This window comes from Aulostomus chinensis, chromosome 4, assembly GCF_037954235.1.
Source record: "Aulostomus chinensis isolate RoL2024-O1b breed Wild chromosome 4, RoL_Achi_v1.0, whole genome shotgun sequence".
NCBI classification, from domain to species: Eukaryota; Metazoa; Chordata; class Actinopteri; order Syngnathiformes; family Aulostomidae; genus Aulostomus; species Aulostomus chinensis.
The window spans coordinates 10,175,066-10,319,244 of record NC_141323.1 but is presented as its reverse complement, the minus strand read 5'-3'; the positions used below and the strand labels follow the sequence as shown (position 1 = coordinate 10,319,244).

The following is a 144,179-nucleotide window of genomic DNA, read 5'->3' as shown; positions in this document are numbered from 1 at the left end:
CAGCTACTTCAGGCAATCACACCGTGTTGAGCTTCTGATAAATCATAATATTTGAATCATCGTCAAAGGTCAAAGTTCACACAGACGTCGCTGTGAAAGTGCTGGGTCGACATGTCAGAACTGACAGAAGACTTTTTTAAGTGCGGATCTAAAACAACTCTTTGATTGTTTACATTTGCCAGACCATCAGAAACATCCCAGGAACAGAAAAGATATCATCGCCGTGAACGTGTCTGTTTTTCACTTTCACTTTTAGAAATTTAGTCCCAATGTCAGCGACAGCCTTCCCCGTGCCTCAGGAGCTGCTGAGGTTTGACTGGCAGTGGCGATGCCGTGAGAACTGCAGCGGTAACATTGAGAGGAAACTGCAAGCGCGGCTCTGCTCATCACGGTGGGATCTGCTGCCTCTTTGAGCCGCCCGTATAATCACATCACACACCCGCCCCGTTGTCATGTACGTTCCACTGATGCCGCTTCACATGATTTGTGGGTATTGAAGTCCGGATCTTTCATTTTCCTCTCAAAGCCGTTTCAACTGGCCGGAGTTTCAACCTTCACTCCTGCACCGCTGACAGCTGGAGGCTGTAGTTGCAGGTGTTTGCTTGAGGGCACTACAGCAGGAGGGTCTTCGTGGAGGGGTGACAGGGTCCCTCGGTGACCTTCACCACAAAAGTGAGCACGCTTAACCCCAATCTTCCCCGAATGTTTCCTCCTGACAGACGATTACAGACCAAATCTCAATTCTTGAACGCTCAAACTTAAACACGCCAGAGAGCAAATTAGATTTTTAATTTTGTTCCAGGGAAAGTTTGTGGAAATACGTCACTGCGCTGTTCGAAATCACCAATTGTGAATGACGTCAGCGCATTTGCAGCCGTTTTTCTGCCAGTGAATCCAGATGTTTCTGGTGTGAGGTCGAGACATTTGAAGCCATTTTTCTGGCAACAAACCACATGTTTTGAACGAGATGTCTAGACATTTGCAACCGTTTTTCTAGCTACAAAGCTGAGTGGCTTTTTTTAGCCAAATAATGGGACACATGGAGGCGTTTCCTAGCTCCAAAACAGTTTTTTCAGCCAGACATCGCGGCATTTTCTCTGCTGACAAAATTGTCAGTCCTGGACATTTGTGGTTATCTTTCTGTTGAGAAAACCAGGAAGTTTGAGTCAACTGCAGACATTTTCAGCTCAGTACTGCCTTGTATTTTTCCATCACTCTGAGATTTTAACCACAGCGTTCTCACAACTACCTGGTGTTTGCTCCAGTGTCTCCGCAGGCTCACCGATCGCTCGTGTTGCCGGACATCGAGAGGGAAGACAAAAGGAATGTTTGTGCAAAACTGCTCATAAAATACACAAATATTTCATATTGTGTTGCCAAATGTAGGCGTGGCTCTCAGACGGGATCGGTGGTCATCTTTGAGTTGTTGTAGATATTCCACATGTTCCGAGCATGAGCGCGGCCGTGTGTGGTGAGGTCATCCACAGTGTGAGCGCAGCTATCTGCAGACGGGGGTTAGCCAGCTAAATGAGGAGATTAGTACGACGAGAACCTCCACAGGTGGATGCAGTTATTCTATCATTTCCTAAACTTAATTGAATCAGTAACAGAATGAGGATGACTGTGAAAGGAAGGAAGAAAAAAAAGCGATGACACAGGAGCGATGGACGTCCGTGGATGTGGCTGTCGGCAGCACTGGCGGCTCAGTGGTTTAATTTTCAATTTAGTTGGTAAAGTGACACACTCTGCCTCTCCGGACCAACCAGGATGAGAGGTTAGGGGTCCGAGGTTGGAGGTGAGTGTGTGCGTGCCTGTGTGTGTGTGTGTGTGTGTGTGTGTGTGTGTGTGTGAGAGAGAGAGAAGGGTGGAGTTTAGGGGGAGCTCATGTGTTAGTGTAACTGAAGCTGTCATCCAGCCCCGGGGTCACCTCCCCAAAGCACGCCGGCTGCCTCTTTTAATAGACTAAACACATATGTCTCCCTCTACCAACACACCATGAGGAGTGTGTGTGTGTGTGTGTGTGTGTGTGTGTGTGTGTGTGTGTGTGTGTGTGTGTGTGTGTGCGGGGGGGAGGGGCCGTGGATTGACTTCATAATTGGACTGTCACAATTTTCTGACAGTTAATGGAAATTGACAATAAGCGGCGATGCTGCCATGTGCTCTGATGAGCTGCAGCTCCACTCATTCGTTCGTCACGGGATATTTTCAGAGACAATAATCAGTTAATGACGGAAAGCTTTCACTTCCGCTCACCGCCATACATGCCGTGAATGATGTCACCACCTACAGGGACCAACACCTTCCACACTGACGCACGCAAACACACTTCAATATTGATACTATTGTTCCACAGCTGAGTAATTAGCACCTATCATTTCCATCACCTCTGTTATTTATAGAGACTTTCTGAGAGCCTCCATGCCGGAGGGAGTTGTGTCACCACCGTCACCAAAATATAATTTGACAAATATATATTAGATTAGATAAAACGTTAATAGTATTGAGGGAAAGTTTGTGCAAGTGGTTGCTCTTAAAACGTACAAGTTAGACAATGTAAAAACACCAGGTGACGAGGAGTCCCTACTCCAAACCAGAGGCAGACACTAACCAGCTGACTACTAAACAGCGCTAACCAGGTACCTGGAACATACTAAACCACCCAAACAAGTCAGAAGCTGGAGGCGAAAGCAGCCCTTCGCCAAGGGGATGTGACATCATCAGATCCGGATCTATTTTCTAACCAAATCTGATCCAAAACCATCCGCAGCTTTTCGACCCATCCATCACCTCCTCGGTGGAGGTACTTCCACACGCCGCGCGTTTCAAACCGTTACCGCAATGCACTTGAAGTGAAGTAGTCGTCATGTGTTAAGTTTTGAAGTTGCACTAACAGACAGAGCTTAAGACATTACTCAGAGTGTGTGTGTGTGTGTGTGTGTGTGTGTGAGTGTGTGTGTGTGTGTGTGAGTGTGTGTGTGTGTGTGTGTGTGTGTGTGTGTGTGTGTGTGTGTGTGAGGAGAGAGGTAAGTCAGACGAGCCTCTGTGCCCCCCACCCACCTCCTTCTCCTTCAAACGGGCTCTTCAGAGCGCTGCTGGCCGGCTCTGCTGGTGAACTTGGCCTTGCCGCCACTCGAGGGTAACCCAACACCGGGCACAGAGGGGCCTGACAGACCCCAGGATGAGGGGGGGTGGGGGGGGACGGTAGGCGGGGTAGGGGGCCCGCTGGGACTCAGAGTGCATTTCAAACCCATCAGTGTCAGTTAGTTCACTAAGTGGTGACATAATCACCATCGCCACGGCCGCTCCTCTGGGAGAGCGAGGGAGGGAGGGAGGGAGGGAGAGGTGGTGGGAGCCTGGACCTCCTCCTGATGTCGCCCAGGGAGGGTCATTCATTTGCCTGTTGAAAAAATAAATCTACATTATACAGTGGAAAATGTAAATAAAAAGAATACATAAAATTATGTTTTATAAGTAAAAAGAAAAGAAAAAAGACGGAATAGAATAATTTATTGTGTTTTTAAAGCCTCCTCCAAATTTCAGCCGATTATTCTGCAAACTAGTCAAACAAACACCAGAGTGTATTATTACATTCAGCTCATTTCACAACCGTAAATCACTTTGAATAAACCAGAAACTTGGGTTGAGTTGAGTCATCCATCATGGCGAACAACAAATTGGCCCCAGAAGGTTTGAAAAATGAAGTGAACCAGGAAGTAAATGGACTGAAACACACACCACCACGAACGGGAGTGTGTGACGGTCTGGTCAGATGCGAACTCGCCGTGTAAACGGGGAGATTTAGGACCGGCTCTGATTCAAACTGGCTGACGCTGAGACAGGAAGTTGTCATACAGCATTGTGAAGCTTCCTGGATGAGATCAGCTTGTATGAAATCTTCCACAGCTGCTTTGGTTTGCTGAGTTTGCTCTTCTGCTCTTCTTTCCTCTGCGCTTCACAAACGCTTGAATGAGCCGATGAAGGAGCCGGCGGTGAAAACTCAGCTGCGATTTGGCCTCCAGGTCTGCGTTTCCTGCAGCACAGAAATAACGACGCCTGTACGTGAGGTGAAACTACCGACAGCAGAGCGGAGGAACGTCCACTTATCGTCTGCCTCCATTGCTGAGGGAGGATTTTCTGTTCAAGATGGTGTTCCGTGGGAGGAGCCACACCAGGGACCAGAGCAGCAAACACTGATCCAGTTCGGCGAGGGGTTTTGTGTTGTGTTGTGAGAGTCAACAGGTTGCGATCACGGGAGGTTTACACGGGACTGGGAATGCAAACTACTTCCCTGCGGTCGTTATACAGGAGGCCTGTCACCAGAACGTGAGATTTCAATGTAAAAACATCCCATTTTACGTGTGAAACATCAGCTCTCGTGATTATTGATGATGGATTCATGATTTATCAGCGGTTGACAGTTGTTTTGCTGTTCATCGGTCCAGAAACGACTTGAATGATGCCTCTGAACAACAAAACATGAGCAGGAACGTGGGATGAGGAGGAGGACAGGTCATGTTTCTGTTTGAAACAATGAATATTTCGTTTGTTTCAGTGAGTTTTCATTCACTCAGTGTCACGTCGATGTGAGAACCTGTGCAAGTCCCAATGAGGTGATGTGCAGCAGGTACATGAGCCACTCTTTAGCTTCCTGTTTCAACCACATGAATGGCGAGGAATCTACCCGTCCCGTCACAGGAAGAAACAACTTTTGATCCAAATGACTTTTAACACAGAACATGAAAGTGATGCTGCTGGGTTTTTTTTAACATCTCACCTACACGTTTCCATGTTAATATCTGAAAAAGGAGCTCAGTCAACTCTGTGGCGCCCACTTCCTTCCTGCTGCAGGCCTCCTCTGTGGGGCAGCGAAGGCTTCTTCTTCCTCTTCTTCTCCATTAGAGACGCACAACATGAGGCTGTAAAAATATAGAAATACAGAAGAGATTCACAAGGAGGTGTTCTCACGTCAGACGGAACCATGGAAACCCCTGAAGTCAAAGAGCCACGGTGGAACCAGCAAGGGTCGAGGGTTGTGTGTCCGGGCCAGAAAGTTCCACCGGAACACGGTCGCATCAACGTCATTTCAGTCAACCAGCAGGTTCACGAGAATCAATAATTATGGTTAGAAAAGTAAAAGTAACAACCGCAGAGGTGCCACAGTCATTATGATGAATATTTAAGCCTCCAGGCCCCCACCTGGGGATGAGAGGGCATAACTCTCCAGTCCAGCAGGTGGCAGTAGTCTTCCAGTTTTTTATTTGGAACGCCAGATTCACTGTCAAGTTCTGGAATAAAAGCAGCATTTGGCCACCAACGGCTTCCAATCGAGGAGAAAGTCATTTAAAAAAAGAAAAGAGTTTAAAATGGTACTTGTGTTCACGCTGAGAACATTTCTGCAGAACCGTCTCCCTGACTCACTAGCACCTCTGGAGGCCCAGAATGGTATTACAACACAGAGGTTGACGTTACAAAATGTACCTTGGGAGAGTAAGCTACCACTTTGAGCGTGAGAATATAAACGAGTCAGAGCATGACTAATTCACATTTTCATTATGAAACGAATGTTACATTCAGACCAACCTCACCTACAGGCTCTCATTCATAGAAAGACAAGAAGGTGGGTTTTTCTTCCTTATCTCTTGCAGCTCTGGCATACATCAGAAACCCAGACCAGAAAGTAGCTCACTATTTCTTCCCTTCAGGTTTTTTTCCTCCTTCTTGGTTTTATCTCTCTGTGGCCTATATCTCTTAACACCCTAACCTAAGAGCGTTATGTCCTGGTCCATCTCAGAGAAGATGCTATCATAGTGCAGAGCTATGAGACCTGGCTCTGTCAGTGTCTCTGCTGCCACACTACGCTTCCCTGCTCTGCTCATTCATTTCCAAACGAGGGGAATAAAATTAAAAGGAGTCTCAGGATGACGTGATCTCCAACAAGTCCGCCCTTCCTTCCATCGGCGCTGGCTATCTAACGATGGACAAGACAAAGGAGCTTATCAAACATGGCTGATAACACGGCAGCCAATTAAGATACGCTGCCCCTATCACACAGTATCCCTCCACTATCACTATCAAAGGGTCAGGAGACGAGAAGCAAACGAACGGACGCGTAAACGCGAGGAAACAGAAATATCACCGCCGATGAGTCTGTTCACTGGAGACTCCGAGAGGAGTTCAGAAGAACGTCAAACCTGCAGTTGAGACACGCCGGATGGCTCCGACGCGTGGCGGTCAGAACCGCACGGACCTACTGGGTTGATTATTGGATATTTTACCTGATAAGTCAGCTGATACGACATGCCTGAAAAGCCTGCAGTAGAAAAAAAGCCAAACGTATTTTTACCCTGAAACCCTTTTTTTTTTCATCACCCACACCTTCAGCATTTAAAGTTCTTTAAAGTAAAACAACCTCCATCAAGTAAAAGAATAACCAAAAAAAACCACCAATGAAAGTTTTTTTTAACCTGCTTGATCACGCGTCCGATCGATGGCTGTTCATGTCATCGTTTCTCTTCACGGTTCACAAGCTTGGATCCAATAAATTGATTCTAACTTAATTCCAGTGAAGACAGAAAAGCTTCTTGGATGAAAAGTTCCTCTGCTGCGTCTCGCGCGTCGCTCTTCAGCAGCTGTTTTCGTTTCCTGAGGCGCCGAAAAGACTCAAGCAAATAAAAGACGAGACGCGTTGAGAAGCAGAATACATGAAACACACCTCAACACAAACCAACGCCAGAACGAGCCAGATGTCTCCAGACGTTCCAGAGGGATCACGTTCACGAGTAGTCCCAAGATGAAGAACCAACATTCAAGAGTCACGAATGAGGACAGAGTCCACCTGGACAGAGCCCACCTGGACAGAACCCACCTGGACAGAGTCCACCTGGACAGAGCCCACCTGGACAGAACCCACCTGGACAGAACCCACCTGGACAGAGCCCACCTGGACAGAACCCACCTGGACCCCTGGCTGGTCTGAGAAGATATTGGTGGTCAAAGGTCAACGTCCCCTCACAAGACGCGTCCTGTTATTGTGAAATCTGAGGGAGGCCACCTGGGCATTTTTATCCAATTTGACCTAAACATCCACTGGGGCTTGAGAATGGACTAAAAAAGTGTCAGGTCAAAGGTCACCAAAGGTGCGACTCCTCAGTGTGCACCTGGATTTGCAGCTGAACTTTTGTTGCGAGGGCAGAAGGTCCACCTGATTTAGAGAAGAAACTCTGGACATCTGAGATTTAATGTGCTCGGAATCCGTCAAAGACACAATCGGAGAGAACGATGAAGGGTGAGTTCAACAAGTGGCGAGCAGCAGCGCCGTCCTCCTGCAGCTCCAGCAGATACGGTCTGAGACATGTCAACTTAGTGTAGATGTCAAACCCCTGGTGCTTATGAGAAGGCCAGGGAGCACGGCGATAATGGCTGCCCGCCACAGCCCTGGGTTAGTTATCGTACAGTCCGGGGTCGCCGCTCTCAACCCCGCTGTGCCACTCCGGCTCTCTAATCACCCATCTGGGCTTCGTGCACCGCCATTCTCCAGTTTGTCGTCGGACCTTATCATCGACGGCGGCTTAATCTGCACCGGTGATAAGATATGTGGTGCTGCTGCTGCTGCATACTCACACACACACACACACACACACACACACACACACACACACACACACACACTGACACACACACACGGCCTGGACTCCCCTCACACTCCTGCTGTCGACCTGTGATGCTGGAATATGTGAACAACCGCTTCCCGCCATTGCCTTTTTCTCATTCATGTAGAAATACTGCGAATTTCCTGCGTCTGCGCGGTGATTAATGCACGCTGGGAAACCAACAGAACACGCGGCGCTGCTGACGCTCGAACTTTCATCCTACACAACAGATTTTGGACTTTTTGACCACAATCTGATCCAGCGATCTAATTCTATCTCTCCGCTCACGTAATTTGCATCACTGACAGCTGAGAAACAAACCTACAAATTCAGGGCCAAACCGTGGGGTTCAGAGATTAGATAACGGCGAGAAACATTTGCTTTATCTCGAAGCGTTCACATCCTCCAGAGTCTGTGAAAGTTGTCGTGTGGTTTAAGTCGACACGAACAGGAGCCGAGGCAAATGGTCCCGGCCTGGGACGGAGCCTTCGCCACATCGCGGTAGCGGTGACGTCACGTGACCACCTTGACTTTCTGTAACTTTATACATGAAGTAACAAAAGTAACTCAGCACCGACTCGGGGTCGCCTTCAGAGGAACTTTCTTACTTGTTGGGTCAAAAACCAGATTTGAATTGAATTTCCTCGCTTTTCGGGCTGCATGTCCTTTTGCTTCGTGGGAATTTTTCACATTTGGCACAAATGTCAGCTTGGACTGAAGCATGAACAGGAGAGGTTTCAGAGGTCAGAGGTCAAGGCCTCAGGAATGTGATGTCTACAGAGAGGAAAGTCATGACATTTGCGCAAACATCAACTGTCTAATTTACGGCAGAGGCAGATTATTCAGGATGTCTGGACGCGTCAGGCTGACAAAAAAGCCTAATCCCCTGCTGCAGCAGTGAATTCAGAGACTGGTGAGACACAGGAGCGACGAGGACGAGACCTGATGGAGGTGAGAGCGGAGAACCATTTTAGTGCACCAGAAGCGCAGTAAAATCAAGGATTTCACGTCGAAGCTGCAAGTCGTGGACTCATCAGCCGAGTGGGCGGCCGAGCTGATGAGAGCATTTATGAATCAACCTAATCATCTTTTATCTCTGCGATGTTGTTCAGTTATTGCAAGTTTCCACACTACAAAGCCGTGTCTCAGCGGGCCCACAACTGGGGCCTGTGTACCAGTGTTGCTGGAGACAGCACCGCATTCTCAGCAGATGTGCCGGTGACGGCGCAGCCCGGTAACCTGAGAGAGGCTGTGCACCGCCGCTGGACCGTCGCCCATCTCTGCTTATCACCGCTGCAGCAAAGGAAAAACACACAAAATATGTTTACACCGCGCTGATAAAGATCCAGCACTCTGCAGTCATGCTCATCCACACTCAGTATTAATAGCTACTGGAGACACACACACACACACACACACACACACACACACACACACCCCTTAATATCACCTCTTTAGCAGCATGTAAAATCAGCTGGTTTGACAGCTGTGAATTAATTCCTTTATCATCTCATCTGTCCTAACTTCTGCTTTCATTTCTTAACTAATTTTTCCTCTAATGGTTGTGTTCAGCATTTCAAACGGTCCATATTAGCTTGTCAGATGCAGTGTGAATATCGATTCGCCGGATACGAGGTCATAAGGTCCCGGCCTGGCCGCGCCGTCTGTGAGCGCCGTATTATAACCAGTGATTAGACCCGTATTACCATCCGCTTTGTAATAATTCACGAGCACAGCTGGATCCAGAATGAGACATTATAAGCTGCAAACTGGACGTTTACTCCAGAAATTCACACACACACACACACACACACACACACACACACACACACACACACGGTCACAGACTGCAGCGCTCCCTTAAATTTCTCCAGTAAACAGATTGAATTGAATAGCGTGTGTGTGTGTGTGTGTGTGTGTGAACAGACGTTAAGGAGCCTGAGAAAGAGCTGTGTAATGGCGCCTGATGACAGGGCAAGTGACCAGAGCGACACGCAGCCACCAGCAAGCGAGCTGGCAGCCTGAAACTCACAGAAGCCACCCATATAACCTCTCTCTCACTCTCTGTCCGTCTGTCTGTCTGTCTCTCTCTCTCTCTCACACACACACACACACACACACACACACACACACACACACACACACATTTGTCACTTTCTACCTGAAACACTTGTGTGACTAAGCACACGAGGGAGGAGGCGGCCTGGAGGGCGCTTGTTTCCTTGTGTGTTTTCTATGAATTCTCAACCATTTGAAAAATCCCAGGAACTGAATCACGTTTTCAATCACACTTTCATACTTGGAATGTGATTCATTGTTTTGACAGCATTTTCCATCAGTGCTCGCTTTTTATCTTCAAAAGAAAAGGGACAGAGAGGCATTTCAGAGAAGACTTGTTTTGGACTTTTGTCTTCATTTTAGTTCAGAAATAACAAAGAGCTGCAAGCAGCATCGTCCATGAATCGCGTTAAACACCCAGAAATTTTTAAAAAGTTCATTTAAGAGTAAAAATGGCTTCTTTCATCCATCAAATAGTATAAAATATGAATTTCCTCCCATAAATGACAACAAAGCAGCAAATATTAAAAGTTTTTTGCTTTTAAAAATTCAGAAAACAAAATGGCTGGGGATGGTTTTTCATCCGATCAACTTATCCTGTGCCCAATTAGTTGCTGCAGCTGTAGAAAAAAAAGAACTACAAAGGAATGACAGCAAATGTGAAGACAGCGCGTTTATGATAGAAACAAAGCCGACAGGAGTTTCTTGTTGTTCTAAATCAAGAGAGGTCTTCGAAGTCACTCTTGTCATATTTATAGCTGCTATGAAAAATGGCTGCAGCCGTACGATGGAGGGCAGCACAATGCCGCCACAAGGTCTTCCTCCACGAGTGAGATTACTTGTGCTCCTTTTCTCTTTGATGCCTCCTTTTTATTGCACTCTTTCCACCGAGGCTGTAAAACTACGGGTAAAATAATAGAGAGATCAAGACCTTATCACAGAAGTTTGGAGGGGGAATCCCCCCCCACGCCACACACACTATTTTTTTTTCCTGGACCTTTTATTATTCTGGACAGGCAGTGTACAGTGCATGGTTGTGGAATAATCTCATGCAGCAGATTAAGTGGATTAATTAGGGTTTTATTCATCGGGGTGAATTGGTACCTAAAGAGCTTCCCCCTGCAATGACAAGGATTTTTCACCCTTAATTATCTCGGCTGTGGAACGTCGTCCTGCATGTGCAGCGCATCAAGAACAGGAGCCGCATCAGCCTGCAGACACACTCCCAAAATGTGACTCTTTACACCCGCGTACAAGGCTGCTTTATTCATTTGGACTGCAGCGCACCTTTATTTTCTTGTTTCCTGAGTGTGTTTATGTATGTGTGTGTGTGTGTGTGTGTGTGTGTGTGTGTGTGCGTGTGTGTGTGTGTGTGTGTGAGTGTGTGTGTGTGTGTGTGTGTGTGAGTGTGTGTGAGTGAGTGAGTGAGTGAGTGTGTGTGTGAGTGAGTGTGTGTGTGTGTGTGAGTGAGTGAGTGTGTGTGTGTGTGTGTGTGTGAGTGAGTGTGTGTGTGTGTGAGAGAACAGGCTTTAAGGAGCTTGAGAAGGCTGCACGATTTCATGTCACAAACCACAAACTGTTATCTCATGATGCTTCGTGTCCAGCTTATATCTCCTTCATCTTTTCTCACACACGCACACACACACACACACACACACACGCACGCACGCGATGCCTACTGAAAGAAAAACTATAAAACCACATTTGCAAGCAGTGAGCATGAGAACAACCTTTATCTTTAGGGAGGAGGATCATAACAGTATTTTACTGTGAGGTGCATGAATGTATTTAATTTGCAAATACAACAAAATCCCACAAGTTTAGTTTGGCATTTCTGAGCATCAAACAGATGCTGAGGGAACAAGTCACTCTGCCGAGGGGGATTCCGTAAATTCAGTAAAATAACACGCGTGGCCATTAGATATGAGACGAGTGATACAATTTCAACATGCAGCAGGGTTCGGTGTTTGAGGGGAGATGCGTGGTGTCGGGTGTGACTGAACATGCAACGAGCAGGACTCTTGAGACGACAGCGAGAGAGAATAAAGGTCGCAAGTCATTTCTAAAAGACAAAGCTGCTGAAGAGGCTCGCCCCCTGATGTCCCACTACAAACACAAATTTCAATGTGATCTTTAGCCCTTTGACGTGAAACTAGCGACCCACGGGGGAGGAGGGGGAGGCAAAGGTTTCCTCCGAATGAAAGTGGGTTTTTAGACCCTTTCAGTGTGAGACAAGAGTGTCTCCCAGACACAAATGTGGAGTTTCTCAAGTTCCACGCTTTCACGATGGAGCACAAAGAGGCCAGAGAGGAGGCGAGCATCCCCAAACAGGCCGATAACCAAGTCAGGGGGTGTGTGTGTGTGTGTGTGTGTGTGTGTGTGTGTGTGTGTGTGTGTGTGTGTGTGTGTGTGTAGGGGGCATGCATCCACCAGGTCAGACGTGATGCTTGACTGGAGAAACGTGTGATACACATCTGCGGTCTTTAGTCTTCACTCAGCTGACTGACAGGCTGAGAGCAGGTGTGTGTGTGTGTGTGGGTGTGTGTGTGTGGGTGGGATGTCTTACAACCCTGAGAACAGAACTGCATATTTACTGTAGTCAGAGTTAATAGAATGAACATAGAAAAGTCACTGTTTCTTGTTTCATGTGGATAAGAAGCTGATTTTGTAACAAAATTCAAAGCTTTCACAGTAATTTGAACAGGCGTGTCTCTGCTGGTTTGCAGGAGAACTCCCTGGAATCTCACTGCGTGTTCATCAAGCAGCTTCAGAGATGCAAACTACCCGTTCATGATATCAGCACACAGCGACGGCAGAAGAAGGAAATTAAAAACCCACAGATCCGTGCTGTGCATCGCCTCCCAAAACTACAGAATAACGACGTTTCCAAAGGTACATTTACTACTTTCAACTCCCGAGGTTTGACGATATGAAAGTCCGCTCTGGAGGAGATCATTTAGCAGTGACTTTGTGAAGAAGGAGTCACGCTGTTGTTCTTCTTCAGAAACAAAAGTGACTTTCATGCATGGAGCCGCTCCAACTGCATGCACAGTCAACAAATGGGGTGGGGGGGGTTCCATTCTGCTGAGTGACACAGTCGCCCCGTGACCTAGAATGACTGAACCCAGGCTCACAACGGCAAAGCTCCTGATTGTGAGTGACACTTTATTCTCTTCCATCAGCCGTGCTGCGTTCGCTCTTCTGACGGCTTCAAAAAGAAAGAAAGAAAGAAAGAAAGAAAAAGTAACGCAAAATTTTAAATGTGTCATTCTACTCACAAGTTTGGTGTCACGGGTACTTTTGCACTTCTGCTCAGGAAGATTGTCTGCAGGGTTACGCACACAAAAAAAAAAAAAATACAAATGTTGAGGAATTTTCAACAAAAAAAAACAACAAACAAAAAAACCGACCTGACAACAAGTCCAGAAAATTCCCTCCAAAAGAGTAAAACCGGCACAGCAGGCAACAGGTGATGGCGCTCACGGAGAAGAGAGTCAGGAGGTGCAGGACGCGCTTGACAGCTGCCAGCTACTTCAGTATCTATTATCTTCATAAGCTTCTCTCCATAAATTAACTTGATGTTCACAATGTCATCAAAACCATTCAAAGCTGCTTGGCGAGGACGGTGGTTCCTGTCCTAAAGAAACACAATTTGATGTCTTGCTTTGCTCTTAAAAAAACAATGCCAACAACAAGACTGGAGATGATGAACCGACTGAATGTCGCGTCTTGAAAACAGAGCAGTCGCTGCAAAGAGAGGCTGCTTTTTAACAAAGGAGCGAAGCGGAGCTGCGACAACCGACTTTGTTGGTCTCGCGGAGAAGATCTGAAGGTCGGGGGAAGTCGTTCCCGCGCTGTCGGCCTTCCACGGGTCACGCAAGCTGAAGTATGGTTGTTCACTTTTGACACAAATTTTGATTTCTTTTTTCTTAACATGGGAAGAAACACTTGGTGGTTTTTAATTTTTTGCATTTCCAAAACAATGTTGCAGGTACTTTGTAAAATTTACAAATGTTCAAAAATTGTGGGGGGGTGAGGAAGCGTACAGCATCAGGTGACATCGCTGTCGTCGCTGTGCGGTTTGAGGATCTGTTCACCCTGTTTAAAACAAACTGTTTGGATCCTGACTTGCTTTGCCTCCTTCTCTGGTACGACTGCTGTCAGTCAGGATGACGTGACGAGGAGGAAAAGTTGTGACTTCTCTTTTTTATTTAGTAAAAGTGCTTTGATGTGAAAAAATGTTGGTGTTTTTCCACTCCAACTACAGAGTTGAAAATGAAGTAAGACCAGACGCGCCGACGCCGGTTTATATTTTCCTGTGAAACAGTTTTGATTGTGTGAGCTTAAAAAAAAAAAAAAGTTACATGTGATTTTAAATTTGTAAAAAAATAAAAGAAAGATCCTTATCGGTATTAAAAACTACGTGTCAAGAACGAGTAGCTAACTAACAGTAAATGTCCTGTGAACCACAGACATCAACATGTACTTGCAAGTTATTGTCAGGGCAACCAGACAGGATGTCAGCGCTCGTCTGACCTCTCACTCCTCATGAACCGCCAGGGCCTCAGGGACTTATTGGAATTTATTAACCAGAACCTTACAAAGTTTCTGAGAACGGCGCCCCAACAAAATCATTATCAGTTTCACGTAGAAATCAGGTCACGATTCAGCGCTGCTGCGTGCGACACCTCCCGCGTGTCGTCTTCAGTAGAACACGGCCTGTGAAGGAACTGTTCCTTGTCTAATTGAGTGTAACGTGAATGACAGCGACTTCCTCTTCACTCCTCCGTGCTCTTCATCACCGACTCGCTGCTAAAAGTAGGTCAGCAGGGATTTCCTGCTCTCAGATGTTCACTCTCCAGCCAGCACCTGGCCTTTGTACTACCACTACTGCAAGAAGAAAGACTGTGTGCATGTGTGTGTATATATATTTATATATATATATATATATATATATATATATATATATATATATATATATATGTGTGTGTGTGTATCAAAAGTGGCGCCGCTATTTGCAGAGAGACCACTATCACCGGGACTTTAGCTCTCGCCAAGAACGAGACACTCCTGAAGATTTTGCAGAGCTACAGGCTGGGATTTGAAAAGCACACACACACACAAAAAAAACAACAGATTTACTTCTCTAATTTTCCCAATTTAAAGTTTGCTCAAGAGATGCATTATGAACAAAAGCCTTTCTTTTTTGCTTTTTTTTTTTTTTTTTTGGGAGACGGAATTATTAACAACCCCAGGCTTACCTTTGCATTTCTAATTACGTGACGCAGATAGATGGCTCTCCAACTCTGCAGGCGCCCAGTAAGAATGTCACTCTGAAGGAGAAATCCAGCGCAGAAAGAGACTTGGATGGGGGCTAAATCACTAAGTAGGTTACAGAAAATTCTTCAAGTCTGAATAAACCCGACAGTTTAAACACCTCTGGCCTCAAAATCTGACTGTTCCGATGCTTTCTGCAAACTGAAATACTCCACGAACATCATAACTCCATTGTTAATTAAAGGGTTTAAGAAAATGTGACAAGAAAGAGTTTGCTGGGTGACTTTCACGTTTTTTCTTCTACCCACATACTTGTTGCAAAGCTATCAGATCAGCCACAGCGGGTACGCGATCAAAGTGTGGTTGAAGGGGGGAGGGGGACTCGTTTTAGCAGCGGCTTACTTAACAAAATAAAGCATCACACACACACACACACACACACACACACACACACACACACACACACACACACACAGCTGATGTGGGACAGCAGCAAACTTCTTAGGACAGAAGAGAAGGGGAAGAACCACTCACCTTTGCTTCCCTGTTCATCTCTTTTCCACTGAGAACCTCCCTCGGTCATGTACAGTGACACACACACACACACACACACACACACACGCACTCCTGCACAGCTGCAACTCATACAGAGACGACTGAGATTCTGAGAACGTCTGTTACTCAATTTGATTGTTCTGAATGATGATTTTTCAGTTTCAGGGGCATCGCTTGGTATTTCAACCATGTCTTGTTTTAAAAGCCTTCTAAGAATTATGATACACAGTGAAATGAAAGAGGGACAGCTGCATTTTCTGAGAGATTTAAAAAAGTACCGTCTGCAGGAAAAACACACACACACACACACACACACACGAAGCCACACAGTCTTGAGAGCACCACTTTTCCAACCTCTGGATAGGGTAGTTGAGGTCGCAGAGCTTCACTCCGCATCACACAGTGTTTGCTACCGGGTGTGGTTTTACCCTCCATCTCCTCTGCACCGCTGGGTGCTGGCTCCGTGGTCATCCCTCCACCAGCCCCCCTCCGCTCCAGGGGAAGAACACTTGGCCACCATAACAATAACGTGCTGTATAACTGCTGCCTTACACACACACGCACAACCAAAACAACAACCACATGTTTATGCAAGGAAACCCTGCAGTCGCTGTAAGATGGATTGCTGTGGGTGTAGGGCACCCAAAGGTCCTTTAAAGGAGTAATTTAAGAAGTTTTAAGGGGTCAAAGTAGGAAATAATTGAAATGAACCAAAATTCAACTGACAATTCGACTGTGTTGGACACACACGTTTCCTGCTGCAGCTACGTCACACAGTTGGCAGCCGCTCCTGCTGCTTAACCTCTTGGAGGAAGGTTGGCGTCGCACAGGAGGCCCTGCAACGACCCCCTGTACCTGTCAACCCCGTACCTGTCCTTGCCACAAGGTTTCTCTGTCATTCTGGCTTTTGACCTTATCAAAGAAATGACAATGTTCAGAGTCAGCTGTTGGCATGGCGAAGGGAAGCGAATGTTGAGAGAGTTTTCCTCCCATTCTCCTACTTTGTGATGACATGTCAACTCTCATGTTTTGACCCAACTGCAATCCGAGCCCAGTATAAATGGGGTAATATATCATTCCGCCACCAGGGGGCTGATGCGTACTTTTTGGGTTGCGCTGCTCTTTCTGTTTTTAATCGCACCACAATGCTGTGCAAAGGTAGACTCCTGCTTGTTGCTACATGGCGGGGCCAGTTTCTGCGTGGTTCTTCTCTTTCAGCTTCTTCATTGTAATATTTCTCAGCAATTATAATAAATCTTTCTTGGGGCTGCTAAAACGTCCGGGTCAGCCGTGATTGCCAGGCTTAAATATCGCTCCTTCATCTTATCTTCATTCTTGGGTGGACAGGGTGAGCGTTTGGGACCTTTCGCTCTATATGATTAATGATGACGCACTCATCAATAAATTCAAGGTCAGACACCAGTAACTTTCTGTTCACTCGAGGTTCCTCGCTATCCTACCCATCTTCTCAATTTCAAATCAGGAGTTTAACCTCCAAGCTGATTCTGCTCACGCTATGGCGGCGGACCTGGCCGTGCACCATGGGAGAATTACCTCCCATAATTATACTGCAATTACGGCTGAGATAAAATCAGCATTATTCTAAAAAAAAAAAAAAAAAAAGAGAGAGAGAAAAAAGTTTAAATGAGTAGCGGGAGGGAGGGAGGAGTGGAGGGATGGAAGGAGTTGGAGCTTTAGTGTCTCTGAGGGGATTGGTGACAGTCTGTGAAACAAAAGGAGGCAAATGGACAGAAAACCTTTCTAATTAAGCATAGAGAAAAGATGGTGTCTGGCTAATTATAAAAGTGTGGGAGATTCTTAACTGGGTAATTCTGTTTCTTTTCTGTATATTTAAAAAGTTTCCGAATGGTGAAACTACAGGAGAAACTTCCACGGCCAGGGAGAGACGCTGCGTTTTAGAGAATCGGCGGTGTAATCAGAACTGACGCTGTGGATGGAATCACGCTGACGTTTCCCTACTGGCCACTAGGGGCACTGTGAGCGCTCTCGTGTCTGACTCAGTCCTGGCTGAGGAGAAGGAGGCCTGCAACAAATAAGCTCTCCCTTCAAACCTCTTCAAAAAGCCAACCACCTCCCAAAAATAGACATGCGAGAAAAAAAAGGAAAAGAAGAAGAAAAAAAAAAAACTCAAGGAGCTTTTGGGGCTCCGCTTTCCAGCTCGTCATCTTCAGTGCTGTGTGTGCCGCTTTAAGTCTGGAGCTGGATGGCAGCAGACAGGACATCTGCTCTTCATATCCGCCTGGTGTGTTGCACAAAGTGGACTCTCTTAGTTCCAGCCATGGGCCCAGCGGCTGCACGGCGGGCACAATTCCCTCTCCAAACACAATTCGGAAAGGGGACTTGTTTATCCAACCATTCAAGTCCCGGATCGGAGGGAGATAATGTCTGGATGGGTTTGAGTCTCCTTTCCGTGTAGCCGCACACATCTGTGTCTGAGTTTCCCTGCTGCAAAAGCCTATGGTGTGTTTCAAAGCGACTCTCACTGGTGTGCGACATATACAAACACAAGCGGAGAAGCGCACAAACATAAATACACAGGTAGACCGAGGGCCAACGCATCGCCAAGCACTTAAGGGAGACATTGGTGGTCCTTGGTCACGCGTTTGGATCACGAATGAAAGGCAACAACTTCTTGGAAGATCACAAAGTCACACCAGAAAACTCGCATGTGCTTTCCTGTTGAAGTTTTCAAGGCCTGTGTCACGTTTCTTTCAGCACAATCTCAAACCTCCCGTCACCCTTAAAAAAAAACCAAAGCATTTGAAAGCAGCAAAAAATGATTTATAACCTGTATACTTCAGATATGAAATGGCTGTGGAGTATCTCCTGGCGATGCCATTACTTATTTCTGAAAGCCAACCTGATTGTAGTCGAACGGAGTCGCGTAAAAACACCTAAAACGGCTCAATAAAGCACCTTGAGCCGTGATTGGGATCTCACTCATATTCCCTCGTCACAAAGATGAATGCATTCGCCGAGGACGGATGGGCGAGGGGGCGAGGTTTTAATAAATTCTGCATCATAATTCCACCACGGCACCCACGACACACTGACAACCGCATTTATTTAAAGACAGTTTGATAAATTAATTTATTAATGTGCTTTTTTTTATCTGGAGAAATACACTCACAGATGATGAGTGAAAAATGGAACTGTTGGGTGGATTTAATTCTCTTGCGTTCTCTTAAGGAGGAAAAGAAGCAGGAAAGCACGAGTTAGCAGCAGCGCGTCGGCCTGCTTCGCTCCTAATAGAGAAATATAATCACCCTGATTAGCTTTTGGTTGGTTTTTTTTTAAAGTGTTATGTTACTTGTAAGAGGAAAGAAACCAACGCCAGATCTTGATAAGAGAAAATTGTGCAACAAGACAGACAGATCAGATAATTTGCAGAGGTCGGTCACACACACACACACACATACACACACACACACACACACACACACACACGCAAACACATCAAAACAGCACGCACAAATCCACCAAAGCTGTCTAGAGGACACTATGAAAAATACTTTAGACATAAAAACACCTTAAAAAAATGACCTCATGGCATTTTTGTAAATAGGTTTTCGTAACACCTTGATGAAATTGTCATCGCACACCAAAGCCTTCATTTCTCAGCCGCTGTGTCAGATGGAGACACAAAGTGAAAAACACAAAAACCTCAATGTTCTTCCACTGAACGGAACTTTCAGAACCCCCGAACAAGGCGGCGTCAGCGGTGAGCGAGCCCTCGCATGCACGTCCTGGTGCGTGTGCGAGGGAGGCTAAAAACCTGATCATATTTCAGTTGTTGCATGAAGGAGCAGACGACTGTGATGCAGATGTCTCGCACCCTTGCCGTAGTCAGGTGGAGATGGGAGGAGTCATTTTGACTCTGATCAAACGCGTGGACACGAGGCGGCGCAGTCGCTCAAGTTCAGCGTGCAGAGGTCTTCAGGCCGCGGCTCTCATCGCACGTGTGAAATCCCAAAAAGATCTGGAGTTCGGGTGCAACAACTTCCTCTTCAAAGGCAAAGTATCAAACATGGCTGCCTCACCATGGTAACGCCATTCGCCTTCACTGTAACTCACCGCTTCGTTGTTCAAGTCTCAAATTTGAGATGAATCTAACTGACCAACTTGGATGTAGACATCAAAGTGTAAAAATAATGTTCTCCCTCGGCCTGAATTCTAACCCTCCACCATGTTTGATAAAAATCGGCTCGGTTCTTTTGCCGCAATCCGAACGGCTCCAAAAAAACCAGAGTCTTACGCCTTTGGCGCGGTTGCAGTTCCCCCGGAGAAATGGTGTGGATGTCACATCGGGCCTTAAAGGGAGAACGGCGCGAACGCAGCCCGAGGCTTCATCGGGGCTGAACCCGATCGCGGCGCTTTAAAAAACAAGCAAACCATTCATAATGTGACTTATCAGCTGCATCTGCACACATTTCAGGCCGGCTGGCCGGTCAGCAATATCCTTCAGAGGACAAAGTGTACGAAATGAATCAATATTCTCAAAAGCCCCCAAATCTCAAATCCATTAAGACTACGACCAAGCACATATTACTTCAAAATGGAGTTGCATTAAGTGTCAGATGTCCGTGATAAGGTGGCCTTCATTTGGGTTTGCTGGGGCTTTTTTTTTTTTTTTTTTTCGCTGATGGGGAGCATGAGTGGTGACTCCTTATCATTCATGCCATAAAGCGCTATCTGTGTCTCTTATCACCCGTCTCTGCACGTAAGAGGAAAAGAGTATGACAGAGAGGGAGAGAATGAAGCAGCCCGTGATAAAAATCACTGCTGCGGCCACGTGCGTGTACACTAGCATGAGTGGACGCCTCCTCGCCACCTGAACACACACGCATCAAATAAGGCCACGGGTGCGACATTCTCTTATCTCCCGCTGTGTGGACAAGTGCGCAGCAACAGTTCCTCGCCACGAGTACAGAGGAAATCAAACTGTTACTGAGAATCTGAAGGTTTGCTCTCACCAGTGGAGGCCTATCTTTTCAGGGGAACTTTAATTCCTCTTCGGAAAATGTAAATTCATCCACTAACTTGTGTCAAGATGTGAACAAATCTTCTCCTGCATCATCACTTTGGCTATAACGAATAGAATGCTTTCATCAGCAAAGAGTATAAATTAAAATCCAGATTTCAGCGCTCTGGAGAGTGTCACGGCTTGCAGATTGTGCACACGATACGAGACATTGACCCCGCTTGATTTAGCAGACGCAACACGATACATTCCTCTCATTGCGGCTGCTTTTAATACCATCTGAATCCCTTTTCTACGCAACCTTAATCTCAGTGCCTTTAACCTTCTTCTATCGCTCCCTCCTTCCCTCTCTTGTTCTTCCTGCGTTTGTTTATCCAGCACTCTCTCGCTGCCTCTCTGATGAGTGTTTTATCTTGCAGCCCACCTTTTCACACTGCCGCGTTCACAATCACGAGTATCACCCGTAATTATCTCGCCGTATTCCCCCTTCTCGCCCTATCGTCGGCATTCATCTCGGCGCTGGAATTATATGCGTTTCAGCTGGGTGCCACCGCTCTCTCCCCCACCTCTCCCCAGGAGGAAGGTGAGGAGGAAGAGGATAGGTGGGGAGGACGGAGGAGGAGGAGGAGGAGGAGGAGGAGGAGGGAGATCAAGCAGACCCAGGTTGGGTAAAGACAAATCTTGTGTATCGTGGGTTGGAGATTGCGGCTGGCCTGACCTGCATGGCCATGCAGCGGGCCACATCTCAGGTGTAATTACTTTGTTTCACAGCTTCCTTTATCTCCCATCGACTTTGCATCTGTCCCCTTTCATACTCCAGCACTCCTGCGCATAATATAGTTGTGGTCCCTGTCAAAGTCGCCTTGACCTTCCTCTCTCTGCCGCCGCCATTGTACCAATAAGAAAACCAATTAATGACTTATCCGTCCATCTCAATGTCAAGTCTTTTTCTGAGGTGTACTATTATGTCTGCTTTTTCGACGTGCTGTTAATTAACTCAATGCTTTGCCTTCGCCGCCGCCGCTCACTCACCCGACCGCACAGGTATTCACATAATAGTACAGTCGGTGTGAGGCGAGCTGCTCACAGGCCGAGGCTCAACAGAATGTAGAGGGGGACGGTGGAATGGCAAAAGAGGATATGAAAGGACTTAATGAACAAGATGTCTGAAGGAGAATTCAATGGAGGGGCCAGATAAGGCGGTGAAGTTGTTAAGAGTGGGCAGAGTGTGGTGCATCCGCCTCTTTAGGTGAAGAGCAGAAAAAGCCTGCACATATCCTCACCTTTCATGAGCCCTAACACTGGCTCCGAGTGAGGCCAGGGACACACTCGCCTTTATTGCATTCAGATTTCTGAGTGAAACGTCAAAGACGGCAGACGTGCCGCCGTTAGCTTCTCCGTTACCGCAGCCCGCGCTAGAAGCTGTTTCACAGACCGAGGAGGACTCGTCCCGAGACCCCGACCCGATCATGTCTGACTCAAATCGTCAGCCCTGACTTGTGCTGCAACGTGTGCAGACAACTTTTTAACCAAAAAGCCTGTGTTTCTACTCCGATATCAGGGCTTCTGCTGTCGTGTTGCTGCCCACTAAACCCGATGTTTGTTTTTTTTCTTTAGGAAAACGTTGAAACGTTTGCAGTTTTGGTTTCGGCAACAAAACCGCCTGTTCTGGGTTGTTTCCGGGCCAAGTTCCTGCTCACAAAATCAGGTATCTTCCAGCAGTTTGTGGGGACAAATCGGGGTTTTAAGTGAGACGAATGGTTATTCCCTATTTCCTAGGGACCAAACTGCTCTTTTTTGTAGGCAAGATGTCCGAACGTTCTGCAGAGAAAGTCAGGACATTTGTAGCCTTGATTCTGGTGACAAATCTGACCATTTTTGGTAAGTTGTCAGGACTTGTGTCCAACAAACCTGGGTGTTTTTTATCAACGTGTTTGGACACTCTCAGCCGTGTTTCTGTTGAATAAATCATGTCTTTTAAGACCGCACGGGACATTGGGACGCATGGGGACATCGGGAGGCCTGTTTTTTTTAGCCAGACGTTGGCATATTTTTACCTTTTAAACCCACCCACAGCCCAACTGTAACCCCTCAGCTCTTTCGTGACTATTTTAAAATACTACGGGGACTGTTTGTCAGATGTCATACGAATATCTCATATTTCGGCGCCAAAGAAGTTTGAGATGCTCTTCGTGAGCCGGGTCGCATCGTGACGTGACCTTTGACCTGAGAGAGTAAACATGTCCCCAGTGAACTGCTGCTAATTCAACGGGACAAAGTCATGCATAACTTGTGGCAGCGTTGCCGTTCCAAGCATGATGTCTATCACTTGTCCCCATTTCCATATTTATTTTAATTACAATTTGGCAGAGTATTGTCCTAGGGGATAACTATTATGAAAACCATTCCAATATCCTAATATATAAAATTAGAGCAGCACTGTTTATGTACTGATTTCTCTCTTCGTCTTCTCTCGCTTTTTTTTTTTTTTTTTGGTTTTTGAACTTGTTATAAATTATACACTCACACAGCCAGAGTGTGGAGCCAGCCATATCTTTTTAATTTTCTAAATGCAATTCATTGCTCCGAACACGGATTCAAAAACACTAATTAATTTGTATTTGATAATTTGCCCACTTTCACGGCATGACATAAGTGCAATTTTTTCCTTTTAAACTTTGCACTGCATGCACAAGTTTAATTAAGTGAGAACTCTCCACATTATCATGAGTTGTATGATTTTTCTGGGGAAAAAAAGTAGGTCTGCGAGGGTCTTTTCTCTGCTCTTCCTCTCCACTCCCACTTTTTTCTCTTTTTTTTTGCATAAAAGAATTTTTTAGAATTGAGGGGAGTGATTGCTGGAGGAGGCATACATTTCAAGTTAATTTTACATTGACCTTGTCAAAGGGATTGTGAAAGAGCGTGAATAAGTTGAACAGTAATGAAAAAAAGGAGTTAATGCACCTTCATCTGGCTGCGCTGAAGTGTCTCACTAACGGACCATCCACTCCTCCACTCAGACACATTACAATCACACTACATAGGCTTCTTTCATGGACCCATAGCCAACCTGCATTTCAGCTAAATTGTACATTAAAAAAGCATAATGAGATTTTGGTTTCAGGGGGCTGAATTTAAGCACGGCTCTGCTGGGCGATGGGAAATTCATTTTAAAAGTTCTGACCATGAACAATGAGACGGCGCCGACTCCTCGTTCCTGCCGCTTACCTGTGGAGGACAGTTAGCATGTTGTCCTCCGAGACATTTACAGAGGAGCCGTCTCTCTGTTGACCTCTCTCATCTCACTGTTGACCTCTCTCATCTCACTGTCGACCTCTCTCATCTCACTGTTAAACTCTCTCATCTCACTGTTGAACTCTCTCATCTCACTGTTGACCTTTCTCATCTCACTGTCGACCTCTCTCATCTCACTGTTAAACTCTCTCATCTCACTGTTGAACTCTCTCATCTCACTGTTGACCTCTCTCATCTCTCTGTTGACCTCTCTCATCTCACTGTTGACCTCTCTCATCTCACTGTTGACCTCTCTCATCTCACTGTTGACCTCTCTCATCTCACTGTTAAACTCTCTCATCTCACTGTTGAACTCTCTCATCTCACTGTTGACCTTTCTCATCTCACTGTCGACCTCTCTCATCTCACTGTTAAACTCTCTCATCTCACTGTTGAACTCTCTCATCTCACTGTTGAACTCTCTCATCTCACTGTTGACCTTTCTCATCTCACTGTCGACCTCTCTCATCTCACTGTTAAACTCTCTCTTCTCACTGTTGACCTCTCTCATCTCACTGTTGACCTCTCTCATCTCACTGTCAACCTCTCTCATCTCACTGTTAAACTCTCTCATCTCACTGTTGACCTTTCTCATCTCACTGTCGACCTCTCTCATCTCACTGTCGACCTCTCTCATCTCACTGTTGACCTCTCTCATCTCACTGTCGACCTCTCTCATCTCACTGTTAAACTCTCTCATCTCACTGTTGAACTCTCTCATCTCACTGTTGACCTCTCTCATCTCACTGTCGACCTCTCTCATCTCACTGTCGACCTCTCTCATCTCACTGTCGACCTCTCTCATCCAACACAAATAAAAGGTCCATAGAACCATGCTGCAGGTCTCACTGGTGGTCCAAGTTTGTACACTTAGTTGGAATGAAGAGGAATACTGCTTTTCTGCCAAATATTCCGATTAACTTCTCATTTGTCACCCCCCCCCAAAGAAACTAAGGATGAATCCACGTTACCCCCCGGTGAAATACAGCTGTGCTCCACTTTTACTCTCCTCATCAGCGATTTATTAAACTCACATTGTTTTAGGAGGTCTTGCTGCCAAAACCAAGCAACTAAAGACACGTGTGACGTAGCTTCAGTCTTTCCAGGGTCTCCACTAACACACGCACGCACCTGAAGGGGCGACCTTGACCCTGATGTAATCCCACCCATCACCTCATGCCCGGCAAAGCACGTCGGACCCCACAGATGAAGTAGGCGTCTGGTTTTTTTTGGACGCCACGAGAACACTCATGATACTTTCAACTCGTGCGTATTTTTTCGAGATCATCATGGAAACGTACTGAAAGTGTTTGGAGAGGTGAGCTTGTTGGATTCTTCCCGGACCGGCCGCCGCCTCACCAGGGGGCTTCAGGAGCGGCTGCAAACCCTCTCAGCGAAGCCGGAACCCACTGTTGTTTGACAAATGTGACAAAAGGCTTTAAATGATTGATGAAGATGAATAGTTTCAGGCTTGAGAGTGAACTGTGCTGTTCTGTCCTCTTAACCTCGTCTGTATCGGAGGACCACAGCGTGTCCATCCTGTCCTGCTCCCCCCGTCATTTGTCCTCCAGTCCTCTTCTTTACCAGGTTTGTGTGTCTGTCCCAGGACAAAGACCTGACGGGGTCCTGGCTGGGCCCCGAGCCCACAGAATCATTTAACAGGCCAATCAGAACAGGCGCCCCTCCCAGCGTAGCCATCAGGGGAAACTCGAGCGCCAACCCGACCCCCCACCCATCCTCACCCCCACATCTCTCACGGCCTCTTTAAGCCGTAGACACTCGACAAATTGAGCATCATCGTCCAACCCTCAGCGGCCATTTTGCAGATGACGGCTCCAGGAAAGACGAGAGAGTGAGAACAGACAAGAAAATGATGTTCATCAGGTTTATAGCAGAGATGGGCCCAAAGAGATAGAAATTAAATACCCCGGCCCACTAGAAGGGGGTTTCTAATCCCGCCGCATCACTCCTCCCCTCCTCGTCTCCTTCTCTGGACCCCAACCTTTAGCTCACCGACTCAAAACCGTGATAAAACCCTATTTCTCCTCTTTCATTCTTTCAATCGTCCGCTCTTCCTCTTCGATCCCGTCACCGGGGAACACTCGGGCTTTTGTTCGCTGAATTGGTTTTCAGATGTTATTTTTTTCGCTTTCTCAAAGAGCGAGCGATTAAAATCACCTCCGTCGTTTAGCGCTGATGCCTTTTGTCTCTCCAGTCTCTTTCTGCTGGGAGTCAGAGGGCTTACTACTCTACATCTAACAGGTAGGCTATAATAGGATTTCACTGCTGCTCTCCGCACCACCGTCCCCCTGCATATTTGGAGCTTAAATATATGCATATGTATAAATTAAGGCTCAGGGTAATAATCGCAGCTTTTAATAAGAAGCGGTGTATAAATTTAACTTCTAAGTCCGGAGGGGGAATTGTGAATACTGCCAGGAATATTTTCCATGTCCAAACATGAGTCTGTTTTGCCAATTCATATAAGTTTCAACAAGGTTTCGGTGCTGTTTTTTCTTTTTTTTTTTCTTTTTTTTTTCTTTTTTAAAGGAGAACAAACAAGGAGACATTCATGAATAAGAGCCTGGCTTACAGACCCAAACTTAAGAAAATAAAGAGAAAATGAATCAACAGATGATGTTAAATTGCCTGGTGAACATTAAAGCAGGTGGTGGACGATGTGCCCCAATCATGAATTTTGATGAATACACCCCGTGTTTGGTCTGTTGTACTTATGGTACGGGCCAATTCTCTTGTTGGGTTAATTTGGAATAAATTGAGGCAGCGCCACAGCGAAGGAGGAATGAATAATGTTCATATGTTCTGCTAATGTTCATAGAGAAGGAGTGCAGCCATTATAGAGGGGAGGAATACCAGAAGGTGACGGTGGAGCCAACACTCATGCATCCCTGATTAACTCACCTTGAAAGCTATTGGCCCGAGTTCGGGTTCTAAATGATGCACGCAGGGACGACAACCCAAGACTGGCCTACGACAGCTGGAGCAGGACGGCGCGCCCCACTGTGTGTCTCTGCCACTGAGCAACATATCTCACTGTGGGATGGAAGACACAGAAACGTCACCTCCACTCAGTCTGGAGCAGCAATTTTTCACTTGGGGAAAAGCTTCTCTTATACTCGATGCAGACCACAGGATGACAAAGGTGAGCTCGGATCCAGTTGGTTCCTCCCACACCTCAGGAAGTTCCCGCTGGGGTCTCCTTCAGTGTCCCTGATCTTGACATCGTGTGAGAGAAATCGGACTCCTTAGCTTGTAGCTGCTACGCTGGTTCCGTCATCTTGGTTGTCTGTCCGCAGACGTACGTGCAACCCAGTTACTCATGATGGACCACCTACCCCTTTGTTTTCTGTCTTATCACCGTTGTATGGTAGAGGGCGCTATTGCACACAGAATACTGCACATCCAGGTCCTAAAACACACAAACAAGAAGCTCCAGAAACTGTGGCATACGGATGGATGGATGTTGTGGTTCTCCGGGGGGCCTGTGGTGCTGCACCAGGCCCACTTAGGAGCACTTCAATCAGGTCGAGGAGGAGGACAGATGGGCTGGTCGTCTAGGGACCAGGACTTTGAGCGATAAACAAATACACACAAGTATCTCATTAATTTTATATCTAAAAATGACTTTTAACGGAAAAAAAAATGTATTTTTCAAACAAGGAAGGATGTTTATGAGGAAACTTTTTCCATGAAAATAAAGGCCCGACTGTTTTATCTTACATGATTAGTTTTTTAAATTATCATCGCAAAATATTCTGGGGTTCATGAAAAATTGGTCTAAAAATCACTGGCAGGGAAAGAGTTAATCACACAAGCTGTTCGAAATCAGTCTGAATCTGTTGTGTGTGTGTGTGTGTGTGTGTGTGTGTGTGTGTGTGTGTGTGTGTGTTTGCCCAGTCAAAGTACTTATTGTGCAGCTCGAATTGTCACGATAAATATTTGACTTTTGTGACCTTTTGTGCTCATTTCCTCCCGTTGTGAGGCACTGAAACCGTTTGACACACCCGCCGACACACACACACCCTCACAGAGGAAGTGAAAGACAAGCAGCAGCCTTCATCTCATGATGAGAAAGTCTTCCTTTCTTCTTTTCCTCAATCCGTCGGCCTCCCTGTCTGACTCTCCGTTCAGCTGCCAAAGGCCTTGATTAATGGCCCGCTTTAATTAATACTTTTACAGTATTTAGAGCAGAGACCTGGCAATTAGCGTTGGCCTAAAGAGTGTAATCACCTGAGCTCATCCAGATTCTTATCCACACACACACACACACACACACACTGACTGACTGACTGACTGCCAGGCTCAGACACTGAGTACATGCACAAGCTTGTAGCTCCCACGTTCACTTCTTTTCGGAGAGGTTTTGCTGTCTCACTTGTAGGTTTTTCCCTCCGAACACCAACAGACGCTTCCAGTTGTCGATCCAAAAACTGTCCTGTAGATTTTTGTCTTTGCTGCTCTTATGAATTTTATGTTTTTTTTTTTAAATAAATCCTTTTTTTGTGCACAACTGGCAACCTTCTCCACAAGACAAGTAGAAAAAAGTGATCTATTAAAAAAAACAAACAAACAAGAAAACAACAAATCCAACTGTGATTGTTGTTGACTGATTTGTGACATTCAAGGGGATGTGAATATTTACATTGCCCTTATTTTAATGTAGAAAAAACACTGTAAAAACAATGAGATGTCATTTCTCAGGTGACGTGTAGGCCAGACGTCTCTGCAGCGCCACAAAAGTGGGATTGTGACGCTCAGGTAGCCTCGAACAACGACTGGGACGTCCTGCCAGTTGAAAGTTTCAGGAGGAAATGACACGAATCATTTAAACGAACCCCGACTGAAGCTGAGATTATTCATTAAAGGGAAGTTCATCGGAAAGTTCCTGTTGAAACCGGTTCAGTGTGAGACCTCCCCGTGAGACACTGCAGGCCTTCCACAGTGGAATTCAGCCAGAGAAAACCAAGAGCCGTTCGTTTGTGACGGAATCCACCTTGACACACGAGCACCTCCAGTGAGGAGTATGTAACAGGATTGGCTTTATTTATCGTGGCGCTGGGAAGTGGGAAGAGCAGGCTGGGAGAGAATCCCGCTGCATTAATTACAAACTGATTAGACGCTCCTTTTTGCAGGAGGCTGTATCATTTAATTGAGGGGAAAATAATGATCACAATTCCAGCAACTTCTAATTAGAAAAACAGCTCAAATCTTATCAGGACTGTGTGATGCATGCACAACACACATGGCTTTCTCTCTTACACACACACACACACACACACACACACACACACACACACACGAAAACTGTTTATACGGAGTGTATTATGCCTTTTTTGTGAGTGTGGGATACACACTTGTGCAGGCGGCCCCACTCTGAGACAGAGCAGCCAGTTTAAGCACATCAAGTCGACTGCGGATTATGTTTGTAGATATTAGCAGAAGAATCAACGGTGCGCTTTCTCAAAAGAGACACAGACAATTACAGATCTGATAACCTCCGAGTTGTATCGCAGCCATGTGTTTACACTATCTGACATGGCTGAAACAACAGCACAAATAGGAAGAGGGAAGATCCTCATCTCAACTTTCCTGCTTATCACAGACCGCAAAAATCAGTGTCAGCTTGGAACGGCACCAACACACTCGACACACTCAAACAACAACAAACCACCTCGTCACATCCCGGTTTTTTAGCTCCAGATTCTGTATTTAGAAAAGGAAGGATAACTGCAAACCTTTCCAAAAGGAACGTGTCTGGGTTTTGTTTTTTTTTTGTTAAATTGGCAAGCAACGGCAAATTTGTGTGTGTGTGTGTGTGTGTGTGTGTGTGTGTGTGTGTGTGTGTGGTGTGTGTGTGTGCAACCTCAGGGGAGATTCTTGTTATGGCAATGACAGCTAGAAAGTGTCGCACTTTGTAGCTGAAGGATGCTTTTATCGTCCTTGCAGGTCAACGAGACATTTCAGAACATTCCCAGTGGGTTTGGACGGGACTGAGTGGCGGAGAAAATGTTTATTCTTTTATCTGTTTGTTAAATTTGTCGGTTTAATTAATGCAACAACAAAAAAAGAAGCTTTTGCATTTACAGGTTTCCCCTCACGAGAAGCCGACGGACTGATGTGCGAGTTTCCCTGCCGACTGGTTCACAGATGAACATCGCATGAGTGGGCGGTTCCTGTGATACTTTATAAACAGAGTCATTAGAGAATACAGACAAAACAGCAGTAAATCAAGCTGCTGACAAGTCTGGCAGAGCAGCACAACTGATGGCACGCAGCTGAAAGGAGGAGACGGGCTAATATTTGATATTTCCCTCTCGTCAACAGACGACTGTGTATTTGCAGCTGTCACTTTGGTATGCTTTTAAAACTAAATGCATTCAGGCATTATTCTACCTTTTTTCTTATATATATATATATATATATATATATATATATATATATATATATATATATATATATATATATATATATATATATATATATATATATATATATATTGATCCCAAACACACCAGCTAACCAGAGAACAACTCATTACATCACACACACTTGCACATACACACACACACAAATTGGAATTTGCCACTCCCTTGGATGGGTTTGAGTATTCCTTTACCATGTTTGGACAGGCTTGGATGCTGCACGGTTTTGTGTGTGTGTGTGTGTGTGTGTGTAGGTGTGTGTGTGTGTGTGTGTGTGTGTGTGTGTGTGTGTGTTTGTCGGGGTGGGTTAAGGCTGGGGGATTGTCCAGGGAAAGTGTCTGCTTGGCCGTCCCTGGTTGAGAGGTAAGCCTTGCCGGTGGTGTGCTGAAAACCAACCGTGTTGTCGCAGGCTACAGAGCCAAAATCACTGACGCGTTTTAGAAAGGGCCCCCGGTGCTGGAGAGGATGGGGGTATTAAACACGCACACACACACACACACACACACACACACACACACACACACACACAGAGTCATGAACATGTACAATGCTGCTACACACACACACACACCTACTCGAACAATACTCAAACAAAAGCGCAGGCATATACCGTAACACAGAGCCAAAGGTACACCCTCAAATGCAAACACATACACACACACACACACACACACACACACACACTGTACGTGCACACACACACACACACACACACACACACACACACACACACACACAGCCAGAGCAGCGAGCCGAGCCGCTGTGCCAGGTGGCAGGGGGATACTCTCGGCTGAGCATAGAGAAGGAGGAGAGGCTCTTGGCCGGCCTTGAAAGCGAGAGGCACAAACGGTAGCGGCGATGCCCAGGTTTGGATGTGGCCGGGGGAGCCCTGGAGGGGTTTCTTGGGCACACAAGCAGGGAGGAGGGGAGGGTCGCTGGGACGGTTTTGGGGCTGCTTCTGGGCCGTGGTCAGCCCCCTCTGTAACAGAGAAGTGTGATCCCAGACACAGCTGTCCTGTTCTGAGCCGGACCTCCTTGTCCGTGGGCCCAGAGCTGCAGCAGGGACGCGGATGCAGCGGCGAGCTCAGGCTGGGCTTACACGCTCCGCATTGTTCCAGATACTAAATAAGACGTCGCTTTTTTTTTTTCCTAAGCTGTGTGTGCAGCTCGGTGCTTCAGAACAAACGCTATGCAAATTATCTCCAGATCGTAAGAAAGAAAAAGACTAAGTTGATTGTCTTTGATGATGTATCAAGCAATGAAAACAACAAGTGCAGTATGAACTCAACTTTTTCAGAATCTTTATGTATTCGATGTTGAATCTATTCGGATTATTTCAACCGTCCTGCAGCTTCCACTCCAGCTGATTTGTTTTGGTCATGTGACTGTCGAGTGAATCATTGCGTCCTGTTGCACTCAAGACCTTAAAATTGTACGATTTTGCCGACTCTGTTTTGTGCACATTGTTTTTGTTTTTTTGGTTTTTTTTAAAACATTTGACACATTACATGTAGAATTTCATTATTTCTGACGCAAAATCAAAATAACTTGGATAAGTTAGAAGACGTGTATTCCTGTGTTCAAGCAATGTCGGAAAGTTCCGAAAATCTGAAGATATTTTTGCAACCTGTTTCTGAAAATGTTTGGCAATTGTCAAGCTGTGCAGCCTGGTGGTTTTGAACAAACGTATGCAAATCAGCTCTTCAAATGGGAAAAACGACAGAGTATTTTTGTAGCAGTCGGGTAAATCACGTTCTGCATGTACACGGGGAACGTAACGTGCAAGGAGCGAGTTCAAGCCCTGTTTGTGCAGGGTTTTCGTCTCCACTTCAGTTTCATGGTCACGAAGCTGTGAGAGCTGCATGGTGGTTTAGAACAAACGGTATGCAAATTACATCTGGCGGAGACATCCAAAACCCTGCGATAAGACGCAGTGTGTTCGCGCCACTGAGGTGATCAGATAAGTGTGAGCTGACCAGATCCAGCAGCCAGCAGATGGACTGGGGACCCTCAAGAACCACACAAAAAAAGTAGGTTCTACATCTGGTAAAGAACAGGGGACCCCAAATCTGCCCAGAAGCCTTCTAAGCACTTCAAGTCCCAGCTATAAAACCAGTCTCCATTTTTCTGCTGCAGTAACATTCTCAACCACAAGGGAGCTTCCCATCTCAGGGTCTCCATTGTCCCTGCAGCCTCTAAACTCTCCAGGTAGTGCAAACAGGATCAAGTCCCAGCGGAGGAGGGCTCTAAGAAAGGGAGACTGAAGAGGAGGCAGGGTGGGGGGAGAAGGAGGGCTGAGGATGAGGAAGAGAGAGAGAGAGAGAAAATCGAGGGGCTGAAAGATGTGAATTAACAGAGTGCTGGTGAGGTATTCTGGGGCTCGCTCACGTAAAGTGAGCTGTGGGGCGTGTAAAGTGAGTAGGGGGCTATTTGGGTCGTTTTCACATGGAGCCTGGCCAGACTCCAGAACCAAGGGAGGAGGGCGAGTGAGAGAGACTCCTAATGGCTAAGCCTTTCACGAGGCCACACTGCAGTGAGCCATAATTGAAGGTAATTGTTGGGAAGAGCTGACACACACAGCTTGCCTACTGTTCCCCCCGTCTGAGATGGACAAGCCTGGGATGACAGAGGGGGGATGAGAGGGTGTGGAGGGAGAGGGGTGTAGAGGGTGAGGAAGGGGAGAGAAAGAGCAGGATGATAGAGGGAGATTGCATTACCCCACCTCAACCATCCCCAACTGTCCTACACGGCATTTGTCTGCTCGCACAATTGCGTAATTGTGTTCTGGCTAAATGGTCCGAAGGGCTGCGGCAGCATCTTGGATGCAGGTGGGCCGGCTCAGGTGACCGACAGACAGAGTGAAAGGAGGCGGAGAAGTGAAAGGAGAAAGGGCTGAGATGGCGGCAGCTGGGTGACCACCAGCTCACACTGGGCCGGCTGTTGTCGCTGCCTCCAGCAAGCCTGATTTTTTAATCGTCGCGCCACAAAACGTGACCAGGCGCCCAGCGTCATTCCTGCTCCTTCCATTCGTTTCTGGTCACCCAGAGTTGAAAAAATTTGTACTCGTCACTGTCAGTTTTTAACCACTCGTCCAACCCTGACGGGGGAGGGGCAGGACAAATACCACAAAGACGCACCGTCACATCAGACCTGAAACACCGCGGAGGAGCTTTGATCAGACGATTGTACCCGTCAGCGCTCACCAAATCTGATAAAACTGATCTGAGTTCTGCCTAATTTGAGTGTGCTGACACTTTTACTTGGGTGGAAATTTGGTACCATAGCAACCAAATGCTAGGCAACCAATGCTATCAAATACTCCAAGCTGGGCTCTTTCAGCTCAAATTTTTACCTTTTTTTTTTTTTTTTTTTTAAAACAACTGTACTCATTTGCGAGATTTATAGTTTTTTTATCAACCAGATTTTTTGCCGAGGTGAAAGAAAGACATGGTCCGGCGTTCGGTTGAGATTCCTGTGGCAGACGGCTTGTGGTGTTGCCCCTTTGTCGAATTATCCCAATGAATTGTGCGTAAGATATTATACAAATGGTTCACGAGAATACGTTTGCACTTGGACACGAACTTTGAAACAAAATACTTTTTGCGCTGCCACTGCCGTCCACTTAATTTGATCTTTTTCCCCCAGAATCCTTCAATGAATACATTTCGCTCTTTGTCACACACACACACACACACACACACACACAGACATTTTCAAATAGATTTGATGAGGTTGTGCCAAAGTGATGATGTTCATGTGTGTGACTCTGAGCACTCAAGTGTGTGTGTGTGTGTGTGTGTGAGAGAGAGAGAGAGAGAGAGAGAGAGCAGGAGATGGAGGAAATCACCTTCCCCACTTTGCCTAGCCTCCTCGGTTGGATGGGTTTAGCTCCATGAGCGCACTGGAGCAGGAAATCCAGATTCGCAGCCTATCAGCGAAATAGCACATATATGACTCCCCAGCCTAAGACGGTCTAATCAGGCCTGCCAACCCGCTAACTCCACCACCATCATCACCAGGCGCCAGATTGACTCCTGAGCCCAAATCGCAGCTCCTGCTTTACGCCCTAAAATGATTCCTGTATTGGTTTCCCCTTAAACCTGGTGAAGCTAATGCAATGTAATGTAAAAATTAGAAGCATAGTGCTACTGTGCTGCGTGTCAGCAAGTGCAGATTTGACTGGACGGGCTGAGAAAGGGAGTCCGACTGGACTTATTGAATGAGGCGAGGACAGAAAAATATCAAACCCAGGTGAGCCACTGTGGCGCGAGCAAAGGCCGATGAATGTGAAATTTATGAGCGCTGATAGAGGAAATTGGCACAAGATGCAGCGGAATTAGAATTAAAGGAATGAAAGACAGATTTTTCCCTATCAGAAGTGTATTTTTTTACTATAAGCTCGCTCATCTTTTATGTTGCGAGTAACCTTTCTGCCTTAATTACTGAGTATCTGTGATCCAGGGTCCTGTGTCGCCACTGGCATCGAGGGGGCGCGCGCGCACACACACACACACACACACACACACACACTCACACACACGGAAGAGCTTTGATAATTAGCCAAGCTAAATGAACTTTAATTCTTTCTTTTCAAATGTGAGATCTGGCCCATAATTACTGCGGTGTAATTAAAAGTCCCAATCACTCTGTTAGATTGCAGAGTCTCAATGAAAGAACAGGAGAAATTAGACCTTAATCCTCAGAGCACTTTCTCCCGTCACACTCCTCACTTCGTCCCCTTTAACACTCACACGTCGCCGTGTTTCCATCCCTTCAGAGGACACTACATTCACGCACAGTTATATCCTTCAGATTAACCCTGACTACAGCCAAAAACCTCCTGGTCCGAACTCTCAACGCTGCATCCAAACTGATACGGTGTCATTTTAAAACGCATTAGCTGCGTTCGCGCTTCGCATCCACACAACTCCGACATTCTCAAAGACGGACAACACTTGAAACTCTTGGAGGTCGTGTGGAGGGCTAATCCAAAGACCTCTGAACATGATGACGCAGACACGGACTTTGGCGCTCTGAACGGGTCTTACCTGTAACGACACATCATCCCCCGATTCATCACGCAACCGTCACGTGACCCTTGCGTAAGCGTAGGAGTTGAGCTCCGGAGCTCCATCTGGAACACCTTGGAGAAGTACTTGGACCAATCAGATTTGTGTACTTACTTCTCCTCGGGCCCTGAAAAGTACTGCAGCTCTTGATTGGTTCTCGTATTGAATGACACTGCTGGCTGCATAGTAGAAGTACAAAATGGCGTCTCAGGAAACAACAAAGAGTAGCAGTAGCATGTAGTTAGTAGCTGAGACAACCCTTCGGACTGGATGATGTCAATCGTATTTTAACTCTAATTGACTGAAGGAGCTTGTCTGTCCATGCAGGTTCCGACCTCTCTTAGTGGTTCTCCATAGGAGGGGGTGCAGGCGTAGCTGCAGAGCTCCACCTTTGGACCCCCCCAGGCTACACCTTTTGTGATTTTGTCCCTCTTGTGTGTTTTCTACTTCCTCATCACCAGCGGGAGCGTTAGCAGGTCAAATATGTTGATGCGTTTGCTGTCCAGTGTCTCCAGCCATCGTTACCGTCTTGGACTACTTTCAGTTCCGGGTCCGCTTCATCGCCACGCCAACCGCAGACTTCTCCAGTTTCTTCCAAGTTTTTTGTGCAACTGCTTCCTGTTTACGTACGAGCACGCGTGAACGGTCATGTGATCTATGCTTTCAGGTGTGCTACGGTAGACGGGGATGATGAAAGTATTCAAATGAAAACGTATTGTTGGATGCAGCCTGAAATAAAATGATTTCTATGCTTTCACTGTAGCAAGTCCTCTTAACATGAGGAATACCTGGCGCGCGCGCGCGCACACACACACACACACTTACATGTCATCCCCCAACGCTGAAAAGACAAACCTCATTTTAACAAGTTTTTTTTCCCCCTCCTTCAGCTAAAAATGTATAATATAATATAGACCATTATGTCCTTTAAAAACTCATTACAGCGTTTGAAATGGGAATCTTGGGAAGTCTGTTTAAATATTGCCTCCTCCACATTGTGCGGAGATGGAGGGGAGACACATCGGGGGACGTGGCATGCAATTAAGAGCAGAATGGATTAGTTTCCTTTTTAAAGTTATTGAGACACAATGAAGGGAGAGGCTTTCTCTGTTCCCCCTTCTCATCATCTGTATTGCTCCCCTGTAAGCCCCGCCGCTTGCCCTCTCCCACTTAATGACAGTTTGCATTTCACACTACAGGAACCAAGGAAACCCTTTGGCCTTTTTCCTGTGAAGAGTGAAGAGATAGACCCGGCGAGAGAAAAGAGGTGTGACAGAGCCGTTAGACTTTGTAGGTCGTGGCTGTCGTGGTGTGGAGAGGAATTAGCCCGAGACAAACATGTCAGAAAGACTAAAACGGCATTACTTCTCGCGCGTGTCGTAACAGCCCATTCTTCTCCGCTCACACTGTCAGGGACGTCACGGAATCCGAAAAGTTTGCAGCCGAGCAGAAATGACTTACTGTATTTATGAGGCCAGTTGCTGCGGCTGGTTCAGCACTGGTCTGTCAAAAAAAAAAAAGTAGAAGAAGAAGAAGAGGCAGCAAATGTAAACTAATTCCTGTGAGACATGAAAGATTCAGTCGGAACAATAAAAGCACGCTGTTTTATAGCTCGTCGCATCGTCTCAGCGGGTGACGCTGATGTTGCAGTAAGAACATTGATGCGTTCTGGAGACGCAGCTGAAGGGAAGTCAGATGGGACGAGAAACACGGGAATCGTGGCTCAGCGTCTACGCGTACAAAACGGCTCAAGATGTCAAATATATTTTTAAAAAAAGGCTCCCAGCTCCTCAAATAGAAACACCCAGTTACAGTTGGAGTTTTGTAAAGGTCACGCATGCTTAACTCGCCCATGACAAACGCGGTTGGAAAGGGCCCGTTAGCAGTGTTAGCATTAGCGAGAAAGTTGTTGTGTTCCACCAGAAAGGAAGAACCATCCAAAGCTCATTTCCTTGTTCTCCTAACGTGCTTCTCTAGATCATCTCACTCGTCCCTTCTCTTGCTGAACAGCTCGTTAAGCACTTCCTCAACTTCTCCGTCCAATCAGGACTTGTGACAAAATCAGGTGGCTCGTGTTCGGCACCACGGTTGGCTTAAGAGACATCAGGTGTGGAGCCATGAGTTGGGTGAAAGGTTGTGTGTCAAACACTTACGACATAGATCCACGTTCGATGGCGAGCTACTCATTATTTCACGGAGGAATCTCACTTCCACACGTGATGGGGACTCTGACGTTAGCATTAGCAGGTGTTAGCGCTTCAGATGATCCATCCCGTCAGTTCGCTCATCATCCAGCATGACACAACTTTTACTTTCACATCATTATCGCACATTCATACTCTTGCATTCATCAACGCGTCCGTTTGTGTTCCTTGTGTCCCCACATCCTTACTTGAGAATATTGGAGCGTTTCCCTGCTTGACTGAATACTATGTTTTCTTCTTGTGCCATTTCTTTTAAACTTTAGGCTTAAAATAGTTCAGAGGAACCAGAATTAGCAATATGAGGAACCCAAAAGTTGTCACGTTGGCCTCTCAAACCACTAATATTATTCTGCATAGGCCCTAAAATGCAGAGCTTATGATTAAACATCCAGCATATATTAAATTAAACCATTTCTTACCCCTTTTTAAAAAGAAGCAGTTAAAAAAACTGCATTAATCGTTTCAGGTGTGAGAAATGGGATGATAATCAGCCTGGTTTGCAGTCTCTCCTGCCGCAGTTACGTGCGCCGCTAATCCAAACGCAGCACCGCGGAAAGCCGTCCTGATCCCAACGGAATTGTAATGATTGAAATGAAAGACATCGGCATGCTAAATCGCATCATGTAAATCCAGAAGAGACGTTATGACCCCTCCTGGCCCTCTCCTTTCACTGCACCTCATCTTATCTGCCGCCTTATTCTATCAGCAGAGGTGCAGCACAATGAGGACACAAGTCACATGTGCCGGAACAGACACCGTTGTGCTCGTTTGTTCGGCCGCATACGTCACTTTTCCTCTCATTCTTCTTTCCAGAACCACCAGCAAACGGACCATCCAGAGGAGACATCCTCAACGTGGGTTACTTTTCCATCGGTTCATCTTTAAAATGATTTCAAGTCATGACAGTATCCCTCCTGTGTTGGCAGTTTTGCTCAATAAGTGACGTAAAAGTCTATAAAGAGCCGAACGGTCTCTGGCCAACTCTGATGTTATGAGGAATCCAGACCCTTCAGACCGTCTGGGACCCCTTTGCTCAGCACCCTGAGTACCTGAGGTCTGCTGAAACCGTCACTCACTCAAAACCAGATCTTGAAATGTTTCTCGCTGTCGCTTTCATTAACGACCTGTAACGATGCACGGATTTGTTTTTACTGTCTTCTGAATCTAATGTTGTTTTTTGCTTCATCATCTTGGTTTATGTATATTTATGGGGGTTTTTGTGCTGCAGCGACGTCCTGTGAACTGTGTTTGAACATCATAGTCCCGTCAAACATTTGTATGATATCTTTGAAAAGTCATGCAGTATTTTCTATGTATAATCCCTCAAGCAAAATGACAGTTTTTCTCTTTTCTTCTGAGTGGAAAATGGAATATTTTAAGATAGTTGTGACAAACACTGTGGTTTGTGTGAGGGAAAGATCATAGTTTGGGTAAAAATACAAATAAATAAACGCATAAATAAAAATGTCTGCAAATGAGCTGACATCACGCTAAAAATACATGGTTTTGTGGGCAGAATAATTATATGTCGACTAATTACAGTGGATTACTTTTGTTGGTATAAATATGAAGAGGGGATGAGAACAGCACGGTCTGAAGGATGCTCAACAAAAAAAAGTCTTGTAAGAGGAACAACCCATATATGTGTCATTATGTAGAAACACAAAAAATGCTTGCTATTGAAATCGAAAAAAGCGACACACACACACACACACACACACACACACACACACACACACACACACACACACACGCGCGCGCACACACACCCCGGTCCTCCATCACTCCTGCCACTGCTCCTGCACAGTGCAGCGAGCCTAATCACTCACTCTGTATCCTAACCAAAACAAAATGGTGCCAACCAGTAGCTTTTAGCCATGTTTACACTCCTAGCTTCCCACCTCCCTACTGCCCCCCCCCCACACACACACACCTCCTCCTCCCTCCCGCCCTCCCCTGGCAGCTCGTGGCGGCATGGGTGATTAATTTGGGCCGTGCAGACAGGTAAACACAGGCCTATTTACATGGCTTACCCGCCACCATATTTATACTCAACAGGACTAAAGCTCAGATAGAATATCCTCAAAGCTCCCATCTGTTTATTTTCTCTAACTGCTCCTTGAGCTCCGTCCTGACACCCGTCCGTCTCCCCCCACCACCCTGATCTCCTCCTCTCCTGACCTGCTTCCATCTCAGGTCAAACACGGGACATTTTTTTGGAGTTGGAGAAAAGAACTCTGAGGTTTTAATTGTCTTCTTAATTGTGTGGGAACGTTTAAGAGCCGATGTTTCCATTTCTGCAAGTAATTCAAAATGAATTAGAGAAATATTTTGAGTGCAATACCCCCCCCCCCCCATACACTGTAACATTCAGGCTTTTTTACTCAAGTGTCTGTCATGTGACCCTTGAGCACCAAATCAGCACCAGCGCCATCCATCCATCCATTTTCTATACCGCTTATCTCTTAAGGGTCGCGGGGTGGGGGGGGGGCTGGAGCCTCACCCAAAGGTAACAGCAATGTAGTCACAGTAAGTAACAGTAGGAGTTGATGAGCCAAAGAAATCTAAACCTCATTGAGCTTGAATTCAAACTGTCAGAGCTGCCTCACGTGGGTCGAAGAACACGCATCCTTAAGATGAAAATGAAGGCGGAGCTTAAACTTTCCTGACTACATCTAGGATGCTGTGACAGCTGCGACGGGTATATAAACACCTGCCAAAAGCTCAAAGCCACCACAGAAGGTGCCTGCAGAACTGCAGCTGCAATACAGAAATCTGACACGCAGTTTGACTGCTGGGTGATGTCAGGACAAAACAGTGAAGAAAACTAGTTTTGTTTTGAAGAGCAAGAAAAGTAATTCACAAACACTCATCTTGAGTTCACAAAGAAATGTTCCCCTCTCATTGTTTGTGAATCCAGGGTGCAGAAAGAGCCAGACACATATTTTCAGCTAGAAGCTAATGGTGGCTAACAACAGCAAAAGTGTCCAAAAATGTCCATAATCTGGTGTAATCCAGGTCTTCTTTACCAGCTGTATGCTCAGTGACCCAAAAACACTTTGATTTGAGCGGCAAACATATTTACACAGATGTTTTTGTCCACTTCCTTTCTCAGCTTCAAGCTCTGCCTGCTCTCTGAGGGCCCACAGACGTAACGCGGCAGAAGTTAATGTCGTTGTGAGTTCAGACTCCGACTAGCGCGTGCTTGAACGGCCAATACACTTCTTAACGCGAGTATCACTTGATGACAACTGCTCAATAGCAGGCAAGGAGACGCAGATAAAAATATGGATATTATGTGGAAACACTTCTGCACAAAATCTTTCAGTGCTGCATTCCCCCACACACATACCTCCGCATCATACAGTAACTGCCCTCCCACGCACATGACAGCAACTGAACACGCGTTCCCTGGTATGTCGGGTAAAGTGGAGGTGTTCCTTGTCATGCCGCGCATTCCTGTAGCTGCTGCTGGCACGTAGGCCGGCCTCGCCCCGCTGCTACCTGAGAACCAGGGGGCAGGGAAACCAGGCCAGAGGTTAAAAAAAATACAAAAACACACACACACATCATGTGATTCCTTGTGTTGCTGCGTAAGAGGAGAGACACGCAGTATCAGAGGTGACATGCAGATGTTTTCAAGGACAAAGCCGCTTCAATGACAGTCAAACAGGAAGATCCACACTCACAAACTAGCAGCTGTGGTGTCTGGTAGCTGGGAGGCAGGAATTTTTCATACTGATTAAAAGATTTTTTACTTCTTGTCACTTATTCACTTAAATATAAATCTCTTTTCTCTGACATTATACTGCAAATTAGCTTGTCTGCTCAACAGGTGCAGCATGTGAAGATAATCTCCCCTCTAAATGTCTTGTGTGTTTTAGCGATGGAGCCTGCAGTGGAAGATGGGAGGCCAGCAGAAAATCCACAGATACACGAGCCCTGCTAAGTGGTATTATGCACATAAATAAAGTACACGCGATTGGCATTAAATACACACATGCATGCACACAAACTGAATATGCGATGGCTAATTTAATTACAGATCCACAGAATCTCAGCCTGCAATCCGTTCTTTAAAGATTTACTCTACGTGTAATATTGCAAACATATCATACAAATGTTTTTTTCTCCTCCCTGTGAATCCCATCATGCCTCTGGGCAGGGATAATTACTTATCAACACTAGAGTTCCTTAAAGGGATGTCCAAGAGCACACAGGCTGTCCATTTGTCGGGGGATTTTCATTCCACCACCTCGTGGAGATGATTTGTCTATTATCTCTGGTGGATTTGCTCCTCTCTTCATCTGCGGCGCATTACTGCAGTCATAAAGCTGCAAGGTCAGGGGAAAGGCAGGCGGGGAGGGGCTCGCCGCTCTCGACTCGCCTACAGTGCAGCTTTACCCTGCAGAGATGTATGATACAGTAACCCATCACACACTTGCAGGGCAGTGATAAATCAGAGGGTGTGGTCAGAGGTAAATATACTTAATAATCTTTATCAGCATCACTGCTACCAGGGTGACCATTTTTCTGCATTTCTGCTTTATGGATACAGTCAGAGAGGAGACGACAAGACAACCTGAGAGGCTGGGTCTCGCAGAGATGAGGGACATTCAGGAATCCATTTTCCATAAGAGGCCAGCAAAGCTGTTTTCACAGAGGCCAGTCAAGTTGTTTGCATCGGGAGCAGCGCAAATGCTACTAGCATGACGTCGAGCTACGTGTTCGTCAAACGCCGAGCATCTCGTGCTGGAATTTTGGACACCGATTGCCTTTCAGCCTTTGGCCGGCTGTCCAATCATAGTGGAAGAAGGGAGGGACTTGAACACGGATGAATTTTGGAACACAAACAAGCGCTAAAGGACGACGCTCACTGGGAAGTTCCCTCGCAAGCAACCCTCTGCGAACTAAAATCCTTTTGTTCTGGACTGAGAGAGGAGAGCTTGGCCAATGGATCCCGAATAACAAGTGTCGTTTCCGTAACGGATTTGTTGAAAAACTGGGGGAAAAAATCTCAAGTTACTTTATCATCTACTCTGCTAAAGTTTAACGCCCGGACCTTGAGTTCTCTTGTGTACGCACTGGAGGTTTCAACCAAGTGTCAAACTCTGCTTTAGAAGATCAAAAATTAAAGTGCTGTAACAAAAGAGAGACACTTTTGAGCAGAGGAGGGATTTAAATGTCTTAAACACATACTTGATGTATAAAAGGGTGAGTATCTAAATGGGGATTTTCCGTTAATCATCCAGATCAAAAACGTAATCCACCACCACACAGTTAGCGGCAGCCGCAGTGCGAGTCCCTGCAAAGTGAGCTAAAGGTAGCGACGGGTCATCTATTGTATTCAACATGCAGACACAGTGCCGCTAATGCCGTACTTCACAGCCCAGCCTAATCAGCCGTCGCTCTGACAATGCAATTATAGAAGTGTCCAGGCGCCGCAGTCATCTGGGGAATTCTAATTATTTACAAGGCTGAGGAGGCTGGACAGCGGTTCATCTGAAAACCGCCGCGTCCGATGTCATCTCAGGCGACGGCCCGGAACTGTGGACGGTTACAAAACACAGAAGAAGAGATGAGAGACGGAAGGAGAAGGCAGAAGTATCTTCTTTCAGGTGTCTGAGAACCACGCGAGGCCGCAGCAGTTCGACCTCTGTGTCCATGAGACCGTTGCAGCGGCCTGGTCAACATTCTCAACCCTCCCGCTGGGTCCTGTTTTATTCTTTTTCAACAGGTTTCTGGGAAATTTACAAAGATGATGCACACTTTTTCTTGTTTAAAAGCAGGATTTACCTTCGGAGGACACAATACTGGTGTTTGGGGAGTGCACGGCCCTCCACTGGAATAAACTGGTCTTGATCAGCATGATGTCAGACTTGAGAAAGTCTTGTTGGCGTACAGTAGATTCCAAGTCAGAGGGAATCCTTCAACTGAGGGGACTTTCTGATCAAGTGCCCCCCCCCCATCCTTGAGTGACTAACAAAAACCATTGGTTAAGTTTCTTCCCTTATTCTTCGACTTGTTTCACCCGCATAAAACATATTAGTACAAAAACCTTAAGAAATGGCCTCATCTCCACCACCATTTACTCCTTAAAATGTGTAACCTGGTGCAGATTAACTAAGATTACGTACAAGATAATTGGCCCAATTCTCCCAGCCGGGGGAGGGGTGTCTGGCGACGTGAGCGAGCTGAGCCAACTCCTAGCCTCAAGTCTTAAACTAGGTTGGATCAGAAATCCTCTCTGAAATGGCCAAGTATCAGAAAACACTGCACTAAAATGAGCTGCCACACGCGTCACGAGGCCCAGAGTTTCTGAACTGGTCTGATCCGGCAGTGGGCAGCAGCCATTAAACGTGACATCGGGTGACTTTTTTTCAAGGCCTGGTTTCACTGGAATTTGCAACAAAAATGGGAAACAAAAAGCGCAAGACAACCGACGTTCACAGTGAGATTCAAAGCCAACAGTAAAAAACAAGCTCCACACAACACAGTGGGTTTGACAGCAAACCAATAACCTTACAGCGCTCCGCCGCAGAGAGCAACAAACTCAAACAACCCGGGCTTGTAGTCTTTATCCTCTCCACTTCACACGGCGGCTGGAAGAGAGGGAGAACAGCATCTCTCTTATCAGTGTGTGTGTATGCTTGTGTACTGTAAAAGCCTAATCTAATCAGCACACACTCACTGCTTCCTCCAGGTGTATTACTGTACCAGACGTGTAATGCAGAGAGAGGGAGAGATAAGTAATATTGATCTGATGCGGCGATTGTCACTCTGTTGCCTGCCTTGAATAGCTAATCTCTTTTCTCACGGGTCAGGGGGAAGAAAGGCGGCAGGGGCTGCAGGTTTAACCAGAACCAATCGCCAAATTGTTTTCAACGTGGGGTGATCAAACCACCGCTGGTGGCGTTGGGATATGAAATCATTTCTCCCAGCTGTTGTTAGCAAAGAAATGATGACGAAGCAGATTACACAGACGCTCAAGTTTGGGTACTTCTGGCAAGTGATTGGATCGTGGCACGAACTTGTCCAGAGTCTTCAAATGGAACATTTTAAGAATGCAAACGTTTTCTTCAGCTTGTTTAGGCAAATACGGCAACGCCGGAGTGGCTGTTAACGCCTTCATGTCCAAAAACCTCGTCAGTTGTTCAGAGGATGATGACAACGACACTTCCCTCCTCAGAAAAATGACAGAGAAGGTTTCGTAATACAAAAATGACAGCGGTGGGACAGACCTCTTTTGACCCACTCGTGACAATGCCATCTAGTGGCCATAGAAATTATGACCACAGAAAAAGGAGGAAATCAGAAGGATCCGGTGGAATGGAGAACGCTTTGATGGTTGCGGGTGATGATCGATCATCAGAGAAGTGAAAAGCAGTCAGAGGCGTCCTTTTCTCCCCACTTCTGTTACAGCTGACGCTACAGCAGCATCTCGTGTCTTCAGGAGCCGCCATTTTTGTTTTAATGCTTCCCAGTGTCGCCATACCGGACGGCGTTTGATCCGAGGCGCCGTGGTTTAAAGCGCCGCAGCGCATTCCTGAGATGACACACTCACAACAGGCTAACGTGAGGTCACAGCGACCTTTGGCCACTGCAATTTCAGCTCATCCTCAAGTCCAAGTGCATTCTTGATGATTGTTTCCTCTCAGGAAGGTTTCACAGACTTTACCTTTTGCGTAAGCCCCGCCCCCTGCTTCGTTACACATCACAACGCTACTCCGTGAATAGCATAAAAGATAAAACAAAAGGTACTGAGGAAACTGTCGTGGGAAATACAGACACACGTGTGGTCTTGATGTATTTGCACCAGGACCGCAACAGATCAAATCCTTCCTGGTGCGATACGGTCAGCTTACTTCAACAGAGTGACTTCCAGAGAGGCCAAACTGTCAAAAACTTTCCTCTCAATCATTTTGCAACTCTTTGATTTATGTTGCACGAGTGTGTATGTGTGTATGTGTGTGTGGGGGGGTCCCTCCTAAAGGTTGTGGTTCATGTAAAGTTTCTATATTATCACTCACATCAAAGCGTTACGGCACAAACGCTGATGTCACACCTCGCTCGGAGGCTCGGCGCTGTGGGCACGCGGGTGGCAAGCGCGCAGCTCCTTAAATTTCCTCAATCGTTTGCTCGTCTTCACTTCAGTTACTTTGTGAATGTGGAAGCTGGATTTTTTTTCCCCCTCCTCGAAATGTCAGGGAGAGGTCCTCCTGTATCTGCTCCTCATCACCTTCCTCTGTACACACATCTATCATCCTTTTCTCCCCTCGTCTCCACCTGCAGTGCGAAAGGACGGATTGATGCAGCGAGCACGCCACAGTAGTTTCCATTTACCAAGACCAAACATCAGCAAGCATATCTCTGACACCAAAGGGTCTGCCTGGGTGCCCTCTCTTTCTCCTACCTCCCTTTCCCTCACCCGCCTCCCATCTCCTTTTAATATAGAAGCTGGAGATGAAAAATGGTGTGCTTTTGTTTATTTGCCACCGATGCAAATGCGACCACAGCAGGATTAGTGAGTTCTCCATCTCTTTACTGATAGCGGTGGGAAGAAAGAGGGGATTTTTATGCAAAAAAGATCTCTCCCACCCTTGCTATGACAATTGCAATGCATCACTTCATAGACAGTTTTTAATCTGTTTCAAGCCAACCACACTTTGAACTGCTGGGAATGTGAGATATACAACTGTGGGTATGTGCGTGCATGCGCATGTGTGCGTGCATGCTTGTGTGTGTGTGTGTGTGTGTGTGTGTGTGTGTGTGTGTGTGTGTGTGTGTGTGTGAAAGACAGCGCTTGTGTGTACGTGCTGTATGTGTTTTCCTGTGATTAATCTTTGGAGTTGGTTTAAGCACAGTGCTGACACAGCACAGATCTCCCTCTCTCCCTCTCTGGCTAACTTTGTCTCTCTGTCTGAATGCCCTTGGATTTAGCTTTGAATAACAAAAAGTTTGTATCCTAATTCACAGCGGGTCCATTGTGTCCAACTTTTCTTTTATTGTACAGAAAACTTAAGTGGAAATCCTCTATATTGATCTCCAATCAAAAATCTGTATTTTAAGCTGCTTGTATTTACTGTAGACGCTCAAGTTTGTGGCTCTGGCGAGCGTGAAAAAAACAGAACAGAACAAAACAGAACAAAACAAAAGAAACGTTGAGGAGTTCCAAAGCTGCACGTAGTCGTATTTGTTGGTAGAAAACCTTCTGTTACACTGCAAGGATGAAAGCGATGAGTGATCCATCAGAGAGAGTTCAGTTTTCCGAGTTACCAAATCAACAAAAACTCAGGAAGTGATGATGTCGATGAGCAGATCAATAAAGTCCTACGTTTGAATCTGGAGAAAACGTGGCTTGTAAATGTGTCACACAGCAGTGGGGATCCTATCAAGTCCTTGTGAGGGAGGGAGCTGAGCTACATGACGCACGAGGACAGGTTGCTTTCACCAGCAGGTTTATTACTGATATTTTTATGTGGATAAAAAAAATCGCTTGAGCTGCTTGGAGGAAAGGCCAGCAGGGTTTGATGGACTACAGACTCATCACTCGATAGATCGTGTCTGAATCTTGGTTTTTGGGTGACTTTTCCCTTCAATGCAACCACAACTGTTGGGATGGAGGGAATTTAATCCCTCACATCTTTTTCTTTATTTCTTGACGTCTTGTGGCCTCTTGATCCAGTGACCACGTAGCCTTTGAAGCACCGTATCAAAGATGATGGGACATGTTTAATATTCAACTCCATCGTCTGTTTAACGGAGAGCGTCTACCTGGCGGTGATGAGCTCAACGAGCGCAACTCGTTAGACGAGGGCTTGAATGTTTGGGACGGCCATTGATATGAAAATAATGGTGTTTTTTAAAAATCTTTCCTCACAACTATGATAAAGGCTAAGCAGGTTGCTGTTAATTTCCAGATATGAACATATAACAGCAGAAGCTCTGCAAGAATGCATTGCTTCCGTATCTCTGAGGCGTGCAGCAGAATAGAAGAGATGGGTGTGTTTCCCTTTAGTCCATTTTCCCACAAATAAACCCTGTTTGCTTACTTTCCTTTGCATGTTCCTTTGATTCCACGTATTCAGACGCTAAGTGTCAGATCAAACCTTCACACATCCATCAAATAACCCTCAGAAGAAAGGAGGGGACGCCAAAAATCCCAAACCAGAACACGCTTGTCGCTCCTGCAGACAGATACCACAAACTCTGAGTTTCCGTTTAGGATTTCTGACTGACTACACAATTATCAAGGGCTATGGGCGTATGGCTGCATATCATGAAAAAGGGGAGAGAATAGGGGGTAAACGGAGGAAAACACGGGCCTGTTTATCTTTCCCACCGCTGTTGGCGTCCTGAGGAGAGTGTCTGGCTGCGGGTAGATACCAATGGGATGACACAAAGGCGAGATAAAGCGTTAAGACATTTTTTACTCATCAAATTTAATAAGCCTCATCTCAGACACACAGGTATTCAGCACAGCGCTTTCCGGGGAAAAGGTAAACACATCTATTTTGTAAGCTCTCGCCGAGATCCAAAAAAACAAACCTCCAAACAGCGGCTGACATGCATTCTAAACGTGTCAGGGTGACAATACGATACACTATGAATAATAGAATAAACAGATACATATTTTTTCTCCCTCTCCCTCTGTAGTTGACACCTCGGCGGCTTGATAAAACCCCCATCACTTTACTTTTACTGCTCCACCCTTCCTTCCCCTTGTTCTCGGCGGCGGAGGGGCTTACCTGTGCCCTGCACGACTGACACCTAGCATTCGAAACAGCTCGCCGGGATTTAATCAGTCGTCATTATGGCTGAGGAGAAAGAGGCTGCGGCACAATGCTGACACAAAGACAGTCTAAGGGGATCTTTGTGCTGTAAATGTGCTTCTCACAGAGGCTGCATGACAGCTGACAGTGAGTCGCTGAAACACTGATCCACTATTTCCTTGTAGAGACATCAGGGTGAATACAGAGGTGCCATGGCGTGCGCCGAAAGCTGCCTCAAAGACCTGAATGCTGCACAACACCTGCATGGCTGCTGTGGAGGATTAGGGTGTCAACACACACAATGGCTGAGGGATCTCAATGCCCCCCCCCCCCACCACCACCACACACACACACACACACACACACCCATTCGCTCTCTGACGTCCCTCATTGTCAACCGCTCTATTTTATTTATCGCCACAACAGCTCAATGAGGAATTAAGAGGGAAGAAAATGGCGACAGGTTATTGAAAAATATTTATACACTTTGAAAAATAAACAGTTTTCAGTTAAAGTTGGTTTCTGACAGGGATTATCCCCGGCGGGTTGACAGAGGTTTGTTGTTTTCTTGCACTTTGGGGTGACATCTGCCGCAAAATGGCGGGAAAAAGGAGGAGGAGGAGGAAGGATACGTCCATTCCAACGCAACAGATGGAGGCGAGTCTTGGTGAGGAGGAGGAGGAGGAGGAGAGTGAGGATAAAGGACGGCTGGTGAGTCTTCGGCAGGGAGAGTTTGGCAGCGCTGCAAAGAGTGTCAGAGCCTGGCAACGCCACAAAGAGCCATGGCTCTTGATCCAGCTTGTCTCCACACCTCTCTGGCAGACATGCCATCACAGGCTTTGTTTACACGGGTCTGTGTACTAGTGGGAACCCGCGAGAAAATGGAGAATGAGGGCGCAGCCATTTTTTTTTTGGCTTTATTGCATGTTGCTTTAAATGTCCAGTATGTAATTTCTGGTGGTTGTGGTCTCCAAATCAGAACACAATGACCAGCGCCGATGACCCTGAAGAGGTGAAGCATTGAGGTTTGTTTCCTTTTATGTTTGTTCCGGTTTATTCAGTTACGTCTTTTATGGAAATGCTACAAAAAGCTAAATTGCTAATGTGACCAGCTAACGTGCGCTAACGTCATGGGGGGGGGGGGTGAATTTTGTTGTGTTGTAGCACAGTGCTATTAGCTGTGGTCGAAACAATCCTACTTAAAGAGATGGTCATAAGAAAACCTGTTACTCACCAGCGTACGTTAGCTTGGTGGCTAAAGCGGCTACGCCACCACTGAAAGGCTACCAAATAAAATGCCGCATTGCCATGAATAACGTTAATGATTTGAACGATATCAACAACATCTGGGATATAAAATATGACTTTTGTTACCACGGGAAAGTTGCACATTGAAGAGCTGCTCAGCTGCATTTTGTTGGTGTGGCTGTTTTCTTCACCTGAGGAGGTGGACTTTGTGTTCAGGCCTGAATTTCCTCACTACTTTCCTCCAAATGGCCGACGGGAACAAATGAAAAGTTGCACCTTACCTGAGATAATTTTATTTGAATAATAGCATCCAGATCAGAGTAAAACTATGTACAGGCCTGCTGGGCAACATTTTAATATTGTTTACATTATGTTGTACTGTTTTTACATCACTTTTTAATAATTGGGAACCGTCATGCAGTTCATGTTGGAACGTTTTTTGCTGTGACACCAGGAATGTCCCCCCCCCCCCCCCCCCCCATGAAACCTCAGTTAAAAAACACTCATGAAATATTTTTCCAGCTTTTATCAATTATGACTCAGTCTTTAAACACTGACAAAAAGATGCAGAGTAATAAAATAAAGAAATCATTTTGATAAATGTGACAAAATAAATAAGGCAAAGGCAAAACCCGATTTTTTACTGATTTCCGACTCCTCCTTGAGGCCTGACGCGAACTACGCCACCGTCCATCTGAGTCTGTCAAAGCGTGGTGTCCTGGTGTCTCAGGCAGTGACACAAAAAGGCTTGAACTTTCCAGCTCATGACGTTCAAGTTAGTATTTTTCATATTCAGGCAGTACTGCTCCGAAAGCAACAATACAGCGTCACACAATAAGCCGTAAAAACATCTTTTGCCCACATCACAAACTTCATCATCAGAGCATTCGAGTGAAACCGAAGTTCAAGAGAAGCCCGCCAACGTCCACAGACTGGATAAATAAATAACTCCAGTTTAACTCGACTCACCCTGCATACTTCACCCCAGCCTGAGTAAATCTCTTTAACACTGCCGCGGCCGTCCTTCCTCTGCTGCCCTTCGGTGACGGCGTTAGCCGAGGAACAGTAATGCAGTAATGGTATCAGAGTGAGGCCCTAAGCGCCGCTGCCTGCTGATGATGGATGTCTTCAGTAACTAAACTACTCGCCGCTGTGCGCTCCTGTTGCATGTTGGGATCCCCTCTGTAATGCTACAATGGATATTTGAGAATTGGAGTGTGTGTGTGTGTGTGTGTGTGTGAGAGAGAGAGAGAGAGAGAGAACATGCACGTAAGACTTTTAAGTATGTTTGCATGTGATGTGTGTAGTTTCCTGTGTGTGTGTGTGTGTGTGCGTGTGTGTGTGTGTCCTGCTTCAATGAACTTGGGAGAGTCGAAGGCTCTTAGCATGGAATGTGAGGGATGTTATATAAACACATTACCGACAGTACCAACGTACAGCCATACACACTGCTGGCGCCAGCACACACTGCATTAGCTGACATTTTATACAAAAATGGTGAAAACGGAGCGTCTGAGGGAGCAGCGCAGGGTTTTCTGGTTCTCACCAGACTCTGTTTGGGTTGAACTTGTTCTCTTTTTAGCCTCTTTTGATTGCTGACTCTGCCTCCCAAAGGGACTGTCATGAGGTGCTGTGGTCATTCAGCCTGCTTGTATGACCCGACAATTTAAATGGGAAGTCTAAAGGATTTGGTAATTTACATCACACACAGGGCTGGGAAATTAGACAGAGCTCTAAAATGTGATCTGGTTACATGACAAAAAAAAAAAAAAAAAAAAAGTGACACACGGTGAAAAAACACACACGCACTCCAGCACATGAAAGCATTTCCCGTGCATTTTACAAAAATTGTAAACAAATGCAGTAAAAAAAAGTGCACTCTCACAATCAAACGTACACACGTGTTCTCCCGTGCGCGCCAAAATGAACACACCGACTTTGAAAAAGCAATTAATTCCAGATAGCGTGGACATGAAAGGCAGCAGGATGCTGTGAACATTAAAAGGCACAGAAGCCGGAGCGTTTGCTTTCCTGCATGTCTTTAAGGCTTTCTCAATCCGGGCCCTTCTAAATAGGATTCAATAATGTCCAGGTTGCTTGTTTTTAACTTCAAAGATTCCCCACCAAAGGGCTTAAGTCCAACAGAGAGAAGAAGAGAAGGAAAAATACTGACAACTCATTAAATGTCAATATTCACTTCATTACAGTCTGCGCTGCTGTGCCGCTGAAGCAAAGTGGCTTCACGCAGGATGTGGAAGTTTGAAACTTGCTCGCTGGATGTTTGTGGGAAAACAGGACAAGTGACCAGCAGAGCGTAGATGGGAGGTGGGGGTGGGGGTGGGGGGTGGGGGGTGGGGGGTTTGTTCTTTGAAATTTGCACCGCTGACCAGCAGAGAACTCAAGAGGTGCTTCACACGACACAATCACACCAGAAAACACCCCCGAACGCAGAAGAGAAATACGGCCAACGGCTGCATCCTGCCAGTGGCCTCCAGCAGGATCCAGGATCTGCGACCGCAAGATGTAATCAACTGGTCCTGCTCACTTCACCAACAAATGTCACTAAAAAGCAACCCTTTGTTGCAGCGACTTCATGCTAGCCAACAGGATAACATCACATTTGAATCCACAAGGTTGGCAGCTACATCTTAATTCCAACAGTACGCACGTTCTGCTAGAACTTTTTGTAATGATCACGTTTTTTTCATGACATTTTTTCCAAGAGACTGATGAAATAAATCCACCTAAAGATGATAATTCACAATGTTAAAAAAAAGGAGGGGATTCAAAAAAAAAAAAAAAAAAGAAGCAAAAATCAGCGTATTTAACCGGATCCACGTAGACGAAGAAGAAGGGGTTCTCCCTTGGCTCGTGCTCTTCAAGTCTGAAGAAAATCGGTTGAACAGTTTTTGCATAATCCTGCCAAATATGGAAGAAACAAACAGCAGGAGGAAACTGAATTCGCAGTCAAGGTGAGCTACAGCGGGACTTCGCTGGACACCAAAATAATTTGTGCGCCTGCAGACATTCTCACACCGACTAGCTGGAGACCTTGTATGTTTTTTCCATCACAATTATAAAGGAACATGCTTATCGTATCACTCAAAACTGCTTCCAGAGCCGCCTGACAAAGATATGGAAGGCTTCGTCTCTGTTGCAGCTGACGCTGAACATGCGTGACACGTATGTAAACTGAGGACGCAGGTCTTAGGTCTGTCTGACTTTGCTGTCCATCAAGTGCTTTGTAGAAAGCTCCTTGAGTTTGAAATTTCTGCAGAGGCATAACAGAATCCAGACGAGCAGGACGAGCCGGTGGGGAAAAGGAGGGAACTCTGTTACAGGTGAGGGAGGAAGAAGAAGGAGGAGAAGAAAAGGGAGAAAACTTAGGAAAACAGATCACCTCTCTCTTCCCTGTCTATCTTTCCTGCGCCTCCTCTGTCCGTTAACCCCATCGTGAAGAAACAAATGTTTCATCACTGGGGGACGAGTGCGCCGGGATGTTTAACCAGCCGAATGGAGTGCTTCCTCCGTATTCTGGGCCGCCAACAAACTGCTGGCTGGGAGAGTGGCCAGGAGGAGAGGCAAGAAAGCCAGTCTGAATGTCAGCTGGCTGGGCTCCGGCTGCAGCATCGCCGTCTCCCAACACACTGAAAATCACACGCACACGCACACACACTCAGGCACCCATCAGCATGCAAGTACACGCAGCACCATACAAACACTAACACATATTCACCCTGTCACGCCGTTCACGCTCCGAATCAGAAAGACGACGACACACAAACACTCACTTCTGCACATGCACGACCAGAGTCCCCTGGCAGCGCGTCTTTCCACGGCGCAGGCCTTTGATACTGAGGCTGAAGGAATTTGCTGTGGATTACTTCTGGACTGAGGCGGGCAGCTTTGGCAAGGAGCGGCCAGGCCACTTTGAGGATTTAACCAGCAGCAGCGGCAGCAGCCACTGCCTCCCAAAAGCCCCAGGAGCTGCCCCGACACCGGCAACGCACACTTTCACACACAATCTCATCAAGTCAAGGATTTATCTGAGATATTCTGAGAATTTAATATAGAGGCTGTTGTGTGAGAGTCACTTTATTCCGTGATGTTAGATTATTGGCAGATTCCATGTGGAAAAAGAGTCGTGTAACTTCCTCAAACTCCGCGCGAGTCGACGTATTGGGTTACAAGTATTAGCTGTGGCCACAAGTGAGGAAAGGCAGGAGAGGCAGACTGACAGAAAAGCATATGACCTGTCCCTCGGTGAAGTGCTGTAATTATCCGGGGAATGTCAACACATCCATACATCTCTGCCACTCCCCAACAGAGCTTGGCACCGGTCACTTCAGGAAATATGTGTGGTATAGAATGAAAAAGAAATGCAGTGCGTCTCCTTCTCCGTTCACCCCTTGAACTCTGGAAGAAACCACTCTATCCTACACTTGGACCCGGCACAGGAAAATCTCTCCAAATTTAGTCGTCTTTAACCCCAACTTTCACCCACATCAGAGCCCTCTTATTCTGACATGAAAATATATATATTAATTATCCCATCATAAATGATGGGGACAAAACAGAGTGGAAAGCAGCAGTGAGTGGAGGAAGGAGTCAGGTTTCAGTAGGGGGCAATGCTAGGCTACACACGGAGAGCTGAGACTGACTGCTGCGAGGAGCACCCTGATCATCTTTAATATCAGCTGCAGCAGTGCAGTGACTGCGACTTTCATGGCGTTTCTGCAAAACATCATCGTGGTCAGCAGTTCTCAGGAAATTATGCGGCCGACAAGGGGACATCCCTGGAACTCTGCACAATGTAAAATCAAATTTTCAAAAAAAACCCAAAAGCCCCCAGATGCGGCAGAATTAGAAAATGAAAGTCACGACTGCAGCGGCGTCACGTTTGCAGTGACAGATGAAGATGGCGTGATTAAAGCTGTCCAAATCTCGTGTTCGTAATTAATCCAGATTCATCTCGTGTGTCAGCTGTGGCCGTGCAAAACATCTGAAATATTTCAGCTCACACAGATTTTGGAAAATGTGTCCAAATATGCTTTAAAAAAAAAAAACAACAAAACTTTTATTTCCCATTTATTCAGAACATTTTTAATAATGGCTGTAACAGGAACAAATATGAGGAACCACAGCAGAGCCTCTGCCTCCATCACTGTTTTATCTCGCGCTCAACAGGGTTCTTCTTCTTCTTCTCTTAATTTCTGGCAGACGAGCTGGAGCGGAGGTTTCTGTTGCCCTCCACTGGTCACTAACAGCTTTCCATTTACAAACTAAGCCCACCCGGGGCGGGGGGTCGATGGTCAATCAACGGCATTAATATTCCAGCATGTTTATAAATTAAGCGAACATAATTAATGAAAATAAATGTGTTACTTCAGCTTTGATGATTACTGTCATTTGGGATTTAATTGACACTTGAATGTCTTGAAATTTGTAGCCCAGCAAACGTAAAACTTAACAGGGTTCGTTCACGTTTACGCCGGGGGAGTTCTAGGATTTTCTACAACTTCGAGGAAAATTTTCATGACAGTGGAAACTCCGAAAACACCTGTTGACGTGTGAGGATACAGAGAAATCTACCTAAACCTACCAATGATAAACTGAGGGCTATAAATAAATCAGTCAGCTGAAATTATGGAATCACGTTCATGGAACTGGGTTGTAAAATCTCCCCGTTTCCATGACTTTTCTACACCTTTGACAAACATCCCCACCACCATAAATACTTAAAAATATAAACAAAAATCCACATAAAAACGTCTGAGCACATTAATGACAGGTTTTGAGATTTGATTGGACGGGAATGTGAATTTATGTCAATCAGTATCAACCTATTTTCCTTCATTTGTTTGTCAGAAACATTCCCAGGCCTGTAAATGGCTCTTGTCAAATTCTGTGACGTTCCCAGTTTTTTTTTTTTTCCCCAAGACCTCCTGAACCATGAACAGAAGCAAAAAAGGAAAGTTAAAAAAATCCAATACTCTTGCGTGCATTCCCTCCCTGCACTTCATCCACACTCATCAGCAGCTTTTAATCTGTCCAGAATTAGCATATTCAAATACTTCTGCTAATGACTTTCATCTGGCAAAAAGGTAATTTCATACCGGAAAGTGGCCTTCAACTTGGAGGCGCTAAAGACAAAGCTGAGCGCACAGGGCAAGAGATACCCCCCGTGTGTGTGCGCCAGCTTGTAAATGGTTTTAATAAGGTTGTTTTTAATTGAACATAAAGGTTTTAACTTTGAACTGCAAACTCCTGTACGGAAGCCGGAGCTGGGAGCAGTGGTGTAAGTGGCATATCATGGTCTAATAGCGGGGTGGGGATGGGAGGACTCCAGCGATCGGGCCACCGTTGGGTGGAGAAGGCTGCAAACCACACCAACACACACGTGCGACTCCAAACACACACTTTTGAAATTGTATTCTTGAGTACAAAAACAATTAAGAGCAGAGGTGCTTTGATGTTCAGTGGTGCCCTGCAGGTCAGGAGGGAGAGTGTTTCTTTATCTTAATTGAAAAAATTAAATCATTAACCTGATGCCACTGTTTCTGAATGACAAGTCGTCTGCTTATTCTCTACAGCGGCGGCGGCGGCGAGAAGAACACAAGGAGACAAGAAATGTTCAAGAAGAAAGTAAGAAGGAAAAAAAAAGGAAGACAATTTCAATAACAGAAGAAAAAGAAAGTTTAGTGGGTGTAATTTGATTAATAATGTTAAACGGAGACTGGGAGGGGGAGAGATAGGGCCCAGGGAACAAATTAGCCTGCACAGCTGGGGAACGACTCAGTTCGGCAGGGTATCAAAGGCTCACAACACCGCCTTTCTCCTCCACGCCTCCGCAAACTCAAATTGAAATTCGGTATCTTGTCATGTGAGCTTCAGAAGTGTCTCCTTTCATTGGCTTCTTTTAATTTCTCTCATTATTTCTTGTATTTTTTCTGAGGGAAACATTTCCCCCTTATTGGTTAAAGATAGATATGAAACGCTGATCAATACTGTTTTTCCGACATCAGACAAATAAAAGATTGGTTTTGGACGCGCTCACAGGCGACAGCTCATGAGATGTGACTCATGAAACCAGCTTGTGTACATCAGGCATTTTCTCTCGCAAGAACTGCAGTAAAATGTACTCACAGATGCTAGATTATATTCAAATGCCCACAACGACACGCAGACGTATATTTCTAGATGACGCATCGGCCTGCTCTGAGATAGAGGATAAGTGTGTGTGTGTGTGTGTGTGTGTGTGTGTGTGTGTTGCTGGAAGTGGGAGTCAACTTGTCATAACACATCTAGCGTTTAGCGAGCTAATCGTGGGAGACGACCATGTTGTTTTGATCACCTGTAGTATTACGGCTAATGTAAATAAAGGCTTACACTGGAGGCCTGTCACTCTGCCTGACTGAGAGATGGTGGAGGCGGCGGCGGCGGCGGCGGCGGTGGCGGGGTGATCAAGGTAAGAAAAATCACTCCCTCTTATCTCTTTTCCTCTGACCTGAAACAGTCAAACTGCAGTGCATGAAGTCATAGAAAGAGCTGCTGGAAAACACACACTCACACACACTCTCACACACACACACACACACACGGTGGTAGATATTAAAGGAGCGCTGCGCGGCGATGCATCATTGTCAAATTAGTGGTGATACCTGTGTAATTGTGAAAAAACAAGATTGCTCACCGTCTCACAGCACGAGTGTGGTTTCTTCAAAATAAAACCCGCGGTGAAGGAGAGTAACAGGACGGCGAGCAGAGCGCGCGCGGCCTGTCTCCCTGTCCTCTGATGGAACTTTCATCCGCTAAAGTATCACAAGTTACGACGCAGCCCAACAAAAGGGGCAGCGTCGAGATTTGAATTCATTGCCTTTTTCAATTCCTTGGCAATAAATTTTGCACTCACAACAAGTAATTTTTTTTTCTGTTCTGGGATAAGATGAAATGGCAGCGTTGCATGATGGGAATGCTGAGGTATTTAATAGGAAAAGTAAAATAGAATATAACAATATTCAGCAAAGGACACAAAAGTTACAGCAAGGAAATGGATGAAGCTTTAACGAGGGAACATATAGTACATATATATATATACATATATATATATATATACACACACACACACACACACATACATATACACATATATATATATATCACAGTAGATGTGTACTGTGAGGGAACGCAGTGGCGCGGGAGCTTGAGAGAAATTGACACAGGAATAACAAAATATTGCAGAAGAAAGCAAAAGTTGTTGCCAAGAAGACGATAAAGTACGAAGCAACACAATATTAAATAACGTGAGGGACAAAACAAAAATACTGCACCAGGAGGAACATGTTGGAGATTTCTCTTCCAAAGATTCAAACCATATCTTAAGGAGTTGAAGGTTTTTACTTTTAATTATTCACTTTATTAAAATTTTCCAAAGCTGAGTGTTCACTCTGGAGGGTTCCAGCTGGGTCCACCCACATGACTGCTGTCAGGCCAGTCAGACCCTCCTCAAACTGGTGATATGCTGCTTTTTAATTTTTCTTTTTTTTTGGGATCTGTTTTTTAAGGTGTTGCAGATTTGAGGAGCACCACTGAGCTTCAGTGCTGTAACGCAACTTTGCAACTGAACCGGCGCGACTGTCCTCTTGGCGTAACCGTCGCGTTTGTTGACAGCGGCGACACTCGTGTTTCAGACGTGTTTATTGATGGTAAAACAGACGTGGAGCAGCAGCGGTGAGGGGGTGCTCGGTTCGTTGACTCCTGCCCTGCACCTGCGTTTTCACACCTCGTCTGTGGTTCCACGTTCAGGCGGTGCAGCGTGTTGCAACAGTCGCCTTGAAAGACCATCAAAGCCTTTCAAGTCTGTGTCTCTCCCACCACACAAATGCTGTCTAGGCTAAAACTCCTCCGTGTAGTGGAACTTCCAGTCCTCTTTTTTTCTCTTTTTGCTTTTTGGTGGGGTGTGTGTGTGTGGGGGGGGGGGGGGGGGGGTTGGCTTTCATCATTAGACCTTTCCTTTTGCAAAATAAAATATTCTACAGTTTGTAAAAAAAAAAAAAAAAAAGTCATATTCCCATATTAGCAACAGAGGAGCGATTGTCATACAGAACACTTGGAGTTCATCTCAGTCTTGTAATGACGTGCTATAATCCCACATCCATATCGACTCCGGTGGGCCACACCCATATTTGGAGACTCGTACAATGATTTTATATTCAGCTGAACGCCACACAATATACTTAGATTATGCGTATTCGTCCTGATACATAAATATGTCATCTCTCGGGCAAAAGCTCTCGATTGTGCCTTGAATGAGGCAACAGGATCCCAGCGCACAATCATCTCTGTCCGCCACTCTTTCAGAAGTTGAAGGATTTCATACAACACTTTTCACCGCCGTCTTATTTTCTCCTTTTTGAAAGAGAGGGAGTTGATTTTTTTCCACCCCCCCCCCCCCCCCAGCCTCTTCCCTCTCTCCCCCCTTTTCGGCTTTAACTCGGGCTATTTCAACCCCGCTGAAAAAAAGTAAATGTGCGTCTAGGCTGCTTTCAGCCTGAGCCGCACAACTTATCTCCCTCTTCCTCTTTGTTATTAAATGCAGTGAGTGAACGATCGGCGTTTCTCTAAGGGACAGAGAGAGTGAGTCAAAAATCTAAATGGGTAGACACACTCCCTGCATTACCATTAGAAAAAGGCATGAGGTGTGTGTGTGTGTGTGTGTGTGTGTGTGTGTGTGTGTGTTTTTCCGAGCGTATCTCATGTGGAGGGGTGGTCCTGAAGCTCTTATCGGTTCACCAACAGGAGAACGGAAATGATTAACATCTAATTTAACCCAATCTCCCGCTCAATAGGCTTCCATTCAAAGGGCCGCATCTATATGTATTTAAGAGGTAATCACTGGTCGGACCCCCGCTCCCACACACATCCCCCTCCCCTCACCTCCCTCCCTCCCTCCCTCCTACCCCCCCCCCCCCCCTTTGTGTGGCAGGATGACACGCAAACATATTTCCATGTGAAAGCCGGGCCTCGGTGGCTAGATTTCTGAAGGAGAATCACTGCTGTCATTGTTGGCTTGTTTGTGCAGTGTCTCACTGTACTTCCGTCACGTGTGTGTGTGTGTGTGTGTGTGTGTGTGTGTGTGTGTGTGTGTGTGTGTGTGTGTGTGTTCTCAGGGAGTACACGGTTAGCACGGGCTAGGGAGTCAATTATAAATCTGTTAGGTGTAAAGCCGTTACTTAGCTATCATTTGCACTCAATGTTTATGCCTCTTCATGCAGATCTGTAACGTTTTTCTTATTTAATTCCTCTTAAATCCTTGTCTGTGTGAGTGTGTGGGACTAAACACTACAGGGGACGTCCGCGCTAACGCGGCATCATATCAAAGATGTCCAGTAATGTGGTAAAGTCCTACAGAAGGGGGAAAGAATAGAAAATCAGGACACGAGCAACGATGCCAAGTTTAGTGGCTAATTTGGCAAAGAAACCCAAAGTGATGTTCGCGTGCCAGAGTAATCGCTGCGTTGTTTCACACCACATTCCTATCAGCTGGTTATTTGTCATAAGATGTTTCCTGACACCATCAGGATGTTTGTGGTTGCAAGACCAAGCTAATGACCACCGCTCAACCGCTCTCATAAGAGCACCATCTTGAAGCCGCCATCAATCACGTTTTTGCTTGAGACGGCCAACAATCGTAGCTTATACCGCGCTTCAGGAACGCTTGATTCCGCAGATCTGCTCTGCTTCTGCCAATAGCAAGAAGAAGAAGAAGAAAAAGGAAAAGTGGGAAGCACAAACATAGAATAAAGATGAGGAGGTCAATATTTCACCAGCATGACAGCAATGACTGTCTGGTTACGTTCGCGAGGCAGAAGGCTAACGTTACATTAGCTACACGAAAATTAGCTACGTGATGGATTTGTGAATGTCATCTCTCAAAGAAATGTTGATTTTGATTCTCTGAGAACTGCCATAAAATATTCAGACTAATGTAATCAATAGCAGAGCAGTTTGAACGCTGATTGCAGCTGCAGTGATGGAAATGAACCAGCATCATGACTATGAATTATGCCCCCCCTCCCTTTTTTGTCTATAACTCCCGCTGAATTCAATCACGGCTTTAAAATCTGTGCACTTTCTGACTCGCAGGCAAACTCTTTCATCCTTATGTCTCCTAAATCTACCAGAGGAAGACTTTCAGATTAAAAAATGACAAAAAGAAATAAGGAAGGATGAGTGAGAATATGGTGTGAAAAAGAATTCCGGCCAGTTTTGAATGGAGATGAGAGTGAGTGTGTGGATGGCAGGGGCACTGAGCGTCAGGTTAACCCTGGGCGAAGCCTGGCAGAGGGGGCTCCTCGTCGGGAGGGGGGTTGGCGTGAAGATCTCTGGAGCTTTCTATCAACACAGATTACATGCATGTAGACGCGCTCAAAGCGAGGGGGGAGAGACGAAGAGGAAAAAGGTAAGTGTAAAATAAAGAATCAAAAGGGTCATGTGCAATCTCTCCAATGTGGGTGATGACAGCTTTGCCTCACACCTGAGCTCTATTATGCATTCCATAATCGGGCAAACCCAGCACGCACGCACACACACACACACGATGACCGACGGCTGCAGGGTTGTGTTGGGTTTCTGTGTGACAAGGTGAACTTCATGCATCGTGTACATGATATATAACTCCAGAGTGGAGAACAAAAGACGTAGCAAGGAGGAGGATGAAGAGGAGCTCTGCAGGGATTTCTGTCTTTTCCTGGACAAGCGACAAAGGCAGCGCGAGGTAGGTGACCTTCATCTCCCTCCCTTCTTCCGTGATGGTGTAAAAAAACAAAAACACCACAGGGTCAAGTCCATGCACCTGCCTCTTCAGCTTGGCTTTTTTTTTCTGTTTTTGGAGTGGTTAAATCAAAAAAGACAAACTGGAGAAAGCGGTTTCTCACGTTGGGGTTCATTCCGAGAGGGAAAGACAAAAGCAAAAGAGAAAACTGTCCATTTACCCAAAAAAAGCAATTTCTGCTGGTGTGCGCCTGGCTGCTTCAAGGTTCCTGGACGGGCTAATAGCCTTTCATTACAAGCTTCCCCCCCTAGCCAATTAGAGACAGTTCCACAGCCGTCCGGCCCACCGACACACACACACACACACACACACACACGCTTTGATCAGCTCTCTGTTCACTGACACACATCGAATGACCAGGAGGAGAGTCGGGAGGGAGGCCCGTGTTCACACATGCCTACACACGAAACACCGCACCCCTGCAATAAAACTACAAGCCACAAAAGCTGCAGTTTAGTGGCACACACCTGAATTTGGTCACATGACAAATTTGAAAACTTTGATTTGAATAAATCCTTTTAGCCGCTGCTCAATGAGCAGCAAAAGAAATGCAGGATTCAGTTGAAGAATACCACATAAATAAAGTACAAATCAGAGGTCGATGGATTTGGGTTTGTCAATGATGGATGCAGCTGTTCAGAGATGCTGTGCGATGCTAACATCTCTGGCCAGCTTTCTCTCTCTCATCATCTTGTCACTCTGCTTGCATGTGAAAACAATAGAAAGATATGCTAGCTTGCTAGCTTCAGGACACGGGCCTGCAAAACAGGCTGCCCCCAGATGCGCCTGCAGGTGTTGCTCATCAAAAGACACCAGCTATCGGCGTGGTCGACCTCTGGTTTCAGTTTCCCAATTGATGCGATATCTTGTGCTGCACTGCAGTTCCTAGGCTAACTGATCAAGCTAGCGGTTAAATAAGTAGTTTGCTTGTCTAAGATTAGCCCCCAGCTAGCAGGGAGTGTTCCCTCAACATCAGCTGACATCAGCTACACGTTCCAAAGATCTCCAAGAAAGCGTTCTGCTTTTATGACTCTGGGAACAAATTTAAAACTTCCTGTCACACACATTCCAGTCAATGTTCTCACATCACTTTCATAACAACATTTGCGGCCGCCACCGTTTCCTCAACATCGTGGTGATGACATTCATTCCCACGTGACCTGGGATCAAACACTTTATGTATTTTAAGAACAACTATCACTCTGTTGGCTTCAGAAATTTGAAACATTGTGAATAAAAAATGAGTGTAAGGTTTTGGACTCGCCCTTTGCTTTACATCAGCCTATTTAACTGATAGAGGCATTATTGTTCGATGAGAATTAAAACCCGTAACGGTCTCATAGTTGAAGGCTGTCGTGTGCAGGAGTGTTGTGTGTAATCAAAGGCCCGGCCCACACAGGTGCTCTGCAGGCCAACCCTGTCTCCAAAAATCAGAAAACAAGCCCCGTAATCAGCAAATTACACTCAACGTCAGCTTTAATCCAGCCTCCTTTCTTTGGCTCTCTGAGGATTTACTCCTGGTCAGCAGAGAGCATTCACACATTCCTGCCATACATCAAATACTTGAGCGTGTGTGTGTGTGTGTGGGGGGGGGGGGGGGGGGGGGGACTCAGGTGAGTGGCTCCTGTTTCTCCTGACTCTTTAATCATTTACAGTCTTTATTAGCTGACCTCTGACCCGGTGGCCTGCTCTCAACACCATCAGACAGGATGCAAGTTCATCTGATGCACGGCAACAGAAGCTAAGTCGCCCCTGGATGCCACAGCCCCATCAGAGGAAATCCAGTATATTGTTGCAGTACTTGTACGCTCAAGTTGATCATTGACTCATTTTGTTACAGCAAGAGTCTCTCCTTCCTCCTTGTCTCGCCGCCCACCTCCAGCAGGGAGCCACAGCACCCCGTTAACTGTCCTGCAGCAGATGCGTCAGGTGGCTGATCAGGAAACACTCAGGACACAGCCCAACCGGTTCTACTGACACGGCAGCCTCACGTTAGCATGTCATCAAGTCGCCCTGGTAAGTGAGTCATGAACCGCTTCCATCACCTCGGGTGAAGCGTCAAGAGAAACTTTACATAAATGACACTTTTAAAAAGCTGTGAATGTCTTTAAAGTGCTTATTGACCTACAATGTGTGAAGTTCCTCAACTAGAATTGCGACTTTTGAATCGATAGATTGACCTATCAGAAATAGGCACTGCGTCATTTCATTTGTTTGGGTTTTTTTTGTCCGTTTTTTTCTCTTTTGTTGTTGAATATAATAAATCAGTCGAACTCTCCGGGGTTCCACCGGATCAAACCTCACAAAAGGGAACAATTCCTGCATTTCCAATGAAATCAAATCACAAGGAACTCCAGTCCAGAGCATCTGCGTGTGAGAAGATCGATCCGCGTCCAAATTTGCTTCATTTCAAAAGTAGGACTTATCGTGGCATCGATGCAGAGACTAACGGCCGTGGCCGTGTTGACAGACACAAACGGGAAACAGGACACACAAACTGTAATACTCTGCGTGGATTTCGGCCTGACACTTGTATTTATGCAACAACAGCACAGGTGGAAGCTAAAGTTTGTTGTCTGCACACAACATTAAAGCGGCTAAACTGGAGACGAATACTATCGTGTGTTGTGGGATGAAGTGTTTAGACACAAATACTGAGGCTGTTACCTTGGTGGAGGAGCACAGGAGCCGGGTCCTGGAGCTTTACAGGCCATTTTTACAACTCCAACAGGACCTGAAATGGCGAAGAGAGTGAGCTGAACACGACTCGCCGGCAAATTGGAACAGTATTAGATGACAATGCATCGGCGGATATGGTGGATGAACTAATTCTGGAGGAGATATTGCTTCTGCTATTACACTGAAGACTCTGTCTGACTTTATGTGTGTGTTTTTGCATGAGAGAGAGCATGAATCTTGATCGACTGCAGCTCCTCACCAGTGCAGCTGCTGGAGTTTTAGAGGAAATATGAGCATGTAACACCTGTGGTGAGGTCGATACGCTGGCTTCCAGGAAATTTTAGAATTGATTTTTAAAATGTAACGCTCATTTTTAGACTCTACATGGTGTGGCACCCCAATATCTCTCTGACATGCTTATGAACCAGCCAGACCCCCCTCAGGTCATCTGGAACAGGCCGACTGGTTATTCCTCGGGTCTCCACAAAAATTGGTGAAAGTGCCTTCAGCTTTTATGCTGGGAGCAGCTGGAACATCCTATCCAGTCACGTTAGGTGTGCTGCAACACTGGCATCCTCTAAAACTACACTGGAAACCACAGAGCTCCGCCTCTCACCTGCTCCACCAGGCTTCATCATCATCATTATTTTACTTTTTGCATTCCTTACATTTTAAAAGAGCTTTTTTTTGTGTGGTAATTCTTGTGTTTTATTGGGAAAGTCACCTACATGGGAGAATGACTCGCGTCATCCCTTCTTCCTCTTCCAGACTCTTTTTTTATTTCAGCTGGTTGTTTTGGTGCTGAAGGTTTGGCCACGTCTGTGCGGTGGAAGTCTTTACAGGCGAAACGTCACGAAACCAAACACAACGTCAGGTGAAATGTCTTTAAAAGCTTCTTAGCGGTTAAAATATTTCGCAGGATTTATTCATCTTAGTCCACTCCAGAAATTACAAGTTTTCAATAAGCTGGCAGTGACTGTGCAACTCAATAAAAATGAGAAATAAAACTAAAAAAAACTTGAACCCTCACTCTTATCAGGCTACATAGAGGTGTGTATGCCTTTATTACTTCTATTGTCTCAACATTTTCTGGTTTTAACAGGAAAAAAAAAAAGGATCTCAGACTCAGCATCACTTCTGATGCACTTGAATGTTTTGGCAAAAAAAAAAAAAAAAAGAGGTCAGATTTTAACTAAATGAAAAACCACATTTAATTCCTGTAAAATAAATGAAATGGAAAAACAGTTGAATTCAAAGGGATTTAGAGAGAGAGAGAGAGAGAGAGAGAGAGAGTGTAGGAATGTCAGGTGTTTATGTTCGTACCCAGGTCAGCCCTACAGGTATGTTTCAACCACAACATTACCTCCCACTGACCCCCCTAATGGACAAGGTGAGGGAGCAGTCAACGGAAGGGAGCGACGCCCTTAAAACACACACACACACACACACACACACACACACTCAGCCCGACACTCCCCTGCTTCTAAACTAGCACTAGTCAAAATACCGGCATTAATCTGAAGTCGGACACAAACCTAAAATTACCGCCTCTCAAGACCAATGAAGCGTGACGGTGGTTTTTCTGGCCCAGTGGCAGGGATGAAGGGAGGATGAAGAAATGAAGCAGTGAATGTATGAAGGATGGTGGTAGTGTGTGTGTGTGTGTGTGAGGGGGGGGGGGGGGTATTGACCGGTGAGAGCAGAGAATAAAATTTAAGATTGGGAAGGAATCAGATTCGGAGGAATTTCATTCCCTTGCGGTGGAGGTGAAGAAGATGTGGTCAGAATGAAAATGTCTTTTTTTGTTTTCATGGTCACATTATGTTTGTTTGAATTGCCACTCATCAGTCCATAATAGAAGACACACACACACACACTTCTCTCTGCACGCGTGCGCACACACACACACACACACACACACACACAGCAATGATTACCATACTCCATATTACGGGTGTACAGATAACTGCTTGGCTCCCATGGGCCTGCCAATCCACTGTAATCCCTCAAACACTCTGAATTTTCATTTCAAACAAAAGCTAAACCGCCAGAAGACACAAGGAAGCATTCTGTCGCCTCCTCTGTTGCTTCTCCTTTTTTCCCCCCTTCTTTTCCCAGCCTCGTTTTTGACGTCGTCTCTGGGCTTCCTTCCTTGCGTTCCAACCACTTGTTCCCTCGTCTGTGTTTCTCTGCATTTGTGAAATTCAATATCAGAATGATAAATGATGCTTTCACCACACACAAAAAAAGCAATAATTCATCCGAATTTGGAACTACGCTGGACATAATTCAGTATTTGCCATTGTAACAGTCTCATCCCTCGGTCCAGTGCCAATCATCATTGAGGAAAAAACGGTAAGAAATCCCAAGGTGGTTAATTTAGGTGATCAAAGAGAAAGAGGGAAGCATGCTTTACATTCCTGAGTCCTGCCGTGTGGAAAACGTGACATGGAAGCCCTGTGGCTCCGCACGTTACCTCATCTCACCACCTCACATCAGCATGACAACATGACATGACGGCGCTTCCACGTGAATGTTCATGTGGTCACTTTTTTTTTCCCTTAGGTTGATCCAGAATCTACATCGGAACCAAGATCAACCTCCCCCCAGGTTGATTGTTGGTAAAAACTGGGTTCCAAATTTCTCAAACCTAAAAAAAAAAACCCAATAAGGTTCAGACCTTTTGGGTTTTGAGAGCAAGACTAGCAGGTCCCACAACGCAGTGACCCAGAAGCAAAGATGAAAGGAGAGAAATGAGAAGTGGGCAGGGAGACAGCGTTGCTTGACGTTACCATGAGGGTGTGAAATGACAGGCATGAGGATCGAGATCGAGCTCACAAACCACGGCCCTGCCCCCGAAACCACCCTCAGATCAAAGCCACAGTTTTATGTCAGCACACCGAGATCAAAGTCAGAACAACGGGATTAAAAAGCCTGAGATTTCAGTTGGAAGCAAGAGACAGAAATTGGAGTTTGAAGTCCAAAACCTGAGATCAAAGTGAAGACACTGATGTTAGAGATTAAAGTCCCCTTTTTTGGGGACAACGTCGATACTCTGGAAGTGATTCTGTGTTGTCGCTCCCATGTCAGAGATGATAACTTCCGGTGACGCACAAGCGCACACGTGACACAACCTCAATAATAGTATCAATGAAAATGATCATCCCTGGTAATATTACCTTATCTCTCCATAGCTTCAGGTGGTTCATGCACACATCCGTCCATGACACCCCTCAAACACCCCCCCCCCACACACACACACACACACACCCTCGACCCACCTGCTACCAATCAAATCCCGTCTCCACAGCGATAGGCAGGTGAGCCAATAAAGGTGATAACACAATACAAGAGCCATTACAGGGAGGTGGCGGAGATAAGCTAATTGAAATTGGATATTGTCGTCATCTGACCATGAAAAAAAAAATGGAGGAGAGGGGGAGAGAGGGAGGGAGATGAAGATGAGGGACGTCTGATGGGGTAAATATGCAGTGTAGACATTTTTCCTCCTTAAGTAAGTAAGACTTTAAGCAGAAACCCTTGAAATGAAATCTGGGTGGTGGCGGACTGAGGCATCGCGGTGGTGTTGCAGTGTTGAAGCCTTGCTGTGTTAAGCCTCTTAGATTACAAAACACTTTGGCTGCGTGTGCATGTTTCTGCCATTTAATTATTGGTGCTTGCGCGCAGACACAGAAAAATGTCTGTAGTCACATGCAGCGCCGGATAGGCAACAATACGTGTTGCGCTGGAGCGGGATGAGGGAGGAAGAAGGAACCAGGAAGAACAAGGAAGCAGGTAGAAATAACGTCCTGACGAATGCAGAGAGCTACAATCTGCTGACGGCGCCTTGAGTTTGAGCTCTTTTGACTGATTGGTGACCGTAGCTGTCAGTCAGCTGCGGTGACTGGCCACTGGTGAGGGAGGGAGCATGGAAAAACCCCAAAAAATACACAGCAAGTGACAGCTGGTTAATATTTAGTGCCATTTGGCTGAATTCTAGCGGTATTGCTCAACCTGTCACCTGACAACAGAAACAGGAAAAATGTGTAACAGCTTCATCAGGAATTAGGCTGAAGCGAGTCACTGCGACCTTCAAGCCGGCGTTCCAGCTTCCCTGTACTTGTACGTGGGATTTTCCCGACAGTGTTGATAAGCTCCTGTAAACCAAACCTTGTCGTAGGATTCATGCGAAGGAAGGAGACGCCACGTTAGCCTCGCATCCGTCATCACCGGGCTGCACTTCAACCCCCCCGCGGCATTCACTCCCCTTTCAGACTGCGTCCCTCACCGGCCTGACTGTCACTATGGCCATTACCGCCGGCCATTCAGACTCTGCTCGCCCTCCAAAAGCCTCCTTGTTCTCACTGTCGCATGGCTGCACGGCGGCAGTCCACTGGCCCGCTGGCTACTGACCCCTGGTCTGGCTCACAGTCTGGCACTGGCGCCCTCCATTAGCCTAATTACGGCCATGAAAGCAGTGCAGAGCGAGGCCGGCATTAGGGCCAATTAAGGCCGCCCAGGATGGGCCCTCACCAGGGTTGAGTTACCCCGTACAGACACACACAATGTTTGTATCACTATAAGAGCCTATATTCATTTCCTAGCTCCTAATCCTGAATTAACCCTCTCAACTACATGCCTGGCTTCACTCTCACCTTAATCTAATCCCTATTCTCAACCAAAGAAGGAAGTTTGAACTAACCCTAAACATTGTAATCTATCTTAAACCACTCTTAACTCCACCTCCAGAGGAAGAATCTGCATGTCACACTGGGTCAGTTGAGTAAAACAGGTAGAGGGAGGAAGAGGAGAGGCTGGTAAAAAGAGAGGAGGGCTTGTGTCTGTCCAGTCATGCATGTGGATGTGGACGGCGAGCTGGGGAGCCGGCAGTAATTTGTGGCTGTCAAAGACAGATAATAAGGCTTGTGTGTGGACTTCAAATAAAAAGGTGGAGATCCTCCTCTTAAAACAAATACCCTCTCTGTCCCTTGTTTCCTGGAGGGCCCCTGCAGGTATGGATGAGTGGGTGGATGGATTCATGTATGGCTGCGGAAAATGTCCATCATGTTGCGGCAGCAAATAACTATCATTACCGAAAAATGCTCCCGCGTTTCTCGATTACAGGTGATTTGATTTCCTGAAAAGCTTTCAAACTCTGTGAGGTCCATGTCAGATATTCAAGTTTGGAACACCAAGGTCACGACTGAGAGCGACACCTAAAACGGTGCACTCACAAATAGATGCACTGAACTCACAAATAAGCTTTTCCTGTGTATGTCGCGATCCTAACCGATCACATGACCTCACTGGCGGATGTAAAAGTTGCAGAATGGCCTAAAAAGGTGGTCAACTCCTTCCCTCTACTCTCTGAATCGTGTGCTTGTACATTATCTTGACATCAGAAGTGACGAGTAAACCAGCTACAGCTCAGACCTGGTCATGTCAGGAAGGGGTTTGAACAGAAACCCTCAATCCTGACGTACATCCTGAAGATACAGAACACTAAAGTGGACCACGGCTTGCCAGCCCAACAAGTCGGTTTACTTCACAACTCAGCCGTTCGCTCGCTGGAGGCCCGTGTGTCTCTGCAGCATGTGAAGAATCTCCAGCCAGAACGGTGATTAATTGTGAAATCTGTCGAGAACAACACAAAGCCAAGTCACGGCGCTTGTCACATGCTCACACAGCAGCTTACCCAAGACTCGCTGCTGTCAACACTCTCTGATATGATCTATACAGAGGATGAACTTTCCCTGTTTGGGGCTTAACTGATAAACCACACACACATACACAGACAGATAACCAGCGGCAGGCACACTCCCCGGTGGGTGTCAAGAGCAGGTGAACAGCCACCTGCTGTACGCCTCCACGCACTTTTTGTCAAGTCAGGCAGCGTTATTAGGAGTATTTTTACAGTTTACATATCTCAGGACCATACAGACCACTTTGTAACCATTGTATAACATGCAACTAGTTTTTATTCTGCAGTAGGTTCAAGGAGTTTATTGGAATCTATAAGTTGTTCAGAGATGAGAGTAGTTGGTACAACCCTTGAAACTGAACTTTCCCTGCAACCTCATGTTGATCTGGAGAAGTTCTCTATGCTTGAGCCCTTTAAGCTTCAAACTGATGAAAGAACTCGGTCAAGAAAATAACAGGAACCGCAAAGAAACAAAATTAACAAGAAAGAACAGGACCGTAATCCAGATGAAGCTGTAGATCATGTTGACTTTGACTATCCCGATGGCAGCCATCATCTTTATTGGCAGTCTGGAGAACTTGGAAGGTCGTCATGTATCTGCATCAATAAAACCCTGAAATGAGGCTGCGTGCGGCCAAGATTTTGTGCTGACATTTGCCATCTACAGTTTACAACTGGGGAGATAATTTTTCCTTTGTTTCGCAGATTAACATAATGATGGGTCACATGAAGTTACATGGTAGGTGTTTAAGCCAAACACACCACAAGAATTCCTCTTCTACCAAGAATTGTACCATGTTCAGGGTGGAAAAGCCTTTAAAAGGACGTTTTAATAAACCACAGGATACAAGAACATAACCAGACAAGTCAGATGATTTGATTCACAGCATCATCTGAGAAGCCGGACTAAGAAGCTGAACTAAACTTGGCAGGTAATTGGATGAACTGGTTGTTGGGTTAATTTCAACCAATCAGATCTGACGCAGGAGGCCAAGCCGGTCTGTGGCAGAGCGAAAATATCTTTACCGTGGAGCAAAGCCTTTAGTTGCGCCTTTTGCTCTTCCTCAAGACAAGAAAAACTCTCCATTTCTGACAGAGCTGGTGCTATCGCAGCATCAAGGCTAACCTCCTGCACGAGCCACCGCTGCTGCTCGGGAACTGTATAGTTTCTCCTCTAAGGGCACTAACTGGTCTGAACCGCCGACCTGACCTCGTCGTGGCGATCTCACAAAACCAGGTGAACTACAACATAAACCAGGGTAAAACACTGCTTGATCTAGGACCCCCAGAGCTGGACAGGAGCCTTTCACTATGCGGGGGATACGTCGCTGAGTATTCTCAGCCATCCGGTTCACGGGAACTCTCAGGGGCTGTGTCATAGACAACTGCATGTGCTTAGAACTGAACGGACCTCTTGGATTAGCGGTCCATGAAGACCACTTCCAGTACGACGCCAAGACTGGTTATTGTGTTGCAGCTACTTGGGTTTCTGTGCTAGCTTGAGGTAGTTTTTCACCTTTTTTGAAGGAGTAAATGAACAAAATGGATTATGGAAACTCCTTTTTAGAGAAGTGGATCTCTAACTTACTGCCCAGCTGTTTTTGCCGTTTGCATCTTCCCAGATTTTCATCTCTAGACAGCATGCAGCACCTCTCCGATTGTTCCCTTGTGGAGGCCGAGACGACCTTTTCTTCTTCAGCCATTTCTCACAGCCATGCTTCATGTTTGCCCATACCGCCACCTTCCGACCAAAATACAAATTGCTTGGCTTGGTTTATTCGCTCCACACCAGTTGATGGAAAGACACCTCATTCCTTTATTTCAGCATTTCCATAATTTACTTGAGATTCACTCTGTAATTACCTGGAGGGACAACTCCTGCGAAGCATCACCCTTGATGCATTTAACTCAAGACTGGATTCAAAGCACGTCCTCACAATATATTGGCTGGAAGCAACTTTGGTCAGTTAACATCAGATTTTTCTCCAAAGGTCAATATTGGCGAACCAAACCACGGTTTATACACCTACAAACACATCATGTGATTGCTTTTGCTTGCGGGAGTTTCAGGTCATTCATGTGAGATTGGTGTTGCTCCGAGATGTGCACCGTTGTGTGGAGAGTGTGGGTGTGTGTGTGTGTACACGCGGAACCTGTGGGGGATACTGACGTGCACATACTGGTGTGTGCGGATGTCAGAAGGTGTGGGTCATCTGCAGACGGCCCAACCTCACCTTATCTACAGCGAGCTGGGCTGTGTTCGCAGAGATTAAACGCATTTCGGAGCGACGCTAACTGCCGAGGCCTAAAGAAACGCAGGCAGAGGGAGAGCCAGTGTAGCTGCAGCCAGTGTTGTTGTTAGCTGAGGAGAAAATCCTTGTTCCCAACACTGATAAGGACATAAAGTGTTTCTGTCCCCAAGGGGGCGGGAGGCAGATTCAGCCTCTGTAGATCTACTGTAATGAATATCAATGGCAGGGAATGGGGCTGCTCCCGTCCCTTTGGGCCTCTAGTTGCTTCTCCCCTCTCTTTCGCTGTCAGAATTGCGACAGGGACACTATGCATGAAAATGCGAGGCTTAATATATGGTAATGCTATGTAAACACGGGCTGATCTGAGAGGGAGGTTTGGAGGGAGAATAGATTGACGGTCGTCTGTGCTCAAAGCAGAGTCGGGGAGTATATCTCCAAGTCCAACAGTAGCCTGTGAGCACATTTATCTGGAAATGAATATGATACACTAAACAGGAAGAAGGGAGGCACGGGTGAGCGAGGTGGCGGTGCGGAGGATGTGGTTACTGCGAACTCAGCAACACCACTTACTTCCTCACTTCGTCTCAAGCAAGACATATTCCTCCTCTCTTCCTCCTCACCTGAGTTATAGGGTTTATTCAAATTGGTGTCCTCCAGGCTGAGAGGTTAGCTTAGCGCTGTCAGAAGAAGAAGAAAAAAAACATGGCTGCTATTACAACTGGCCAGGGGTTGGGTTACTGCTCTAAACAGTCTGTCTGGTAGCACCATGGGAGGTGGAGGGACCTGTGGGAGTCAGAGGTGAAAGTAATGTCCATGAAGTGGTTTTGGTTTCCCAACTTGTCTGACAGGCTGACGGCAGCTACCGCCACATTCCTGCACACGGAGGCCGGGACAAGCAATCGTCTGCCGCCATTCATCAAGTTAAAAATAACCTCGCGCTGGTTATTGTTTCATTCAGCAGGTCATTCCTCACCTCCGTTTTGATTTTATACATAAGTGAAGCCAGAACAAGAGGAGGACAGTGACAGAGGAGGGGAAGGAGTGCCGAGACAAGAGCGCAGAGTGTGTGTGTGTGTGTGTGAGAGTGAGAGAGAGAGAGAGAGAGAGAGAGAGAGATGCCATAGCCCGAGGCAGCGAGGTGGGATTTGTAAGCCCTTTGTAAGTAACAGGCACCACTCTTAGCAGGCTGAAGGTATGTTTTTGTGTGAGTAATCCGTGATGGATGTTTTAATTGAAAGCACAAGGCTTTTAGTGCTGTTTTCAGAGACCGCAGCCAACATCTGACACCTCCACTCAGACCAAAGCCCCCCACCCACCCTGCAAACTCCACCCGTGTACAGTCAGTCAGCTCCACGTCGTCCAGGTCATTCTCTCAGGACATTGCCTCGTACCAGAAAAGCGAACATTAACTCATGAGCAACAATGCGTGGATGTGCGACTCCTGAGGGTTCTTTTTATACAGCTCGATCGGAACTATTCTGGAGAGCTGACGTCCCAGGACTGAAGAACCGAGGAGGACCAGAATTATTGATGGAGGTATGGGAGGTGGTGCTGTGCCCCCTTACACCTGGACTTTGTTCACCAGTTGAGCGGAACTGAAAAGTGGGCTTGCGTGAATTAAAAGACAGTTAAAGGAAAATTGGACCCTTTTACAGCTGGATGTGTTTCTCCACGTCTGTCCAGAAACGTTTCGTTTTCGGCCTCCACCCACCATGATGACCCGTGCACACGCACAGGACGCCTGCACCAGTTTAGGGCCGACTCAAACACGCTGGAGGTGAATCGAGTCCCAACAGCATTCGCAAGAGTACAATTTCACATACACATGGACTTTAAATGTCCTTGAGGTCAGACCAACACAGTAAATCAACTTTTTTTAGAAAGTAAAAACTTTTCCAACTTTCTAATAACTTCATTATGGACTTGAGGTAACTTAAAAAAAAAAAAAAGGAAAAAGAAAAAAAACTCCAGATGTCTGGTTTTGCATTTCTGAAATCTCAACTTTTCAGACAATAAACCAAATATGTCATTTTTGTTTTGATAATGGTAGTACAGTCATAGTGATAGTATAATAGAAAACTTATCACCGCTCAGCTGGTAAATATCTTAAAACTGTAGACATAAGGAACGTCTCTATAATTGGAGACACTTTCCTTCGTCATCAACAAGAGTTCAGTATCTCATAAATATAATAATTAACAATAAATACCAGGATCTTTGAATTTACAAATAACAATGTGCAAATAAATTTGTATTTGTATTTATTTATTTTTTTTGTGCCTGATTTCAGTCACTAAAGATCTGCTTCCCGTGAACTGGACAAACTTGACCAAATTTCTAAGGTTTCTCATGGAAACTTTAATGACCAAATTTGGAGATGTGTGGTTTCACAGATGATTTGCATATAAATGAAGGTGCGGGTGCTTCCTCGGGTGCTTCGTCTCCCCGGTCGACAACAATCAGCACGACCTCACCTGTGCGGTCGTGCTGATGAAGCTAAAACTGTTGATCCAGCAGAGCTGTGCAGCCACGGGGCGGATGAATAATTCCTACAGTAGCCTGGGTGGGGCCAGGGCCTGAAGCGGGTGGGGGGGTATAAATGTAGCACACGATTAACCAGGTTCAGAAGCGATTGACCCTGCTAGACCTGAAGGGGTGGGACTACTTAGCTCCCCCCTCACCTGGCTGACTCTACACCACCCCGAGCCCCTGCGCCGGCCGTCCTCCCAGAGTTACGCAGGGAAGAGCTGCTCGGACGCGGCGCTCTTGACGGGGAGGAAATGGGAGGAGAGAAACTTCACAGGGATTTCTTCCTCCTCTCTCCTGTCACCAGCTGCCAATTTACCCCCCAACGTATTTGGAATCAAAACTTAATTAAAATTTTGAATAAATAAAAACAACAAAAAAAAACAAGTTATTGAATTCTGAACCCTTTGATAGATTTATCCCCCCCAACCCCAGAATAATGCAAAATAAGATTTAATAACACCTTTCATATGGAGAGTACAAAGCCGGCTATTTGCATTAAAGTGTAAATCGGCGTCAGGGAAAGGCAGCGTGCCTCTAAGCTTATTGATGTTCAGTTCTGAGCAGCCGGGCGGCATTGTTTCATGCCGAAGCTTGACGGATGTCAAGGTGATTATAGTTTAGATCACCCGTAAGACGACAATGTTTTGAAATGGTAAAATACAGACAGGCAACACAAAGCCTTCAAATGTTTGTTTTACTGGGAGGGGAAGAATGGAAAGAGTGGAAAAACTCCCACTGAGTTTCAGTGTTCACTCATAATTCACACAGAGGATGGATAACTCCGCTGCTGTTCAAACAATCTGACAATTTGTTGAATTCATCTGACGGGAACAAAGTCCTTCTGAGAAAACCATTACTGAGTGGCATGACAATGAGCCAGAGAGGAAGGAGCCACTGCTGCAGGAGCCCCTGCTGCAGGAGCCCCATCGGCCCCTGAACCTCCACCAGGAGGGCTGGGGAAACTTTCTCTCCTCACTTTACTCTTGAGGTGGAAGAGGTAGAAATAGAGGACGCGCTTCTGGTTGATGAACCACATCTGATTTGCTCTGTGTTGATATTATTGTAAACGCTGGGGCCAGTATCAGACTCCAGCGTGAACTGGTCACTGTCCCGAAAGAACGCGAAGAACACGACCTCCACCGCTTCGTGGGTTTGAGCTTCTTTGGACTCAGCTTGAAGCACTCTTCTTCCCCACGCCCTCAAACTCAGATTAGTTATGTCACGACACATTCATCCTCCCCAAGGACCAACACAAGTGTCCCATGCTGTTGGGAGAATGACTCCTCTGCACTGGTGTAGACGTGTCGCACCAGTTATACCAGCAAACTACTGGTTTGTGTCCTCCAACAAGGACGGATGAAACAGAGGAACAGAGTTTGAGAAGCACTGATAGAACGCTGGAAAGAGCTCAGACCATAACGGGACACGGAACGATGACCAGTCGTAACTGTTGCAGTAAAAGGCAGGTCAGCCTACGTCGCAGGGTGGCCTGCAGGCCCCGTGACGTCATGGCAACAGAGGCATGTCAATAATACCTGGAATGCGGCGCATGTTGATGGAGAGTGACATCAAAGTCATGATAAACTCTCCCCACACACCACCATATTCCCAGAAACAGAACCGAGGACATGACCCAGGTGGAGTGACTGAATCCAGGCCCCGCCCCTGACTCCACCACGGTGGACTGACTCCGCCCAGCAGTGAGAGGAGGAGGCCCGAGGCTGGAGGTGCAGTGGGAGGCAGCAGGTTAATGGCTGCCCTCCTCCTGTCTAATTACTGCTTATCTGAGCTCTGGTAGGACGGCTGGCTCAGGTGCGTGCACACAGACACACACACACACACACACACGCAGAGGCGGTGTGTGTGTCTGTGTGTCTGTGTGTCTGTGTGTGTGTGAGGTGAACATGTATGTGTGTCAGCTCCTCTGCTGCATGTATGTAGTTATCATGTTCAGTTTCATCTGAGTTGCTCTAAATAGTGACCAGTTACTGACTCCAACTCAAATTATGTTTTGCATAAAAATTCATAAATTGACAACTTGTACTTTTGTTTAAGAATATTTACATAATTACACATAATAAAACAATGAATATTCATGGCACTTATGATTACTGACGTTAAAATGCATCTTGTCATCAGTTTTTGTAAAATAATGATCAATCAATTTTGTCTTATTTACTAGCTATAAGGAAACTAAATTCAGATTAAATCAGTAAGTGATCAACTGTCTACATCTTAAATTCATTATACACACACACACACACACACACACACACACACAGATGAAGTATTTGTAAATCTAATCTACTGTAAAACATTTATAAACACAGAGGGACCTGCTTTTTGCAAAACTGGTAATAGAATAATAATTCATTAATTCAGAAGTTGCCAATCATGGTTTGAACACCTTTTTTCAATATTTCAGGAATGTTTGCTTTGTGCCAATAATCTCCCGCCATCATCGATGCAGTCGGATCTTTGTCACTTCTGATGATTCGTTTGCGAGCCGTCTTCCTACGCGACCACGTGGAAACGCACCGCTCTGTCTGCTGACAGTGAATCAATATGAAATAAAGTTTCACTTCCGACGTAGCCCTGCTGCTTATTTTCAGTCTTGTCGTATTTCCAGCCACGATTGCACAACGGCTCCTGGGTCTTCTTTTTTCTTTTTTTTTTAGATTTTCACATTTAAAACTGCAACAGAGACACATTTTATCAAAGTGGAAGCTGTTGTTTCACACCTGTGGCAAAAGTGTGCGAGTGTGTGAGTGTGTGTGGTACTGGAGATGACCTCGTTGATTTACAGTGCTGTCATTAAGGCATGCGCAGGGCCGGTTGCTATGGTTACCCTGCAGCCTCAGGTGAAGGGCCCATATACAGTCAACGTGTTTGTTAATTCCTCCTGTGTTGAACTACGTGACCATCTGAACGCTGGAATTCAAACTAACATGCTGCACACACTCATCTGACCTGTTGTCTCTCTCCCTCTCTCTCTCTCTCACACACACACACACACACACACACACACACACACACACACACACACTGATGGCTCCTCCATTTTTGTTCTGGATTATCGTGTCCCTGCAGGAGTGAAGGAACACTTTGTCAATTCTCCACAGCCTTAAAGAAGAAGAAAAACCTCCACCAAGACAGATTTTTCACCAGTGATTTTCATATCCTCACCCCCCCTTTTCTTTTTTTAGGGGGAAATAAAATATTTCTGGTTGGAGATGGAAGAATGAAAAGGGACGTGGAAGGATGGAAGTAAGTAGGCAAATGGATGAAGCGAGGGAGGTGGGACTGGAGAAGGAGGGGGGAGGTCAGGTTAGGGGTCACGTGTGCGAAAGAGATAAGACCTCCTCATTCCATTTTGACTGACAGGCCAGGGGAGGGCTCAGCAAAGCCCCGCGAGACATATACACACACGCGCGCACACACACACACACACACTTCCCTCCATCACTCTCCCCTGCCGCTATCACACTTTCTCTAGGCCATCACTCTCTCCGCCTCTATCATCCTCTCCATCATCCCCCTCTGCCTCTGTCACCTGCTTTTATCAAGCATTTCCTTCTCCAGCTTCAACTCCAGCTTCCTGCTCCTCCAAACGTTTGTGGGCTCCTCTTCTTATCGCTCGATAAGTTTTTGTTTGCATCAGGATTTTGGTTTTTTTAAATGTTTCCTGTTTCGTTTGGGTCCGTTTCGCACCAAAAATGTGCTACGACCCATCAGGTTAGCGGCCCTCTCTGCTCCTGTCCGCCTCTGAACACAAATTACACTTCCCCACAACAGCTTGTTGTTGCAAACCTGTAGAAATCAGCCAGACTCTAGAACACAATCGACTCGTCTGCATGTTTAGAAAAAGCCCTTTAAAATCTCTTCGTGTCGGAAGGAAAAAAACATCCGGCCGCTTCATGAGTTCATCTTTTAGGCTTTGAGAAGAACTTTTCTTATCAGTTTCATTTATTTACTACAAGAAAATAGTGTTTGAAACAAATTTTCATCCAGTGGAGGACACTAAGACGAACTTACTGTCATATTTTTGATGAGATGCCGTCCATCATTAATCAAACAAAAATGCTTGCTGAAGTTTTTTTTTTTTGTTTGTTTTTTTGTTAAAATAGTTATGAAGTTCTTTATTCCCAGAACTTCCCCATCATCAGCCCCGATCGTCAGTGGTGCCCTGAAGGTGCCCGCTGACTGCCAAAGCAGGAGAGAAAGAAAACCAAAGAGACAAAAACAAAAGCACCAGCATTGTTCCAGCGAGTATTATCTTCATTTTTTAGCACCAAACAATGCGCTACAATGCACGCTGGAACAACAGGAGCCTTTATGGAAGGAGGCAGAATAGAGTCGAGGCCGCCGTGAGAAGTGGCAGAGGAGCCCAGACAAAGCGGGATGAGAAGGACGATCTTCATTGTGGCGTCTTTTCTCATTCTGCCATGAAAGACACCAGCGAGGAGTCCTCAGGGCCGCTGCCAGCCGCCGAACAATCACACCCGTACGCCACAACCACGCCGCCCATCCAAACACATTAGGAGAGCATTGTGGAGGCTGCAGCTCTTCGTACTCGTCAACACTCGTCTGAATAGCTGCAATCGGGACATCTCCTCCTATCAGGAACATCTCAGATTTACATATATTCACACGCCCGCACCTTCTTAAAGCCTCATTTAATTTTTTTGCCCTAAAAGGATCGTTTAAAATAGACTTTAATCAGAGCAGATTAGATGCCATTTCCCATCTTACTGATGGAACTGGCATTTTTTTGTGACTTTTTTTTCCCCCTCCTGTCTCAATCACACAAATAAGACACATGCTAGATGAAGGGGAGACTATAATCTATGCATCGCTGGTTCCACAAGATTATGGCGAGAGAAAGGAAAGACCGGGGGAAGCAATGGTGAGTAAGGGAGAGCGATGGTGGGAGAGCAGGCGATGGATGTCAGGTTCCTCTCTCCGTATAAAAACACCAGACGCAGCAGAGGAGGGGATTGGATTCACTTTTTAAAATGTCACCCAACATCTGTTTCATATTTATGATGGTGGCGCTGCCTCTCCGATGCCCCCTTCAACACTGGCGATTCTATCTCTGCCTCGGATTACCCCCACTACCCACCAATGCATAATTTATAAGGCTAATCTTTCAACGAAAGACTGCAGACAGAAGGAGAGGGAGTTTTCAGAGAGAGAGAGAGAGAAAAAATGGATTATAACGCGGAAGAAAAAAAACTGCTGCCACTGATTATTTTTGCTGATATGTGCAGCAAATGGCTGATTTTGATGATGATACCTTAAGTATCTCATGTAGTCATTAACAGGATTAAGTGAGTGGGCTTCAGATAAGGTGGGAAAACAATTCAGGATTCGGCACATCTTGTCCTCTTTAACCCAAACAGAGACGTATCAGTGTATGTGGCCCGTGTTTTTCTTTCTTGTGTAATTTGTGATGCCTTCAGATGTCGCCGATAAGCCCCGGATGTCATTAATATCACTAATGATAACATTATAGCCCGCTCCCTCTTGTTGTGAGGGCGTAATTTCTCCAGATTAGGGCAGAAGAAGCTGCCCGTCTTTTGTTCTTGCGTTTTTACGCTCAAGACAACAGAAAACGGGAAGCGCCGCCCTTCCCTGGTTGAAAAGCAGGATTGTTGGTGTCCTCTGTCCTCTCCTTTCCATCCGCCACATCTGACATGACAGTTTCTCTCCCCTTTTCTCTCCTCGCCACCACTCCTCTCCCTTCCACCCCTCCACCTCCTCCCCTCCTCTCGTCAGCTTTATTATGAAAAGTACACAGTTTCGATAGAGTGCCCTTCTGACATTTTCGACTTATTAGCTAGTTTTCGTACCGTCTTCAATCAACCTCCTTAATCCTCACAGGGAGAAGCGCTTTTAATTCACCGATGGGCTGATAAGGAGCGCCGAAGCAAAAGCGCCGGAGAAGCATTGCTAGCAAAGCAGGCCTCGGATGAGGAGGGGAGGAAAAAAAATATATATAAAAAAAAGAAAAAGAAAACGAAAAGACCGGGGAAAAAAACGATTTACACGTAGATGAATCGTGCTTACAAGATGGAACCCTGGGCATTAGGAGCGGATCTGAATTTCCTATCTGTCATTTTTCTCCCCCTCCCACCCCACCCCCACCCCCACCCCCAGCCGCTGCATTCGTTCAGTGTTTTTTTTTCCTCCCCTCCCTCTCTCCTTCCCTCTCTCTCTCTCTCTCTCTCTCTCTCCCCTCCTTCTTCTCCGCCATTACCCTTGCTGATTGCAATCTTTAAGCGCCATTGGGCCCACTGCTTCTGCAGTTTTTAATCTGTCTTTAATCCCATAGATTTTAAATATTCCCCAGCTCCCGGAGACTGGAGGCAATTAACTGCCCTTCTGATGCTCTCCTTATCAGTTGCCTCCTTGTATCTCTCTGAAGCAGCCTCAAGACACTGCCAGAGCTGACAAATAATACCGCCATTTACTGCCGAGCATCCTCGGGGACTGGAAGGGAGCGCGCGGCGCAGCCACCGCCGCATTCTAAACAGGTATTTGGTAAACATATCATACAGAGGAGAGAGAGGAGGAAATATACTGCAACAACACTCCCAAAAGCAATGTATGTTTGTCTGGCGGCCGTTTTTGCAAGAGCGTACGCGTGTTCTCCCTCCAACCCGAGACAAAAGATTGTCCTCCAGCCCAACGTTGAAGTGAGGAGGCTGCGCTGGGCAGGACGCACTGACGGCTCCCTGGTATGGTCCTCTACCGTCAGAGATTATGTGAAATATTTGGTTTTCTTGTTATGTCAAACTTCAGGGAGGTTCAGAGACTTTTTGATTTGGTTCATATGCGAGACATCATCATCAACTTTGATCCACCGATTTAAATTTTTTTCTCTGTTTGTCTCAGCCACAAGCAGAATAGCCTGAATAAGATTGAAGTTGCTCACATGAGTGACTGGTCGGAGATCAGCAGATGATCAGACATGATCGGGTCCCTTCTGTCATTTTGAGCCTTTTATTTACCGTTTGGGAGGACCTGCTGGACTGCTGCAAGTTCTGAGACACAAAAAAAAACAAGCAACAATGAGGTGTGTTTGGAGTCCAACAGGAAGTGGTCGTGTCAAGGATGAGGTGTGTTTGGAGTCCAACAGGAAGTGATCGTGTCAAGGATGAGGTGTGTTTGGAGTCCAACAGGAAGTGGTCGTGTCAGGGATGAGGCGCGTTTGGAGTCCAACAGGAAGTGATCGTGTCAAGGATGAGGTGTGTTTGGAGTCCAACAGGAAGTGATCGTGTCAAGGATGAGGTGTGTTTGTAGTCCAACAGGAAGTGATCGTGTCAAAGATGAGGTGTGTTTGTAGTCCAACAGGAAGTGATCGTGTCAAGGATGAGGTGTGTTTGTAGTCCAACAGGAAGTGATCGTGTCAAGGATGAGGCGCGTTTGGAGTCCAACAGGAAGTGATCGTGTCAAGGATGAGGTGTGTTTGGAGTCCAACAGGAAGTGGTCGTGTCAAGGATGAGGTGTGTTTGGAGTCCAACAGGAAGTGATCGTGTCAAGGATGAGGTGTGTTTGGAGTCCAACAGGAAGTGGTCATCTCCTGGTTCCTCCACCAGCAGCCAATGGGATTGTTCCACGTGACTGAATCAGTAAATCAGCTCTGTAGTGAGCAGAAGTTGATGATCTCCTAGGTTTTAAATTATCTTCAGTAATGACCCACCCTGATGAACCTGGCGCCTAGGAAGGAACTACATCAGGATCACATGACTTAGGTGTCACCACCATGAAGCTTCAGGCTTCTTCTGATTCCCTCCTGATGACCTTTAATGACCTCCACCACCTCTCTAGGCTCCTTTAGACTCTTGTTAGCAACCCACGTTTTCAGACTCAAAGCTTTGAAATTCACAATTTACCGACGTCTTTCATGCTGCAATGTCAACGCACTGTGTTAACCACCACCTAACTTCAGGTGAGGTTGCTTCTGGGTTTTAGGACTCATTCCTACAAGACTCTTCCTCGTACCGAGCTTCCATTGCGCACCTTTGTTTTATCATCGGGGAAACTGGTGTCATATTTCAAAAAAAGAAGCAAAACTGAAAGAGTTTGCGACTTCTGCATGTGTCAACTTGAAGGAAACTGATGTTCAGCGCAGAAATGAATTGCTCTTTCATTCCCGTTTGAGATTGAGGGCTTTACTTTAATTTTGAATTATGCAAAAAAAAAAAAAAAAAAAATTGGACATCTAAAGTTCCACCGACACATGGCTGCCATTAGTACGTTCATTTAGTTGCTGAATGGTTGGGCTTCACACAAGGTGCTCAGCATGACTGCAAAAGTTCAGGGACCTCTCTTGTTCCAACAAGACACTGGTGAACTTCAGCTCAGCACCATCAGTTTCTTATTTTCAGCTTCAGAGTCAAACCTGGGATCGTTTAGTTCACTCTTGACCTTTGCCAAACGGTCGGGATTCACACGAGATGGCCAGGGTTTCTCTCTTCTTTTTTTTATCCAATCACTTGTCTTGATAAAGCGTCCTACAGCAGCTCGATGAATGCAATCACCACTTCATGTACCACAGGCCCGCTAACAGCACCACAAGACACTGCGGCTAAGCCAAACCCCGCAGGCTCAGCCAAACCGACAGATAACCATCAGCTAAGAGCTTTGTGACATCATCAGACAGAGACAGCTACTGACTGCATGCCAGGTTAGAGAGCTGCTAATCCAAACCACAGACTACAATAACACAGACAGAGACAAAGGCAGAGAATGTGCATCATTACAAACACTCTTAAGCTCTTTGTTGACCCGAATAACACACCAGGTTGTAACTCAGGCGACTTCCCGACAGGTGGATCTGATGATTCTGGGTCCGTCCAGCATTTACAGAACCTCGTGCCTTGGCGATATGTGTTGCTCTGATAATCACAACCGAGTCAAACTAACCTTTCGCCTGACAGCCGCAGGCATTATCTTTCCTTCGCGAGTGTTGGATTACAGAGCACACAAGCTTTTCACCATTAAAATCACATTCAATTACCGAGAGGCTGGGAAGATTGGGTAGACAGCAGCTGTGCTAATGGGGAAGGTCGGCAAATTATGATTGTGCAAATGCAGTACATACGCTGGCACATGTATATGCACTGACATAATTAAAAAAGAATCTCCTTCCTTGACTTCTTGATGCCTGTTTCGGTTGCGTTTCCATGGGAGCCGTCACCTCTGTGCATTTAATTTCTCACGACGGTTGATCATATATATGAAGGCAATGCCCAGACAAGCCGACAAGGCATCATGGGATCATGTTCCCTTGGCCAGCCAATCAAGCTTGAGCTTCCTTTATTTGTTTACCATCACATTTCCAACACGATGACCTCTTTCTGCCTCCGACTGAATAACAGCAACAGATACATGGATGAAACCATGACTACGCTAATTCCCTCCTTATTGTGCATATTCTTTAATCCACTCCCACATGCAAGCACTTTCTATCGCCATTCTTTGGTGATGTACATGTGTTGATGTCAGTGGTTTGGGAGGTTAAGCTGGTGCCTCTCTCTGAGCGTGGCCGATACCGATCCAGAGAACCACGGGGTCTGAGGGGGCCAAGGGTCCGTAGCTCAGCCCTCAAACAGGACCCGTGCCAGGCAGCACGCAGGCCAAGAGTTGGAGGGGGGAGGGTGGTGTAGGGGCAGCGGAGAGGGAGGGACAACAACAACTCTCATCCATTTAAAACTCCAGCACTTGGGTCGCACTAGGGGGCCACCCAATTTCACACTCTTCGTCAGCATGGTTCTTTTAGAAATAGAAACATGCAGAAAACAAAAAGCACTCCGGCTAAAAAATAAAAAAATGTGTCTTTCTTACACTTCAAAAGAATTCACAAGTACAGTGACAGTCTTCTTTGATTTCTACTTATTTATTTTTTTGCAAGCCACAGGTCAGAGATTGCAGCCCCACGAAAATAAAACACACTCCAGCATTTTGCCCCAAATCCAATCAAGCTGTGTTATCAGCTCGCTCCTCATCAAGGAGGGCCACTGATGGAGGCTGGTAGGGGTGGAGGGGGATGTTGGGGCTAAGCCGAACCAACCAACATGCCGTGTGCACACACACACACACACACACACTACCCGAATCCCCCCCCCCCCCGCAACCACACACACACACACACACACACACACACACACACACACCTCCCTATACCCTCCTCCCCTGGTTTCCGTGGCGACTGCTAAGCCCGAAGTTACGGTAAAGCTGGTGTGCCGCTGAGCCCTGGGCAGGATTTGTGACAGAGAAATCACATCAGCCTATGCTGATTAACAATTCCATTCCACCCTGAGATTTATATAAAAAACTATCTTACATTTGGCTTTTTAATAGGAACGATCGCTATCTCAAATTGAGTCCCTGCAAACTTTAATAAAGGCTACAGGGTTGAGTGGCATTTTGCATGCTGATTTAGGCCCGATTGGCGGCTTTTGATGAGAGGGAGGCTGCTATGTAAAGCGGTGCTCCTAGCGCTTTTCCACATCGCCGGTTCAAATGCGGAAGGATAAGAACATGAAAAAAAAAATACCACTTCCATCTGCAATCTCCGGATTTCTCTCTGCCTTCCTCCCTCACTCTCACTCACTCTCTTTTTTTTCAGAAAATGATTGACTGTTGAATATGAATAAATGGAATAGAATGAAGCCGGAATAGAGAGACTGAGCGCTGCAGACAGATGGAGGAAGAGACCGAGAGAGGGAATAAAAGGAAACCCTCTCCTGGACTTTTTCTCTCGAGGTGAAAAATAAAATCATAAAGCCGAGCTTTTTATGCTCTCCCATTCTGACATTTGGAGAATGGTATTAGTGTAGAATATTCACAGTGTACAGAAAGGACCACAGGCGCAAGAGAGGGTTGATGTGTGTGTTGGGGGGGGGGGGGGTGCATCAAATAGAAAAAAGAAAAAAAAAACGGCAGAAACACTTATCCCCTCTACCCCTCTGCCCCGGCCCCCACCAATCTACATCAGTATTAAAAACTATTTATAGGAAGAGTTCAGCTTAATGGGATAATCAGCTCTATTTGTAAAGATATTGGATAATCCCAAATAGTTTATATGGGCATCGAGATTTAAAACATTTTCATTAGATATACTGTATTTCCGGGGCATTTCAGATGTCTCTCAGTTGGCTGTATAAGCTGGCCGAGACAAAAGAAGCTCGAAGGCGTAATTCCTAAGGCGACGGCCAAAGACCGGGCCTCTGCTGTGGAGTATTTATTAAAAACACACACACACACACACACACAGAGGAGAGGAGAGGAGATTCCACTGTTGTCGTCATTAATCTGCTTCAGACTGTCACAACACCGATGCTTCACCGCTTTCACCTGAGCTGGCAATATAAAGAACTTGATATCGCCGAAGCGGGCATATAATATCTCAAAAAATACGCGTCGTTTTCGTTGATAATCCAACCGATGTCCGCCCACATGAGCGATCAGTGCACCTGGGCAAACGCTTGCAGCGAGAGCCGTGAGCGAAACGACGCAACATTCTTTACTTCTCTTGAGTAAATGCGATACGGCGAGGTGGCTGTGGCAAAGCTGCGGTGAGGTTAATCCACACCATCTCTGTTTGGGTTAAAACATAAATGAATGAATGGCCGCAAACAGATTTTGCAACCGTAAAAACGGCTACAAATGTTCCAGCTTTGCCCTGTCGACACCCGATTTTGACGCGAGGACAAAAGATTTCAAATTTCTTCAAATCCCCACTCAAACACATTTTAGTGTCAGAAAACCAACTGCAAATGTCCCAGCACTACCCCACAAATGCATGATTTTGTGCTTAAAAAAAAAGAGTTGCCATGCCCCAACGTCTTGTTATAAATTCCTGATTTTTTTTGCCCAAACTGTGGCTTCAATTGTCTCAATGTTGCCACCAGAAAGATGGCTTCCATCATGTAGTTCCTCACTTATGGTAACGTGGTCTATGTTCTGTCGGGAGTCATGCAGTGGACTCCTGCTCACCAGCACAATGAGAGCAGCCAGACTTCTTGTTCGAGTGCTGAGCATCAACATCTTAAGTGTAGGAGAACTGTGGTTTAATGGTTTGCTTCTTTGTGTCTTCATCATATTACATGCAGAGTTAGAGAACATTCAGCCTCGTCTTCGGCAGAACCGCTGCTGAAATAAAAAGAGTGAGGAAGAGGAACAGAGCGAGAGGGTGGGATGGGGGAGTTCTAGGGAAGAGGGCCAATGGAAGGCATCCAACAGGATCAGTGAGTAGGGCACCCTGCCAATGGCAGGCGCGCACACACACACACACACACTTGCGCACATACACACACACGCACACACAGTTTATATCTGCCCCGCCTCTCTCCCTCAAGGAATCCCTTGTATGCCCGGCAGGGTGGAGGACATCCACCAGGCTTCAGTAGCTCACCCTGGTCCATCACTCAGTCAGACGCTGGTCTGCAGGCGGATGGCGGTTTTAGGGAGGAACCATGTAACAGAGCCAGAGTGACCCCAGAATTAATCCAAGAGTTAATCCCCCAGTAACTGAACTGCAGGAAACACTTTACAATATCATGACGTTCCTTAAAGAACAAGCAGCGTTTTGTCACGATGAGTTCTGGCACCAGGATCATCTCCGCTCATCCGCACGCTTTCTCTCGCAGCGAGGTACGTCTCTGATGGGGACCTCCATGTTAAGGTCACGGCCGAGTCTTTGGCCTGACGATCATTCAGGAAAAGAGTGTCAAATATGAGTCCAAGCAACATTTCAGTCACAATTGGGGAATTTTTTATCTTTTGCTTTTTATGACTTAGAATACAAAATGATGGAAATGTGACTCGTGGCACCTCAAGAGACAGAAGATGACAAAATTTAGTGTTACGCAGCCGACTAGCGCTAGTTAGCATTAGCCTCAGGACGGAAGCAAAGACGCCAGCTAGCGTTTGGTGCATTTTAGGATTGACTTGGTATCAATGGCAAATTTATTGTGATCTTCCTCTTTTTCTAGATTAAAGCAACCACTGAAGAAGCATGTTTCTCAGTTAATGACTGTTTGTGAACCAAACTTCTTAATGAATTTAGTTTTATCTGGTTTGAAACTTTAAAAAAATCAGTGTTTTGGAGATACTGGATGCCAACTTTCATTAATGTTCTCCTATATCAGTCACAGCAACCGTCTGTTACAGCTGCACAACGGTTATAGATATGTGGTCCATGCGTATATAAGCTTGTCAGCTTATGTTCAGCTCTGGGCTTACGGATGGTAAACGCCATTGTTGGAGAGCCAATCAGTAAAATGCACATCGACTATTAAAAGGAAGGACTTGTTGATGGGAGAGTAATCTGGTTACAGTTTCCACATGCCACCACGAATCCAAACACAAGAGCACATATGTAAAAACAGTAACACACCATGTCCAGCTCCAAAATCCATTTAAGATCCATGTTCAGTTATCACAGGCTGACAGCCCATGTAGCCACAGCACTGTCGACCATTTGCATAAGAAAGAAAGAAAAAAATCAAAACAAAAAAGCTTTAGAGCCACTGGGTTGGAGAGCTACCACCAATCAAAGTTCAGGAGACAAAGGGAGAGTTGTGACTCTGCGTTGTGCTCTTTCTTCCCAGGAGGAGAGAGAAACCACACGTATGTTCCTGCTGATTCCCATCAGACTGAAGCCTCGAGGGTCACCAGTCACAGAGTTTTACATAACAAATGTCCTGAGAGTAATAACACGTGCTTGTAATGTTTACATTGAGATTTTCATCTTTTTATTACTGGAATGTTCATCTAAACAGCCACAACATTCTTATTTCCCTGCAAAACCTTAAAAAAAAAAAACCTTATCATGAGATCGGAGGCAAAATCAGCCTTTGCTCCCTTTAGATGAACAAGCTAAAAGCAACACTTGACACGATGTTGCCCATCTTTGTTTTTTGTGTTCATCTACTAAGATTACACACACACACACACACACACACACACACACACACACACACACACACACACACACACCAGTTTCCTGTCAGGAAAATATAATCCAATTTACCAAAATGGGATTTAACTTCATTTGTCTGTTTCAACTCTTTAGCACGTTGACATTTTTTCCACTCAAAGCTGATTTACAACATCAACACTGTTCAAATCCTTTAATTTTCTCTACTTTTCTTCTTTGAAACGAACACAAATATTTCTTGTGGGTTTTGACTGAATCGGCGAGCTCCAATACAGATATTCAGGTGTGCTGGCTCACCCAACAAGGCACAAGGGTCCGATATCAACATCGGGGTCGGAAACCAGCAGCTAAATGCCGAGTCTGCTCTCATGAAAGCCTGAATGTCCTGCTGGTTCCACAGGGGGACTGACGTATCGATCTGGATTGATCGCGTATATAAATGAATATTTAATAACCTGTTGCCACGTTTGTGCGGAACTCTGCCGTTCAAATATTTTGTCTCGGGTTGATGAATGTTCTTCAACCTACATTAAAAAGGCCGTTATCATTTTAAGGATATTATTAGAACTTGTAAGGAACGTTCCCTGCCAGCTGACGGAAGTGAAACTGCTCTTGCGGGTCCTGGCCCAGGACCCTGCTGGTAGGACCCCCCCGCCCCGGCTGGCGCTTTCCTCCGGCCCTGATAAGATGCTATCAGAAGCCCTCTAAGCACTTGAGAGGCACTTTAGGAGAAGATCGCAGCCATTACCATGAAAAGTAAAAGATCCAGGTCGTATTGATGCCAGATTAATACCGACCAACATGTTATTGATTCCCCCCTCCCTCTTCTACTCTGGACCTGTGGCACTGATCTTATTTTCTGATGGGGCAGTGTTTTGTGGCCTGGCCTAGGACGCTGCCCTCCTCCTCCTCCTCCTCCTCCTCCTGCTCTTCTTCATTGGTGCGAGGCTGCTATCTACAGTTTCACAGGGCCATCCTTTAAAAGGCCAAGAGCAAAGGCTCGCCGTTATCAGCTGATGTTATTCAATTGTTACAGGACAATCAGGGCCATTAGCTGGCTGTGTTAAATAATGCATCCGCTTTAAAGTGGGGGGGGGGGGGGCTTATCTCTTCTACGCTTGTGTGTTTTTTTAACATTATTAGTATAGAAGTGTAATGAAAGGCTCCTGGCTGATTGGTACTGATATACCTCGAAATTCTCCACAACAACAACGGCACATAAACAAACACTGACCTTTTTAATGAAGCCTGCTTTATCTGCTTCTATTTAAAAAAAAAAAAAGAGGACAAGAAGAAGCGGAAACGCTGGCGCCGAGATAAAAATGTATTTAAATGCGCTCATCTAGCGGCGCAGACAATCGATCAGGATGCGGCGGCTCAGGAGCAAAAGGGACGGCGGAGATATAGGCCACTATGTTGCTATGAGACACAAAAGAGAGGGAGAGATCGAAGAGGAGGAAGGAGGAGAAAAGGGAGGATGAGAGGGAAGGATGGAGGAAGGGATGGCGGCAGGCGAGCGATAACCGCTATGTCTTCAGTCACAGATTTACACAGGCCATTGCACTCCCATTCTCCCTGCTTCTTATCAGCGGAATTATTGAGCAGTGTGGCATACCATTAAAAATTCTGCTTAGATTTCACAAAAATCAAATTGCGTAAGGTAATGAACGCAGCTTTCAAATGGACTCCTCACTGATACCCGCTCTCAGCAGGCAGAAATACATCTCAGTCATAATTCCCTATCTTTATTGTACTTCTACACAGACTTAACTACGCTGCCAGCGCAGGGGAAAGCTTAATAATCGCTGTTGCCCTTGATGTTAAAAGGATGATTTTGTGGCTATTGCTTTGCAGCGACCCCCCCACCCCCCCACCCCCACACACACACACACAGTCACTATCCTACCACTTTTATCTCCATCTAGCTGCTTTAACTCATCCCTTCTTCGCTCTAGTTTCTCTGAAGGCCACACCGCAGGGCAAGGTCAGGTGGCTGCCTCCAGAGAGCGGGAGAGATGAAGCATTCGCTCACATGGCGTCGATCTTAATTTATGGCCCAGACATATTAAAATAAAGACAAGGTTCTGTTTTCTGCAGTCGCAAGACGCAGCTGAAGGAGAGGCGAGGGATGTTGCTGTACCTTCCAACAGTCATAAATCTGCCCACTGACACGTTCAGTTGAAATCCAGCCTCAGAATTCCAACTGACGAGAGGAGAGAGATTCTCATTCGCTCTGTTGCTTCAGCAGCAGAGACAAGACCAGACTAAAGAACTTCATGAAGCCAAATCTCACCCCACGCGCCTCGGTCATCACATCCATTGAGGACATCAGTCCAAAATGGCGGCACCGCTACCGTTGAAAAGTGGTGGAGTTTCTCTTCAAGGCTTCTATAATTTTTGATCAACTGAATAGATGTACGTCTTTGTCTCAGAATACACGGGAGGAATCAGTGGAAGTATGTCCTCCTCCAGAACTGTAGGTGGCAGTATGTCCTCTTCCAGCTGTTTTTCATTGGATTTCACTGATAAATGTCACAGTGGGACGGGAACCCACAAACTCCGGGGCTGATTTAGGGTCGATTAAAGCAGGGTGGATCAGTCCGCTGAGTGCCACTCTGAAAAGTGAGATTTCACCGCAGTGTTTCCCTCGATATTCAGTCCAGTTGAAGTTCCACTGACACAATAATTAGATTCTTACCAACAACTTAGAGGCGTCGGGGAAAAGACAGACTTCAATTCAAACACTTTTTTGAAACAAATGTTTGTGCATTTCTCTTGATGACGCCTTTTCATCAGAACCGTCGCGGGTTAAATACAACAACACTCGCGGGCCAGTGTGGGCCCAGGAGGAGGGCGCACACGCCTGCGTCCGCTGGATCTGTCGAGGTGCGTTCGTTTGACTTTGAGAGGCACGACTTCAGTCAGGCTAACGTGTTTATCTGCATTGTGCACCACAATAAAGAATATAAGATGAGTTGGAAGAGATGGTTCTCTCTCTGCAAAGGGACGTGAAGAGAATCGGTTCCTGCAGTATAAAAATGGACAAACTCTGGGTTTGGAGGTCGGGATGATGGATGGGTGTGTAATGTATCTGTCTTTCAAGCAGCAGACCAGAGTCTGCACCCTGTCACAAACCTGCAATTACCATTTACATTGACCATAACCACAGTCTTCCCCTTTAACCACCCTAACCATTAAATTAACCATACCTTCGTTTCCAGCCTGAGGATTTTTAAAAACGTTAACACTGGATGTAAAAATAGCCGGTCAGTATCAGTCAGCTGATACGACAGTCTTCATGCACGTTGGATCATGTCAGCACCAACACAGAACTGGACAGTACAGAACTCAGCTCCCTGTCTGCCCGGCGCCCACCCCCCCACATGTCCTGGGCGAGAAAACAATACACCTCTGTGTAAGACACAAATTTAAAAAAAAAGAAAAAGAAAAAAGAATTCGATAAAGAAATGAAAATATGTACTGCTCAGATTAAATGAGTCTCCTCCTTTCCATTTTATAAGGTTTTTAACCTTTTTTTTCAGTGTGCGAGTATTTCTCCAGTTTTGATCGTTTAGAACTTGTCACCTCATACGTAATGACATCAACGAGAATGATCATTTTGAAGAATTTTGGCAAAAGCTGCATCGCCAGAACCGAAATCTGCCAAAAGAAGTGTGTGTGTCGTTCTCACGGGCTGAGGTCTTTTCATCATAAACTTGCTCCAGGGGTCAGAGGTCAGCGATAGCAACAAGATCGCCTCTGTAGTTTAAACACAGAGACACATGGAATACTGTGTGTGTGTGTGTGTCTCACGGGTTCAGGTGTGAAGCCCAGAACTAAAGAATGTGTGTTAATAGAGAGAGAGAGGGAGCGAGCGAGCACCTGATCCCGTTTCCTCAGCATGAATCGGCTCCAACACTTCCTCCGTGCTGAATAATTTGTGTGCATCGAGAGAATGAACCGGAGAGAGGAATCTGGCTCAGTCCTTCATGGAAATTTCTCCAGAACTTTTACTTTTGCTAACACAAACACAGCGACACTTGAGTCCATCCATTACAGAGAAACAGAAACGGGCAGCATGAGAATCGAGTTACAGCGTCTGGAGATGCTGCTGGTGCTATCTGAGGGTCCGCTGCTGTGATTCATCAGTCACGAACTGCACAAAGACCACGTTGTTTATTTTATGGAAGGAGTGACATTTGAACATGACATGTATATAAACAGTGACGATTTGTCAGACAAACTTCACTGCTCAGAAGGATCCAGTTCCATTGAACTTAATGTCAGCCCCGCACCCCCGCTCCCAGTCATCCAAGACCAAAAATAACAACCCAAAGCCCAAACACTGTCCTCTCTGTGGCTTCCTGGCACTCTCTCCATCTGGCTGGCCTTTCCCTGCAGCCAGTATCAGTGTGATGTGCCAAAGCGACAAACTGCACGCCACGCAGATCTTGCCTTGCCTCTCCTCTGCGGCTAGTTAGCCTGCTAGCGTATTCAGCTGCCTGCCCGTGTGTTGGTCTGTACCCTGCTGGGCTTCTCCAATCAGAGGCCTTAGCCTGTGCAGCCCCTAATCCAACCACAGGCTTTACCCCACCAGCTCAGTGTAATCACACAGCTAATTCACAGGCGGACGGGAGGAAGGCAATCCGTGACGGACGTTTTTTGTGCAACTAAGAATGAGCTCCCCGGTGACCAGGGGAGGTGGTGGAGTGGGAGACTGTCAATGAAGGGGCCGTGAAAAGATGGCTCCGGAAAGGCGAGATGCGAGGGGAATAGATGAATAGCAGAAAAGGGCTCCAAGATAGAAGTGCGAAATAAGGAAAATGTTTGGAGTGCATAAAAAAAGGGGGGACATGAATCTGTTGCAGTCTTTCGCCAAGAGAGTGTTGAAAGAGCTATTGTGAGTTGGAACAGTCTATATTACTCAATAAAGGCTTTGATGAAAGGCGAGTCTCTGTATTAATTTGGATAAGAAACCTTTGCCTCCGTGCCCCTTTTCTCTCTCGGCTCCCATCCACGACACCTCTGTGGTTTAAAGCAGTGTTCGGTTTCAGTTCAGCAAGCCAAGTCATTACATTTCAACATGTCGCACCTTTCAGAGGGGAATTAACTAGCGCTGTTATTTCTTCATTCCCCACACGCCGGGACCCAGAGGGACAAAAAAAAGAAAAAAAAGAAAAAGAGCGGTGTCGATATTTTGACATTGTCAATGCGTGCCTGTGTGTGTGTGTGTGTGTGTGTGTGATGTGTGAACGTGCCCTCTGACTGTCCTCAGAACAGCAGCAGCGTCCTCATTGCTAATTCCAGATGAACTGGGGAGGTGCAGGGAGCTTGGCTGTCTGCCTGATTTGAACCAGGCAACAAAGTCCAGTGGATCTCTCTCACACTTCACATGTCAATAGAGGAGGTAAACACGGCGATACCAGTCGGCAGGTAGGGGCTGCGTTAATGTCAAGGTCAGAATAAACGCACAAGATTAAGAAGACAATGAACGCGGAGGATGTGTGCAGAAATCAAAATGGGACAAAAGGACTAGATGAGGTAGAGATACTTGGGCTAAATCCTCCCCAAAATGGCCGAAACAGGATTCGTAGTCATATTTGTAGTCCCTTTAAAGGGCATGTCACATGACATCACATCAGACAAGATGATAGAGACTTTTCTCTTGTATGTGCTGCACAAGGGAGTGGAGACCCATGCTAGTTAGCTTAGCACAATGAATGGGAGTGGATGGGAAGTGCTAGCATCAACTTGATCAGGGTCTTGATTTGTCCAGCAGAAACCCCACTCATCCTCTCTTGCTTACTACATCGGCCATGATTAGGAGCAGCAAAACGTCTTGTTTTGAGGTGCTGTGAGAAATCACTGCGCCCAGTTGGGGAAAGTAGTTCTGGTTACGTATCTGACATTCTAAATTGTATCTAAATTTACATAAAAATATATCTTGCAATTTAACTGTTGAAAGAAAAATGTGTTTGATGGCTTTTGAGCGAGGTATGCTAACACTTCCCATCCACTAGCATTCATTGTGCTAAGCTATCTGGTGCAGCTCACGGCTATCAGATGCACACATAGCGGAGAGGAGGGTGTCCATCTTCTTCTGTGTTTCTGTAAAAGATGGACGATAAGCAAATCTCCCAAAAAGTTGGCTTTTGTTGGATCGGCAGGTCATCCTCGTCCATCTAGGAGTTCTTTAACCACGTTCGACTGTTTCAGAGGATGCTGCGCCTCAGTTACACCTATTAACATCTTCATGTTTGATCTGTTGTTTAATGGCGCAGACGTTTTTTCTGTTCCAGGTGAGTTGCACTCATCAGCCCTCACAGCTCCTGTTTAATCACCCGATGATTTACTTGCACAAGCAAGTCGAGCTGCATGAGACGTTTGAGCCGCATCAATTGGTTGAAGAGACGCATTTTTTGCTGCGTCGCTACCTGTCTGCATGAGTCAGAGGAGGAGCCAGTGGGGGGCTGGAAGCCAGGTGAGGTTTACAGAAGTAAATATGCTCTCATTAGCGGCACCCACAAGTGTTTCTGTGTGGTAATTTGGTCGACCGAACGAGAGCCTGAAGGGAGAAAAACAGGCGGAGGGAAAGATGGAGCGGCTGATAGGGGGAGAAGGTTCTGTTCTCCAAAGTAACGCTGTTGTTATGGAGGCTTTCATGTTTTTATTGACAATTACCCTGAGAACAAACAGCCGAGCCTATCGAGGTGGAATGTGTTTGTCTGCAGTGTGGAGTGTGAAGATCTATGTCCAACACATCGAAAACACAAAAAACACAATATCTCACTGCATCAAGGTACAGAATATTTTCAAACGGCAGGCAACACACCGCTACGGTTCCAGAGTGCAAGCAAAATCTCTCCAAATGCAATCAAGGAAAATACCATTCAAGGTCGAGGTATCAGGGCCTCACAATGCTACATACCAACAACCAGGAAAAAAGCACTTGCGTGTCATTGCAAGCTCGCCAAAAAAAACAACAACCGCGATAGAGAACTCAACGTCTCGAGAACCTGCGGGGCAACCACAGATGCTAGCCATGCTTTCAGCATTGATAATAGTGCAGTGTAAGTGTGAGGAGCTACGGAATTAGTCACCGAATTACGAATCACGGCCGGTGCAACTCCAAAACTCCGCACGGTGTGGAAGTGGAAGTTTCAACACATTTTCAACCATTAGTTTCCAACACTAATGAAGTGTTTGGATTCAAATCTCTGAATTTCCTTTACATGAGCAAAAGTAGTGCTTTGACTGATTAAACTTTGAAGACAGATGTCAAGTTTGAAATCCAAAGGTGAGTATTGAAATTATTGTGCCAAATAGCAAAGGGTAGTTTCAGGTCTACTTTCTCAGTAACCAGGACTGGAAAATATGAAACTTAGGGTTCTCTGTGGAAACCTGCTGACGCCTACTTTTGTTTTGTTTTTTAAATCACTGGTGGAAGAATTGATTACAATTTCAAGAAAACTCTTCAACTCCTATCTTTGATTGTAGGAGGTGTGACAAGTGTCTCAACTTATTTTTCTGTGAGGAATTAGACGTGAAGGTTTCAGTACGACTGCTTTCCGGCAGTTATTAAAAAGGACATGAGGTGAGGAGTGCAGCTGAGAGGAGGGGGGAAACATCAAAACCAGAGAGAGAAACTTTTTGTGGCTCCAAACCAGCATTCAGGTGTTGATGTATCCGTCTCTCTCTCTCACACACACACACACACTCAATATTCACACGCCCAAAACAAGGAAGCAGAGGAGATGAGTGTCAAACCACCAGAGGAAAATGCTGCTCCAGAGGTCTTTATTAACTCCACTGACAACTCCTGCTTTTAACCACAGCTAGGTCATGTCTCTCACACACACACACACACACACACACACACACACACACACACACACACACACACACACAAACAGGAAGACACACACACGAGCACCCTGCCACCAAATTGGACAGCGACCAAAACTGTTGGTGGCACCTGCATTGTTGAGACATGTTCCCTCTTATTTAGCCACAGCAACCCTCTCCAAAATAGCTGTGAGCACCCAAAACACACGCGCACACACACACACACACACACACATTTGGTTGTTGGTGTGTTCAGCAGGAGACAGTGTGTATTACCTGTTTTAGTTGTGGCCAAGCTTGGGGAGGGGGGGGGGGGGGTAGTGCAGGATTAAGCTTGCTGGTTGACATTGTGCCAACTTGAAAATCAAGCACACACGCACACACACACACACACACACACACACACACACACGTCCTGTATTTAAGACGTCCCTTTTGTTCATGCCCGCTTCTGATTTCTTTATAATCCTGCAGCCCCAAATGAAAGTGTGTGTGTTCTTGTATGTGTGTGACATCTGCTGAATTGTCGGAGGCTGTGTGAGTGAGAAACACCTTGTGAGATTAGTCTCTTCAGAAATTGGCTGATGTGTTAACGTATCTTTTCCTGCGGACACAGTGTGAGTGTGCGCGCGAGTGCGCGCGCGCGTGTGTAACGCTGAGTCCAGTTCCTTGTGAATGATGTGAAATTGCATATTGTTGGTGGGGTTAAGAGGGGTTACATTAACTTAAAGTGGTGTTTTCTGAGCTGGTGTTTACAGCAAAGATGTTTGCTACCCACCGAGAATTGAACACACACACACACAAGCACGCACGCGTGCACACACACACACACACACACAAGCACGTGCACACGCACACACACAAGCATGCGCACGCACACACACACACACACACACTGGGGTAATTTTGTTTGCTGAACAAAAACACGACATTGATGAGCCCAAACTGAGGTCACTGAGTATTCACTGAATCGCCCTCTAAGAGTGTTAATAATCCCAATATTCCTCCTCCACTGAGGTGCGCCTCCCTCCTCCTCAGCTCCACAACCATCTGCTCCAAACCTCCTTCATGAAATTACATTATAACTGATTTGTTTGGTGCTTTACCAGGTCTAACAGGTGTCAGATTCAAACTGTCCTCCTGTTGCTAGAGTTAAGACTGATTAATATTTGCAAGCTTCACACCTGCATTGCTAATAAATCCGATGGAACCGATGTGGTATTGGTTGAAGGCATGCAAGTCCAAAACCTCAAACATGACAAAGCCGAGAGGTCGTGTTTCTTTTTTAAAATGTTAAAAGCTACAACAGGAGAGTTTAGCTAACATGCAAGTTAACTAGCAGGTCAATCAGAGGCCTGAGCTTCCACACAACACCTTGGCTGAGACGTCGCATTTTAGCATGAACAGGAAACTTGTAACGTCCAGACGTAGTCGACTGACAATCAGTCAACTCTTTTCAAACATCACACACTCATTTTACTGCAGGGTGTGTGTGTGTGTGTGTGTGTGTGTGTGTGTGTTCAGCTTCTCCTCCTCACCAGAGACGACCACAGGCCTGCAGCGTTGTACCTGACTAACTGGCCACTGAGCTAAGGGTCGGTCAGGTGATCTGAGGGCCGCCGCAGAAAACCAACAACACACATGAAAGCAAAACGCCGAGTCAACACACTCGCTGCAGACCGACGCATTGTTTGTGAAGAAAAGCCAGTGCTGTTGAATTAAGGCAGAAAAAAAAACAGTTTGGCTTAATTACTGTCGCATAATACCAATTATTTTGTCTCCACACCCTTATCTTAATTACTTCAAAAGACCAACTTCAATTAGGACGTGAAAACTTCATCTAGAACTGCTAGTCCAATCCTCAGCTCCCCACGGAGGCAACGTCACTCAATTACACACACACACACAATCTGTTATACACAAGCTGAATCTTACCAACAAATTTGCTGATAATTAATTGACATGCCAGGCATAATATTCAGCATAAATAAATGAGCATTGTTCTGAAAATGAAGATGAAAGCGTAGCAATTAATTCCCTGAATCGGTACACAGCGAACCAGTAGCCGTCCAAATTATTCGGCGTGTGTAAGATTCCAGTGAAATGTCAGCGATTTATCTAATCAGAGGGTTTAAATTAGACAATGCGCAGTTATATATTTCAGAGGGAAAAATCAGGTCATTAAGAGCTCTAAGTGGAGGAACTCCTAATAATAGACGGACTTGAATTGGGTCCATGTAGGCGTCTGTTCTCATATCGCTGCTTTCTTAAATCTTTCAATGCTACACCGGACAGTAAAGAGGAGATTTCTGGATTAAATTAATCTTATTCTGGCAGGAGAAGGAGATGAATGGTTGCTCTGTAAACTATAGATCAGCGCTGACTACGTTTACTCACATGGCAATAATCCCACTATTGACCTTAATGACTTAAGCCACGCCCACATTGCATCACTCTGTTCTACATCCAAGTTTCCATTTGGAATTTGACCTGAAATCTTTCTGTTTTGTCGGTGTATTTTCGAGAGTTTTCTTGCCAAATAATGCAGAGAAATAATCTTGGGAGTCGTTTTTGTAACCCTTGCGTGGCGCTGAACGTGGAGCGTCGATGGCAGTTTGACTGATTGGGTGTCACAAATCGCTGCACAAAAAATTAAGAGCCCCGAGATTCAAGCGTATAGAACTGAAATGTCCACAGCTCAGTTCAATAACGTATCAAAGATACAACGAAACTTGATTCTTGTTTACTCCGACTGTGACCATATTCAGGTTTTATGGCAAAACTTACAGATATTACATCAGGAAACATGAAATATGAGGTACCCAAGAAGTATTATTAACATTTTTGATTGTAAATGCAACGATGTAAAACTTAAAACAATCACTAAAACCGCTGTTGCCAGTATGATTTTTAAATCAAATTATGATTTTTAAATAAAATTATTATCTTAATCGTAAACCAGCTACATTTCAGCTGCTGCCATCGATTTGTAGCATTTTAAAGTGTTACTTCACCCAAAAAAGAGCAAGCCTTGTGTATTTAGCTTGGAGCTAACGGAGGCGGAGCGTTAACAACAACAAAAATGTCCAAAAACCTCTGTTTATAAAATCGTAAGGTCATCATCCAGAATAATCCAAGCCTTCTTCATCCAGCCGTAAACTCGGTGACCCACAAACACTTCACTATCAACTCTCATACTGTATGTTGCTTTGTTGCCGTTGCTGTCGTTAGCATCATTCACTGTTAGCATCATGCTAACGTCGCTTGCTTTTTTCTACATTCTGGACTCACAGGGAAATAATGAATGGCTACTTGACAGGCAGAAAGTACACTTTTTGGTTGTAATATCACTTTGTGCCTTTCGCCGTATCCACAAACTACACAAACAAAAAAAATTTTTTTTTAAGCAAAACAGCCGGTAACTTGTGCCTAGTTGATAGTGCCTGGTGCAATTGACTGTGTGGTATTTTCAACCTGATGCATTGTAGGAAACAGTCCTCCCCCGTCTTCACGTACCTAAATGTTACATAAAGTCAGCAGAACTCAGCAGCCTGTCAGCCGGCGAGGGGCTGTTGACACAGTCTCGTCTCGGCTTTGAAAAGAGCCTTTAGTGTCAGCTAAGAGCGGGTTGAGAGGGGTAAGTGTGTGTTGGGGGGGAGGGTGAAGAAGAATGGGGTGATACTGGGTGTGTTTGAGGGGAGATGAAAGCTAATGTGGACCACTGGTTGCAAGTCTGGCTACAGAATGAAGGCTTGGGAGGTGTTGCCATCCTAAACTGGGAGGAGGTGGTTTCATGTCGAAGAGACTCTTTCGGTGGGTGAGTTACAGGGAGGGGGGGGGTTGTTCTTGTCCCTGACCCGTGTCTAAGTGGCGCTGCAATGTTTACTGCGAGGAAGGAAGCTGTCAACTGTGTTTGCTCCCATCTCAGCATGACGGAGCGACCCACCCCCACCAATGTACAGACACAGCGCCGAGCGCCAAGACGGAGAGTTAAAAGTACTGGTGATGAGACTTGAGGAGTCGGGCCTGAGCGACGGGCCTCCCCTGCTCGAGCCCGCGTGTGATTGACAGGGCTTTCTACCCGGGGTATCGAGTTTCTCCCTGGTGTAAAGTCCCTGTGGCTCTCCTCCAAAGAGCCACTACATTCCTGACCAGGTCATGAACTGACCACCGCTACACCACCACCAGCAGCACCACTCAAAATCCACCTACCTGAGCTGCAGAGCACCTCCTCACCTGAGCTGACCTCTCCTCTTCCACCGGTTAAAAAAAAAAGAAAAAAAAAAGACTTGGTTTCTTTTAGTTGCGAGAACTTTGTACAAAACTGCCTGTAAACCAGTAATTTAGGCTGAAAGCAAAGTTACCAAACAACTGCACAACATGTTGACGCAACACAACATGAGCGTGTACGTTTACAGTGGTTTGTTCAAACCAAATAACTGAACTGTGGCAAACAAAATGGACGCCACCTCCAACTCACTGCTCAACCCAGAACCCCCCCCCCCCCCCCCCGTCAAATGACACCACATGGTTCGGCCCAGTTAGCAGGTTCCAACATTTAACTGCTCTCAGCCTTTAGCCCCGCCTTTTGCCTGACCAGGAAGAGACCAAGCTCAACTACCAGACTCCCCAAGTGTGTAACCTCACAGGTGTGCAGCTCATCTTGAACATTGTTACGTGTTTTTTACATGTTTGGAGTGAAAGCTGAACCTGTGCGTTGTATTTTCTGGATTTTTGCGTTCGCTTCGATGTTGTTTATGGAGGGGCACAGGACAAAATGGCAGCTGGTTCATAGCTTCTCACCCATGGTCTCGCTCTCCAGTTTGTTAGTGCTTCCGCTGTATTGAAACAAATTCTACTGGTAAATTCCAGGGTTCCCCTTTCAAATGTGGTAGATAAATAAACCAGCTATTTCAGGACCGTGATGCAGTATGTATTCTTTCACCAGTTCCTCTCTGCTGGGTCTGCGCTAGGACTCTGTCCGGCATTTTGTTTCTGCATGTACTTTTTGTCCAGGTGGGGATGCAGTATTCCTGACAGGGACAGGGTGTGTAACAGCACTTCTAAAGATGTCCGTTAACTGTTTAAATACCTCACTCCCAACCGTCCTGAGAGATGAATGGGACCTCCTGATCAGCCGTACTGAACCTGAGGAAGCGAGTCCAGAACCAGGACCTTCACCAAACATGCATTTTTCATAAAACCAACCGTTTGTCATTTGATTAATATTTTTTGCTCAATTTTCGTTAGGTCAGCTCACTTTCAGACACACACACACACACACACACTGTAACTCGGCGTGCTGCTTCTTATGGCCTCTGCAGTGTTATTGTGTGTTTGTTTCTATTGTCGTGCCTTCAGGGGGTTGTGCTGCATTAATGCTTCGTTGCAGTTTATTCAGCTCTCCTTTTTTCTGAGCCTATAACCTCCCTACGTACACACACTCACACTCACACACACAGCCCACCCCAGCCCAGCCCAGCCCCAGCAGCCTGCAGGCCTACCTCAGGGGCCCGAGTGTGATGAGCTGTGCCCATCCCTGCTGCCTGCACTCTCAATCTCTATCTGGTCCCGAGCAGAAAGCCAGGGAAATTACGCGCCTTTTCCTGGAATGTGATTAGATTCCTGATGTTGGCAGCCACACATCTCTGTTTTTTAATTGGGTTCCGAGGCGCGACGAGATTAGCCTTGTGACATCATTGATGGTCCGCTTGTGTGTGTGGGGAGGTTGGTGGTGTCTGCTGATAAGGGATGGTAAAGGGGGTGTCAGGGGGGTTTGCGGGTGAATCCCCCCACTCCCCAGTGGATGATGCTTACTAATAGGGTCTATGAGGTGCTTTTTCCTGTACATACATGAGAGTGTGTGTGTGTGTGTGTGTGTGTGTGTGTGTGTGTTTGAGCTCACACTTAATCACGGTGAGCTTTTTTTTAATGCTTTTGTTTGTGAGTTGTGTTAGCGTGTTCATGCGTTTAGTGTCGATCTGATAAGATTTAAAACAAATACGTGACGTTGCTGTACCGCCGCCGTATATTAGGTTTATAATTCAACATTTTTAGGCACCTTTTGTTATCTTAATATTTAAATGCGTGTTATTCTGGGACTGTTTTTAACCTTTTCATTGTTTTTTTTATGTTATTCATAAAGTAGCTCCCAAGCTAATCTTCCATGTGCTGTGTTTTTGAACGATGGTTGATTTGGGGACTTTTGTAAAAATGGTAGCTGGTGCTGCGAGCAACAAGACACCGCACCAACCATGGGAAGAGTGGTTTTTTTTTTCGGCTGATAAGTTTGAGGTCACACTGGCTTCTGATAGTCATCGGACAGTCACACAACACTCACGCTGTTCACTGAAACGCACAGTGATTGGTTACTGAATGATCATGGGACCAAACAGAACTCCAGACGCTCTGCATGTATGGAAGTAGTTTTGTGTTTGTAGTTTTCTGACGAACAAAATATCTGTTTGATGCCACAAATTGAAGCAAAGAAAGGGTGAACAATTACCTCAATTTGTTTGAAGTTCTGAGGTTGAAGATTTTTCACATAAAAAAAACTGCATGATACGCAGGCAAAAATACTCAAGAAACTGACCTTAGGTGTGATTTGTTCTCAGTTACATTCATTTATTTATGACGTGCCTCAACCTACTGTATTTGCTTGATGACCTTTTGCCTCCTTCACCACACATTTATACATAAATATGTTTAATTTAATGAAGTGGATGTTGGAATAAGAGCAGGAATTTTGTCATTTTTGTCCAGGTGAAGTGCTGGAGTTGATAGACCAGCGTGGAAATTCAGAGCAGCGTGTGGGTTGGATGTTGAACATAAAAATTAAGGATTTTTTTTCCTGACCTTTGACCTTTTTAAGTTTTCATGTCCATCACTTGAGCACAGCACCTCTGATTTATAACGTCTAAAGCTGGTTCCGCTCGTGGTTCTGCTCTTTGATTGATTTGCTGCGTTTTCTTCTGTAATTCCAGCCGTCATCGTATTCAGGGGAAAGTCTTTATTCAACATTTGGTAAACTTCTACTGATGTGATATGAAGGCGATGCAACACTTGGTCACATGACTTGGACAGAGGTAGAAAAGTCAAGTGGCTCACACACTCGCTGGTGAAGGTTGTGGGCTGCATTAATGGGGGTGGGAGGCGGATGGGGGACCATGGGTGTAAAGGTCTCCCACTCCTTGCCTCCTTGCTCGCCTCCTCACTCCTTCATTAGGTTCCGTCTCCTCCTCCTCCTCAGGCCAGAGAACAATCAGCCTGGCGTCTGATACTTCCTGCCCGGCAATAATTACCCCACCTAATTAAAACTTAATTGCTGGCCTCTCCGACCGCCATCTTAAATGAGCAATGGGAGCCGGGGCGGGGGCGTACGCCTGCTGGGATGTTTGTGTGGATGGCAAATTGGTTTATCCCTATCAGATTCCTCAGTCCCTGGCCCCGCACACGCTACTGCACCGCTCTACTGCCCAGAAACAGAAAGAAAGGGAGAAGGCTTAATGTGATGGAGGCCAGACAAGGCCTAATGAGATCTCCACTCTTTTTGGGAGCTTCTTTAAACCACACTTTCATTCACTGACTCGATTAGTTGGCTTAAAGGAGCAGGATGGGGCCCCGACTGAGCAGGTTGTTTGGAGAAAGTGGTGAAAAGTTTGTCTAATGAAGAAGAAGAATGAGGTTGAGAGGGGAGTGTGTGTGTTTGTGTGTGTGTGCGCACGAGTGCGGGGGGGGGGGTGGGAGGGGAAGTGGAGATAAGGAAGTTAGGATTCATGGCCCCGCTGCAAAAATGATCAGGAGTAAATGAAAGAGGAAATGCTGCGTTAATCGCGATGGATTCAGTAATTGTTACGATTAAATTTCATAATTGACTAATGGCCAGCTGCGGCTTACATTACACACAGGATAAATCTATCACATTAAACATGCAAGATGAGAGGAGATGAGTGGAGATGGATGGACAGATAGGACAGGATGGGTAGAGGGATGGACGGACGGGCAGACGGACAGATATGCATGGAAGGCTTGTGTGAAGTGCACCGTGGATGAAGAGCTGCAGGGGGCTTGGCAGGAGATGAGTTGCAATAAAAGGAGAGAAGAAGAAATTGGTGTGCAGATGGAAGAAGCGATGAAAAGATGGAGGGAGAGAGAGAGAGAGGTGGAGCAAAGGGAAAAAGATGGAGATATGGAAGGAGAGGGGAGTTGGATTCGTGGCTCCCGGGTGGTATTAGGCTGGGTGCCAGTGTGTGTGCGTGCGTGCGCGCGCATGTGTGTGCTCCTATCTGCCACACTTCCTATGAACTCCAATTTCCCTAAACCCCTGCATCTCCTGCTCTTGCCATCCTTCACTCTTGAACTGCTTTCGCCTCCCTTTCTTCTTCTCCGTCCCAGAGAAACAAACGAAAAGCAGTTGTGATGAGCAGATAGTGGGGGGGGGGGGGCGGAAGGAGGGGAGGTGTGGGGAGGGAGGGAGGGAGGGCGGGTGGTGGTGGTGGGGGGGGTGTAGGTATGGAAGGAGAGAGAAAGTTGGAGGGTGATTAGAGAGAGATGACAGGTGACATCCATAAAGGGATTACGGAGCAGGCCTCAAAGACAGGGCCCTAATCCTGGCTTTGTACAGGCGCAGATAAACAGCTCCACTGATGGCTTGCTCTCTTAAAAAGTGAACATGAGCTACACAAATAACTTCCTAATTCCCCCTTTGTAGAAGTGCGTGCACGCTACAACACAAATAAGTTCTCTAATTCTTCCTTTGTACAAGTGAGCCAAAGAAGCACAAAATAACTTGCTCTCGAGGTGTTTGTGAACAGGAAGCTGTAAGAGGTGAGAATGACTCGTGTTTGTGCGTTTGAGGCCCGCAAAGTGCAGATATATAAATATACGGTTTTTTTTTAAGCGTGTTGACTTTTGAGAGATTTTCGTGTTCGCAAAGAAACGCAGGGTTTAAAAGTTTAAAAAGGAAATATCCTCTTTCTTTCTTATTTGTAGCCTTTTGAAAACTGGTGAACACACACGCAGTTGTCAGTTTGTGGTGTAATGAAGCGCTGCCTTAAAGAAAGACAGGGAGTCGAACACACCGCACACACACACACACACACACACACACACACACACACACACACACACCTGTGCTACACAGACAGGAAAGACCACCAACTGAAAGTCTGGTTTCCCATGTCGGAGTGTGTGTGTGTGTGTGTGTGTGTGTGTGTGTGTGTGTGTGTGTGTGTGTGTGTGTGTGTGTGTTGCTGTACACATGCTCCTAAGCCCAGCGGATTTTCACTGGCTAATACAACTCACACATTTATAGTGCTACACGTTTTGTCGTTAACATCTTTGGAAAATTATCAAATTAATGCTTTTGTCTTCCACCACCTGTGTTAAAAAGCGTAACTTTCAGGTGAAGCTTCCTGTTACTGAAAATCCTTGGCGAGGTGGATTTTTCTGCTTTTTCGCTGCTGACAACATTTTGGAAGGTCTTTCATCCTGTGATATTTCTAGAAACTGGATTTGGACTTGGAATCGAAATCCTGCAAAAACTGAAATCCCTCTCTTTGCTCCTTAAATGAAATGAATTTGGCAAGTTGAAAAAAAAAAAAGATGGAATAGGAGGAACTGCATGCCATATCACACCGATTATGGTTTCAGATAATATTCTGTGAGAAATCAGATTTCGTTTGCAGTGCCACCATGTTTTCCCCATTTGAAAGCTGCAAATAAAGGCTGGTGTTGATTATTCCGATGGAGAAAAACCCACAGGCCCCAACAGTTTTCAGAAAGTCTGAGTGGCTCGAATAGCCTTGTGGATTCCAGTCTTTAGCGTGTCAAGCTAACATGCCATGCAACAAAGCTACTCAGCTGTGAGGAAATGGCACATTCGGGCAAACACTATTGCGTTGCCGAGGTAGCCTGAAGTTAGCATGCTAGCCAGCTACCCAGCTAGCTCCTATCCAGAAGGTGATGAGTCACTGTGGCGTCAATCAGACCAACATGAGTGGATGAAGAGTATCAAAGAGTTTATGCTTAAAATACAGAATAAACTTTTCTATTCATCTTGTATGCATGTGACATGATGTCAAAGATGTCTGTTGTGTTGGAGGGATAGCTTTGAAGTTAGCATGCTAGCCAGCTACCCAGCTAGCTCCTATCCAGAAGGTGATGAGTCACTGTGGCGTCAATCAGACCAACATGAGTGGATGAAGAGTATCAAAGAGTTTATGCTTAAAATACAGAATAAACTTTTCTATTCATCTTGTATGCATGTGACATGATGTCAAAGATGTCTGTTGTGTTGGAGGGATAGCTTTGAAGTTAGCATGCTAAACAGCTAGCTCCTGTCCGCCCTGGCAGGTATCGAGTCACTACAGCATCCAGCTGACCCTCCCTCAACATGAATGAATGACATTTATACTTGAATACCAGATCAAAACTACTTATACTGACTCAGGTTGAATGAGTGAGTTAAAATTCAAGTAATTTGTACTGTAAAATGTTTCTGAGCTTTTGCTAACTCCCTCCAAGTAATTGTACATGTTAATCAGCCAGCACAACTCCCCGCGTGCTCTCACGCTACTGCATTGGAGCAGTGAGGAAGAACTGATTTCCTGTATGAAGCGAGAGCTCAGCAGGAATTCTTGGGGCAGGTGAATGACGTGATAATGATGCAGGGTAGAAGCCGAACCTGCATTTTGACCCAGTTACGGCGCCGTTTCCGAGCCCGGCATCAACCTGAGCATTAGCACTGGTTGTCAGCGGCTAAATCTCACTTTCAACCCGTCTATATTCCTCCCTCCTGTCCAGGGACTCAAACGGGCGAAAGGTGGGCCCAATCTTAGTTAACTGATAGTTTTGATTATGATAGCAGCAGCTCCCTCTGGCCTCTTCTTTCTTCCTTTTAAATACGCGCGGTCAAATCTCTATCTGCTATTTCACACTTTCTCTTTCATCACCCTCCATTACCTGGTAATGAATGGCTCCCTGTGCTTTCTTCTCTTGCCTGTCTGTTAACGTCATGCAAATTTGGCTGTAGTTTCTGCCACCGACACAGCGGCGGTGACTTTGTGAGATATAAAAGTAAAAGGGGACGTCTGGTTAATGACTTCATTTTCTCTTTTCATGGTGTTTTTAGCGCGTCTGCGGTGGGATTCCTCCCTCAAAGCACTGACACGGATGTATAATGTGAGATGTTGAAGCTGGGAGCAGGAGTAGATGTGTGGGATTGATGTAGGTCAAGCACTGATTGGACGGCTATTTTGAGGATTTTCAATGCATTGATACTGAGAGAAGTTGAGTGTGGGTGTGACTGTGGAGCAGGAGGAAATAAGCAAACAGCTGCTGCAAACGCACACATAAACACACACACACACACACACATCTCTGTCACACTCTGGCTTTACACACTCGTACACACACCTCAGCCCCCTCTAATAATCCGCTAATCCTGTTTATCATCAGCCAGCTCTTCTTAGTGCGAGCGATACATGAGAGAAATCACACTCACAAACATACTCCAATGTGCAGAGCCGAGATACAGTATAAATATCTCTATTTCTTGATTTCTTCCTCAATCTGCACTCCCTTTTGCTATTTTCTTCTACTTCTCTCTTATGAATCAGTTATGCAGTTACACATCACAATCCCACATCAATGCTCATCCGCTCAGAAATAGGAATGTTTGCTTGGAGAGTTTAACTAAGCTGTGGAGAGCTCACTTCCTCACTCCCCTCATTGGTTTTTAACTCCACACACACTGGGAGTTAAAAGAGATTTCCTTATGGGACACTCCAATTTAGTCCCAGTTGAACTTTTTCTCTCTCGTTTTGACAACAACAACAAAAAAGCACTTTTCTACAATATGCCTGTCCAAAAAATTGGAATATAAGGTATAATCACAGATGATCCTGGCTTTGCTACATAAGAAGGCAATAAATCTATATATTTTCATATTTCTCTTTTGGGGTTCTAGTAAGGGCTAAGCAAGTTGTAAATATAGCCATAATCGCCATTTCTCATTTCATAAGGTAATCTGCGGTGCTTAAAGGGTCGTTGAGGAATCGCGACTGGGCTTTGAGAAGCACAGAACCGGTTTGCTTGAGTCTGGTGTTGCAGGAATCAGGCGAAAGAGGAGGATGAGGTAAAACACCTCACAAAAGAAGGGGAGGTCAAGTCGGTATGATTTTGTTGCGTGTCTTCCAGTTTAGTTTCACAACCCACACAACTTAAACAAACAAAAAAAAAAAGTAAAGTTTGCGATCTGAAACAAAATGCGATGATGATATCCTCATGAAAGTGTTGGGCTCAAGTTTTTAAGTGCAATAATGCCTGACAAAGTCAAAAAAAAAGTCCCTAATTCCCTCCTTAATGCCAGCCTGCAGGTTCTTAAGCCAGTTTCAGATAGGATGTGCGACGCAACACGCTTGGCCCTGGTGAAATGTTTTTTAACTCGCATGCAGAGCACATGGAGGCTGAAACAGGCTTTGTCAGTTCAGAATTCATCCACTAAAAGTTTGTTTAGCATAAAACACGTGTAGAAAAAAAATGTGTGTAAAGCATTGTTTTCAAATCCTCCTGTCACTCTCAATTTTGTTGTTGTCAGGAGGAAGAAACATCATCGCTGGACAGACAGTCAAGTGTGGGCCGGACGCCGAGAGGCTGTGAGGCGGCGTGTGACCACCACCCACCCAACTGTGAGCGCTCGTGGTTCCTGACATCCAGGTGCGAGTTCTGGTCAACAGCCTCTCTGTAAGTTGAGATCAGATCTTTTAACAATGACAACTTGTTTTATCGTGGAACGTAGAGTTTCTCTGATACTGTTGGCTGTGTTGGGATTGCTAGCACTGCCACGCTGGACTGGAATGCTGTCAGTGGCCAGGAAGGAGGCTAAAGCTTAGCATGTGTCTTGAAGCGATACTTCACCCCCCCCCCCCAAAAAATACCATTTTATGGTCCGTTTTATTTCATCATTTATCAATTAGAGGTCTTGAAGTCATGACAGGTTTTCAGCTTCTCTGTGAATCCAGACTTCAGAAGGGCTAGCCTCATACGGGAAGCTACGGGAGACTGAAGATTAACAGTGAAACTACACAAAACACCTGTTTACAAACTCTCAAAAGATTCTTTTACATAATCCAAGTCTGTTTTATCCACTTGTACGCTCAATAATCCACGTTCGCGTGACCTAGCGCGTGTTTGAGCTTAGCTTGCACATTCAGTTGAAATCCCACAACCAGCTTGTTCACAGGTCAGGCCTCTTCGAGCGGATATGTAGATGTACTACGTACGTTTGTGTACAATGACATACTTAAAATTACAATGATAACATGCAGATGTTTAATAATCATACTGACGTTCTCACTTTTTAGCTAACACTTGCTAACTAGCACTAAAGGCCAGGAATACGCAGGACAAGTGAATATGTTGTGGTCGGTTCTCAGGGTTAGGGTCTCAGTCTATCCTCAGGGGTCAGTGACACGTTTCCCTATCCTCCCATAACAAGCTCAGATGTTTTGGTCTGACTGACAGCAGACGCCATCTTTGTAGTCTGTTCTGCAACAACCAAAACTCAGGTTTAAAAAAAAAAAACTGCTGTAGAAAAGTGAGTCTTGAATCTCTCAGCCACGTCTGAGCCCCATCAGATTAACCGCTGGTGCATCTGTCTCACTAATTAATGTGAGTGATGTGCTGGCAGCAGCTGAGGTGTTTAGCCAGTTATCTGTAGCCACCATCAACACCGACTCGATGACAAATTACATCTTGACCAGAAGAGATGGAGGTAGAGATAGAAGACGCCGGCGAAGCAAATCAACGATTTGCAAAGAAGTAAGCGGCGGAGGAGCCGGGCAGCTTCGGCCTGGTTCCTGTAATGTGTTTTCTCTTAACGCTGCGACACTTTGATGTGAGCTCGGAGGCCAGAGAGGCCTCGGGGAGGCAGAGACGTCTGGTCACTCAAGGCTACTTTTAAACACCAGGGGGCCGTTCCATTTCCTGCATCCAGGAAGAACACTTTTAAGGAAGAGCCGTGGGTTCGAGTTCTCTCATTTCCTCCTTTAACACTATTCCTGGTTGGAGTGCAGGAATGTGGCTGATTCCGAGTGGGGAAAGCACCTCTCTCAGGATATTTCCTGACTCCAAGGAATAGAGACGGCAGCACGGCGGCGCAGAGCTGAAAAGAGGGGATTCATTTGAGGTGTCTGGAACCTTAAAGGCTCCACAATCAGCATGTGTACTCACTGGCAATTATACTCTGAGATACTTTCTAAACTTTAATAAGTGAAAGAGAGAAGGCTGTTAAATACAGCACATGGACCATCTAAGCTGACATAACCCTGTTACACACATACACAAACTGTCACATACACATTCTTGGACACACACACACACACACAGTAATTTCCTCAGATGGCCTGTAATCTTACAGGCCTCCATCTCGGCGGCTTAGCCCAGTGGACTGGGGCAGCCGCTGCCAGCTTTCTACCCAGGGCGGGGGGGGCCTGGAGGGGGGGCACAGAGGAGCCGCAGGGCCTGGAGGAGCCCCACATGGATTGTATTTGGGAGCCTGAGGCATGAAATGGAATAGGTTTAATCTGTTATCACCTGCAGGGGAGCATCGGGGCCAGCCACTGACAGACGTAGCGGGTGAGGTGGTGCAGGGATGTGGTGGTGGTGGGGGGGTGGGGGGGTCGTAGCACTTTGGTCCCCGCTGGTAAATGAAATATCAGCCACTACAGACGGAGAGTGATATTATTTTAATTTCTCTGAAGCTCACCTCTTCTGCCTCGCTGCCTCTTCCTCTCCATCGCTTTTTTTCCTCTCTCTCTCCCCATTCAAGATTTCAACCTCATCGCTGCTGCAAATGTGAGTTTGTCCTCAGTGTCACGCGGAGGGACAGCAGCCTCGCGTTCATGGACGTATCCATGACTGGGGGGGGGCAACATCATCATAACAAACCTCCTCAAACAGAGATGATTCTGCTGCGATAATCTGACCCACAATCTTTCCAAGACCTCAATAAAACGTCCAACCAAAGCGTCTGCATGTGAGAGATGACCAAACATACAAAACAGCAACGTGAATCCTTCACAAAGGGTTTGAGGGATGAAGCTGGAAGCTGCAGGGCCGCAGCATAAATATCCATCTGGATATATTAATAGATCCTCTGTTAAATCACAAATCCTCAGATGAATGAACCAAAAATGAAACTCAAATAAAAACAAAACTGTAAGATGAAGAACGGCACCAAAAACACAGCTTAGAACCAAACAAAAATCTGCTGCATGATGAAGCGCTCAGGTTCAAGCAACAGTTCAAAAAAGTGCTGTACATTCAGAAATATGTAAATTCATAATTTAAACTTCAGCTCAATTTTCAGATCGAGCGGTAGCAGCTTGATGACGGCGACATCTCCTCGACTTCCTGTGAACGAGGTGTGGTGCGACGCTGGGGGGTGTCGGAGAGGTTGAGGGGAGGCAGCGTTTGTTGAAAGCTGCTTTCACACTCCTTGAAGTGGCTCTTCATCTCTGCTACTGTACTGAGGAGGAGACATGAAGGGAAGGAGTGGGTGAAGGTAGAAATCGGCAGCCGGTGGAGGGAGAAATGTGTGGAAATTGTGGCATAAATAAGATGCATCTTCCAACAGCTACGTCACATCCAAACAGCCAATATTTCTGTTCTTTTTCTTGATTTTTCCTCTAGAAAACAACCTCTAGACTAAAAAACTCAAATATTTTCTTCTGTTTCTGGATTATTTGGAGGTAAAGTGTTTGTTCTGGTGCCTGACAGATCAGACCTCTGGTGCATTTGTTCCCTTTTTCTCGCAAAGCAAGTCTTTTTTTTTTTTTTGGTCTAAGCTGACATGGTGCTAAAAATAGGTGTGGTTGGGAGGTTGATATTCTCACCCACGCATACATACACACTCCTACTTCTTACACACACAGATATTCACAACTCAGCACTGCTCTACTTTACGGAGGGCCCACGCAGTACAAACAGATGTTGTACACACACGCACGCACGTACACACACACACACACACACACACACACACACAAACACACACACAACAGAAAATATTCCATTTCACAGGTTTTTGCTGAAGTTAATTGTCACTGAGTGACATGAATGTTTCTCCAAAAGGTTCTCACTCAAGTCAAAGTGAGAAATACGCTGCAGCTCCAACCGTGGTCCAGAATCGACAGAAGCACCCCAGGAAGCAGGAGCCGCATGCTGGTTTATTTTGGAGGCCCTGAATTTCAGAACTTCAGTCACTTTTAGGTCAGTGGATGGGTGGACTCGCCGCAGCTCAGACGTTAGCGGAGCATTTACCTTTTGGTCCAGTTTGCTGTCACGTTGTCAAGTGCAGAAGAACTCAGTAAAGAAAGGTCACCTTGTCAGAAGAGAGCACAGACACGTCATCAACTCTTTCCCAGCCAGCAATTTTGAAAATCTTCACTCATCTTTCAAGACTCCCAGAATATTTTGTCCAGTGATTGTGAAACATGGCTACAAGCCCCCCTAGACAATGAGCCCAGCCATCCTCCTCCTCTGCCCAGCTGAAATGCTCCTAAGTGGGGCTGATGGAGCTCCACAGGCCCCCAGGAGAACCTCAACATCCATCGTCAGCTGCGTCTTCTGGTTCTGGAGCTTCTTGATTGTTTGGTTTTAGACCTGGACCTGCAGTATTCTGCCACAGGGTCCTCAGTAGCGCCCTCTGCTTCCCCATCTGTGTTGGCGTCCCTCCTCCTTGCCGTGTCGCAGCGTGTTACCACACATGATAGAGTGAACATGCGTGACCACACGAGTCCCAGTGGCGTTGCGTCACGCACACGTGAGCCAATGAAATGAATGTTTTGAGGTTCATTTCCTGTATTTGGTGTGTTTGCTTTCACACCTCAAACAAACCGCACCAGAGTCGACTTGAAATCAAACCAAGACCCGCCCCCTCAGAACCAGCAGAACGCAGATGTGGTAAACATCATGAAGAAGTCTTCAACTTCAGCTTTTCAACACCTCAGAACCAGCAAAAAGGTGACTTTTCACTTTAACTGTCTGATTATTAACATTTATAATCTAGAATTATTAATTTTTATCACAAAACTTGCATAGGGGGCCAAGTCAAAGCATGTGGCAGGCCAGTCTTGGTATGTAGGCCCCCCTTTTTGCAGCCCTGGTCCATGATAGCACAGCAGGGGGGGCAGGGACCCCAGGCCTGACTGTCCTCTCATGGCGGGGAGGAAACAGCGGCCTTCCTTTGCATCACCACATTGCGATGCGGCGACGGCGCTGCAGGTCCACTATTGTGATTGCAATCAAGCATCCCCAGACAACTATCACAAGCCACTAATTAGAGGATCAAACAAGGCTCCTCCAACACCAGCGCCAGCCGCTCTGCATATTTTGGCATGTGTCACTGTGTACCTGTCACTGAGCAAACAGCTGCAGAAATTGGGAGGGAAAAAAAACACAAAGATAATCATAAAATCAAGGGAGTTCCAGTCATGACAGCTTTCACTGGAAGTCCTGGGAGTGGAGCGTGTTTGTTTAGAATGGACGGCGGCCGCGGTGGTGCATTGTTTCTGCAGCTATTTGTCACCCGCTGGCGATGACGCAGAGCTGGCACATGTTGCTCAACGGCTGCGCGAGGCTTTGTTAGCACCAAGTGAAGGAGGGAGAGCAGGTAACGAGGACAGGAGAAGAGGAGTGTTGTAGCTGGGTGAACGGCTGACTCGTGTTACAGTAGCATGATGCCGTATCACTTCATCTCTCTCCAGATCGAATGAGGAAACCCCGACCAAGAACAACAAGATTAGTCAGTAATCAGATGTGATGTGATACTGTACATTCCACCCAGGAGCCAGAACGCTGACAGGTCGTTAGAGAACAGCAGCGAGGAAGCAGGTGGATGCAAACAACAATCTGCTCAACATTTTTATGTTTTCAGACCCACCTTTTTTTTTGTGTGAGTGTGTGTATCTGTGTTTTCATGTGGGGCAAAAGAACCAAGTTTAATAATGGCACTGACACCGGAGCAGCAACCTCAGCCAAACTTCGTGTTAAAAACAGATTTTTTTTTATCCTCCCAAAACTTACAGGCTTCTTCTCTGACACTGGTGAAAATCAGCCTTTTAGATTCGGAGTTTTCCCGCTGACAAACACACAAATGGAACAAAGATGACCTGCGAGGAGGAAGTAAAATACAACCCATGTACCAGTACAACTTACTGGTTCTGCATGTTTCTGCAAACCAGAGATAATAAAAGAAAAGAGCTGAAAAGAAAGCAGAGTTGCTGTTGAGCTCCGTCTGATTTGCTGAAAGTGGATGGTTTGCTCAGTTTTGCTTTATTTAGCCGTTCGTCGCAATTAGCTTAGAGCTACAAACGTGGAGTAGCCTGAGTCTGAGTCACCAAGGAGGAGCAGACCCGTCCGGGATCAACAAACCCAGAGGTCAGTCTTACAGGCGAATTACGCTTTTTTGAGGTGGAGCGGCTGCTCTGGCTGTAGACGATGACACGCAGACACCAGGCCCAACAACTGTCCTTGCAGATATCCAAACTATATCAAACACGAATACCTCTAAAGGCAAATCCTGCCGTTTCCTGTAGTTTCGGGTTGCTTCGCCCCTAGAAACGTATTTGCAACTGGCTGATGGGAACCTCCCTCTGTAGAAACAATGATCTTCCTCATCTCATTTCTTGCGTGTACTTCCTTCACATACTTCTCCTTTATTTTAAAAGCAAATACTTCCTTGATGTGTGTCCAAGTGTGATGACAGAGTCCCACCTCGTCATTTCTTTCCCCTTTATGTTCGCCATGACATCATGACCCGGGCGTGGATGGTTGTGTGCCGTGCAGGGTGGCAGATGACTCACACTGGTCCCCTCACAGGGGTGGCTCGGCTCAGAGGTAGAGTGGCCGTCCAGCAACTGAAGGGTCGCTGGTTCAATCCCCACTTTCCCCGGTGACCGTGTCCTTGAGCAAGGACGTTCTCATTCACTCTTCTTTTGTAAACAGTTTATTTTGAACAAAGAAAAATGTAAAAAAAAAAAAAAAGATAAATGATTCATTCACACGTGTCAGGAACAGAAACACAACGCTTGCACACAACCCAACAACTCAAGTGTTACAACTCCAAAGACTGTCGGCCATCTTGAGCAACGGCGTGTGTCCTTCAGCGTGAACTCATCACGTCACAGCCCCGCTAACTGATCCCGTCCAGGACTCAGAGCTTCAGAGAGACTTTAAGACTTGCAGCTCTTTCTGTTTATTTATTCCGTTCACTCAGACTTTAAACACAGCTAAAACACTGCATTTTCCACTGCAAATAAAAATGTCTGGCGTTCGGCTGGAGGTTCTGACAGCGGGACATTGTTAGGATTCTGCAGAACTTTTTCCTCGGCTATCACCGAGATGTTTTATGAGAATATGTTAGCCGGCTCTGAGGGGTGAACACTGGGAGTGTGTGACAGCTCTGATGAGGGCGGCCCGCTGACGCGACGCTTTCTCAGCAGCGCCGGCTCGGCTCTGTTTGGACTGTAAACATGTCGGAAAGTGTGAGAAAGAGTGTCTGACACGGCAGCGCTCTCCTTTGTTTTGGTTCTCAGGGTAATAATAGCTGATGGTGGCCCAGGTTGGCCGGTTTGCGGGCGTGCAGGTGGTGCAGGGCCGAGTTTCCACGAGCATCTATCAAAACACACTTCCCGTCATCGTCAGACTCAGATAATGTTGATGCACTCATGAAATCTTTGCCAGATTCTTGTTGCATTTGAGAGGAAGCAAAGGAAAATAGCTGTGACAGCAAAACCGGCTGATAAGACTTGCCTGTGCCTTTATCAACCTCGACGTGAACGCCACAATTATAGTGTGACATAATCTCATCATGTCATGGCGCATTACTAAACCTCGTTAGCCCATTAGCTCCTCGCGGATGGAGTTATTAGACCTGGAAGGCCCCGCCCTTTCCTGTACTCCCACTCAGTCTGACAGGAAGCGGGAAGCTGCTCGCATGTCAGTCAGGCCCAGACAGGAAGTGCCTGGGAGATGGCTACCCTTTAATGCTGCAATTATTGTAACTATTGTTTGGATTGGTAATCACACTCATTACGGAGGGATGGAGGGAGGGAGGGGGAGGAGCAGGGGGTGGAGGAAGGAAGAGGAAGCTCTTAGTGTTTTGAGGCTGTTCCGCTGAGGTCTGACGGACGGGGTGAAGGGAGGAAACGTGGAACTCCAGAGGGATGAGGAGCCGCTTGGGTGCATGGGAACGCTTGTTTGTTTGAAGGGTTTGTATTGGATCTGGGGTTCTCAGAGTAATTATCTGCGCTGGTGCCTCCAGCGAGAGGGGCGATTAACGAGGAGCCACGGGTCAGGACAAGACAACGACAAACTGTACGGAGTAAAGTCGAGGAAAGGACGTTCAGAGGGTAAATAGGGGACTTTCAGGAGGGAGCTGGTGACTCAAAACCAAGAACATGTTCTCCAGTGCTGGACTGCAGTCACATGACCACTCCTCTACGAAAAGGAGAAAAACATGACATCATGAGTGTAAAATAGATTGAAAACCAGCAGTTCTTTAAGGGTAGAATGAAGCTGGTTTCAAAATAAAGGTGCACCTGAGACTGCAGAAGTCAAAAGGCTGCGATTGTTTTTACTGCAGGGGTCGTGTGGCAAAGGGTGAACTCCCCCGTTATCTGGAGAAAACGAAGAAAACTACCTGTACTTCGAGTTGGAGGTAATTATCCTGCTGTCTGTGGATGGACAGGACAAGCAGGCTGTCCTCAACTTCTGATTCTTGGATTTAGTTTGGATTGCGTTGTGTTGTTCATCAATGAAGAGATTTATGGTAGATTTGGAAGGTTTCCTGCCTTGAGAGGCAGTGGACGGAATCTGAGGGATCGACGGGAAATTCCACCTTTAAGAGAGATGCTTTGTTTTCTTCCGCTCACCAAAACAAGCGTTGCACAATAAAATCCCTCCACACTCTACAAAATTCATGAGAACAGGTAAAACAAGAGTGAGACCCCAACAAGCGCTGACTCACAGAATAAAAGATGATTAAAAAAAAGCAAAAAAAATGAGGCTTTGCTACTTTGTTCACCAGCCGGATGGACTGGAATGAGCGGCGACACCAAACGAGCTGGTGAAATAAAACTGGTAAAGTTACTGGCTGTGCCAACTTTGCCTCTGAAACAACAGACGTGTGTGTGTGTGTGTGTGTCTGTCTGTCTGTGTGTGTGTGGGTAATTTCTGCATGTAAGCAAGTCTTTAAAGTGACGGCAGTGACAAACTGCTCATTTTCTCCTGAGAGTGAGAAATTAGCTGCAGGAGAAAACCAAAATATATTAATAATGATAAAGTAGGAGAGAAGCAGCCGGCTGATGTGCAGCATCACAACACGCAGAACTCCTGCAAACCTGCAATTAGACAAACTGTCAGCAGGCTAATGAGGTTTACTGGAGGCAAACAGTCAGCAGAAGCCTGTCAATCACAGCTGCAGCACCGGGACCCTGCGGCGAACCTTCAGTGGAAAACAAGACGTCGTACGTATGTCGACCTTCTGGTGTTTGTGGTTCCAGCGCAGCGCCGGCAGTCACGTCCACAGGTGAAGAAACGCCGTGACCAGTTCCAGTTTTGCTCGGCACAACTTTGCGCTGATGGATGAGAGCCGATCAGCTGGTTTGATTCAGACAAACGACGAAGGGCAGACTGAAGCGTCGACTGGAACAGGTCATTCTGTCTTTGACTGAAACCAACATTTAACTTAAAATAGACAAAATAAAAAGTACAATAAGGTGCAGCAAGACTGAGACTAAATTTAAAAAATAGAGCCCCCCCAGCCTCTCCTCCTCCTCAGGTTCAGCCTGAAAGTAACAAAAGGGAGACATTAACCTCTGACCTCTTGTGTAATCCTGGGACGCACGACTGTTCCTTACATTGTCCAATTGTGTCCCGGCTTAATGACCCGCTGCATCCACAACGGCTGCTGGGCCTCTGTTGTGTTGTTTTGGTTTTTTTACTAAACACTAAAGAATCAAAAGGAGCGGCGTTGTTGGGAGGAAGGAGGGTGACAAGCGGGCAGGTACGGAGGTTCAAGCACGGGATGAGCTTTTTGAATAAACTGCACTGAATTCACTGTCACTCGTGCACATGAACACATGAATCAGCCAGGAGGAGCGAGACGGAGGGGCGTTGGCAGGCCTGTGTTTCAGACAGAAGCCCGATGACTCCAGCGTGACGTCCTGAAGTTTGCAGGTGTGTCAGGTGACCCCGAGTGGAGTTTCAGTGCCGCGTTTGGGACTTTTGCTGCTATTCCACTGGAGACAGAACCGCATGGCCTCAGCGTAACAACGGAGCATCAGCAGCTTCTTCTTCTTTTTTTTAGCGCAGCGTTCCAACATTTCCAGTCAACGTTCTGGTGTCAAACTGAGTTCTAGCAAGCGGCTTCTCCAGAAACATTTCCTCTGCTGTCATTTCCAAACATTCACTGAGTGTTTCTCCTCCTCTCTCCTTCACTCCCCCCGTCGTTGCCATCAGAAACGGTGCACCAGGCAGCAGTGACTCTTCCTCTGGCGGGTCATGGACCCCGGCTCCTGCTGTTAATCTCTGGTGAAGCACCTGAGAGGCTTGGTGGCAGCCCGGTAGAAGTTCCTGCAGGTGAGAAGCTTCTGACGAGACTACGGGCCGTTGTAATTCATGGATGTTAGTTAATTCTCTGTCACTCCGTGAGTTGAGAGATGGATGAATGACACAGAAGAATGTCTTTGATAAGCACACTGGCGGCCCCGGGGCCAATTCAGCTTATTAGGCAAGCAGGAACACACACACACACACACACACACACAATGCGTTGGGGTCGGCTGATTACAGGGGTACGTTAGCCCCCTGGGGCCAGTCCACTCACAGTGGGGTTAGCGCACACACACACACACACACACACACACACACACACACACACACACACACACGTTTATGGTATTTACATCCATTTGCATTGCTAAGGCTCTGACTGGGCAGTTTGTTTAGTCATGCTGGGGGCCACCAGTCATGCTGGGGGGGCCACCATTCCTCCCCATTCCACCTGAAGAGCCGACTGGCCCGCCTGGTCTCATTGACATACAAAAGGCCGGGCCGGTGATCATTAGTGTCCCACCTTGTAGCAGTTCAGCTCCTTTCTTTTCTTCGTTCCTTTCATTCTTTCTCCTCTTTCATACCACAAAAAAACAGCATTTCCATGACAAATGTGGTTCAGCAACCCTGCCCTCTGAGGGCCCACGAGGCCGTCAGCGGCACCCAGATTTGACTCCATCTCATGTCTTTTGTTCTGTTCTGTTTTGTTGTTTATTTACTCAACAATTCACCTCAAATGTTATTGTTCTAACGCCAGTGACACACTTGGACGTGTGTGTGTGTGTGTGTGTGTCTGTGTGTGTGTGTGTGTGTGAGAGAGATCAAATAAAAACATCAGTCTGCAGGAAATAGTCACAGAACATTAAAACTCGTCAATATACAGAAAATAGTCCCTTAAATAAACTCTATCCTGCCCCAAAATTCTTCAGTTGGATCCAGACGACAAAATAAAATAAGACTTAGAGAGAGAGAGAGAGAGAGAGAGAGAGAGAGAGGGGAAATTAATGATCAGGCAGAAACAAAATGAGATATAAAAGAGAACTTGGAACTTAAATTTAAAAGGCATACAAAGGCCCAAAAATTTCACAGCTGAATATCATTAAATAAATATAATTGAATGGTACGATTCATCCCAATGCGTATCACTGGGGATTTGTTTTATTATTTCCGGCTCGTTTTAAAAGGCCTCTGAAAGACTTTTGCCGGCATCTTTCTCATATTTTCACACCTGTAAAGATATTCGTTACACGGGAGGCAACTCATGAATTAAAACCTATTTTTTCTCCTGCCTTCGTCCAGTTTTTGCAGCGAATTCCTCCAGTGGAGATAAGGATCTGCAGGGGTTTTCTCAGTGCTCTGTACCTGATTCAGCAGGTCAACAAGTCAATCAGCCAGACAATGGAGCTGGAATAAAACTACAGGGGCTAAATGAACATGATGGCGGTGTGTTTGCCTCCCCCTGATGGCTCTGTATGGGCTGGTGGTTGGCGGCGGGGCCCCCTGCTCAGTCCCAGCCACAGAAAACAAATTGCCAATTTGGTTTTATTGTGCTGCTGGAGGTCCACTCGACCCCAGAGACAGATGAGAGGGCAGCGCGACACAGAACCACAGGAGGAGGTAAATGACACTCCACACACACTCCACACACACTCCACACACACTCGCTGCCAAGAAGCCGGCGAGGATGCAACGCCTCTCAGACCCGGCGTCGGCTGCACGCCGCGCTGCATGGAGGGTTTGAACACAAAATCTTGATTTGTTTATTCCTGAAACAGAGAGGAGAAACGGAATTAAATTGTTAGACTCAAAGCCCAAATCCCAAGTGTGCCCAGGTGGTGCGGTGTGACGAGTACAAACCAGTCAGAACACTTCGCTCAGCTTCTTCACCACTCGCACACATTCATGGACTGGCTTCCTTGGACTGCTTTGGCTTTTTCCTCTCATTCACAGGAACGGTTTTAATCCGTTCACTGCAAAGATGGAAGATTAGAGCGAAATTTGGGGAGGCAAACGCGCATCCAAAAGAAACTCAAACACATCATGTGACAGAAGCAGAAAGGAAAAAATGGCAATGCCAAATTATAAAGGTATGATAAAGTAGTTTATGAATAGTTCAATAGTAAAAACAACGGTTCCCTGACTTGAAATAGCCAAATATTTTATGTGTTGGACGGTGAAATAATCGGCCCGTTAATTCGACGTTTTCTTGCAGAGAGCAAAGTAATAAAACCGTATATTTACGACATTTTTACAGAATATTTTTACTCTCAATTTTGAAACTGAGGTATATCTGGCTGCATTTTATTGCAGGATACATTTTCTCAACATTATTTTAAGCCTCGTCAAACTCTTCTCCAAAAAGCGGCGTAATTTCAGAAATGTAAAGTGCCCACAGTAATACTGTGTCTAGAGACGCGCGAAAGTACTCGTACACCAACAAGTCCTTGCTAAAGAAACTTCTTGGTTCCCTCAGATATTGAGATCTCATCCACGCTTCCTTACAATGAGGTGTCACTGCGATGGCTGACATCCGGTTAAATTTAGGCACAGAAAGAGTTGGTTCGGTGACAGGAAAGTTGGACCCGGTTGAAATGATTTATGGTTGCGAACAGGAAACGAGCAGAAGTCGACAGTCACGACGGCCGTCAAGAAAACAAGTAAAAAAAAAAAACAGGTGATTTTTCTCGGGCACGAAACCTCCTCATAACGGCACTCAGCCCCGCTTCCCCACACATCGACACATAATACTCGCCTAATCCTGTTAACCACACACTCTTACAAGGCAATAAACACCTCAGCGGCCTCCCCAGGACCGGCCCTCACACACGCACTTCAATCCAAACACACACTTTGGGTCGTAAATGGCAGCCGGCAGGCCTGCTGTGCTGTCTGCCGTGACAGCCGTTAGCGTTAGCCATAAAGGTTGCAATCAGAGTGACCTCTACAGTAGAGAACCACACTGAATGAAGAGCAGGCCTACTGGGCTGTAAAATCCCTCGCCACCACTGTACTCTGCTGAAAGAAGCACCCGGGATTGGCCCCATAAAGCAGATGACGGGTCCCTATCAGGCACGTTTGTGCTGGGTGGGACAGATGGAGAGCAAAGATGGGATAGGTAGGGACCGGGAGGGGCGGGAGCTGGTAATTAACGCAGGAGTCAGGACTCTGAGGAGACCAACAGATGGAGAGGGAGTTACCCCACCCCAACCCTACCGAGGGGCTGAGGCTGGCAAGCACAGGAACGCTAAGAGCAGGCAGTGTATGTGCGGTCCTGGGTGTGTGATAAGCACATGTTCCCCTGGGTGAGTGCTTGAGTGATCTAACAGGGGCAATTAATTTGTTTTATATACGATTTAACTCCTCCGAGCTCCGACAAAGGAGGCAGTCCTCTGGGAGCTCTGAATGCTCTCTGATACAAACCAGGACCACAGGGGAGATGCACAATCAACCGGCGTCGAGAATGCCCGTTTATGCCCGGGCTTTCATGTGTACTGCTAAGGGGTGAGGGGGGGTGATCCACTTGTAAACTCATTTCCCTTCATGAATATGTAATGGAAACTGATGAGGCTAATGACTTGTAGAGGTGACCTACTTATTTACGGCGAGGAAGTGGGGATCTGAAGCTTTCATCTGTCATACATAAAAGGAATCTCAAGATTATTTATGTACCAGCGATGCTTGTGATATCCCAAGAGAGGCTATCGCCTGGCTGACCGCGTCCTCGCCGTCTGATTCACCGCTCTCTGTTTCCTCGTGTCCCGCAGAGGACGAGGAAACAGAACCTCTCGCCATCATTCTCGCAAGTCAAAGTTGAGGCAGTGACTCCATCGATGAGTCAGAGGACAAGACTCTGATTAATTAGGTGCATCACAAGCTTAGCATTAGGCTAACAGTGGGCAAAATTTGGAGGAAAATACAGGCAGCAAAAGCTTCTCTTATTGTTCGCTTATGACCACGACCTTTAAAATATGAGGAGAAAAAAACTCCACACAGAATTTCCAAGAGTCCTTCTTCCTTAGCAGACTTGACTTTCAGCAAATGGATTGTTTTTGGCAGCTATTCAGAGTTTAGTTTGGGTGTTAAATTCAATTCCTGTCAGTAAGCGACTGGCCTTAAAAGCCTTAAATTTGGCTGTTCCCCTACACACACACACACACACACACACACACACACACACACACACACACACACACGAGTCTTTATGGCATTATTGATGTTGATCCTATGTCAAGGTTACTTATTATGGGGGTCAGAGTGCGAGCCCTCTGCAGCCTGAGTGGGTAAACACCAACCTCCACTGGTATGAGGACTAAGCCCCCCCCCACACACACACACACACACACACACACTTAAAAAATGTTAACTATCTCTCATCAAAACCCCTTTCACTCCCCTTTACCCTCCCTTTTCTGGCACTTAATTCAGTGTCATTAACTCAACTGGTCTCCCCCTCCGCCCCCTCCTGTCCTGCACTCCCGCAGCCGAGCCGTGACGCTATCTGCCCATCAGTTTGGTATTGGTTGGTATTGGTCTCCTGAGAGAGTCCAGGACGCTGGGAACCAGGACCCCCGAATGGTTCTCTGGAGAAAGAGGAGAGATTGGGACAACAGGTTAGATGATGAGGAGAATGACCCTTTTAAAAACAGTTGGAATCATGGAGGTGGGCATCGCAGATAACAACAGGCCTCCTTTGTGTCCCTGCCTCCACTAATTAAATTAAAAAAAACAACCTGGGCTTTACGATAAGGACGGACATGAGTGTCATCAGTCACAGATATGGAGAGAAAATGAGCGGGAACAAAAGGACAGAAGGGACAAACTGTGGGAATTATCTGACACAAGCCCGATGAGACGGGACAGGGGCCAAACCGCTGTCCCAGGATCAGCGGGGCCACAAATCTAGGATGAGTCCTAAAACCTGGGAATAAGTTAGATTTGTTTCACCTTAATATGTCAAAGTAAAATCTGTCGCTCACACAAAATATTTTAACTTGTTTGATGGCAAAAAATACACAGGTAAGCAACACAGCTTCATGCATCCGTGACATGGTTTGTTCATAGCATAACGTTAGCTTTGGAATGCTAACGACTGCGTTCAAAAGTCGAATATGAAAACATGGTGTTCATTGGCTTATTTAGTGTTTACTTTGGGAATTCCTTCATGACACTGATCTTGAAACACCCCTGGAATAAAAACACAAACCTCTGATAAAGTCATTGTTTTTCATCAGTACACAAAATCTTCTTTTCAGTGACAACAGTCAAACAGGGACTGTTTTGCGCGTGTCCATGGTTACAGAGCAAACAGAACCTGTTCTTAGGTAATGCAGAATGCCCTCGATGGTGCAGAGTCATCAAAATGTAAACATCTTCAGCCTGAATAAACTGGTGGAGCAAACAGCTACTTATAGACTCCCTGGCAACCTTCCACATCCTGCTCGCATCCCTCACGTCATGACGGCAACTGCAGCGACCTAATTTAATACTACACCAATTCTGCTGCGGGTTATTTACCATAAATGATGAGGCCGTCACAACTTCAGCTCTCATCCTCTCACCTCAACACATTTTTCTCCTGAAAATGATCAGAACTACTTGGGTATTTCACATTCAGTATTTGTGGTGTTTAGTTTCCTTGTGTTCTTTCCCTCCATCCTCAACAGTGCTTCTTAATGAATATCATTTTGTAACGGGTCCCTTTCATGTTTTGGATTGTCGGTCTTCTACATTCCTTTAGGGAAATAAAGTGTGTTTTTAAGCTAGCTCGCAGCCCGTTAGCTTGTTTTTGCTAGCGTACCCTCCGCAGCCTGTCGTAAATTAAGTTTGGCAACGTTCTTGTGTCAAATAATTAACCAAAACACCAAACGAACGGGAGGAGCTTTCCATGTTTTTGTGGGCATTAGTGGCCTTTTGCTTGTCCTGGGTAACCAGGCCTCTGTCAGGTACAAAACCAGGAGAGGGGACCTCAGAGGCCGCGCGTCCCCCACCGTGACAATGCGACCAAAACTGATCCACAACCTTTTGGGTTATCCTGACAGAAAAAAAACAAAATATTAATACTGATTATCATTTCCCTACATCCTAATGCTGTTTTTTTTTTTTTTTTTACTTTTATTTTTTACTCTTCGCAAAAATGACGAATTTTTCTCCCCTTGAATGATAACATCTGCTCGTCTCTCTGCTGTCCTGCGTGCACACATCTGGACTCGTTCCTTGTGTGCACGCGAAGGTTAAGATGTCCATTCGTAGAAATACTGTCATAAATATTCAACCACACTGATTTAGCGCTGATACCTGATGGGGCGCTGAAAGCCGACATCTCTGTTCCAGTCGTGTGGCCCTGCTCAAATAATCCTACCATAAAGATGACGTGCGTCCACCACAATAACCTCCTCACCCACGCAGCATCAACTCCTGAGCGTCTCCGAGAGGGAAAGTTACATAAGTTTTCTCTCGTTTGCCTCAACAGAGGAAAAGGGAAAAACTGTGTGCTGCAGATACGGCGGTGAGGAAACGTGAACTCTCCTCCCTGGAAATGTTCATCAGACCTCAACCCCTTTAGCCTGCGTCTTAATGAGGTGAGAAGCCTCGCCGATCGGACTTCAGACACATGGGTAAATAACACCTACGGGAATGCTGGGAAATGAAGAAAGTGCGTTTGAGTCTGAATCATCTCGACGTAATTATACAAAGAGAGAAAGAGCGAGAGAGAGGATGAAAGCGTCCGTCAGAGAGTGAATCCACCCATAATCTAACCCAAAATAAAACCATTTTTTTAAAAAAGTAAAAATGGAGACAGTAAAATGGTTTCACCTCCAGTGACCTTGCCACTGCCCGGACACAAAACAGCCCAGAAGACATTAACGTTGTGGAGAGGAGAATCTACGCAGACAAAGGTAGAGCAAGAGATTCATTTTCCTTTCATGCTCTGATTTACAGCCGTCTGTCAGGTTCGTGGAAGGAATTTAATATCAAGTTCTGCACCTCGGCACCAACCTGGCACGGCCCAAGGGTTGATACGGGCGGCCACGTTTCCAGTCCTGCATCACAACACCTGCAACCGTCAGAGTCCCCAGGAGGTTTCGTGTTTCTTTTTTGTTTCATTTTTTCCAGTGTAATTATGCAACGTGTGTTGGAAAACATCGAGCAAAGACGGTTGCAAGTCGCAACTTTTTAACACGGTGCTACGGAGGAAGGAAGCCGTCCGCCGGTGAACTGTCCAGCTGTGATAAATCCCACTTGTACGGGCGTGAAACCAGAGCTCTGATCTTCAGATACGTGTCTGAATATCCACGGCAGTAAATTTTGATTTTCACTCTGTAAAAAAAACAACAAAAAAAAACTTTGTGACATTCTAAAAGTGCTTAAAATAAATGCCTGTTTATTATTGATGACTAAATTGTTTTTTAATCATGAAATCCAAACCAGTGACGAAAATCGTACAGGACTTTTCCTGCCAGACAAAAAGAACCAACTAGCAGGTGGCGGAGCATTTATGACTGTGAAACCGTCATTTTTACTGCCACTGAAATCTGCACTTGCTGCTGTTGAGGTCCAATTCAGTCTTAACTGATTACTAGCATGTTAAAAAATACATTTTACAGAGCTCGCATGAAAACAAAACTTTTATACACCGCAAAATGAGGTGAAGTCAATTTCCTCGTCCCTGAATGACAAAAATACTGCACGATGATGCACTTCGGACACTTTTGATTGTTAATTAGCAGTAAATTACTGTATTTTACTCATGCATGCAACTGGACAATTCCTTTCCAGTGAAAGTAACTTTTATAAAATGGTCAGTATTAACATCTATCTGTGAAGCATCACTATTGGCCTTCACACACTGATGCTGCCGACTCTCCACACACTCCATTTTCTCCATCAGTATCTCCAGTGGTTACACTTAGAAAAACAAACTCTCCGAGCTCCCGGGCCACTTATCCGACGCAAACCTGGGTGTGTTTGCTCTCGCTGAGAGGTGCAAACTCAGGTTTATCTGCAGTTGACAGCTCGGAGCATCACGCAGCAGGCGAGTGTGTGAGCGACGCAACAATGGATCTCTCCCACGCCAATGTTGACCAAATGATAGAAATGATGCTAGCGTTAGCTCAGCCCCGCTATCACGCTGCAAAGCCCTTGAGCGTATGAAGGGGGGCACAATGCATAGCTCCCTGACACACACACACACACACACACAAGATTAAATCTGGGCTAGCTACTGCTGGCCTCTCACTTTGATGAGCCAAGGAGCCAAGAGTCTGGGTGCTGGATTAAGATGGCTGAACTAGATTCTCACACACACACACACACACACGCACACACGCACACGGGGGGGAGGGAGGGAGTGAGGGGGGGTGACCCTGATCCCCCATTCATTTACATTGAGTATTTTTTTCCCTCTCTCTCTCTCTAAATTGAACACAAAGACCCCTCCACAATGGTTAAAAATCCACCTTTGAGATTAGCCGGCACAAACAAACAGTCATCCGAGAGGAGACCTTTCTCTTTTCTACCCATCACACACACACACACACACACACACACACACACACACACACACACACAAGGAGTGAGGCCTTCTTCAGTCTGGGCCTGTTAATAAATTATATCCATTAGATGCATATTATTAGAGTGGCGGAGGCTTGTATGACCCGGCTGTGTTGTGTTACACCGCGGCGAGCCAGCTAGCTTGGGTATTGTGTATGGAAGCTGACACCGCAGGCCTTTCAGTAAAAAGTGATGAAGAGCAGACTGACGTCGACTGATTCATCCTGACGAGCGCTGTTAGGTAGACTCATCATCGCACGCGTATGCAGGGAAGCGCTGTTCGCAGCCACTGAGGGGAGTCCCACACCAGACGGGGATGGCGTCTCCAGACGGCGCCGTGCCGGAGGTCCGGGTTTGAGACAGAACCTCCTGGTGGGGGGGTCAGGAAACACTGGCGCATGAGCCCAACATGCATTTGCGTGACTGACGCCCCTGTCGACGTCTGATCACCTGAAGTGCACCTGCAGTAAAGTCTTGTGGATCACCTCATTGCTCTTCCTACAAATAAAAGTTAAATCTGTCGATTCCAAGCAACAGATTCCGATGTTTCTCCGACCACACAAAACGTCCCATCTGGATATCTTTGTTGGAACGAGATGTGGTCCCTCCACCTGGAGGAGCAGTCCATCAGATGGTCCAGACCACCTCTGGATGAGGATCAGATCTCATTCCCACTCCTGACCAGATCACTCAGGATCACATTTATGGATCCCAGCAGACCCTTTGATTCTCTGGTCGGCCGTTTGTTTGAGCCTCCGTCTTTGTTTCTGGCTTCATCTGCATCCTGGTCCTCCTGCGCTAGAACGCCACTGTGGAACCTGAAGGACTCAACACAGGTGAGAAAGGAGTCTCCAGAGGTGACAATGAAACGCCGACGCGCTCCGACGCAGAAGCGCAGGTGACAGATGACCGACGTCTTTCTACCGTTTGATGAATCTGACGCCAGATCTTTGATGGCGGCGTTTAACAGTCGGCTCACAAATCTCACCACTAGCACCTCTTAGCTGATGTGTCGGCACGAGGAAGCGACTGAAGTCATTTTCTGTAAATGTTTGAAACGCTGCCTCCCAGCTGTCGTGACTCAGACGAAGTGCACCTGTCTTGCATTTTCTTATCTGAAATAAAATTCAGTTCCAGGAGCTTAATTAAGTTCATCGCTCACCGAGACTGAAGGGTGGCTTTCCCAGCGCTACCCTGCTGCTTCTGGAGAACGGCTCTAATTGCAAGTTTGATTGGAAATTTTCATGAAAGTGCAAAGGAAAAAGGGGATTATTTCACGTCGGGACGTTCATGACGGAGCATTTTCAAGAGCAACAAAACCATGAATTTTACCAAGAACACTGGGAAGTTCAGTCTCTTCCTGTTCACACGAAGGGAACTGCTGATTCTCCGCGAAGACGTCGGACATTTTTGTTTCTGTTTTACTGATGAATGAACTCATCCACCCAGCACACTACTCTTGGACTTCTAGACAGAAACGTTAAGATCTTTGTTATTAATATTGAGAGATAAAACTTCTGCGTGTTCACACACTCTGAAGGGGGGGGGGGGGGGGGTCTGGGTCTGGCGTGGAGGTCTGTGGGATTACCGAAGAATGAAAGGCAACAAGAGCGCTAAGGTATCCACCTGATCCCTGGCTTAGAGACGCGCACAGAGAAACCCAAACCAGCCACTTCAACACCCACACCTGTAATTAGCCGCTCTGGCGTAGCGGCCTGGCCGCCGTGTCACAGCGTAGAAAACCTCAACTTAAAATAACATCAGAGCACGAAGGGGACGGATCAGGAAAAAGACTTGAGGTTGGTCAGCAGCTGCTCAAATGAATAGCTTGGCTTTTTGGGACATGTTTACTTGAGAACAACAAATTCTCCATCGCTTTCATCTGTCAGGTTTCGACTGCATGCGAAGTCAATACTTTTGAGTTTGGAATTCTGGCTTCTGATTTATGCAACTGCTCCGAAAATCTGAGAAAGAAAAGGACGCGTCGAAGAGTGTTGACACGACACTTTACAGAGAGAAAACTCGTGAAAGTGTCAGGACATGAGGATGTCGACCGCCGGTGCAGAGCTGCTGTCATTTCCTGTCTCTATTTCAGAAATAAGACCTCTAATATCCTTCCCCTGGTTGAGAAGAACACTTTTCTGTTTTGCTGGAAACAAGCCGCTGTCCCTTCTGGTTCTTTGATTTGGTGTTTTTTGTGCAGGCGTGTTAAATGGCCGTCGCTGCGATCAGGAGAAGGCTGTGCGCCTCGGCGCCTTCTCGCAACGCCAGAAATTCCGACGGGAGAAAACAGTGACTCGGTCGACCACCTCGTGCGATGAGGAAGTCTGTGCTCGGAGGCGGGGTTGAGGAGGTGGGCAACTGAAGGTTTTCTCACCACTCCCGCATCTTCGTCTTCTGAGGTCCTGACCCCGGCTGGCTCACGCAGAATGATACGTCCGCTTCCAGAGAAAAGAGTCCACAAAGACGACACGGATCTCCAGACGTGAGATCATTTTCACAACACATCCCACAACAATCCACTTAAGAACTTTTCCTGTGCGATCCCACAACACCCTCCAACTCTCGCACAAGGAGGTTTTGTTCTCAGTTCAGGCTCATCTAGCAGCCGTACCATGAAGAGAGAGAAAGATGAGACATGCAGAAGGCTGCCAAGCTGCCATAGCACCTCCTCACTGCCCTGGAGCGTGGATTTACACATCTGTTATTGTGCAAGCGTTCCACGTGTTTATTGTCCCGCTCAGAAACCATTCACCCTGTTCCGAGGCATTAGTCAACAGATTTCCTCATTGCTGCTGCAGTTTACCACCAACAGAGATGTAAAGACACCCAAGTTCATGAAGAAGGAATTGTTGGTGTCATCATGTGCACAGGAAATTACAGACAATGCAAACATTGTAACCTGGCCAATTCCTCTCAATGCACAAATTCAACTGAAGTGTGCTTCGAACTTGTAACGTACAACAGTTTTGACTGTCGGGAATTCCACCGGTGGGAATAAACCAATCTCGGAGGTGGGAGGACACGCCAAACGCCCGTCCAACTTGGAATACTCCACGTTAGGAGCTGAAGGAAGCCGCCTACGTTTGCGCCAGCGTCAGGTTTACGCGCTCCAAATGTGAAGAAGTGTCCTCTTTGCTCACTCGGGTCGCTCCTGGAGGTGATCGTGACGTCAAACGTTTCACCGCTCCAAGTTGAACTTTGTTGCGTCGCTAGTTTAGCTGGCCTTCTGACGAGCTAACGGTCGGCGTTGTGACTGACAGACATTGTTGTACTGCAGTAGTACTGGTCGGCTGAGCTGCGTTTCCTTTCATTTCTTACCACTTTTCTGTAAACCGACGGCAGCAAGAGCTTTCTGGGTCGGCCATGTCGCCTTGTGGATGCTCTTCCAGGCGAAAATCTCTCCGCGGCGTGAACGCAATGTTCGATGACATCATCGCAAAAGAAATCCATTCCACTAATTTATCCTACTCATTTACAGTCACCTTAATGTACAGAGGGATAAGATTGTGGATGTAACAAAACTTTTAAATGTGTGTATTTATTGTAAGGTTTTCTGTGTGCATGGAGGGTGTGGTGAGAGGCAGGGAACAGGCTCAAAGGAGCAACTACGCTTCTGAAACAAGCACAAAAAAACCTGTGATTTGTAAGCAGCTTTACAGGAAAACAAGCCCAAAGTCGTTTACATGAAGCAGATTTAGCACCACCGAGGTGGACCAGCTATTCCAGTCTGTATCGCCACCAGAACAGGTTGTTCCATACATCCACGCATCAGCAAAAAAGCAGAGGAAATGCTGCCCTGCTTCAGGCCGTCCTCTCCTGAGAGCTGGGCTGCGTCTCGTCAGATGTATTTGTAGTTGGGTTCATAAGGAGAGTTGTGTTACCTCCATAAACTTGAACCTTGAAGCTGCAGATACGGAGAGAGAGAGGGAGAGAGAGGGAGAGAAGAAAGTGGGAAATCCAAGAAAAGAAATACGAGACACTTTCATGGTTTCAGTTGCAGAATCTAATCATCATCTGGTTTCATGATAATGATGCAGACATCTTAAGAAAATAATCATAAAGCAGATATGACTGACAGATCAAAGTCATTTGGAAAATAAAGACGGTAGAAAATGAGGGGAGACGGACAGATCGCTGCCTGTAATTCGACAATAATTTGTCAGAGGAAGTAATTCCCTCTGGAGCGCTGCCAGGTTCTGGGTAGTCGACAGTCTCGTGAGGACTATCATTACATCTTTATTAATTCCAATAAAAGCTGGCAAGTGTGCTGGGATGAGTCAGACCACCCACTCCTAGACCTGACACTCAGCCTTAAACTGAGCTGAAGTGTCTGCATTCGCACTCGGTGCACTCACCTTGACGTCACGTGTTTGTGTGGACGTCCCGTAACAAAAGCCCTTGCAGGAAGCTGTCAGTGCACCTCACCTCCGTGCTGGCACGTGACATCGTTTCAGATAAAAGATAAAACTTCATACATGTCAGGGTGAAGTCCAACAGGAAGTTAGCACCTGCGGGGTTCCCTCCACCAAAGCCAGTGGGATCGTTCCACCGGACTTTGGGTGACTGATTAAAAAAAACAGTGCTCTGGAAAACAACAGATTGCGAGCATTTTTGATCATCTTAACAAATTAACACCACTTTTACGACTGTAGAAGTGGAAACGCATTGCTATAAAGCTACCAATCTAGCACGCAAAGCTAAAGTTACGCTAGCATCGAACTAAACCGCAGACACACGACCGCCACCGCGTGCTTTGCCTTTGTTTTTTTGTGTGATGTCGTTTCATTCCAGAACAAACTTGTACTTAAGACAAAACCCTGCATTTTTATTAGATTAATAAAGAAAACCTCTTTATTTACGAGTGCAGGATTTATTTATGTTTTATGTCATTTGAAGAAAAAAAAAACGCTAAAAGATCTAAAGCACAGCGGAAGTAATTCTACAGAGAGCGAGAACCAAGTCCTCGAGGGCCGCGCTGCCTGACCAGGACGTGGCTGCCGAGTTTCTTAGGTGAAAAGCAAAGTGCTGCATCAGGATGGCTTCCAGTGAGCATAGCCACCGCTCTGGTGTGTGTGTGTGTGTGTGTGTGTGTGTGTGTCTGCACGCCTGTGTAACAGAGCCCTGGTTGGGCCTGAATGGTTCTGATCCATCCATAGCAGACATTCACATCCAGGGGCTTCTCGATTGCGTGCGTGTGTGTGTGTGTGTGTGTCCTGTTGGGAGGCTGGCAGCCGGTGTAGCCACTGCTGGCACCAGGCCACCCCGTATACCCCCACCCCCACCCCCCCGCTCTGTCTGAGTCGCACAATGAGCGATCCGGTAAAACAATACAGGCCCAGGAACAAGGCCCTCCATAGAGCAAACGACACACTATCCCTGAAAGAGAAACACTCCAAAACGCAGAGCGGCTGAACCCGAAATAGAAAGCTAATTTCTACTTCTCCAGCATTTTAGTCTTCACCTGTTTCTCTGGTCAAAGCCAACAGGATTATTTTCCACCAAAGGGAAACTGTGTTAGCGCGGCGACAGACTCATCCATGCGGGCGGCGTGCTGGGCGCTCTCAGCGCTGTTCAAAACCCCAAAATAAAATGTCCAGAAAATAAGACGCGCCGAGAAGAAATGACAGAATGAAGAAGAACACGTGCGTGTATTCCAGAAACAAGAACCCAGGCGAGCTTTTAGCTTCTCACCAGCGTGAAGCACTGCCAGCGGTGCCAGAACTGAAAGGAAGTCCATCCACGTCTGGAGAGGCAAGCGCCGACGTTCCTCCTTCCAGACGGCTGCTCTCCGCCAACCCAACGTGTTCTGGGCTTTTGCTTTCATCCCATTGTTTTCTGGAGCCAAACGGCGACGCGTCGGGCTTACAGGGCTAAAAACCTGCACCTCTCACTTCGTTGAAAGGTGCTGACGCTGCCGTCATCGAGTCATGACTCAGCAGTGTTCAGTTCATCATATTTGACTTCTGGAGCTTAGCGGGCTGACGGGGAACTGATGACGGGCTTACTTTCACCTGCTCAGCCACTTTACGAAAAAAAGAAGAAGAAAAACTCCCACTTTGACATCTGGTTGTTTCCAGCCTGTCAAACAGTCACAGCCATGTTGAGAGGAATGTTGGTTTTGGAAGCTAATGCTAACATACGCTGACACAGCAATGTGTTGCTACTTGTAAAAGCTGTGCTGGGTCGCGCGTTGCTCAATAACCGCTCCAGGTAGGAAGTGTGTCGTTTGCTCGCAGCGCCAGCGACATTCCCACGATAACAAGCATTCTTTCAGCTGTATGTACAGTAAACACGAGGACCCCCACCCCACCGCCCCCAACCCCTAACCCAGACCCACCCAGCCACGCCATCCATCCACACACAGCCCCGTGCAGACGCATAAACCCAGCTCTGACCCGGCCCTGCGGGTCTGACAGGTAAAGAGCTTCGCAACCTGTCGATGCAGGTAGAGAAACATTCCACGTGCACCCCCCTCCACACACACACACACACACACACACCACCCAGCCCCCACCTTACCACAGAGAGAGGCAGTGTTAGTGAGACTGTGTCAACTCCAGTCTTCATTTATCAAACACAGGAGATCTCCAGCGCCCACTCGCATAGAACAGCAGAACGTCCCGTTCTCCTCGCTCTCTTCTCCTCCGCCGCCTTCTTCTTCTCTACAGAGACGTCAACCAAGCAGAAATCCCGAATCTCAGTCCTCCAAAGCCGGAGCAGCCTTCAGACATGTTGGTCTAATCAGAGATCTGATGTTTCCCTTGTTTGCAGATGAAATCTCTCTTAAATTTATCAGCCCATCCTCGCCCCGGGCTAGCAGGCGCATCAGAAATGACTGGCACATCGGCACATTTATCATAACTATCGCCATCACCATCACTCCGTCTACCTAACACACACACACACACACACACACACACACACACACCTCAGTTACATTACCACTTATGACACATTACACAGCTGATAAGATCCCTGCTGCTGATAGCGTCACCTTGCCCCAGAAAATGTCGACAAAATGTGTTGAGGAAAACTATCAAAGCACTCGGGAGGAGTTTTTAAAAACATGCCAACATGTCACAGTCGGCGGGCGGCGAGACGTCGACTAATGGTTTTACTGCTGGGGTTTTATTGCCACAGGAACATCCAAAGTGTTCTGATTTAACCAGGGGTGGGACGATGGGTTTTAACTACGCCGTGATACGCATCACCGTTCGTGGTTACGTTGTGATCCAAGGACGACATCGGTTCATTCACAGTGACTTGAAATTGATTCAGTGACTTTTTAGCCAGGACTTCTGCCAGCGTGACAGTGACATAAACACCTGGATCCTGGACAGCGCAGGTGAGGCTTCCTCGATTCCTGCTGTTGCTTGGAAAGAATCCCGCATAATTTAATTTAAATTTTTTAACGATGGATACAAACAAACAGCAAACAAACAACAGTTAAAGTCAAATGCATCACGTTTTACCTGAATGAGGTGCGAACGACACCTCAGGTTGAACTGGCAGCAGCTTCCCCTTCCCTGCGCTCCTTTCGCCACTCATTTTCAATAAAAGTTCATTCACGCCACCAACATGTCAGCTCTACCGGCTACTTCTGCTTTCCGTGTCCAGCAAACAGCCAGCGGCTTGTTCACAACACCTGGTCTGGGTCTCTCCTCCGTCGTCCGCCATGATGCGACTTGTTCCGAAATTCGCGCTGCCGCTGGCGCGTGGCGATGACGTCACCGACAGGCAGCCAGAAACGAGGAGCGTTTAACGTCTTTATCATTAAAATTGCTTTTTAAAAAAAACACGTTTATGTAAATTCTGTCGCGCTTAAAATGTTGAGTGTTACTTCCAAGTATCGATACAATCGATTGACTACCTTTTAAAACCATTTCAGATCGATCGTCCGGAAAGCCAACTGGCCGAGCACAGATCGATGTAGGAGGATGATAGGAATATTAATCGATGCGGTGGATGAATGTGACGCCCCTACATTTTGACACATTTTATGAAATCTGATTTGAATCTCACAAAAAGGTTTAGAACCACTGGGAGACATTTAAGTTGGGGGTTTTTTTGTTTTTGTTTTTTTGGCCTTTCAATGTTTCTACCAGTTAAATCGTTAGCAGTTTTTCTACGTATAAATGCATACATACATTTTTTTTGGACTGAATGCAGTCGTAAAGGCGATACTTGATTGAGGACAGCTGGTCAAGTTATGAGAATTTCAAAACTATGAAATCCTAAATCTTGTTGATCACCAGAAGAATGCTGGCGCTCATTAACTTCAGCGTTTGCAGTCTTTAGATGTCAAGAACCTGTGATTAAGTGCAGGAATTATGATTCTATACCTCTTTTTTACAAGTTTACTCATGAGTTCATTTGGCCTGTTGTCACCTGTGAGATCTTTTAGTTTTAGACCTCATTTAGATGGTTGGATTAGTATTAGACCTCATTAAATGCGTGACGAGGCTCAACCTCTACAAAAGTGGATTTCTAGAAGCTTCTTGTGATTCTGATAAAGTTTCCAATAATTCTGGTCATATTCTACATGGGAGACTGTAGTTTGAGACGTTTTCCCCTTCAGAGATGCTGACAGGAACGTTTGCGGGAGCTTTCGGCCCCTGTTGTTCACACAGTCAGTGTTTAAAATGTGTCGTCTGAGGACCTTGTTGAAGGCCAGAGATGCTCGTGTTTGATGCGACTGAGCGGAGAGGAACTGGAATTTAACGCAGACCTGCTGACGGAGGGGTGAGTGCAGCTGCAGTGGGACTCAACTTTGCCAGAGGTGAGTGAGAAGCTCAGAGCAAGGACTGGTCCTGCCGCGTGTGCAGCGCAGGCATCCATGCACCTCACGTGACCTACGTTGGTCACTAGCTACGTTGAACCTTTACGATCGGACGAAACCTAAAACTTCATTAAGTCGATGCAAAGGTCCCGCCTGTGGAGCGTGTCACACATGACCAGCGCCGTACATCACGACCGCATTTAATGGCTTAGCACTTGGGCGTTAAAGTATTTAGATAATGAAAACTTTTAAAACGTCAGTCAACGTGAAGGTAACCTCGGCCGGGTGGTTCCTCCAAAAGACTCGTACTTGACTGGATGCCGCCGCTCGCCGCATTCCATCTTCTTAACCAGGGCCCCATTAAATAAAGTCTTCCATGCAGCTGCCCTCCTGTCAGCGTGACTCAAGAGCGGCGCGCTCTAATGCAGCAGCTCTGGCTAATTGGAATATCTCTGTCTCACTTCTCCAATCACACCTGACATGTTCCCCGTGAGGTGATGAGATGAGGAGCGCCCCGAGGGATGGAGAGCCGCTCTTAATATTCCTCCTCCCCAGTGGGCGGGTAAGAAAAGACTCGAAGGCAAAAAGAGAAGGACAAACTTGTTGTAAATTTGCGTGCGTTTTGAAAGGAACAACCAAGACAAGAGTTCAAATGTTCCGTGACGAGCTTCAGGTTTTTTTTTTTCATGTCAAATCTTGCCTCATCTGTTACACCTCTTTAGGAATGTGAGGAGTGTGAGAGAGTGTCTCAATAGTTTCAAAACCGAACCAAAAGTCGGTTGAATCAAATCAAAGCTGTGTGATATCGTAATGGCGTCACGAACTGGAAGCTGACGGGAGCTTAAATTGCTTCCACGAGCCAAGAAACTGTCCTCATGCACTTCATTTCACCTCTCGCTGTGAATTATGGCGAGCGTGACTCACCTTTCACATACTATGCACACGTGTGTGCGCCGATGTAAGTGGAGTGTGTCTGTGTTCAGGTGTGTGTGTGTGTGTGTGTGCGTGCGTGTGTGTGTCAGTATGACGTGAAAATGCAAATCTACAATGGTAATGTTGTGTGTCACCCTGCAGCCAAGAGAAACCAACCAAACACTGTTAATGAACAGTTGCATTGGAGCGTTCCTCCTCTTAGCGGCAAGTTACCACGCTTTCTCCTGCACGCACGCACGCACGCACGCACACACACACACACACACACACACACACACACACACCCGTCTCCACCAAACTTTCTGTCACCATGAAAAAAAAAGGTCACAAGAGGGCACTTTCCTTTTCTGCGGTCACCCTCAGATTTAATCATCTCTGCTCAGGAGTGGAAACTGACCGGCTAGCATGACCATAAGTAACCCGAATCACTCTCACACACCTGTGCTACAAGCCACTCCCCTTTACACCTGCTGACACAGTGGCAGGTAATGGAATGAATCGGCGGTGATCAAGTTTTAAATACTGACTGGTGGTCGGGACCCGGCGAACCTCAGCGTAACCCCCAGCGACCTCTCCTCTGCAGTTCACAGCTCCTCTGAGCTGGATCCGGCCTGGCCGTGAATGGAGGTTTAAATGAAACCTATTATCCAGTTGCACAAACTCAAGTCCCATGGGGGGGTCCCCTTAGGGCTTGGCAGGGGCGTCCATTATGGGTCTTCAGCCAGGAGTTAGAGGGGGGAGGGGGCATCCATTACTGCTCTGGGGGATGTAATGTCCAGATGGCCAGGTGCTAGAACCTGTCCCACCCCGTAACAATCCCGGCCTTCATCCCCAGTCGGCCCTGCGCCGACCCAGACCTGCTGGCGGTCACACCGGGCTGGCCAAGCGAAGAGAAGAGGAAGAGGACAAGATGTAAACCTCCCGCTGGCGCTAATGGAAGGAAAATAATCAGCCTCACGCTGGCCCTGTTTTCATCCCCACTTATTCTGAAGTATCACGTTAGCAAAGGTTAATGGAAAAGCCAAAATTAAAACAAACAAAAAAAACATTAAATTCACCAAAATGGTTTTACGCTCACTCAGTCTGGTTGTTTCCTTGTAGAAACGTCTGGCTCTGCGAGACACTTAACCAACGAGCTGTTTCCCAGATACTCCAAGACTTGGTCTGTATCTGCAGCTGCGCGTCCAGTGAGAGCTCGCAGCTCTCAGAACAGACCCAAAAGTGCTCTTACTATCAGCTTGTCGAGGAGAAGTCCGCTCATCCATCTTGGTTTAGCGGATGTTGTTGATGATGTTTGCCGACTTTGGAAACGCTACAAAATAAGCAGGTCTCCACCAGCTTCTATCATCTGGGTGCTCGCTAGCAGCAGGCTACGTAGTAGCCGTTTAGCATGTAGCCCTTCAAGGTGAAAGGCCAGAGCTACGCCGCTACCAAGCCTGCTGCTAGCGAGCACCCAGATGATAGAAGCTGGTGGAGACCTGCTTATTTTGTAGCGTTTCCAAAGTCGGCCTGACAGTTGAATGAATCCCGGCCCGATGAGTTCGTCGTGATTTAGAGAGACGTGATTCATTCGCAGAGAAGTCAGCAGCACGCGCAGAGAATCCCCAAATGTCAGCACATCTATTTGAAGCAAGACTGACATTTTTACATAAAAATCGGACATGCTTCATCATCCCAAACAGTCATGCTGCTCCTCCATGAGACTGGAATTACCCGCAGCAGAGGTAAAGAAAGGAAATCTATTTTGGATTCCTTGTTGCTCAAGAGCTTGGCAAGTGTAACGCATGCTACGCTCTCTTTGCCACTCACATAAACACATACATTCAGAAAGTCATACACTTCCCACCCACATGCATACAAATCCCCCCTCCTCCTCCCCCTCCTCCCCCCGTACACACAGGCCCATTGTGAACCCACAAAACAGAAACAACAAGCCGCTCAAAAAACACCCAGGGGACTCGCAGTTCACTGCTCAATCAATCCAGCCGCTGTGTGAGCAGACACACACTCGCTCTCACACGCACTTAAGGCACATTTAAATGCAACAAATATGTTTTATGACAAATGAATGAAAAAAAAAACAACAACTCACTCACACACACACAAACAGTGCATTGCCCTCGAGGGACGGGCCAGCAAGTGCAGATATAGGATTACTAGAATTGACGCTTCAGTGTCTCCATTCTGAGTGTGTAAATCCAATGAGGGGCCTCTAAGTGGATGCACTCACACTGAGAACCTGTCCTGGGGTCACTAATTAAATCTAAACGGCTCCTGACATCGATTTGAGGAGCCATTATTGTCCTCTCAGACTCCCGCAGGTTCCACAAGTGGTGTTTGCGCAGCAGGCCGTAGCGCTCAAGGGTTAACGCACAGGATTGAAATATATCAAAAAGGAGTTGACCCCCCCCCCCCCCTTTTTTAACCGTTCTTCAAGTGGTCTTGTCCGACTCGGTCAGCAATCCGTCAGGTTTTGTCTCCACCTGAGAAAGCGAGGAGGAGAAGTCACTGCAACCGAAGCTCCCCTGACAGAGGAGTCGGTGGCGATGCTGCAACGCTTCAGTAGGCAAACCCAGACATGCATCCAGAAACGAGCGCTGCGGGAGGGATTGACCGAGCCGGACGCAGGAGTCTGTCGCGTTGCATCAGAGAAGGTGTAGAGGAACAGCAGAACCTTCAGAGTTCTGTCTCGCTTGGGCCTTCTGAAAACACACCCCAGAGACGGGAACCTCTTTTTCGAATCTCACACGAGTGACCAGCGACTTCCAGGACAGTCCCAACTTTGTCTCTGTTTCAGGGGCCAAGGCCTCTTCTTCTTCGACTGTTGGTTAAAGCCGTGTGTGTCACTGCTCAAACCGCCATCTTCCTCTGAGTTCATGAGCAGCCGAATTCATTCGCTCCAAACCAGCTGATGGACATCTCGTCTAATTAATTGAAGACTGGCTGAGAACTCATCCCAACAACCTGTGGGACACGTTTTCTTCTAAAACACAGGTTCAGGTTTTTGACATCACCTGTGACTGACATGGGAGAAAATCTTCAAGAAAAAAGTTGCAGGTCAGAGGTCGGCAACCTCAAACACTCTAGGAGCCATTTGGACCCGATTAGCATCAGGGAGCCACAAAACCCTTTTGATGACTAAAGTGAAGATAAACCTGCAGAAATCAGTTTCTGATTGATTATGAAATCAATGAACTGCTGCGGACAAAACAAAATTTTATTTCTACATGCAAGAAAAACGTTTCTTCAGAAACTTTTCTTTTCCTGGATTCATCCATGGCTGGGCTACCGGGATCGGAAAGTTCAATAAATTGCGTGGAAGGAGAATTTTGTGCGACAAGAAATTGAACGCATTTTATTTTGACGTTGAATTGACAAAAAAAAGGACAACTGAGGAATTCAAATGAAATTAATAAAAATCGGATTCAAGTGTCGCATATTTAGTTTTGTGTGTGTGTGTGTGTGTGTGTGTGTGTGTGTGTGTGTGTGTGTGTGTGTGTGTGTGTGTGTGTGTGTGTTCAGAGGGGCGGGATTGAGGGAGGTTTGCTACCACAAACTACAGGAAAGGTAGAAGTGGCTCCCAGGTTTCAGTTGCCACTCCTGTAATTACAACAAAGTGTGACTGAGCAACAGCGAGTGTGTCAACCTGCTCAGCAGCTACAAACCAGAGTGGGTGGATGGGGGGGGCAGGAAGCAGGAAAAGACCTGGAATAATGAGGCAAAGTGGTTAAAAACCCCAAAATGCTGTTTCCTGTGGTTTGACTCCTGCCGAGTGTCTCCATGACAAATGTTAATCATCATAAATATCCCCACCCGTCCCGCTCCCAGCCTCCAGTCGCTGCAAGGCACTGACGTCCGGTTGAACCAGAGTTCAGGTAGGTTCGTTTTCCCTGCGCGGGGAATGTAGACCACAGCTAGCATGTAGCTCAGGATGTGCGTGAGAAGACGTATATAAAGATGCAGATCAGTTCCTAACGCGGCGTTGCTGTAGGGTCTTGACGGCGTCTTTAACGTCACCAGGAACTCTTCGGCTGATTTATTTGAGTGTTGTATGACAAAAATGTTGCCAGGCTGAAGTCAGTTAGCAGTCGAAGAGCATCAGCCACTTGAGGCCCCTCATAACCTCTGGAGGTAAAGATGCAACAGCTGGATGTCGTGTTCTTTGCTGCATGTCATGCATCCGCCGCAGGAACACGTCCGGTCTGACCGTTAAAGAGCAGAGCTCAGCCACTTTCTTTGTGGTGCAAACCGTGACCACAAGAATGCGTCCAATATGCACAACTATTCCTCACACCCACAACAAACTAATGAGCTAAATAATGGAAACTCCCACACGGCGTCTGATAAATTAGCCCCGATGCAGCTGTCAATCACGGTCGGGGCGCAGCCTGGTGAACATAAGGGAACGCCACAGGATCGACATTTGAAAGACTTCAGTTACGTAAATGTTCCCATTCACACAGAAGTGTTTGTGAAATCACCTCCAATGAAAGAATCAGACTCTCCGGAGCGTCTTAGGGATATTCCATTCATATTCCTGTTTACGGCCTTCACGGGAGATCGACCGACAGCAGAAGGCCGTGAAAAGTCTTGTGGGTTTTCAGGTGTACGCTCCGGCGTGTGCGCCGCGCTCTGAGAAGTTGGCGCGGTGGATGAGGAGCGCCTGTGTTGTGATCAAGTCTTTTATCAGCATCATAACTTTCTGCACCAAGAAGAGAGCCAACGTAGCGGGCAGGTTCCCGTCGTGCAGACGTGTGCAACTGTGGATCTCATGGTCGATTTGCCACTGAAGTCCAACTTGTCGGAATTTTTAAAGTAACGCTGCTCCTGCCTGATTGATTGCCAGGTGTGAACGATATGAAAATAATAATCAACTTGTCATCGCGGCCGAACAAAGCAACGAAAAGAAAGTGCTTTTAAACCGTCTGGCTCCTCCCTGCTCTGTTTATCCAGCTCTCTTGGTATGTGGGAGTTTTCTCATGGGCCAACAACTACAGGAACAGTTTCATCTCACTGGAACTCAAAAGCAGAACCCTTCAGAGTCTGGAGGAGCAGAGAGTGGAGGAACACGTGAAGGAGGAGCTAACAGGAGTGATGGAGATGAATACGACTAGCAAGGAAGGAGGAAAATAAAACCAGGAGCCAAACAAAAAGATTGATGAGAGGATTTTTCCTTTTCTGAAGACACACTTGCTGTCCTCTCTCTCTCTCTCTCTCTCTCTCTCTCTATCCATCTCTCTCTACCTCCCTCTCCCTCTCTCTCTCCCTCTCTCTCTCTTTCATGCCCTCAGGCTGATCCCTCTCTTGCATGTCCGGACGGGCTCGAGTCAGTTCCAGGTAAAACTGGTCACCCGAGTCCTCCCCTTCATCTCAAACCCTCTTGCATGTCCGGACGGGCTCGAGTCAGTTCCAGGTAAAACTGGTCACCCGAGTCCTCCCCTTCATCTCAAACCACCTCCATCTCCCCTTTTGCTCACCTGCCCCGAGGCAAACCTCCCCCTCCATCTGGCACCGTGAGTAAGAACAGGAGAAACCGCCGGGGTGCTCCGCAGCATTCTGCACTGATGAAACTGTACATAAAACAATGCCCCCTCTGTTGAGCCAAACTTTTGTGTGAAGCAACTTTTTTTTCTCCCTCTCCCCCCCAGTTGATCTACAGCTGCATTGTTCCCAAATGAACTCATCTATGCGTTCGACAATCCAAACTTTTGTTTGTCCCCTCGCTCACGGCGTTCTGCAACAATAGGGCCAGCGTTCAAGGTTAAGCTGCAGATGTGTTAATGTGCAGGGACCGTGTGATCGGGCGTTTTTAAGACATTTGAAGAAACAGCCGAGTGAATAGCAGAGGAAGAAAAGAAAAGGAGAAGGGATGAAAGAGGAGGAAAAAGCTCATTTCTGCTGACATGGACGGGCTGCTTAAAGGGGACAGCGAGCCAGGGCAGCAGAGAGTGACAGAGCGACAATGGAAACACAATGGAGACTCTCCTTCCCCCAACGCCAGCCATCTCCCCTCGCTGGGTTTTTTATCCCACTGTCGGCCCTGCCAGGCGACAATGAGGGCCAGGCCTGTTCAGCAGAGCTGCAATAAGACAACACTAATAAACGCCAACTCGAGGGAAAACAACAAACAGCTTACACTTTCAAATTTTACACTGAACTAGTCAGGGCTAATTCCTCCTCCAATGTTTAGGGGAAAACACCACCAGCCCCCTTCCCTTTTTTCTCTCAGAACTACCCCATCCAATCCCCAACCTGTTTATCCACTGTCAACAATACAGGGCCTGCCGTTGGAGCGAGGCACCTGCTGCTTCCTGGTTCACGGCTGGTGATCGGGAGGCGTTCAGATAAACAAACCCTGTCTCGTTCAGTTGGGGTGTTGACAGCCGTGCATTCCCACTTTTCATCTGGTCTTCACTTACGCAACACCACACTGAGGCGGGATCTCTGCAGTGCTGCGTCTTCTTCTTCTTCTTCTTTTTTTTGCCGGATTGGTTTCCCTCGCTGGGGTTAAGCATATTTGTGCGTCTTCACTTTGCTTATTCTGCAGCTTAGAAATTGCTTATGCAGGCACCATTAAGTGCAGAGCTCCAGAGCCCCCCCCCCCCCCCCCCCCCCCCCCCCCGCCTAGAGCAGCAGCCAGATTAACTGTTTATCTGTCTCGCTGCCACACCCACTCTTATATTATCACAACGCCACTGTAGCTCAGGTGAATCATCAAAGCCATTAGAGCCACGGGGCCTCGGGTGAGCCACAAATCAAAATTACTAATGATATTGAAGAATGTCTCGAGCGGTGAGAGGACGAGCCAGAGTTTCAAGTCCCGGTTTAATCTTGAACAGGCACATTTAAGACAGGAGATCGTCAGAAGATGTTACGCTGGTGTCTTTGTCCGCCTGCTTTGTGCGGCTGTCACTGGAGGTCAAGGTCTATTAGTGG

General features: G+C 46.3%; 4 long non-coding RNA genes across 6 annotated transcripts; 2 read left to right on the top strand and 2 right to left on the bottom strand.

Annotated features, from left to right (window-relative positions):
• Nucleotides 1-63,305: 63,305 nt before the first annotated feature.
• Nucleotides 63,306-100,860, bottom strand: LOC147262645 (uncharacterized). Its single transcript, XR_015112570.1, has 3 exons — nucleotides 100,574-100,860; nucleotides 64,072-64,138; nucleotides 63,306-63,449 (listed from the first exon to the last, which is right to left on the bottom strand). It is a non-coding gene; the product is annotated as an uncharacterized LOC147262645 (long non-coding RNA).
• LOC147262644 (uncharacterized) lies at nucleotides 100,461-114,563 on the top strand. Of its 3 annotated transcripts, none has more exons than XR_015112569.1 (4): nucleotides 100,461-101,010; nucleotides 108,960-109,105; nucleotides 112,496-113,386; nucleotides 114,130-114,563. It is a non-coding gene; the product is annotated as an uncharacterized LOC147262644 (long non-coding RNA). The 3 variants fall into 3 exon arrangements; XR_015112568.1 differs by having other exon boundaries at nucleotides 112,496-114,256; nucleotides 114,451-114,545; XR_015112567.1 differs by having other exon boundaries at nucleotides 112,496-114,563.
• A 10,532-nt stretch (nucleotides 114,564-125,095) lies between these two features.
• LOC147262643 (uncharacterized) lies at nucleotides 125,096-126,307 on the top strand. The gene is made up of 2 exons (XR_015112566.1): nucleotides 125,096-125,556; nucleotides 125,918-126,307. It is a non-coding gene; the product is annotated as an uncharacterized LOC147262643 (long non-coding RNA).
• A 4,082-nt stretch (nucleotides 126,308-130,389) lies between these two features.
• Nucleotides 130,390-135,633, bottom strand: LOC147262642 (uncharacterized). Its single transcript, XR_015112565.1, has 3 exons — nucleotides 135,004-135,633; nucleotides 134,051-134,193; nucleotides 130,390-131,435 (listed from the first exon to the last, which is right to left on the bottom strand). It is a non-coding gene; the product is annotated as an uncharacterized LOC147262642 (long non-coding RNA).
• Nucleotides 135,634-144,179: the final 8,546 nt, after the last annotated feature.